Source organism: Phascolarctos cinereus, unplaced genomic scaffold (assembly GCF_003287225.1).
Source record: "Phascolarctos cinereus isolate Bilbo 61053 unplaced genomic scaffold, phaCin_HiC Scaffold_9;HRSCAF=440, whole genome shotgun sequence".
Lineage (NCBI taxonomy): Eukaryota > Metazoa > Chordata > Mammalia > Diprotodontia > Phascolarctidae > Phascolarctos > Phascolarctos cinereus.
In genome coordinates this window covers 250,775,579-250,919,757 of record NW_027556402.1, presented here as the reverse complement: position 1 = coordinate 250,919,757, position 144,179 = coordinate 250,775,579, and the positions used below count along the sequence as shown (strand labels likewise).

Genomic DNA, 144,179 nt, shown 5'->3' with positions numbered 1-144,179 from the left:
ACAAAACAAAACAGGAAGAAGAACTATATGTAGAAAAATATTTATAGCATATCTTTTTGTGGTGGCAAAAAATTGGAAATTGTGGGGATGCCCATCAAATGAGAAATGGCTAAACATGTTTTGGTATATAATTGTGATGGAATATTATTGTGCAATAAGCATTGATGAGCAGGATGCTTCCAGAAAAATGTGGAAAGACTTATATGAACTAATACACATGAAATGAGCAGAACTAGGAGAACATCGTACATGGTAACAGTCATATTGTATGATAATTAACTAAGAATGACTTAGCTATTCTCAGTAATATAAAAGATTTAAGACCATTTTGAAGGCCCTATCATGAAAAATGCTATCCACCTGGAGTCCAAGAGAAACAATTGACGGAGTTTGAATATACATTGAAGCTTACTATTTTTTAAACTTTATTTTTCTTTTTGTCTGTGTTTTCTTTCACAACATGACTAATATGAAAATATGTTTTACATGACTGTACATGCATAACCTTTATCGAAATGCTTGCCTTCTCAGTGAGGGCTGAGGAAAGAGAGGGCAAAAGAGAATTTGGAACTCAAAATTGTAAAAAATGGAAGTAAAATTGTTTTTGCATGTAATTGAACAATATTAAAGTGAATAAAAAAGGAAAATGTCATTCTTCCATAGTTTTGGTTCAGTTGTGTCTGACTTTGTATTTATGTATTTATTTTTTACCCCATTTGAAGTTTTCTTGGCAAAGATGCAGTATTGGTTTGCCATTTCCTTCTCCAGCTCATTTTTTACAGATGAGAAAACTGAGACAAACAGGGCTAAGTGACTTGCCCAGGGTTTGAGGCCAGACTTGAACTCAGAAAGATGAATCTTCCTAACTCTGGTCCCAGCGCTCTACCCATTGCACCATCTTATTCTTGCCGTTCTTCCCATTTTCTCAAGTGTATTTTCTAGGTGTCTCTTGGCTCCTGTGTTTACATTTCAAAATTTCTATGCAGCTCTGTTTTTTCATCAGGAATACCATAAACTAAGAGTCCATTTGAATTCCCTGATAACTCACTGATGGATTGAGACCCCTGGGTTATCCTCCTTTACCCTCCTTTATTCCTCATCTTTCTTATCAGCAAATATGTGGTAAGAGCCTACTGTGTCCAGAGAACGGTTCTGGGCCTGGAGGAGATGCAGATGAGTTAAAACAAGGTGCCACTATGAAAAGTATAATTGAGATCTGTGCCCCCTCTCCTTCTAGCTTTCAGTTTTCCTTGTGCCTTTAGACCACTCAACTTTCATCCCTAGACACCAGGGCTTTTTTTTTGGGGGGGGACTAGGCAATGGGGTTCTGTGACTTGCCCAGGGTCACATAGCTAGTAAGTGTCAAGTGTCTGAGGCTGGATTTGAACTCAGGTCCTCCTGACTCCAGGACTGGTGCTGTATCTACAGTGGTACTTAGCTGCCGCACAGCACTGCTTTCCTACCTGAAGTCCCAGAGGCCTTAACCAAATTGTTTCAGAAACAAATTCTATTGATGCTTTTTTCTCCTTTTACATCACAATCATTTCTGGCAATACTCTCCTCTCCCTTTTACTCACCTAAAAATGAAAACTTCTGTATTGTAACAAAGAAAGCCAAGATAATTAATTACTTGATGATGGTGGGTCTATAGAGTAGATGAATCTCATTACATACTTTGCTTTCTACACTTGGGATAACAGCCTTGTGCCCCTTCTATGGCTACGTAAGGCATTACCCATTGTAAAAATGTTTTTTCACCAAAACCACTTTGTCCCTTTGGGAAAAGCTCTGCCTTCATGTAGTGGTTAGCCTACAAATAGCGACCATGTGGTGTTTTAGGGATTCACCTATAGATTTTAAACCTCACACAATTGGGATGTAATATCAACTCACATTTACATGGAACCTTAAGATATATAAAGTGCTTCTGTCACAACAACCTTGTGAGGTGAGTTGGACAAAGATCGTTATCTCCCCTCTCTTCTGTCTGTCTTGCATTGGTTGCATGTGCTACCATTCTCCTTGTCAGTTAGGGCTACCTCCAGTCCTGGTCTATAGCTGGCTGCTGGACCCAGATGGCTCCTGAGGAGAAAGTGAGGCTGGTGCCTTTGCACAGCCCTACCTCACTTAAATCCAATTCATTTGCACGTCATGGCATCCCCTCCCTAATGTCATGGTCCTCTTCTAGAACAAAGGACAAACAAGACTCATTTCCAATGCCTCACTCACCCCACAGATTCAATCTATTGCCAAATCTATTTCATTTCTACCATGACAAAGTCTCTCATACCTCTCTTCTTCTCTCCATCCACATACCTATCACCCTAATGTAGGCACTAGGAGAGGAATAATACTAATATTGTTTTAAGGTTTTTTTTAGTAGGTTCTAATTGTTATTATAACTTTGGCTGCATAATAGTCTTTTATACTGCACCCATCAGAAGGATTTTGATGCAATGGAATTTGGTTCTATCTTTCCTAGTTCCCCATTAGCACAGAGCCAGTTACCTTTCAGAAGACACAAGTCGTCTCTGTAATCTCCTCATGGCTGACTTCATCTCTTGGTTTCTTAAAGTATAAATCAGGGGATTCAAGAGAGGGGAGATGGCAGTGAAGGTGACAGAGATGACCCTGTCAGAGGGAAGGGCAGTGAAGGGCCTAGCATATACATAGATGCAAGGCACAAAATGCAAGGTGACCACAGTGATGTGAGAGGAGCAGGTGGAGATGGCTTTCCTCCTGCCCTCTCCTGTATGAGACCTCAACATCACCATGATGCCTGTGTAGGACACAATGAGTAGAAAAGAACCAAAGTGTGGTGAGGAGACCATTGTTGGAGATCATAAGGAGCTGTAGCACAAAGGTATCAGTGCTGGCGAGTTTGAGGACTTGGGGGACATCACAATAAAAACTGTCAATGATATTGGGCCCGGAGAAAGGGAGTGGGAGCAACAGAGAGATCTGTACTATGGAGTGTATGAAGCCCCCCACCCAGGAGGCTACCAGGAGCCCAAAGCACCTTCCTTTACTCATGAGGGTCACATAGTGAAGGGGCTTTGAGATGGCCAAGTAACGATCAAAAGCCATTACAGAGAGAGTGAAAATATCAACCCCACCAAGGAGGTGGAAGAAGAACATCTGTGTCATGCAACCATTGAAAGAAATGGTCCTTCTTTCAGCTAAAAGATCTAGCAAAACCTTTGGAGAAGTGATGGAGGAGAAGCAGATGTCCACAATGGATAGATTTCGGAGCAGGAAGTACATAGGTGTGTGGAGGCGAGACTCACAGGTCACAGTGAGCATGGTAAGAAGATTTCCCAGCAGAGTTGTTACATACACCAGAAATAATAAAAGAAATAAGATGATGCTCAGCCTTGGAGACTGGGTGAGCCCTATAAAAACAAATTCCTTCACCCTGGTGTGATTTCCCTGCTCCATTAACTTGTGTTTCCTCTTCCTTGGCCACCTGGAGGAAAGAAGATGTAATGTTATAACTAGGGAGAGTATGGCACACCCCAGCTGGTGACAGAATGTTGTGGCAAGGCAGTATGCATAATCCTTTCTTCTTACCCAACTTTGTGACGTCCCCATGTCCTTGTGTAAACAAGTGATTTTAAGCTACTCTCCTCTGTGACTATCCTCACCAGCTGTTTTTATTTATACAATCTTTTATCTGCTTATGAAGTCAGACACCAGTGGCCAGATACTTACAGGTGATTGGGCAGTCTCCCTACTCCTTATTCCTGATGTGAGAACAGAAATAGGACTGGTCCTCTATCTTTATTAAAAAAATCCATGCCAATTATGGAAGGATGACCTCCTCTACTATGGAGGAAGCAAGGACCCAGGAATGCCAATATATTGAGGCAGTATCTTGTTCAGCAGGTCCTGGATGTACTGACTTTAAGTCTCTCTTTGGGAAGGGAATAAGCATTAATGTAGCACCTACTATACGCCAGGTACTGTGCTAAGTGCTTTACAAATATAATTTTATTTAATCTTCACAATAATCCTGTGAGATTGGTGCTGTTTTTTAAAAAAAGATATATTTTTATTTTTTTAAGTATTTCCTAATTACATTTAAAATGTATTTTTAAACATTCAATTAAAAATTGAGTTCCAAATTCTCTCCTTCTCTCCTATCCCTTCCCTCCCCCTTGAGAAAGCAAGCAATATGGTATCAAGTTAACATTGAAGTCATGCAAAACATGTTTTCATATTAGTCGTGTCACAAAACAAAGCACACAGATATAAACAGTAAAAATAAAACAAACAAGTATAGATGCTGTAATTATCCCCACTTCATAGTTAAGGAAATGGAAGCAAACAGAAGTTAAGTGACTTGTTAAATATCACACAACTAGTAAGTGTCTGAGGCTGGATTTGAATTCATATCTTCCTGACTTCATGTATAGCACTCTACCCATCGACCCACCTAGCTGCCTAATAAAATGGTCTTGGAAACTGCTACTTATGCCTACCCCTCTTCCTGCTGCAGCCTGGATTCTAGCACTCCTGAGGCTTTGAGAATTTGACGCTTACAGCTACTGAGCCTTGGCTACATCTTTTGCCTCTTCTCTCCTTGCTTTGGGTCTCTCCCATTCTTGAGTCTTCATAGTTTGTTTTAGGCCTCAAACTTCTCCTTTTATGAATTAGAGTTGGCCTACCGCTTTGACCACCACTGATCATTTTGATTCTTTGGTAAAACTCCATCTCAGTCCTATAACTTCCATTATAAACTGGGGCAGAGTTTACATGTTCACTAGAACTCATATTGTAGGGAGGACTGTGAATTCTGCTCTCTCCTTTGCTTCAGGTCCTACCAGAAACATCCAAGTCTCATCCAGTTGAGATCAGTAAAACCATGAAGTCCAATGAATGAGAATTGTCCTGGCATTTCATTTTAGGGCTGTAGCAAATGGCAAGAAAAGAAGCTTTAATTATGGCCCCCCTTCTTGCCTCTGAAGGCCATTGTGGCCCTTACCTTATTCTATCCCTCCTCTGAATATTGTGGGAAATTGGCCTGACGTGTGGCCAGGGCACCAGCTTGGTGTAGTGGAGAGAGCACGTGCTAAGGAATTTGAAGACCTGAATTCTAATTCTAGCTTTGGCACTTATGGAATTCATGACTGTGGATAAGTTCACTTTGTCTATCCAAGGCTCAGTTTCTTCGTCTTTAAAATGAAAGAACTGTATTGGGTGTTCTCTAAGGTCCATGCCAGCTCTAGTTATCTATGGACCTATTTTACTAAGAAAACAAGACTGAGTTAACATGGTACATCTTGGTTTCAGCCCAGGTTCAGGTCAATTTCCTGAGCCTACTTGTCCATCTATCACCTTGTACAATAATAATGGTCCCTGAGGTTGCTGGTTTGAAAATACTGCATAATCTTCGATCTCCACAAAATACACAGTTCTGTTCTTTCAGTACTGCCTAAGGCAAAGCACTGGACTGGTAGATGTGAGGACGCTTTTCCTTGATGAGCTCCTACCAACTCACTGGCTGTGCAATCTTTTGCAAGTCCCTTGCCTTCTCTGAGCCTCAGTTTGGTCATCTGTAAAATGAAGGGATTGGACTAAATGGTTCCTTTCCAATCCAAATATTGAGGGTCTGTAAAGCCAGAAGAATTTTCTAATACTGAACTAATCCGGAAGTTTGGGTAGAGTACTAGTCCTTTCAAAGCGCTCTGGTTAATTGAGATTTTCCTGAAATATATTTGGTTGGGAATCTTTTTGGTGAATGAACTGTGTCAGGGTGGCAGTGACAAATGAATTCCCTTAGATGATCACACACACACACACACACACACACACACACACACACACACACACACACACAATCTTCCTTGGAAGCAGTGACCTGGACCTTCTCCATTTTCAATTCCTGACCCTTGACCTTCTGTGTTTTTGGTAGGAGATCAGAGAGCTATTTGTGCTCATTTCCCTGTATTGGCAGGGAAGCTCAAGCAGATATGAGATACCTTGTTACGTTTTGTACCAGCAGTCCATGCTACCTGTTTGGCCTTTGCAAACCACACGAGGTCCAGTCTAACGTTGATGATCTCTGTCCTTGGTGCTTAAAACCACTCTTTACTTTCATCCTTCCCTTTGTGTTCAACCTGCCCAGGGTTTAGATCTGATAGTCCTTCTGTATGATCCTCAGTGTACTCTCGGCACTTAATAGACAGCACATTGCATCCATGACCAGGGTGAGGCAGGGGTGATGGTGGTGGAGGAGCAGGGGTTCTGTTTATAGCTTTGTCTTTGATGCTGGACAAGCCAGTCTGTCTTTCTATTGCCCTCAATCCTCTTATCTGTTATTGAAGTTCCTTTTCCTTCCTTCCTCCTTCCTTCCTTCCTTTTAGAACCAGTGCTTGTACCTCCCTGCTCCCCAGCCTATGTCTGGATGGCTCTACCTGCAGACTTACCAGCCTCCATTTTCAGGGGCTATTGTGGCAGCTCCCCCCAAGTCCCTGAGCTCTGAGGATGTTTCTGAGTACTTTGAAGCGTCAGGGAAAACTTTTCTTTTTGGCAGCCCCCAGTTTGCTCACTAGCTCTTTAAGAACCTCTGATGGAGTGGCCAGTCTAAAGATTCAGAATATCTTGACCTCTTACATCAGGGGTCTGTGATTTCACTGGTGTGGAACTCTCATTACTGACAGAGATTGTGACCGCTTCTAATGCTAACAGATGATCTTCCTGAGCTGTTGTGGCCGACATCCCCTCTAGCCTTTTGGTAATGAATATCTCTAGATCAAATGAGACAACAGATAGGAAATGTTTTGCAGACCTTAAAGTTCTATATAAACATTATGCAGTTATTATTATTGTTGTTGTTATTATTATTATTATTATTATTATTATTATTATTATTCATCATTATTTTTTAGTTTGGACAACAGACACACAACACAGGTGGTCACTGAGGCCTTTCAAGCTTGGTTGCATCTGTTAAAAATTTAGTACCTTGGCATAGCCTTGCAGGTCTCAGTGCTATATCCCAGTGGCAGAGAACCTTTGTTAAAAAAAAGGTGGGGGAAGCAGGGTGGTAGATTAGAGCCCTGGGGACCAGGCTTCAAATGGGGTTTCTGCTATTTACTTGTTGGAATTTATACAAATCAGTTACCTCAGCCTCAGTTTCCTAATTTATAAATTGAGGGTTTTGGACTAAAGAATTTCTAAAGTCCCTTCTAGCTCACTAAAATATATATACACTTAGAAAAAAAATCCTGGAAATGAACGTATATTCAATGAGTGGCACTTTATTTTATTTTGAAGGCAATGGGGTTAAGTGACTTGTCCAGGGTCACACAGCTAGTAATCGTCAAGCATCTGAGGTCAGATTTGAACTCAAGTCCTCCTGACTCCAGGGCTGGTGCTCTATCCACTACACCACCTAGCTGTTCCATTAAGCAGTGCTTTAAATGACATCTAGCTGGTCAGTTGATAGAGAACTGGGTCTGGAGCTAGGAAGATCTGAGTTCAAATCCAGATTTAGACACTAGTTGTGTTACTTTGGACTTAAATTTCTTAACCTCGGTTTGTCTTATTTTTTATTATCTACAAAATGGGAATAATAAAAGAACCTACCTCCCAGGATTGTTGTGAGGATCAAATGAGGTAATATTTGTAAAGTACTTCGTACAGTGCCAGGCACAGATTAAGTACTATATGGCTGTTATCTATTATTATTTTTCATAAATGTACATTTAAAAAGCATGCATTTTAATAAATGTATATTATATCATATTAGAATATATTATATTAATTATATATAAACATAATAATATATTATGATAAATATATATTTAAATCAGCAGCTTCAACCTTCTATGACTAGAGATAGTGAGACCGGCTTCTTGAGAGTCATACCAGTAGGATAGGAGTGTGGTGAAGAGGAACTGAATTTAAAATAAGCAACTCAGGTGAGGGCACTTGGTGGTGTAGTGGCTAGAGCTCTGGGTTTGCAGTTATGAAGATGTGAGTTCAAAGTCAGCCTCAGACACTTAACTAGCTATGTGACCCTGGATAAGTCATCTAACCTATGCCTGCCTCAGTTTCCTCAAAAGTAAAATGGAGATAAAAATGACATCAATCTCATAGGGTTGTTATAAGGATCAAATGAGATATTTGTAAAGCACTTTGCATCATGCTTGGCACAGAGTAGGAGCTTAATACATACTTATTTCCTGCCCTGCCCACTTGAGTTTGAATCCTGCCTCTGGCACTTGCTACCTTGGTGACCTTGGACAAGTCATCTAACCTATCTAACCTCCACGGGCCTCAGTTTCTTCATCTCTAAATGAAGGGGTGGTACTAAATGACTTTTAAGGTCCTTGCTCTAAATAACTGACTGGATGACTGAGAATTTAAACTCTCTTGAGTCCTGCCAACCGGCAAAGACTTCCAGTAAGATACTCAGCTTACAAAATGTGTCTTTTGTTCCAGGATCATCCCGGCTAGCTTCAGAGAAGCTCTACAGCTGTCTGAGCACAGAAGACATTCTACACTCATAACAATTTCCAAAGACCAAGACCTATTTAAGCAGAGGGGTGTCACTTGCACTAATAAAATCACAGATGCCTGAGGCATTCAAACAAGTACATATAAAAAAGGGGTTGGAGTCAGGAAGACCTGACTTGGAATCCTGCCTCAGACACTTACCAGCACTGTGATCCTGGGCAAACCACTTAAACCTCTCTCATCTCAGTTTCCTCATCTGCAAAATGGGAATAATAATAGTACTTACCTCCTATGGTGCTTGTGAGGATCAAATAAGATATTTGTAAAGTACTTTGCAAATGTTAAAACACTAGATGCTATTATTATTATTATTATTGTGACATTTATCCGTCTATACACAAATTTCAGCAAGAAAACAAATCCAGATAAGCCAATTATGTGATCTAGTCCATCAGACAGCTAAGCCCAGGTGTCCCAGCCCTGGAAGCTACTCACAGTTGGCCATCATGCTGGCAGTCTTCCCAGGTCACTAGGATTATTCTTGTCTACTATATGGCTCTTCTGAGCCAGGGTAGTAGGAATATCCTCACACAGTACAGCTGAGGCAATTATAGTAGGCATGCAGGCTCCATGATGGGATGAGCTGGGACAAAGGGTAGGCTGGGCAGGAGGGCACTTAGGACTTAACCCACAGGGGGCCCAACAAAGGACACTTCTTAATGACTTTTTGTAAGTATACTTAGTAATGCCAGGAAAGTCAGCTCAACACTAATGGGACTCAGTTTGTGATAAGTCAAATTATTTGAATTACAGGGAAGGCTTAAACTTTCTGATAAACAGGAGCACAAGAAAGACGCAATGTTCAACCACTGATATTTTGTTGATACATCAAAAGTGTAAGCAGATTAAAATCTTATCTTTTCAAGAGCTCAGAGATTTTAGAGTCCACCTGTCAACCTTCGCACTTCACATGAAGAAACGGAGGCTTAGGGAAGTTAGCTAACTTGCTCAAAGTCACACAGATGCAGACATCAGAAGAGGAATTTGAAATCAAATCTTCTTGACTAAAAGTGTATCACTCTCTCTACTCCACCAACATAATAACTATCTCCCTTAACTATGGGTGGGGAATGGTTCTTAACCAGCCACAATAGAGGGGGAATTATAACTGGAAAAATAGGACATTTTCACTACTTAAAAATCAAGCTTTTATACAAATGAAAGCAATCCATCCAGAATTAAAAGATACTGAATAGGAAAAATTTTTCACTAAATCTCTGGTAAAATTTTGATGTTGGACAAATCAATAAGTTTCAGATTAAGATGCTAGGAACAGCCAATTTTCTGTTTTAATATTTCTCCCTCAATTACATGTAAAAACAATTTGAAACATTCTTTTAATTTTTTTGAGTTCCAAGTTCTCTCCCTTTCTTCTTCTTTCTCCCTCATTGAGAAGGCAAGCAATTTTGATAGAGGTTATACATGTGTAGTCATGCAAAACATATTTCCATGTTAGTCATGTTGTGAAAGAAAACACAGCCAAAATAATCCCAAGAAAAATAAAGTAAAGAAAAAGTATGCTTCAATCTATACTCAGACTCTATCAGTTCTTTCTCTGGGGATAGATAGCATTTTTTATAATATGTCTTTCAGAATTGTCTTGGATCATTGTATTGCTGAGAAGAGCTAAGTCATTCACAGTTGAATATCATACGGTATTGCTTTTATTGTGTACAATGTTCTCCTCAGAACAAGCAATTTTTTTCTTGAGGCAATTAGGGTTAAGTGATCTGCCCAGAGTCACACAGTTATGTGTGTTATATGTCTGAGTCTGTATTTGAACTCAGGTCCTCCTGACTCCAAGACTTTATCTACTGTGCCACCTAGCTGCCTCAGAACAGGCAATTTTAAAAAGGAAAAAGCAAACCCGTGTCCTCCTGACTCCAGAGCCAGTGGAATCCTTTTTTTTTTTTGTTCCTCATTCTTCTGGACCTCTCTGCAGCATAAACTGTTCCTCATTCTATCTTCCTCAGTACTCTCTTTTCTTTAGGTTTTGGTGACGTTGCTCTTGGCTCTTCTTTGCATCTCTGATTGCTCCTTCTTATTTACTTTCACTTGATCTTTATCCCAGTCATGCCTAATATCTGTGAATATCCTTTAAGGTTCTGTCCTGGACTCTTTTCTCTTTATATACTATTTTGCTTGGTGATCTCAAGTTCTCATGAATTCACTTATCATCTCTATAAAGATGATTCTCAGATCTATTTATCCAGCCCTAATCTCTCACCTCATCTTCATTCTCCCATCTCCAATCACCTACTAAACATCTCAAATTGATAGCATGCTGTTTTCTCTATTTGATTATCAGTTCTTTGAGGTCAGTGACTGTTTTTGCCTTTATTTGTGTCCTAGAATGTAGCATAATACCTGGCACATAGTGAATATTATTTTTTTAATAAAAGACAATCAGAGTTAAGTGACTTGCCCAGGGCCACACAGCTAGTAAGTGTCTGAGGCCGAATTTGAACACTCAGGTCCTCCTGACTCCAGAGCCAGTGCTCTATTCATTGCACTGCCTAGCTGTCCCACTTAGCAAGATCTTAAAAAGTGCTTATGGATTTGACTTTACTGAAGCATTGTCTAGGTTTTTTTTTTATTCTCTGCAAGCCCAAGTTTCTAAATACCATCTACAAATAGACATAATTTATTCTCTGTTTGCCCATCCCTAGTTTATTAATGCAATTTCTCTTTTTTGCTACTGTAGCTAGCTTGTCTAGCAGTATATAAAATAACACTGAAGATAATTAGCATTCTTGCTTTATGTCTGACTTTATTGCTAAAATTTCTATCCTTTCCCCATTACAAATGGTTATTTGTGATAGATACCTTTGTTCATATTAAAAGTTCTTCTATTCCTATGCTTTAAACTAAAAAAAACACAGAGTACTGTATTTTATGAAATACTTTTCTGCATTTATTGTTACAAAACATGATTTTAATGATTTTACTTCAATTCATATGTAAAGACTTTTAAGACAGTAATAATAACAATATATTTATATTTAATATTTTAAGACAGTAATAATAACAATAATAATAATGGATGTGAATCCATTTAGTCTTGGAAAGGATCATATTTCCTGCAATCCTCTCATGCTACATCCAAGGAAATGAAGCACTGGAAAGGTTAGGAGACTCATTCAAAGTCATGCAGGTCATATATGGTAGAAGCCAAATTTGATTCCAGGTCCTTTGAATATCAACTGAACACTGTCATGCCATATGGCATTTATTCTCATTTGTGTGTAACATTGCATCTTCCTTATCATATCTTTGTGAAATAGATAGAGGAAACATTACCCCCATTTATCAAATGAAGAATGTGAGAGTCAGATTAGTTAGGTTAAGTGCCTTATGCTCACATTTGGTGATGAAAAGGATTGGATAAATTATTTAGTCTGACAAAATCCCTTATTTTACAGGTAAGGAAACTAAGATGTAGAGAGTTTAAGTGACCTGCCCCAAGTCATACAGATTGCAGTAAATAACAGAAGTAGATTTTGAACCCAGATCCTCTGACTCCAAGGCCTGGTCTCTTTCCACTACTTACTACTGCCTTTGTCACTTAGTTAATATCTATTTTATTGACTATTTCAAGCTGCCTACTCTATCCTCTGCAGCACCTAGATTTTTTGTCTGGGGTTGGAAGCAGGGGAAGAGAGAGGGACTGAGAGAGAACCATTCTTTTTTTAATTTAATTTTTTTCTTTTTTATTAATATATTTTTAGTTTTTTAACATTCACTTTTGTAAGCTTTTGAGTTTTAAATTTTCTCCCCCTATCTCCTCAAGATGGTGTGCAATCTGCTTTAGGCTGTGCATATACATTCCTATTAAACATATTTTCACATTAGTCATGTTTTAAGGAAGAATCATAACCAATAGGAGGAACCACAAGAAAGAGGAAACCAAACAAAACAGAAGGAAAAAAAAAGAGCAAATAGTATGCTTCTATCTGCATTCAGACTCCATAGTTCTTCCTCTGGATGTGGACAGCATTTTCCATTATGAGACTTTTGGAGATGTCTTAGATCCTTGCGTTGCTGAGAAGAGTTAAGTCTATCAAAGTTAGTTGTTGTACAGCTGTGTTACTGTGCTACTGTGTACAATGTTCTCCTGAAGAGAACCATTCTTAAAGAAAAGGAAAGTTATAGGCTGTTTGGAAATAATCTCAGCTGCAAAAAGAACTTCTCCTTAACTGGCTGCATGACCCTGGGCAAGTCACTTAAACCCTATTGCCTCACCAAAAAGAAAAAAAAATCAGTAGAAAAAGAACTTCTCTTGTCTTAGAGCTTAAATAATTAGAAATTTCTACTGAAAAAAAATTCTCATTTAAAGGATGGGGATTTAATCAAAAAGCCTTTTATTAAGTACTACCGTTGTCTGGCTATCGTGGGCAAACAAAAGATTTCACAAGATTGAACTGGGAGTGTTTAGAGACACCCTTCATATGGTGAGCATCTTTTCATTTTTGTTTTGGGGGCAGAAAGAGGAGGCAAGAGAATTCATCAATTAGTCACTACTGTTACAGTTTAACCCTGATATTTCAAATTGTGTGAACAATTCACTCATTTTCCCCTGCAGTCCAGGTCAAGTCTAAAAGCATTTCTTAAGCACCTGCTATGTGCTGGGCACTGTGCTAAGAGCTGGATGTATAAAACATGTACAACAACAACACCATCACTGCTCTCAAGAGGGAGACAAAACGTAAACAACTATGTGAAAACAAATTATAGATAGGTTAATTGAAGCTAATCAACAGAGGGAAAGCACCAGCATTAAAGAGACCCTAAGGGATGTTAGCTGGCACTTGAAGGAAGCCAGGAGGCAGAAATGAGGAGGGAAAGAATCCCAGGCAACTGGGACAGCCTGAACATGCTCCAAGTCAGGAGACAGAGCGTCTTGTTTGTAGAACAGCAAGGAAGCTAGTGTTGGAGGGTAAGTGGAGGAGTGCTGGGAAGGTGCGTGTGAGTAGGTGGGGGACATATGCTAGAAGTGCAGCTTCTGGGGTTTTGAAAGGTGAAACAATAAACAATAGCCACACAGTCAGAGAAGTTTATAGAATCATAGATTTAGAGTGGGAAAGCATCTCAGATCTCATCTGGTTTAGCTTTCCTCCTCTGCCTCATAGATGAAGAAACTGAAGCCCAGGGGCAAGAGACATGTGGTACATCTGTGATTCAGCCCCAGATCCTCTGGCGCTCATTTCGGCATTCTTGCCATGGCATTGACTGCCTCTGAGTTATTTGACCCTTGGCAGAGAAACCAGTAGTTTGAACTTCATTCGCTACGGAGAGGACATAATTGAATAATGTGGAATAAACCAACAGGGATTTTATGGCTCTTAAGATCTGGCTACCACCTTCATAGGGCAGCTAGGTGGCTCTGGGTCACACAGGGTGTCCCAGGGGGATAAGCACCCCTGGTGTGAGGGCTTGCTAAGCCCTCTTCAGGGCTGCTCATACACCCTTGGTGTCTACCTGTCACCCAACTCTCACCTGTGGCTCTAAGAAGATACAGTGTGCGCAGCAGCCACATCCTGGTAAACTGCCTCGGCAGATGGGCTAAAGCAGGTTGAGGGTAATCTACTGGTCTCAAACCCGAGTTAGGGGGAAGATCTACTCCAAACAGGTGAAGGCTTCCCCCAGGGGAGTGTGTAGATGACAGCAATTTATTCCAATGGCTGTGAGGTGGCTGAAGCAGGCACTGTGGAGCACTTAGAGCTTGGTTAGACATTGAAGATACCAAGGTCATCCACCGCATCCCGGACCATCGCCAATCTTGCCACTGGACTTCATTGACTCTGGAAGAAAAAGTAAAGCTGCTGACTCTGAGCAATTCTGCCTCACGTAAATTCAATTCACTGGCAAGTCAAGACATCATCCTGTGATGTCACTGGTCGTCTTTGAAACACAAGGAGTAGAGTTTGGGGCCTGAAGTTAGGAAGACTCTTCTTCCTGAGTTCAAAGCCAGCTTCAGATACTTACTAGCTGTGTGGCCCTGGGTAAGTCACAACTCTGTTTCCTCATCTGTAAAATGAACTGGAGAAGGAAATGGCAAACCAGTATCTCCAGTATCTTTGCCAAGGAAAACCCAGATGGGGTCATGGAGAGTCAGATAGGACTGAAAAATGTCTCAACAATAATAGCTTCCTGCTTCTAAGTCCAATCTAAATAACCCTTACGCTCCCACCCAATTTTGGTATTTGCTGCCCTCTGCAAATCCGTTCTAGTGCGTTTGGCAAAAGTGAAATCCTGGAGAGGTTTTTACTGACTTTGGTGGGGGGTGGGAAGGGTTTGCATTTCCTATTTGAATGCTTTCTCTAGTACCTTGTGAAAAAAAAAAACAAACCAGAAACATCTTGGGAAGAGTTTATGGCGCAGTTTGTAATCAAAGTCATTAATTCACATTCACCCCTATATTCAAATACATGGTGATAAAATTTAGCAAACCAATAACATTTTACAGAACACCACCTGTCTTGTTGCTTGCAAAAAGGGCCTTTTCCCAACCAGAAAAGAATAAAGGAAAAGTAGGAGAAAGGAATGAGTATTTATTAAGTATCTACTTTGTGCCAGGCACTGTGCCAAGCACTTTGCAAATGTTATCTTGTAAAAAGAAAAAGGAAAAGAAAAATTAAACCTCTCTTTTCAAAGTTAAGCAAAGGTTATACAAGTTACAAGAGGGATTCTCATCTAAGTGTGATGTGGATTAGTTGGCCCTTAGGGCTAAACGGGCAGCTAGGTGGCCCAGTGGATAGAGTGACAGGTCTGGAGTCAGAAAGACTCATCTTCCTGAGTTCATATCTGATCTCAGACATTGACTAGCTGTGTGACCCTGGGCAAGTCATTTAACCCTATTAGATTCAGTTCTTCGTCTGCAAAATGAGCTGGAGAAGGAAATGGCAAACAGTTCCAGTATCTTTGCCAAGAAAACCCAAAATGGGGTTGGATAGGATTGAATAAGAGCAAAAGGACATGTGTATCTGAGATTCTGTGGAAGTTCTGGCACATTTTTCCTTTGTGCATATATTTATATTATTGCTCCTTGTGACCTGTGGAATTCTCCTCTTCACTCTTGCTTCTGTAGTTTACATTTTTAAAACTGACTCAACCCCAAACTCTCAAGAATTCTCCATTGTTAACTGTTGAGCTGCTAACAAATTGCCCGAACTGCTTGTCAGAGAGAAAAGCAAGCAGTTTAATAGTAAAATCACCATGATATCAGCAGGCCCAAGTAGAGTAATCAAAACCGCAGTGTGGTTCAGTCCTTTCTCCCATATTGAGTGGTATTCAATTTTCTCCTTCACTCCCTTTCCCAATAGGGGTGAAACCTCATTTCTTTATGTACTCTTGTGCCCCAGCTGAACCACAAATTAAGTCAGGAAGTCCATCGTCAGCTAAAGCTCAGCCTTTTGGTTTTGGAGGCCTTAGGAAAGTCATTGAGCAAACCTGAACCACCCCTTTTTCTGTAACCGTGGTGAGGGGCATGATCTTAGGCACTCGCAGCACTTTCTAGATGAGTGGCTGTCCAGTAACTGAGGCATGATCAGCCTGAGTCATGGACCAGACAATTCCTGGAATTCTTAGCCACTCTTTCCTTCTTTTCCATGGAGTGGTGGGAAGGGATCTTGGAAATGCCTGCTCCTTGAGGGTAAGAGGACTTTCAATATCTGAGAATTAAGGCTGGAAGCAGCATCCTTCTCAGGTAGAGATCATTCGGCCTCCCCTTCTCCCCCACATCTACTTTCTCTTTGATTTGTACAAGCTCTGAATTGGAATCCCTCCACAAGCAATACCCAGAAGCAAGCTCCATAAGGCTTGGTACTGGGCAGAGGATATTATGTACGGTCTAAAGACTGAGCTCTAATTGGTCAGTCTCTCCTTACACCTGAAAGAAACAACAGCAACAAAGCAAAATCTCACTACTTGTGTCACTTTCATATTTATTTTTTCTTCTATGCATTAAAAATATTTTTTATTGATGCTTGGTTTTTTTCATGTCTAACAATGCCTAGTAAACTCTCTCCTACCCTTTCAGAGTAGAAGCCCTTCCTCAGGACAAATATGTTTAGTAATACAAATCGCCACAATGGCAATGTCTGAGAATGCATGTCTTATTCTGTTCCTCTGGTCCATCATCTCTCTGCCAAGAAGGGGGAGGTATTTTTCATCATACAACATTTATCATCATCATCACCACCATCATCACCACCACCACCACCATCATCATCATCACCACCACCACCATCATCATCATCACCACCACCACCATCATCATCACCACCACCACCATCATCATCACCACCATCACCACCACCACCACCACCATCATCATCATCACCACCACCACCATCATCATCACCACCATCACCACCACCATCACCACCACCACCATCATCACCACCACCACCATCATCATCATCACCACCACCACCATCATCATCATCACCACCACCACCATCATCATCATCACCACCACCACCATCATCATCACCACCATCACCGCCACCATCACCACCACCACCATCATCATCATCACCACCACCACCATCATCATCACCACCATCACCACCACCATCACCACCACCACCATCATCATCATTACCGCCACCACCATCATCATCACCACCACCACCATCACCACCATCACCGCCACCACCATCAGCTAGTATTTATATAACACTTTAAAGTTTGCAAATCTCCTTACTGATACTCTTCCATGTAGAGACAGCTAAGAGGTGCAGTGGATAGTGTTGGATTTGGGGTCAGGAAGATGGAGTTTGAAACATACCTCAGAGACTTGCTAGCTCTGTGACCCTGGGTAAGTCACTTAGCCTCTTTTTACTTTAGTTTCCTAAACTGTGAAATGGGGTCAACAGCAGCACCCACTTCACAGATTGTTGTGAGGATCAAATGAGATATTTGTAAAGTGCTTAGCATGGTGCCTGGCACATAGTAGGTGCAATATAAATGCTTATTCCTTTTCTCTTCCTTTCCCATTTGACCCTTACAATAACCCTGAGGGGCAGGTGGTATTTTTGTTCCCATTTTACAGGTGAGGAAACTCGGACAAAGTAAGGTTAAATGACTTGGACAGGGTCACACAAGTAGGAAGCATCTGAGAAAGGATTTGAATCCAGTTCTTTCTGACTGCAAGTCCAGCTCTGCAGCTGTTGTACCACTCAGATGTTTCTTTTTTAAAATTTTATTAGTTTATTTTGATTTATCAACAATCACTTCCATATGCTTTTAAGTTTAAAATTTTTCTCCCCCTTCCTCCCCACCACCTTCCCCAAGACAGCGCGCAATCTGATATAAGCTTTACATTTACATTCCTATTAAACATATTTTCACATTAGTGATGTTGTAAGTCAAAATTAAAACCAATAGCAGGAACCATCAGAAAGAGGAAACAAAACTCAACAGAAGAGGAAAAAAAACAGCAATTCAACTTTCATAGTTCTTTCTTTGGGTGTGAATAGCATTTTCCATCAAGAGGCCTCTGGAGATGTCTTAGATCCTTGTGTTTCTGGGAAGGGTTAAGTTTATCAATATTAGTCACCGCACAATGTGGCTGTTATTGTGTACAACGTTCTCTTGGTTCTGCTCACTTCACTCAGCATCAGACCATACATGTCTTTCCAGGTTTTTCTGAAGTCAGCCTGTTCATCATTTCTTACAGCACAATACTATTCCATTACATTCATATACCACAACTTGCTCAGCCATTCCTCAGTTGATGGGCATCCTCTCACTTAGCTGTTTCTACACCCATACTCTGAGCGAGGCCTTGGGGATGTCCCCCTGAGCATGGTCAAACAGAATGTAGGTTGATTCTCTACTTTAACTGTGTGAGTTGAGGAAGACTTTGGATTTGTTTTCAGAAACAGGTTTTTATGGCTACCCTGTGTACAGGGCTGGGCAGATTGGGGAGAGGCCAGGGTCCACCTGTGTTCCTTTCATTTTCACAAGTGGTGAATGATCCAGGAAGTCCCAGAACCTGAATTGTTGTGGGGTTTCTGGACCTTGCAGCTTCAGAAACCAAGGTAGAGATGAAGCCTCTCAGAGCTCCTTCCTCCTCTCAGACTCTCCCAGGATTGAAAGGTGGGTGAGTGAAGCCTTGTTCACGTCCTGCCTGATGGCTATGCTGACACCCTGGCCCAGTGTGTGTCACTTGCAGGCCAAGCCATGAGACTGAGCAAAGCTGCTCTCAGGGGGTGCAAGAGGACTGGGTTTCTTTTGGGTCACACAAGGCATACTCCTCTCTTCATCTGTCTCTTCCCAGGGACATTTTAAACTGAGTGAAAACTGTTCCATGCACATCTAGCATAGCTGGTAAGAACAAAATACTTTCAAAATGGTAAAGTCCTGTTTATAGGGACAAACATTGGATGTGGGAGAGTGTGAGGGAGGTAGGATGGAAATCTTTGGCTGTTGTCAGTACCATTGAGTCAAGGTGCTTCTTTCTCCTCAATTTGTTGCCTTTCTCTGAGTCACAGCCAGTCAATAACTTTCGTGTACCTTAGCAATGAGTCTGCCGGGGGTGTCACTGGCATCTCAAAGCCTAGGTAGAAGAGATGGCAAAAAGGAACGAAAGAAAGAAAGCAGAAGAGGTAGAAATTGAAAAGGGAGGGAGGGAGTGATTGTAGGAGAGAGAGACACACACACACAGATAGAGAGAGAGAGAGACAGAGAGAGACAAAGACAGAGAAAGCCTGAGAATTGGAGAAAGAGAAAGAGAGAGAGAGAGAGAGAGAGAGAGAGAGAGAGAGAGAGAGAGGCAAAAAGAGAGAAGAGAGACAAAGACAGAGAGAGAAAAGAGACAGAGAGACAAAGAGAGAGACAGGAAAGCAAACAAAAAAGCTCTTAAGGAGTGGGGGGCAGGTCATCAAAAAGGCCTAGGAAGGTTCCTCCCCCCATCTCACCCCACCATGCCTCCCCTCTCCTCTAGATACCTGTCTCATCTTCTTTACCTTTCATCTCCTTCCTTTCTGCATTTCTCTTTCCTTCTTTTCTCCCCTTCTTTCCTCTTTCCTTTCCATTTCTTTTACTTTTTATTGCCCCCCTCATATTCTCCCCCTCTCTCTTTCTTACTCTGCATTTCTTTCCCCCTTCCTTCTCCCTTTCTTTGTCAATACCAGGGACTTAGGATTTGCAGGATGTGACCCTGTGTTGGGGTCAAATTGCCAAGGTAGTTGTGACGGCAGAGAATGGGTGGAGGGGTGAAGCCAATCCTTCCAGTTCCTCTTTCTCCGTCCATCAAACATTCCTTGTCAGTTTTTATCTGACTCCTTTTGTGGTATCTCTGTGTCTACAGCTCTGATAGAGATGGCGGTGCCCCTAGGCTCCTGTATGCCCAGCTATGTCCTGTATCTTCTTCTCCAGGTGACTCCATGGATTTCAGGTGGGAATTCTGCCTTTTTTCTCCAGAACTTGGGCTCTGAGGGTTATGGGATTAGAATGGAACCCTGTGGCCAATGATTAGCCTTCAAGTCATGTAAGGCAGGAGGATTCAAAGACAGCCAGTGCTAAGGTACCAGACCATAAGACCTGTGGGAAAAGGTTGAAGGATCAGAAGTTATTCATCCTTCACAACGAAAGGGTGAGAGTTGTATTACATATGGAAGAGCCGGTGGGTCATAATGATCTTGTGGGTCCTAGGATTGACATACTGCTGCCTTCAAAACACTTTGCTACCTGTTCTCTGATGTTGAAATGATTTAAAAAGGAATTCTCTATGTGTGGGAATCAACAGCATTTTTAAAATGAGGTCTGTACTGGTATAGGGAGCTTCCAGAGAGAAAGCTCCCTCTACCAACGAAGATTCACATCTCTCCAACTTGGAGGCTTGGGAGTTGCTTGGGTAATGAGAGGGTAAGTGACTTGTCCAGGGCACACAGCAGGTATGGGTCAGAGGCGGGACTTGAATTCGTGTCTTTTTAACTCTAAGATCATTGTGCCAAACTGCTTTTTCTTAATTCACATGCACCTATCGCTAATTTTGGATCCTTCCATGACGGCAGGTTTGATGGCATTTAAGTTTTTCTCTAGTTAGAGTCCCATGGGTCTGGGTCCTTCATATAAAGGATGAGAAAGCTGAAGCTAAGGTGGTTACAGTGAGCTATCCAAGGTGGTTAGTGTCAATGCCAAGAACAGAACTTGACTTTTCCCACTCCAAATCTCATACTCTTTCCACTAAACTATGTTGGTGTTCACTTCTTTGGAATCCTCCAGTCCTTCCTATTAAAGGGCACTTTGGCTTTGATCTGATAACAGAATTCATGAATATTCATCTAGAGGCAGGATGGAACTGGGGAAACTTTGTAGCAGAGGAATGCCGACTATTTTCCTTACTAAAATTCTTTTGTTACATTGGAACACAGTTGGGGAAATATCCCTCTATGACATACATCCAAGTGAATTGTGAATGGCACAATTTGGGGGATGGGAAGCACATCTAGAAGGCATACGACCTGTCTCTATGTTGAGGAATAAATCTTCTTAAACTGGGACTTAGGGGCAGCTAGGTGGTGCAGGAGAAAAGAGTGCCAGGTTTGGAGTCAGGAAGACTAATCTTCCTGAGTTCAAATCTGGCCTCAGATACTTGCTAGCTGTGTGATCCTGGGCAAGTCACTTAATTCTGTTTGCCTCATCTGTAAAATGAGCTAGAGAAGGAAATGGCAAATCCCTCCAGAATATTTGCCAAGAAAACCCCAAATTGAGTCACCAAGAGTCAGACATGACTGAAATTATTGAACAACAAACCAGGACCCATGGGAGAAACTTCTATTTCTAAAGACCTCTGAAGATATCTTGTTTTAGAGTTAAGAGGGACATTAGAAATTGAAGAGGAAATGTGACCTTAAAAGTCTAATGGATTTGAAGTCAGGGGATTTAGGTCCAAATTTTGCCTCCAGATCTTTTGCCACCTATGTGACCTTAGGCAAATCATTTCACTTTTCTCGGCCTCAATTTCCTCATGCATAAAATGAAGGAGTTGGAATAAATGAGCTCAAGGATCCCTTCCAGCTTTAAATTTATAATCTAATTCAATACTACTATTTTTACAGAGGAGGAAATTGAGTCCCATAGACATGAAATGATTTGCCCAAGGTCATACAGAGCAAGAATTTAAGTCAGGTTCTTTGATTCCAGAGACAATGCTCTTCCCACTATATAACTGTAGGTTACAGTTGCCTAGCATTCTAATGAAGGAACACAAACTGTGGAAACTGTCACTGGTTTTTGTGGAATCAGAGTATTTAAATGAGGACTAAATAGTCATTTTAAATATTAAATTAAATTAAAATTTAATTATATCAATAACAATCTGTTAATTAATTATTTAATTAATAATAATTAAAAATTAAACACATATTTTGGAATCATGTAAATTTTAATATAGATGGTGCAGTTCATAGATCATGGAATCCTGCATGTAGAGCAGGAAGGGACAAGAATGGCCGTCTATTCCAATCCATTCATTTTACAAAGGGGGAAACTGAGGCCCAGGGGAATGAAGGGACTTGCCCAACAGAGTAAAAGTAGTAACCGCCAGAATGAAGAATCTGAACTGAGGTCCCCTAGTGACAAGGGCAGTGCTTTCCTCACAGAACCATACTGCCTGAGGTTGATACAAGAGAATTTACTGATTCAATTATTTGAGTTTGGTCTTGTCACTGAGAGAACTGCTCTTTGACTTGATAAGCCAAGTCAGAAGACTGGGCTTGTGTCCCAGCTCCACCACTAATTAACATTGGGCTAGTCACATAATCTCTCTCTGAGTTTCAGTTTCCATATCTGCAAAATGAGAATAATGGCAGTTGTACTACCTACCTCCCAGGATTGTAGTGAGGTAAGTGCTTTGCTAATTGCAAGGGCTTTAGAAATATGACAGCCATCATTAAAAGGTTTTTTTTTGGTTTTCTTTCGTTTGCTATAGCTCCAGTTTTCTTAGTTTGAATGGACCTTAGTGAGTATCTAGTGCAACCTTAAGAATCAGAGACTTACAAAGTTTGAAGTTGTTGTCAGTGTGCTGACTCTGAGGCTTTGTGTTTCAGCATCCCTTTCCTCAAAGAATTGTGCCTAGATCATTGCTTTTGCAATTGGCCTCCAAATCTTGGGACTCTTCATTTTGGGGTGCATTCATTTCATCAGGAAGCAGTGCAAGTTGAGAGGTATGACTGAGAAATGGCCACAAGGGGGAGCAGTTGAGTTGATCTTGAACATGGGCAGTGGAAAGCCAGCAGAGATGATCATTAGCTTTCTCAGTGGCAATGACCGCCTTAAGGCAGAGGGAAAGAGTCGAGGTCCTAAGCCCAATCTGGAAGCTACTTGATGCCCAGTGACCCTGCTATATAAGGTATTTTAGGAGGGAAAAGGTGAATCCCTCGTGACTAAATATCAAGATTTACTTCCATTTTATGCCTAATTACATCCCTTTATTAAGGGTGGCTAGCTAGTTGGGCTAGCTAAGGAGGCAGCTAGGTGGCTCAGTGGATAGAGGTCCTGGACCTGAGGTCAGGACAGCTCCTCTTTGTGAGTTCAAATCCAGCTTCCACAAACTAGCTGTGTGACCCTGGGCAAGTCCCTTAACTCTGGTTGCCTTAGTTTCCTCGTCTGTAGAATGTAGGAAATGGCCAGTTACTCTAGTGTCTTTGCCAAGAAAACCTGCCACCGTCATGAAGACTTGAACTGAACAGCAACAGCACACTTCTGATAAGTTATAGCCCCAAATCTAGAAGAAACCTTAAAAGATCATCTAGTTTACTTCCCTGTCTTCATGTAGGTGAAAATCCCTCCCAGGATGAGAGCAGGTGCTTTTTCCTCTATTGAAGATCTTTCTCCTCAGTTAACAGAGGAGAAAGTTTTCTTGCTTTGGTGGCCAGGCCCAGCCTTTCCTGCTTTCTTTTAAGTTTGTGCCTCTGAGGGACTCCCTTCAGCTAGTGGAATGCCAGCTTTGTCTTTCTGTGGGGGCAGAGAACAGCAATTGATCACTATTCCTTCACTAAAATTCTCCCTGTATAAATTTGCCACCTCCACTTTCTCTCTCCTCTGGATTATACATTTAAGATGGAAGTGATCCAAAGTCATTTAGCCCTCCCCTCTGACATTTACTACTCATGTGACCTTAGACAAATCACTCAACCTCTCTGATCCTCAATTTCCTCATCTGTAAAGTTTGGGGGATTTGGACTTGGTGACCTCCAAGAACTCTTTCAATTGGAAATTTCTGATCCTCTGACCCTTGTCCAAGTACCTCATTTTACCCTGAGTGTCATAGAGGTGAAGGGACTTGGAACAAGGCCACACTGGCAGTAATTGGGAGATCCAGGTTTGGAACCCACATCTTCTGTCTCTGGATCCAGGGCTCTGTTCAAAAGCCCCATTTCTTTCAGTCTTTCCCCATGAAATATCACTAATCTTCTAAGGGCATCTTCCACCCAGCTTCAAATCAAAAACAAGCTGTTTTCTGCTTCTTGTTTAGTTGCTTCAATTGTGTCCAACTCATCATTATGGGATTTTCTTGGCTAAGATACTGGAGTGGCTGGCCATTTCCTTTTTCAGTTCATTTTACAGATGAAGAAACTGAGGCAAACAGGTTAAGTGACTTGCCCAAGCTCACACAGCTAGTAAGTGTCTGAAGTCAGATTTGAACTCAGGTCTTCCTGACTCCAAGCCTGGCACGCTATCCACTGAACTATGTAACTGCCCTGAACAAGCATTTATTAAGCACCTCCTATATGCCAGGGACTGTGCATTATGCTCTTGAAGAACTTACATCCTTTAGGTGGGGGGAGACCAAGCAGAACATATAAAATATATACAAAATTAATATGAGGTAATTGGGGGGTAAGGTATATGGCTGGGTGGGGGAGCAAATCAAAGAAGGAAGCATGCAGAAGGTAGCATTTGAGCTGTGCTGCAAAGAAAACTAGGGATTCTCTTCTTCCATCCCAGTTCCTTGACTGATGGAAAAGATACCCAATTATCTAGCGTCACAGAAATGAATTCCTCTACTCCAAAGAATTAGTTTAATAAGACACATGGAGAATAACAAGGAAAATGAATGAAGAGAAAAATATTTTCATAGACAGAGTGGACAATTTAGTATCTGAAAATGAGTTTTGACTCTGCAAGTTATATTTCATTCATTTATTAATTCAAGAAGTATTTCTTAAGTGCCTATTTAGGCCAGACACTGATTTAGGTACAAGGGATATACAGGCAAAACCAAAACAGATTCTGCACTCAAGGAACTTATATTCTATTGGGGGAAAAGAATATGTAAATATATAAAAGAGAAACAAGATCTATGCAAAGCAACTTTTCAGGAAGGTTAATTGAAAGAGAAAAGAGAACATCGATGGGAAGGGAACCTAGACTGGATTAAAAGATGAATGTTTTGAGATACAAGAAGATAAAAATTCACACTTTCTTTTTCTTCCTCCAGAAAATCAACCTCAAAATGAAGAAGAGAAAGGTAAAATCCCATAACTTAATGGTAGACTTGCATTTTCATAGGATGGATAATAACAATGGATGCGTCTTTAGTAGCTCATATTCTTTGAGACATTCCCTCTGCTCCTCTCCCTACAGGAGTGGAAAGGTGTTGTGCTGAGCCATCTACACATTCTGTCATGAACTTATGCTATTGTAATCAATGCCATTTGTGAGATACCTGACCAGAGCTAGCCTTAGAGTCTGGTCATCAGGTTGAGTAGTTTTCTGTGTGAAACTAACTAGTCTGGGCCCGGATTGAATTATGTAGTTCTCAATGGTTGCAGTTCAAAGGAATCATTCGTGGCTTCTTCCTCAGGCTAAAGGGTAATGCTGAGCCCCTTGTTTTAAGTTCATCAATATATAAAGCTAATGATGAGGCTGTTTCTCTATCAATTGGAACATGCTTAAGATAAGTATCTGTAATTCTTTTTATGAGACCTATGAATTCATTGGAAGGGAAAAAAGATTATGAAGTGCCTACAGTGTGCTATGTGCTTTGCCAATATTATCTCGTTTGATTCTCACAACAACCTGTGGCAGGTAGGTGTTAGTATTAGCTCCATTTACAGTTGAGAAAATGGAGGTAGAGAAAGGATAAGTGCCCTGCCCAGGGTCACACAGGCAGGATGTATCAGATGCAGGTCTTGTACCCAGGTCTTCTCAACTCTGAAGCCACCTTTTTCTACACTGAGCAATATTGCCTTTTACGGTGAAATTGTCAGCACCAGAAAATCCCAAACAACATCATAATTGCGTATCTTCAAGACGTCATAATAGATAGCTGAGCCCGATGTACCTTTTAACACCCCATCCATGCCAAGTAGTTGAAGAATGGAATTTTTTCCATCCCTTCACTGTTTGATCTAGCCAATACTGTACAGTTTTCCCCCCCCCCACAAGGACAATATTAACACCAAGTAACAGTCCATCCATACAACTACATTGTGAATTCAGTAAAAAATCAGGCAAATGATTTATTCTAGACGCTAGAATAGTAGATCTACAGTTTAGCAGATAGAACACTGGGCCTGGAATCAGGAAGGCTCATTTTCATGAGTTCAAATCCAGCCTCAGACACTTACTAGCTGTGTAACCCTGGGCATGATGATCCTGAGCAGTGATTCACCAGTCAGTGAACAGACTTCAAGGCAGAGTCATCCTGAAGTTGGCAAGGCAATGGTGGGAAGGTGGAGTAGTCAAGAGAGTGAACTGAACCAGGAGTGAAGCTTCTAGTAAAAGAGCTGGGGCTAAAAGCCAGATCTCCTGATTTTGATATTAATGATCTCTATTTTCCTCCCTTTTCCTGCCTTAATATGGACCTCTTGTAGAGACAGGCACACTTTTTTGGTTTGGCCAAAAGCATTACAGTCCATTAATTCTTAAATTCTAGGAAGTGATGGTGAAGGAAGGACCCGACACAATGGCCCTGCATTTTAGCAATCTAATAGTGATAATGTAGAAAGTACTTCTTGAGAAGAGACTTCAGAGATTAAGATCCTGCCTTGTGTCTACAGTTCCATGCTCAACTAAAATCTTTGCTTTTTTTTGGTCTTCTTTTCCCCAACAGCGGCTCTTCAAAAGGAATGTGGTAAGTTTTCTACATTGGCCAAGTGGTGTTTTTGGAATTGTGTCATCAGCATCTCATCTCCGTATTTGTTTAATTGCACATTCCAAAAAAGTCATTACAGATGCAGGTGAGTTACGTATGTGAGACCTTGGGCAAATCACCTCCCTTCCTTGAATCCTGGTGGACTGCATATCCTCAAAGGACTCTCCCCAATCTAACACTCTTTGTATGAGTCTGTGATCTGACACCTACCTTGGAGAGCTCCCTACCTACCAAGCCAAACTTTCAACTTCTTCTTTTAGCAGATTAACACCCTTAGCTATCATTCAAAAGCCTTGAGTTCTAGCTTTGGCTGGGTCTTACCTATTGAATGACCTTAGCAAATTGCTTGCCCTCTTTGGATTTTAGTCAACGCACATATATCTCTATCTTTACAATCAATAACTATTTCCTGCCCCCTCCACATTTCTCAGTGATGTAGAGTGGGTGAATGAGATAAAAAATACTTTGATACTTTTAGAAAAGAATGTTCAATAAAGTTTTAAGTTCAATACTAGCTGAGGGGCCTAATATTTATTCTGGACCCAAACACAGGGACCAACCCACTGGGAGCAAGTTAACTTTAAAAAGTCTAGTAAGAAATCCCTATCCACAAAATCAAAGTTTTGGCTAGATTTCAAGAGGAAAGACAGGGCAATGTAGTTGAAATAACATTTGACTTGGACTTTGTTTCTGGTTTCTGGTTTCTAGTCCCAATTTTTCCATCAACTTGCTATGTGACCTTGGATGGGTCACTGTAACTCTGGGCTTCAACTTCCTCTTCTGAAAAAGGAAGGATTTTGATTATGTGATTTTTAAGGGCTCTTTTAGCTTAATATCTTCTGAGTATTTTCTAGTGTTTAAGTAAGTTCCTGTGGTAGAAGAGATGCTCATAAGATCATAGATTTAGATCTGGAAGGGAGCTTGGAGGTCACTTGGTTTCACTGTCTCATAGGAAAAAAAGGGCACATAGAGGTTATGTGCCTTATCCACAGTCATAGAGCTAGTAAATGTCTGAGATAGGATTTGAATTCAGTTCTTCCTAACAACAATAGCATTTACACAGTGATCTAAACTTTACCAAGTGCTTTACAAGTGTTATCTCATTTGATCTTCACAATAACCCTGAGGAGGAAACTGAGGCTGAGAGAAGTTTTTGACTTTCCCAGAGTCACAGAGCTAGCAAGTATCTGAAGCAGGGTTTGAACTCAGATCCTCCTGTCTCAAAGTATAGCACCCTGTCCACTCCATTACCTGGTTGCCAGATGCTGAGTCCAGCACTCTATCCACTATATCATCTGGACGTCCTGGGTCTGGCAGTCAATTAACATTCATTAAGCACCTACTATCTGTCAGGCACTGTGCTAAGCTCTGGAGATAAAAAAAAAGGCAAGACAGTTCCTGTCCTCAAGAAGCTTACGATCTAATGGGGGAGATAACATGCAACAACTATGTACAAGCAACTTATATACAGGATAAATTGAGGATAGCCTCAAAGATAGGGCACTAAGGTTAGGGAATACATAGTGGGTGCTTAATGAATATTCCTTGAATTGAATTGACAGTGTACATTAGCCATAGACTAAGTAGAACATTGGATTTCCTACCTCCCATTGGCCATCTACTGTTATACTCACTCTGGAATCAAAGGCAATCAATGTTTAATTTCACAGTCGTTGTTCTACCAGTATAATACCCTTCCATTCCAGTTCTTCAGGGTGCAACAGTATGCCCTCAGAAGCTTTGGAGGAGAAACAGAAACAATCAGTTTCCTGAATCTTTTGTAGAGGGAAGAATAGAAGGTGGGGACAAGTTTTCCTTCTCTTCTTTTTACCGTAGCCCCTCATCTACTCAGTGCGTGTTTGTTACTCTTTCAAACCTTCTCCTGGGAGCCATTGGAAGCTGGGGCCTAAGACATATGGTGTGGTTGTCCCTGTCATCTCAGAAAACAAAACTGAATTGAATTTTCTACTTTCAGATTGGAGAAGGGCCTGGAAACATGCAGGTGAGGCACCCGGGGCGGGGGGAGATATTTCCTTTTATACGTACTCAAGGTGACAGTAGTGGCTTTTTCTGTGGGCTCTAATCCCATGTTTTCAAAATAACATGTTTTGAAGAGAAACCTGATCAATTAATTGTTTTAGTCTGTATGCTGCCAGAACAGCCATTTGTCTGTATTTGTGTCCCCTGGACCTGGGGCTGCAGATATAGGTCACTTTTACCTGACCCAATGTCAGATAACTTTGAAAACATCCAATAGAGTTCCATCAAACACACGGAGCAAACGCAGTTATTTTCAAAATAGCCTTGTCAGTTGCTGGAATTCAATCACTTTCATTTGAAACTGACTTCTTGGTGAAGACCAGGGCAGAATGATTTTTAATGATGTTTTCTCTTAGTAGAGTATAAGCTCTTCGAGGGTAGGAACTGTTTTATTTTTGTTTTTACATCTGCAGGGCCTACCATAGTGTCTGGCACATAGGAAGTGCTTAGTATCTGCTTTGCTTATTGAATTGAAATTTGTGATACTGAAATGTCTCAAAGATGGTTCTATTAAGAATTCTCAGAACCTCAGCCTATATGGCAGTCAATCTTTATTTATTTATCTATTGGCAATGGGGTTAAGTGACTTGCCCAGGGTCACACAGCTAGTAAGTGTCTGAGACCAGATTTGAACTCATATCCTCTTGACTCCAGGGCTGGTACTCTATCTACTATGCCACCTAACTGCCCCTATGGGAGCCGATCTTAACCACTAGTCATTTTCTTCTCTCTCTCATTTCCAAGGTAGCTATGGCACCTTGACTATGTATATAGTCAATCCTAACCTATGACCTTGAAAAAGCAGAAACTAGATGTTTGTCAGGAAGTGGATAGGGGTGAGGGTGTCTTGGGGTGGCTGTAGGACTGATGAACTCTACAGTTCTGGAAGTAGTTTCCAGACTCTTGTGATTCACCAAGTGTATCTCTTTTTACAGTACGTGTAAGTCTGGATCAGGCCACAGCTCACCCCATCCTGATCCTATCTGAGGACCAGAGCCAGGTGACCTATGGGGATGCTGAACAGGGTGTCCTTAAAACCAGCCAACGATTTGACTTTCAGCCTTGTGTGATGGGCAGTAAGGGCTTTGCCACTGGAAGATGTTACTGGGAGGTTGGAGTGGGAACCAGGGCAGCCTGGACCCTGGGTGTTTGTAGGGAAGCAGTGAGCAAGAAAGGCTGGATTGTGCTGTCTCCAGAAGAAGGGTTTTGGACAATGAGGTTTTATAAAAACTGCTATGAGGCTCTGAGCAGCCCTGTGACCCCTCTCCTGACAACACCCTTTAGCTGAGTTGGAGTTCCCCTGGACTGTGAAGCTAGAGAGGTTTCATTTTACAATGTGACAGGTAGAACACATATTTATACCTTTCCCTATTGCTTTCTTTGGCACTATCTTTCCCTTTTTCTGGGTCTCCCCTGGTGCTCCCCTTACCCTTCCCAGGTTGATCAATGAGAATATCTCTCTTATAGAGGTGCCAAGTGATTTTCATCCAGTGTGTATCCCAGGAGAGCTGTCCCCAGCTCCTAACTGATCCCTCTCTTTAAGAAACATACTTATCTGTCAGTCAACAAGTTTAGTGAGGAGTGAAGGAAAATCTTTCAGTCCAATCTAACTTTGTTTCCACAAAGATCCTGAGACCCTCAGGAATGCCCTACTATTACAAGATGGACCAGTCACATCCCTCTTCTTTTAGTAGGACATGGATTCAGCTGGATTAGACTCCAGGAGAATGTAACATGGGACTGGGTTCCTCCAGACTTGGGACTTCTCTTGCTATCTTCGCTTCCATTTTGTTTTAGGAGTAGGCACAAATGCAACATACTTTAGCACTTACTTTGGGTTTGGAAGGATATCTATGAACCCAGGGTTGAGTCAGAGACCCAGAAAGGTCGTTCACCTCTGAGTTGATGACGCGGTAGAAAACCATTGGGTCAGAAGTATATGCTGATGGTAATGCTGCCGTCAAGCTCTGTGAGTAGGATTCAGTGCTGTGATCTTTAACATGAAGACTTTAATGAAGAATAAAATAATAATAAACAAGAAAATGAGTCCAGCTTTTCTTGTAGTGGAGGAGGGAGAGAGTCCAGACTAGGTAAGTATAGAGAGCTAGCTACATGTCAAAATGCTAAGTCCTGCCAATAACCAGCTGTCAAACAGAAACTTTGTCCAGATCCCTTTCATATTAGGACTCTCTTTCCCTCCTCCACTGTCCTCTTTCCCCCTCTCCATTGATGACATCATTAGGGCATACCACATTGGTCTTCCACGTACTCTCCTTCTTCCTTTCCAGATGACTCAAAAGGAAATTTGAACTCCAACCTATTTCACCTTGACTCAGCATTGACTCAAAATTCTCTTTCTTGTAGCTCATAGATCCAGAGGAAGCAAGCTTTCACACCTGAAGAAAAGGTTTTGAGCCCTCTACATTAGGCAACTTCCTCTCTATCAAACCTTCTCTTCTAGGGAGCACTCTTCTTGGGAATTTCTTCTAGGGAATTTTCTATTAATCTGTATACGAATATATATCCTCACCCTCTTCTATTTCTGTCATGATCACTAGACTTTTAACCAATCTTTGCAAAACCTACACAGAAGGTCTCTTCTCTCTTCCTCCTCATCTCACATCAGCCCGATGTCCTGAGCCATTATCTTGTCTTTCATCTATCTCCCATAATGAGATCGCCCTTCTCCTTCCCAAGGCCAACCTTTCTACATGTACAAATGATCCATTCCATCTCACCTTCTCCAGCAGATTGCCAACTTGCCATCCCTATTATCATCACTACTGATTCACTTTTCTTCAGTCTCTTCCTGTCTACTGGCCACTTCTCTGTTGTCTACAAATATACCCACAGGTCTCCTTAACTTTCATAAACCCTCACTTATTCCAAATAGCCCTGCTAGCCCTTCTCCCACTTTTCTACTGCTTTTTGTGGCTAAACTCCAAGAGAAGGGCATCTGCAATAGATGCCTCTACTTCTACTCTGCTCACTTTCTTCTTAATTCTTTAAAGTCTAGCTTCTGACCCCCTATTCAATCAAAACTGCTCTTTCCAGGGTGACCAATGATGTAATCACTAATACATACAGGATAGCCTTTTTTTTCAATCCTCATACTTTTGGGGGACATGAGATGTGGCTAAGCAGTGGAATGCATACAGCCTTGGACTTGGGGCCAGGGAGAGCTGAGTTCAAATATGATCTCAGGTGAATATTAATTGTGTGACCCTGGGCAAGTTGCTTAACTTCTGAAGCCTCAGTTTCCTCATCTGTAAAATGGAGATGATAAAAGCAGCAGCTTCTCGAAGTTTTCGTGAGAATCAAATGAGATAATATTGGTACATTGCTTAGCACAGTGCCTGGCACGTAGTACGCAATTAAAAAATGCTTGTTAGAATAACAACCACAAAATTAACCTCTCTGCAACCTTTGATACTGTTGATCACTTTCCTCTCCCTTCTTTCTAGGTTTTCATGATACTACTCTCCCTAGCTTCTTCTCCTCCCTTTCTGCTTATTCTCATACTACTTTGTTAGATCTCCATCTAGGTCACATCTGCTAACTGTGGGGGTGTGCCACGGCATTCTGTCCTGGATCCATTCTCCCTCTGCATTATTTCAAATGATTACCTCATCAGCTGTTATGGATTCGAGGATGACTTCTATGCTGAGGATCCTTACATCTACTTATCCACCCCTCGCCTCTCTACTAACCCTCCAACTTCCTATCATCCTGTGGACATCTAAAACTCAACATGTCTAAATTTCATTATCACTCAATCTCACTCAAAATTACTCACTTTCAAATTTCCTGTTACCCTCACACACACATCCACTCCTTCACATTTCTCCCCACAAGCACTTCCTAAAGCACAAAACACGCTAATTTAAGAAACTTCACATGGAGGTGTTGTGCTGAGGGGAAGAGAGAGAGAGCTTTTGGAGCCTGGGAGAGTGATTTTCACCTGTATCAGGTGGAGATCCCCAGGCAGAAGCAGGTTTTGCTATGTCTGACTAGGAAGCAAAGCCTTCTGCTGAGGACTTGGGGGGAAATGCAGAAGAAAAATGCATTAAAATCAAAGTCATTGGGCAGCTGTGAAATTCACTTCAAGGCGAAAATGACAATACATCTCAAGAAACTCAAAGAATCATACTGTCAAAGACAGGATATGCTGTTGAATTCACTCAAATTTCTTTTTGAAGGTCAGAGAATTGCTAATGATCATACTCCAAAAGATCTAGGCATGGAAGAAGATGTGAAAGAAGTTTATTGGGAAGAGATGGGGTCACTCAGCAGTTTCCATCATGTAATTTTTGCCCCTTTTTCCCCTTGGTTCTTTTTTTTAATTTTTAAACAGTAGTTCTTTTGTAATATTGTATTCAACACTGAGTTGAAACTGGCACCCTGGCTCTGGAAGTCTTACTTTCAAAGTCTGCTATTTTGAATTCCAGTGCTCCTCCTATATTATCATTTGTTTTCATAATGCCGAACTCTTTTGATCAAGCTGCAGTCCCTTCCTACTTTTCTACCATCCTTTTTGAAATGTATGTGCATGCATACCACATTCACTCAGCATTACAGCCTTGAAGGTGATAAGACCTGCCAGCGCCAGTGTTCTAGATGACTTTTCCATTGACCCTGAAGTCCTGGGGTGTTATTACTTCCCTCTTGGACTATAACTCTCAGTGAGCAAGGGAAGTTTTTCAGAGGGCTGAACTGTGGAAAAATGGTGTTTCTTTCATTTGAAGCTACCTTTTAATGTATCTGATGGCCTGGGCCAGAAGAAAAATATCAGGTTGGAAATGGAGATGATAGATCAGGTTGCAATCATGACTAACTTCACTGAAGAGGCAAAGCATTTCAGGATTCTAAATTTTGTCAGAAAAACCCAAAAAACCTATCAATTTTCCATTTGAAATTAATAAAGGTACTGATGCAGAAATGTATATGGCAAACCACTAATATCATTTGACTTTATTGTATTTTTTGGCCTGGGGCATGGGTTTTAAATGGGTATTATTTGTACCAGTTTCTTTAAAATAAACAAAATATTTGTAAAAAAAAATCCTCACCTATCATCCCAAGAATGAAATCCAGATTTCTAATCTAACCATTTAAAACTCTTCACAAACTGGCTGAAGGTTACCTCTCCATGCTTATTTCACATTATTCTCCTTTCCTCACTGGGGATAAGTAGCACTGAAGCATTTACATGTTTTTCTGTTCCTCCTCATTTGTGAGTTCGGTGATACCATGAAGAGAGAAGACCTGCATTGGTTACCGTTTTGGGAGACTTTGGGCAGCCAGGGGGTAGCAGCAGGGTATTAGGTGGACCCTGTGGGTCTGGGTTTATTGTCTGACAAGCAGTAGGAAATAGTATAGAAAAGGAAGTAGAAGTGAGAAAAGACAAACTCCATTACTCTCAAAAGTATTCATGGTCAGGGTCTGTGGATACATCTGCACGTGAGGATGTGTGGCCAATTCTCGAGAACATCCTTCTAGGTACTGTAGTCTAATATTCTTTCTCTGCTTTCCTTTGCTTTTTGATATTTTTTCTTGCTTAAGGCCTATTCTCTAGTCTGAGAATTTTTCTGTCTGTCCAAAAACATTAGTAGCATGGACTTCTTTTCTTTTTTTTTTCCTCCTTTTTCTTTCTTTCTTTCTTTTTTCTTTCTTTCTTTCTTTCTTTCTTTCTTTCTTTCTTTCTTTCTTTCTTTCTTTCTTTCTTTCTTTCTTTCTTTCTTTTTTTGGCTAGGCAATGGGGTTAAGTGACTTGCCCATGGTCACACAGCTAGTAAGTGTTATGTGTCTGAGGCTGGATTTGAACTCAAGTCCTCCTGAATCCAGGGCTGGTGCTCTATCCACTGGGCAACCCAGTTGTCCCTCATGGACTTCTTTTCACCCTAAGGTTTTGGATTTCTGAAACTATGATTTGAAGATGAACAATAGCAGTATCTGAGTGCCTTTTTCATTTCCCTGATACTCATTTCTTTGTTTGTGGCTTTTCCTGCCTGTTTTACCTTCTTCATCTGCTTCTCTCTCCTGACACCCTCTTTCTCTCTGTGCAGCTAACTGAAGCCAGGCATTCAAATGGTCCTGTCTACTAGAAGAGTTTGCTGTGTTTCTATCATAGAAAGAGCCATCAGTGGGGAGGCCAGGTGAGAGGCTGGGCCCCAGCTGCATGTCAGTCCTGAAAGAGCAGAGATATTTACAGCACGGATGCAAAGGGCAGCAGAACACTCCAGCCAATAACTTTTTTTTTTTGGTTGAAAGCTTATTTGAATGTCTTACTATCAAATACCATGAAGTATAATTGCTGTTGTTGGTAGTTCTTTGTTCTTTTTTTTTCCTTTGGTGAGATGATTGGGGTTATGTGACTTGCCCAAGGTCACACAGCTAGTAAGTGTTAAGTGTCTAAGGCTGTATTTGAACTCTGGTCCTCCTGACTTCAAGGCCAGAGCTCTATTCACTGTGCCACCTAACTGCCCCATAGTTCTTCGTTCTTGAAAAGGACCATGACATCAAGGAGGTGATGCCATGATATGTAAATAAATTGTACTTAAGTGAGGAAGGGCTGTGCAAAGTCACCAGTCTCCCTTTCTCCTCTGCAGCCATCCGGGTCCAGGGGGAAACACACACACACACACACACTTTGAGTTCTTGTTTTTCATTTAGCAGCTTCTGAATTTCCCCATCATTTTCATCAAGCCAGTCTTGATGTTTGCGAGTGTTCTGACCCAGATGAGTAAAGGTGGTTCTGTACACCAAATCTCTGAAGGCTACCCACTCCTTTTCTCCTTCACTGTTACCAACTGTGTGTTGGCTCAACTTTCCCTCCAAATTAACAACAAACTGTTTCTACTCAGAGAAGCACTCTAATCTGTTGACACTAATTCTTATGGTAGTCATTTTGCTTTGGGGCCATGGCTTTTGTTGAATGAGAATATTTAACTTGGAGAGGATAAGTCTATGATCAGTCCAGCACTCTGCCCACACATTGCCTTCATTACTTTCATATCCAGTCTATCTCTTCTCCTTACAATCACATAGTCTATTAGATGCCAATGTTTGCTGCGAGAGTGCATCCATGAAGTTTTATTACGTTTAGGTAAATGGAAAACAAATGTTGGTAATGAAGTCATGAGATGCACGAGTCTTCAACAGTAAGTGACCATTGCTGTTGCTGTTTCCAACTCCATTCGACCAAGGACTCCCTGCCATGTCTGGTAGTCTGAGCCTACTTTAGCATTAAAGTCTCCCAGAATATTTTAAGCTTCTCCTCTTTTGACACATTGATGACAGTATACCAGCACCATGCCAGGAAACAATCGCTACCATTTGAATCGTCTTAGGAAGATTCTGAAGATCACTAGGCTGGATAAGCTACCCGACGCTGAGGTCCTTTCTTGAGCTAAACTGCCAAACATTCAAACTCTACTGCATTGAATGTAACTATGATGCTCTGGCTACATTGTTCAAATGCCAAATGTATACTTGCCTAAAAGATTATTTTATGGAGAACTCACAGAGGGCAAGCACTGACATAGTGGTCAGAAGAAGTGATGCAAGGACACTCTCAAGGTCTCTCATAAGAACTTTGGAATTGGGGGTAGGTAGGTGGCACAGTGGATAGAGCGCTGGCCCTGGATTCAGGAGGACCTGAGTTCAAATCTGGCCTCAAACACATAACACTTACTAGCTGTGTGACTCTGGGCAAGTCACTTAACCCCATTGCCTAGCCAAAAACAAAACAAAAACAAAAAAACCTTTGGAATTGATTATGTGATTTGGGAGACACCGGCACAGCACTGTCCAACATGGTGTGCCCTCATCAGAAAAGGTGCTGCACGTTATGAGCAAAGCAGAATTAAAGCATCTCAAAAGTAACACAGGATGTGCAAATTTTGAGAATCCACCCCAAATGTTCACACGGACTAGTTGTGCCCGACCTGCGGTAGAGCATTCTGAGCTCATATGGGTCAGATCAGCCACAATCTGACACATTATAACTTGCCTCTAACATAGTGATGTCATTTGGGTACTCTGAGAATGTAGGACAGCAACCACACACTCACACACACACAGAGATATGCGTTGAAGGGAATAATGTCTAAGACAACAGCCAAAGACAGGGGAGCCAAGCTGTTAACCCCTTTAGATGTCAGAGAGAGGCCTACATATTTAACCCTAGAGTTCATAGGGATCCGCTGGAGGTTGTGGGGATAAGGACTGACATGGTTGGACCTGGGCTTTAGGAATTCCAGAAATCCATGATCTCCAACGTTGGCTAAGTAGAGAATCCACAGAATGCATTTTTCTCCTGATAGAAGATAACTCCAGCCTGGGGAAGGAAAGCGCATAAGCATTTACTAAATACCTACCATGTGCCAGGAACTTTATAAATATCCTATTTGATCCTCACAACAACCCTGGGAGGTAGGTGCTGTTATTATCCCCATTTTACATTTGAGGAAACTGAGGATGAGAGAGACAAAATGACTTGCCCAGGGTCACACAACTGGTAAGTGTCTAAGATCAGATTTGAACTCAGGTCTTCCTGACTCTAGTGCTCTATGCACCATATCGCTTAGCTTTCTACTGTTACAGTAATTATTATGAGTACTCTGTCACATGAGAGGCTCAGTTACCAGGAAGGTTATAGTCGAACTGTTTCACTTTCATTTCCCAATGGGTCAGATGACAATTTTAGAAAACAGGCTTTTCAAGCCCTGAAGGTGGCTCTTTTGGGAGGTGTGGTGGTGTTTGTGACCCAGTCATCGTGGGCAGCTCTGTGACCTCGTCATTTAGATTGTGTCCCTAAGCGTGGATATGTTTTCAGAGACAGATAAGAAGACCCTAGATTAAAAGCTGGAAGAGATGTCAGAGCTCTTCAGAGCAACTCCTTCATTGGAATGAAAGGAAGCTCAGAGTGGTTAAGTGCTTGACCCGAAGTTCCACTGGCAGCAACTGGCTAAGCTGGAATTCTAAAGGTAGAGCTGCCTGAGATGATTTCTCTGTCTCCTAGGGAAGTGGCCCTTATTGTCCTTTTCCAGCTCCCCTGGCTCCTCTCAGGTAGGTGGGACCTTGGTGCTGAGCCCCTGCTCTCCTTGCTGCCTTCTTCTGGGAGGGATCTCCTTGCCTCTGGGCCTCTCTGACATTCTTTTTCTTGGCATCTTCTTTGTCTCCCTTTCCTGGTGTGGTGGAATGTTTCAGATCAGAGGATATTGGGAAGAATTGGGTTTGGTCACATTTCCAATTTAGATTTCAATCCTACTAGTGTCTCAGGACCCAGACGAGATTCCATGTCATGTATGAAGCTGCCCTGACAATGGAACCTTTGTGACCTTTCCCTGCTTTCCCTCATTGCATTATTGGTTGTCTTATTTGTTTTATCTTCAAGGGTGCTGGGTCTAGGACCAATGAACCCTGATTTCCCCCCCTTTACCTTTCAATCTGGTTCAAAATCATCTCAAATCATAACCTCAAGGGGGAAAACTTGTCATAAAACAACAACAACAACTTGTTTCCCCCTCTATTTACTGGGTTTTTAAGAATACATTTTTAATGAGTTTTCTTCACAGCACAGTCATCTGAATATGTTTTCTCACCATATCCACACATGGAGATGTGATGTAAGCGGGGGATATGAAGTTGATGGTAGGTCGCCCCAAATTGGGTCATGGGGTCTAACAAGGCAGAGTAACTTTGCAAAGTCTCTGTCCTTGAAACTGGACCATCTATGGGGATTTTGTGCCACTGGGGTTGTGATGTTTACTGTGAAGAGATCACTCATGAAATGAGGTGTGACTTCATCTAAAACTTAATTTACTAATGACTGGACACAACCATCTGCCTCTGCCTCTTATATGCTGGTACCCTTTTTCTACAATGCCTCACATATACAGCACCAGGCAGTCAATAGGTGAACTTCCCCTGAAGAAAACTAGATTGGAAAATTTCAGAAACTTTTGGGCTTCTGAGCCCTCCAAGTCCCTCTGCCTCTTTGGTATCCCCCCTTAGAGTGAATGTTCCACAGTGTGCTCTGCACCAGACAGCATCTCCTAATCTCTGTTGATCATTCCAATATAACACTCGTAGGTAAAATCATGTTTCTCCTTCATGGTACCCAATAATCTTTTCTTTCTCCTTATATGCTTTATGATGCCTCATTACCTACAAAAGCCTGCCCATCTTTGCCACCTTTTGGAATTGCTCTCGTCATTTTTAATCCACTGCCTCCTATTCCCTCAAATTTGTCCTTCTCTTTGGGATTTGTTTTAACTTGGTGAAGGATGGGTTGAAACTGGGAGATATTTGGGTCAGGGAAAGCAAAGAGGCTATTGTAGAAGATCAGATAATGAGGGCCTGAACTAAGATGGTGGCTGTTCTGATAAAGAGAAAAGGACGTATGCAGGAGATGTGGCAACTGAAACAAGATTTAGAAACAAACTAAATATATAGTGTGTATGATAGAGAAGAGTCAGAGATGGTACTGAGGTTTCATCATTCTTTGACTGTAAGGATGATATAGTGCCCTCAATAATAATAAGAAAATTTGGAAGAGGTGTGAGTTTTGAGGAGAAAGATGCTGAGTTTAGCTTTGGACATGTTGAGATTGAAGTGCTTACAGCATATCTAGCTTAAAATTCCTAACAGGCAAATTGTTATTTTGGACTAGAATTGGATATTTATATGTGTGTGTGTGTGTGTGTGTGTGTGTGTATAAAAATACATATATGTATACACACACACGTATATGTAATCTGAATTCAGGTGATAATTGCATCTATTGACGCTAAAGAGATCATAGTGACAGTGTACAGAGAAAAGAGAAGAAGACACAGAACAGAGACTTGGAGAACACACACAGTTAAGGGGCATGAAATTGATGATGATCCAGCAAAGAAGACTGGGAAATATAATTCATCAGAATGCTAAAAGGAGACATAAGACAGAGAAGTAGTGAAAACACAGGAAGTAAGGGTAGATATAAGTGCCCAATGGGGCAGAGAGGTCTAGCAGGATGAGAATTAGGAAGAAGCCATTAGATTTGTTGATGAAGAAAACAGGTCTTTGGTAATTTTGGAAAGATTTTGGAAAGAGAGAGAGGACGTAGAGATACTATCTATAGCTTTTTCAAGGAACTTGGTTGAAATATATAGGAAAGATGGAGGATGGTAGCTAGAAGTGTGATAGGATCATGTGAAGGTTTTTAGAGATGGGGGATACTTTGGTGTGCTTGTAGGGGCATGACCAGTAGAGAAGGAGAGATTGAAGATGAAAATGCCAGGGTGATGATATTGGGAGAAATCTACTAGAAAAGATGAGAGGGATTGGGCTTAAAGGTACATGGCAGCTAGGTGACACAGTGGATAGAGAACCGGCCCTGGATTCAGGAGGACCAGAGTTCAAATTCTGCCTCAGATATATATATATATATATCACTTACTAGCTGTGTGACCCTGGGTAAGTCACTTAACCCCCATTACCTAGCCAAAAAAAAAAAAGAGTACTTTGGAAAAGGTTGGTTTTGGTAAGGAGAAGGGCCACCTCTTTCTTCTTCAGAGAGTGGAACAAAGAAAGAGATTATATCAAGGGGTTGTGAGATGAGGAGGAAGGAAAAGAGAAAGCTCACAGTTAACGACTTTTATTTTCTTAGAAAATTATTAGGTGAGGTCTTCAGTTGAGGCAGTGGTGATGGTACTATGGGAGCCTTAAAGAGAGAAGAGAAGGTTTCAGATAGCCATTGTAGTCAGTGGAATAGTGTTAAATTAGTTAGTTAATAATGTTAATTAAAGAGTAAAAAGATTATCCTGCTGCAGAGAGGGCTCATTTTCTTTTCAATCAGGAATCAGGAAAAAAAGACCCCTCTTTCTGCTGCCACCTTTCGGCTTCTCAAAATAAACTAAATGTCTCCTATTTCCTAATTCGGGTAACATGATATAGAATGATGTCCCTTTGAATTTGGAAATGGGTCCCAAATATGATTACTTTTCACCTTAAAAGAAACCTTGTACTTTTTAATTTCATGGTAGGGAGAGGGGAAGGAAGTTTAAGCTTAAAATTTAAAGGCCAATTCTTGACCAGATTTGAAGGGCCATGATTCATTGCTTTTATTTTACAAATTTAAAACAATATCACCACCAATATCAGGTTGCCCCAGCCCTTAAAGCCACGAAAGAGTGCTGGATCAAGAGCTTGTCTGGTACCATGGCACAATAGCTCTTTGATGCATGAGATCAAAAGGCCTGTAAGGTTGTCTGGGCCTTTTCATTCCTGCAGACCACTTTAAGGTAGGTAATAGGCTCCAGTCTGGACACCATTTCGGCCACTTTCGCTGTAAGTGTTTCTCTGTTTGATGGTTTTACGTATCACATTCAAAGATGAACCCAGGTCAAATGATTTCCTAACATCATCTCTATTTGAAACCTACTAGAGACAAGAACCTTGTCTTCTAAGGAAGAAGATGTCATTCCTGACATGAGATGGAGATGCTCTTAAATGACATAAATGTTTCGTGGTCCTGGTCAACACCGCTAAACAGCAAATGAATAGGAATTCAGGGTTAGGGTCTGACAAGGCTTGAGCCTGGCTAATCAGGGGGTTGAGACAGAATGGCACACTCCACTTTCTGGAATGAGTCCAGTTCTAAATTACCCGAACAACTTGTTGGCAGCCCCTGGGATGTGACCAACTTTCCTTGGTCTTTCAAAACGTGATTTTTATGCATATATTTCCTTTCCCAGGACTTTGTGCACTCACTGCTTGGTTGTTTAGCCATCTGATTACTGATTTTATAAGGTTGTGACTTAATTCAGTATATCAATCAATTCCCTTACCCACATATTATTGTGGGGATTCCTTTAATGTATTGGGTGGACCAAATGGCTGCCAAGGTCCCTTCCAATCCTCACATTCTCTAAGCTTGTCTTCCTGTGAGTGCTGAGAGGAGAAGAGAGCAGAGATTCTCTCATTCAAATTTTGGGCCCTCTCCAGCCACAAAAGCACATATTACCAATGGTTCTGCACACAGTACATTCTTTTTTTTTAAAAAAAATTATACTGATATCTTTAGTTTTTATGTTGATATTGCCTGTATCTCTTTTTTTTTACATTCTAGCATCTCTTTTTCTCCAATTCCCATAGTGCTATCCATATAACAAAGAACATGTTAATGACAAAAAAGCAAAGAAATAAATCAGCCAAAGTGGTCAATAAATTGAAAGACCTTGAAAATATATACAATGTTTCCCACTTGTGGACCACCTGTTCTGGACAGGAGAGGGAGGAATTGTTTTTTTCATATCTCTTCTTTGGGACCATGCCTGTGTTTTGTAATTTTGCAACAGTCACTTTTGACTACTGCGTGGTGATTATTCTTTCTGTGGACTCTGTTGTATTCTGTGTATATAATTTTCTTGATTCTGTTTACTTTACTCTTCATCAATTCATGTAGGTCTGTCTATACTTCTCTGTATTCATCACGTTCATCTTTTTTTCCCAGCACAGTCATATACTATTATATTCATGTGCCATCTTTTTTTTCAGTCATTCCTCAGTTGATAGGCTTCTATAGTAGGTTCTCAATAAATATTTGTTAATGGAATCACTGCTTAATCTACTGGCCATTTTATCTTAATCTTTTAGAGTTTAACTTTTTTTTTAAATTTATTTTTAGTCCCCCCCCCCCCGGCAATTGGGGTTAAGTGACTTGCCAAAGGTCACACAGCCAGTAAATTTCAATTGTTTGGTCTGAGGCTGGATTTGAACTCGGGTATTCCTGACTTCAGGGCTGGTGCTCTATCCACTGCACCACTTAGCTGCCCCTTAGAGTTTAATTTTTCAAAGTCAACTACTTTTTATTCTTCATTTCAAAATTGGCATTGACTTGTCTCCGATGCAATCAAACAATAGTTAGCTTCAAAAAGCTGGCTATATCTACATACCGTTGAATAACTACTTTAAACATGTGGTGGTATTGCTGGCGAGATTTGTTTCACTTTCCAGATTCAACTTTGATCTCTCAAAAGAACATAGCTTGTGATTATAGTTCACATCCAGAAGGTCAATGCAGTTATTTACTTGGGTGGTTTGCCTTATCAGTATTAAGCTATTGGTATGGTGAAGTGGAAGAACTCTTTAATTTTCCATACATTCTTAAAAAAAAAACCTTTCCTAAAACCAAGAAATATAATAAACAAAGTGACTAGTCTTGTAGATAGAACAAATTTTAAAGACATAAATTCATCAGTAGAATTTGGTGCTCTTTTCACAAATTCTTGACTGTTTTCCAACTTTCCTTAATCTAATTTTGGTTATATCTCAGACTTGGTTCTCTGCTTCTTTTTCTTGTGGTTAACACCTCTCTCAGCTGGTCTATATTTCTGTGCCTTCAGTTTTAAGTCCACCTGTACTCAAAATTCCTTCTGGCTTCTCATATGTAGAAGATTTTATTTTTAATGACAACAATCTGCGCTTTAGTCACTTGCCCAATCTGCTTAAGCCAATGCAAAGGGAATGGCTTTATTTTCTTCTACTAACCTAATAATCATTGCATCTTGTTAATCAGCAAAGGTCAGGCAGAGTTAGGATTTGTCTGCCCAGGTAACTAGGAGAATGTGGGACCTATACATTTACCTATCAGGAAGTTAAGGCATAATCTCTGATTCTGTTCTATCTTTTCATTTCGTGGCTCAAAGAAGCACAAAATTAAAACCGTGGAAAGAGGGTCTTGTTCAAGATACAAGTTAATGCTTTTGGTAGCTAGGTAGCACAGTGAATAGAGTACTGGGCTTGGAACAAAGAAAACATGAGTTCAAATCCTGTCTCAGATGCTTAATAGTTGAAAAAATGACCCTGGGCAAATCACCCTTAGTTTCCTCTTCTGCAAAATGGGCATATTAATAGCACCTTCATCACTGTGGGGTTGTTTGGATGAAATGAGCTAACATGTAAAGTGCTTTATACACCTTTATGTCTATAAAAATCTAGCTATTACTGTGGGGGTCTTTTATTGTCCCCCCCAATAGAAAAACCAGTTATTCCTCATAAAACTTTCTAGCTGTAATCACTAGGTTAGTTAAATTTAAAATTAATAGAATTTGTAATTTAAGCAGCTGAGATTACACCCATTAGAGTATTACTTTTACAGACTTGCCTCTGGTTCGATCATTAGGTTTCAAAACAAATGTTTCATTTATCCATTTTTATTAATGCCTTTGGTTTTTATGTCACTTGCATTTGCTAATACATTCCTATATTCTCCAGAGCTAAACAATGAAAGCTTCCCTTATGACAAAGATTTTTTTTTAAAGGGGAAGAAAATAGCTGTTTCATAAAACCTTTGTTCAGTCCTGTCTGTCTGACTCTTCATGACCCCATTTGAGTTTTTCTTGGCAAAGATACTGGAGTGGTTTGCCATTTCTTTCTTCAGAGGAGAAAACTGAGGCAAACAGAGTTAAGTGACTTACCCAGGATCACTCAGTAGTAAATGTCTGAAGCTGGTTTTGAACTGAAGTCTTCCTGATTCCAGGCCAGGTACTCTATCCATGGTATCACCTAACTGCTGCTTAAAAAACCGGTCAGCATATAATATCTAACATTTGTATAGCATAGGTTTGCAAAGTACTTTACACATATCTCATTTGATCCTCTCAACAACCCTTTGAGGTAGGGACAATTGCTATTATTATTCCCATTTACAGATGAAGAAACTGGGGCACAGAAGTTAAGTGACTTTCTTTGGTTCAATCAGCTGGTAAGTATATGAGACAAGATTCAAAGTCAGGTTTTCTTGGCTCTAACTCTAGCCCTCTCTCCACTATGCCTCTTTGCTATATAATTAATTTGCTATATCTGATAGAATATAAAATATTCCACACCCGTTGTCCCCCACCTCTATGGTGAAGGGAGCAAAGTTCACTTTCTCTACTCTTTTCTTGGTCAAAGCCAGGGCACTGTAAATGCAGAGCTTGATTTCATTTTATTGTGCTTCCTAATTATGTTGCTGTCATCTGTGTACATTTGTTTCTTGTTTCTACTTGTCACTATGCATCAGTTCATATAATTCTTCAAGTGTTTCTCCTGTTTTCTTCATATTTGTTTGTTCTCAACAACTAAAATTTCATTATATTCATGAACTCGCAGTAGCTTTATACTTTCCCAACCCATAGACACTTACTTTGTCTCTTTCCTCCCAGATTTTTTCCACCACAGAAAGTGCTGCTGTGACTCTTTTGGCCAACATGAGACTTCTTTGACCTCCTTGAAATGTAGAAGTAGAGTTGCTTCTGGATCAAAAGGTACAGACATTTTAGTTACTTTTATTAAAACATTATTCTGAATTACTTTCCAGAGAGTTGGACCAATTCAATATTTTCTTGAAACCTGTAGCCATCATTACCTTTTCACATATTTTTAATCTTAGTCAATTTGTCTGGTGTCAGGTAAAACCTCAGAATTGTACTGATATACAATTCTTTTATTATTACTGATTTTGAGCAGTCTTTCATAAAGCTGTTTATAATTGCCAATTCTTTCAAGAACAGTTTGTTGTTATTCTTGGCCAATTATCCATTGGAGAATGGCATTTAGTCCTATGTATTTGTGTTGGTTCCCTATATATTTTGGATAGAAAATGTTTACCAGAGATATTTAATCATTTCCCTTTTCATACTAGCTGCATTAATTTTATTTATGCAAAAGTTTTTCAATTTCATGTAATATAATACCTACTTAATCTTTAGTGATTTTCTCTATTTCTTATTTGGTTAAGGCTCCTTACTTAGCTGAGCTACATTTGTGAAAGATGACCCCATTTATTTTCTTCTAATTTTTTTTTATGTTAGAACAAGTTATATGGTATAAGATAAAGGCAGCTTTTAAAAAAAGTTTCATTGTACCTCTTTATGTCCATTTTTAGAGGGGAGTTTTGGTGATGTGTAGGGATAATTTGAATCTCAGGAGAACCTAGCCCACAGAAAATATGACCTGTTTTCTTAGAGTGCTTGACTAGCTTTGCATTCACACTCAATTTTGCTTCTTTTAGTAAATTAACTGGTTTGGTCTGCCAACTGTTCTGACTATTTTTTCCCATTAAAATAACAATCCCGCTGTTAAATTAATGATCTGAAATAAAAAGGAAACTGAGGACAAAGTTACTAAACCATCTATAATTTAATTTGCAAAGAGAGCATTTGCATATCAGATTAGGTCACCTGACTCTTCAGATGTCAGAGACAAAGAGCAGTTTACAGAGCTGATTGTTATAACAGAAAACAGGAATAAAAAAATTGTTTTGAACATAATTCAATTGGACAGGTCAGGTCACCTGACTATTAAGTTTCTCCCAGCCTTTCTTAATTCTACCCAGAATCCTTAATCCTTAATCCCACCTTTCCTTACAGGTGGTATGTTTTGTAACCAGAAAGTCTACTAGGAAAGTGGAGCATGTGGTCAGTAGTTAGCAGTCACTCCCCATTTTCTTTAGAAGATTCCATTACTCAATTTAAATTCTAGCTCACAGAAAAAAAAAAGAGTTTATCTGCTAAGGCTGGAGAAAAGAAGTAACCTCTGGCTGGCCTCTCTCCAGCTTCCTGAGAGGGGCATTTAGCCTCTGGTTAAAGCCCCTTTCTGCCAGAAAGGGAAACCTAGCCTTTAAAAAAGGGTACTTTTATGATTACTTTATTGTATCTTATTCTAAATTATCTGCTACTAAATGCTAAAGTCTTCTCAGTCTGTCTCTTCACTAAATCTATAGATAACATAGATTTAAGAGACTATGTTAGTCTGGCTTAGCTGTTAGGGCTAGCTTTTCCTACATAAGGGAGCTTAATCCTATAATCAAACTAAAAATAAATCGATCATCAATATTAGTGGATTTCTTTTTCACTGCCCTTAGTCTGAATTTTTAGGCTCACAGATCAGTGATCTCAAGGCAACTATTTTTTATCCTGTTTGTCTGGATCCACTTTTCTCTTATGTTTTTTGTTAACTGATAACAATGAGGTTTTGAACTCCCCAACCAGTGAGATCTTTTAGCATGGGAGTAGATGATTATCTCTCAGAGATACTTTGGAGAGGATACTGGCATGGGATGGGTGGTGAAGAGTACATTAAATGACTTTGAAGGTCCTTCCTACTCTAAAGTTTTATTGCTCTTATGTTTCTGTAATCTACAAAAGGTGGAGATTGGTCTCTATTGTGTCAAAAGTATTTTCCATATTAAAAAAAAACCTTTTTGACTTTATGCTTTTCCCACATTCTGCTGCTTTTTATCTTGTCCCTCTCCTAGTATTAACCCTGGTTTTCCCTTGACTCTGCCTCCATTCTCCAGGGAAGTTCACTGTGTTGGGACCACAGGAGCCAATCACAGCCTTGGTGGGTGGAAAGGCTACATTCCACTGCCACCTCTGTCCCCAGAAGGATGCTGAGGATATGGAGGTGAAGTGGTTCCATGAGAAGCATTCGGATCTAATTCATCACTATAAAGATAAGCAGGACCAAATGGAATACCAAATTCCAGAATATAAGGAGAGAACAGAATTCCTTCGAGAGAATATTTCCAGTGGGAATGTGGCCCTGAGGTTGAGCAATATCCATCCATCTGATGAGGGGAAGTATTTGTGTCAATTTAAAAGTCCCATCTATTCTCATGAAGCTGAATTCCAAGTACATGTGGCAGGTGAGTTTGTGGCGGGTGCCAAAGTCCTCACGTGGAAGCAATAGCTATGGGGAAATTTGCTTCTGGGGAATACAGGCAGCCCTATCCTGCTACAGAGATAAAACAGGGACATCCAACGTTAAAGGCAATGTTGCCTTGTTCCTGGGTCAGACCAGCAAAAGGGGAGGGTGATCCAAAGGGGAAGATCCTATTCTGGAAAGTAATGGTCCATTCCAGTCAGAGACAAGTAGTTCAGATGAAGAAATGGAATGCAATCTGAAGCAAATACTTAAGTTAGATTCACTGGGGTAAGCTTTCTGGGAAGCTACTTGAAGTGAGAATAATGGTCAAATCAGGGTGAATTTCCAGCAGTTATTGAAATGGTATTTTGGCTAATGTGCTAAACTGATGGATAATTATGCCCATGGTTTGGGTTGATCAGTTTAAAGATCCTCTGAAGACAAAAACTAAACTAAGCCTGCCCTCAAGTAGTTTACATTTTGCAGCAAATATATTGATAAGTAAACATAATTTATATACAAAGTAGAAAGTAATTTCAACGTGAGAAGAATGACATGTCTGGATCTCTGTGTTAGGAAGTGAATTTTGAGATCTGGGTGCAGGACAAATTGAATTGGGAAGAGATTAGAAGAAGAGAGATTAATTTGGGGGGGCAAGATGTGATAAGGGCCTGAACCAGGGTAGTGGCCATGGGAAGATGGAGAAATGAATTAATATAAGAGATGTCATGGAAGTAGAATAAAAAAAAATGGTGACTGGATGTGGGTAGAGAGTGAAAGGGAAGAGTAAAGAATGATATAGAGTTTGAGTTACTCAACTTAATTGACCAGAAAGAGTGCTATTCTTGACAGAAATAGAGAAGTCAGTGATAAGGGTGTGTTTGCAGGAAAAGATGAATTCTGATTTGAACATGCTAAGCTTGACGTTCCTAAGGGACATCTAGATGGAGATGTCTGTAGGTGATGTGGGACAAGTGGTCAGGAGAGAGACAAGGACTGGGAATGTATATTTGGGAGTCCTCTGAATAGAGTGACAACTTAATTCTTGGGCACTGATGAAATGTATTGAGGAGAAGAGAGTATATAGAGAGAAGGCCCAGGATAGAGATCTGGAGCACACCCATACCACAGAAGAAGTTACCGAAAAGGAGATTGAGGAGAGGAGGAATACTACAAAGATCCAAGTACCTCCCCGCCCCCCCCAAATGGTATCTGGGAGGATAGGATGGTCAACATCATAAAAAAAAATATAGGATGAGGACTGAGAAAAAGCCATGAATTTACCAGTAAGAATTTGTTGGCAGCTCTAAAGAACACAAATTCAGTTAAATGTGGAGGCTGGAAGTCACATTGCATGGTGTTGAAAAGTCCATGAGGAAATGAAGGCAAGTCCATATGTCCTGGTGCATGATTGCAGAAGGGAGGAGAGAAAGAATAATCTCTTGAAGGAACAGGACATAGTAATGAAGACCACAACTTCCCTCAGTTTCAACTGGGAGGATACAGGTTGAAGCTGCAAAAAGCTTTTACCAGGGAAAGGGTACAGTATTGTGTCCCTACTTACCCCTTTCTATACTATATAATGCAGCTTCAAGCTTCAGGAAACTCATAGACTGTGTGAATGTGGAGATGAGAGGATGGGAGATTGTCACAGCAAGGCTTTGGGGATCCTGTTGTTATTTGCATAGATGCATGATGCTTAATATTTCTGTCCATACCTAGGAACACAATCTGCACAGAAACCTAATTAGATGTAGATAGCCATGATTTTATTCACTGCCTACTCTTTTCAGTGCATGTGCTCACAAATGTGCACAGACATACATGTGTATATATTTCACGGACATTGGAAGGGAACCCTCAAAACATCTAGTGCAACTCTACCTGCCCAGGAATCTTCCCTCCAATGTCCCTGAGAAGTGATCATCTATTCTTCTCCCGAATATCTTCAGAAAAAGAGACCCTACTATCAACTGAGGCAGATTGCTTAATTTTTGGACAGCTTGCATTGTTACAGAACTTTTCTGAAATCTTCCTCTATACAACTTCCACCTATTGCTTATGCTTCTGGGACCTAGCACAACAAATCGAAGTACTATTTAATGGCTCAGCCCTTCCAGTGTTTGAAAGCAGTGATCTTAATCTCCCTGTGTTTATTCTTCAGTTTCTTAAAACCATTTTCTTCTTACCCTGGACAGTCCTTTAATACACTCCCATTTGGTGAAATTTTTTCTGAAATTTACCAAACTGAATGAACCATTTCAGATGGAGTCTCTCGAAGCCTTTGCACTGACCTTCTTAAAATGTCTTTTCTCCTCACTTCTCTTTCAAAGAATCCTTTTCTTTTTTTCAAGTATCATCTTCTCAATGGGGCCTGCCCTCCCTTCCAGATTTCGTAGTACTTAACTTCCTGCTTTTTACTCTCAATTAGTTTGTTCATTCATTCATTCATTTGTTTATATACTCATCTATCCATTTATTTATTCAGTCATTCATTTATCTATTCATTCAGGTGCTTAAGAGTAAACATTGTCTCATTTCATTCAGTATATTTGTTTCACCAGTGCCCAGCAGGGTAGCTCTCATAGTATAGGTGTTTAATAAATCTTTGTACCTTGACTGATTCAGTGTTTCACTGTTAACTCATATGAGGTTTCCAGTCACTCAGTTCCCTGGCCTTTCTTAAACACAGTGGCCGGTCAGGTGTCCCTGCTTTTGTATTTGTGCAGCTGAGTTTTGGAATTCCAGTAAAGGCCTTTATAGTTCATTATTTCATCTGTGATGTCACCATTTCTGCCTGCTGCAATCTGTTTGCATCTCAATACTGCTACAAAATATTAGCTATGTCTGTCATTTGTGTCTCATACCCTCTCCATCTCTCTGAAATGTCTTTGTCTATGTTTCATTTATCAGTGTACCTGTAGTCTTCTCCCACCTCTCTTCCAACATATATTCCTTGAGGACGGGGACTTCAGCTGATTTTGGCTTTGTGTTCCCAGCACTCGGTACAGTGCCTGACATATAGCAGGCACCTAATAAGTTCCTATTTAAATTAAAAAATTCTACCTCCCTCATTGGATAGGTATGCCACATACAGTGGTGTAGATATGTGCAGTTTTTTTCATCCCATATTTTCCCGTTTGCAACAGTTGCAAAACGTACATAGTTAATAAGATAATTAAAAATCATTGTTTGCATGGAAATGACCTCCAATCTGCTGTGTTTCTCTCTCCTAGGAATTGGCTCAACCCCTCACATACACACCAACTTTAATGGAGCGGATAGGCTTCGGCTGACATGCACATCTACAGGCTGGTATCCAAAGCCTGAGGCACAGTGGAGGAACATTTATGGGGTGCCCTTGTTACCAATGTCGAAGAACATTAGGCAGAAGGACGATGGGCTGTTCTCTGTAGAAATGTCGATCGTGGTGTCATCCAGTTTAAAAGAAACCATCTCTTGTTTCATTTGGAACCCCCTCCTCAAGCAAGAGAAGGAAGCAAAGTTGATTCGGGAAGGTCAGTTCCATCCCTAAATACCAGAGCTAGCCTTGTGCCCAGAAAGAGCAAAATGTAGGCCCTAAAAAGAGCGGGAAAGCCAGACCCCTCTAAATGTTTCACATAATCATGGGTCATAGTGTCTGACATTTCACTATCAGGAAATGTAGGATCTCAACAATGGAAGACACTCCAGAAATTCTCTGGTCTTAAGTGGCAGAGTCTGGATTCAGATGTATCTTTAGAATACAAATCCACTTCTCTTTTCAATATACCAGGCTGCCCCTTCCTTTGGCTTCCTACCATTCAAGGGTACTGAGACTCTGGGGCTTTACATTAGCAAGGAGGCTCCCAGGACTGGAGGCCGTTCACATTCCCTTATTGCTGAGGGGAGCTGTGTTTGCTGTTCGTCAACTGGCCTAACCATTTCCAGTGAACCCATAGAAGCAGATTGAACAAGGGCACATATTCACGTGGCTTCATCTGCTCCCTAAATGCTCCCCCCATTTTCTCTTTATTGGTCAAAGCCCCTCTTCTCCCACTGGTGAATTCCTTCTGGGGCCTCTGCTTTGGGGGCAGGGTCAGGCTGGCCATGCTTCATTTACCCTCCCAGTCATGCCAAAATCTTTAAGAATTGTTGAACCATGACTCAGCTGTCCTCTCACCTTGGCATTTTCCTTATCACCTGGGACCTTCTCTTCTTGTGATATGTTTGCCATACTACATTTCCCCTACTCCATCCCCTTTCAAGCTTCCCTTTATGTGTTTTCTTTCACCACTAGAATGAAATGGACATTGTTCTGAAGACCAGAACTGTCCTTCTTTTTGCTTCTGTTTCTCTCTTCAGCACTTAGCACAAAGCCTGACAGGTGTTGTTGTTCAGCTGATTTTCACTCATATCTGACTCTTTGTGACCCAACTGGAGGTTTTCTTGGCAGAGATATTGGAGTGGGTTGCCATTTCCTTCTCTGGCTCATTTTACAAATAAGAAAACCGAGGTAAACAAGATTCAGTGACTTGCTCAGGGTCACACAGCTAATAAGTATCTGAGGTCAGATTTGAACTCAGAAAGATGAGTCTTCCTGACTCCAGGCCTGGCACTCTATGCACTGTGCCACCTCGATGCTTGGTGTTTACCTGCCTGCCTAAAGATACGGACAGGAACAATGTGTCATTCTTCACCCCTGAACTTCTGAATTGTGGGCTACATAACAGTACACATGCATTAGGAGCATTTACCAACATGGGGGCGAGAGAGAGTTAGAACATGAGCAGTGCACTGAATTTGGAATCAGGGAGACACAGGTTCAAATTCTGCCTCAGTATTTGCCCTAACTATGTAACTCTAGGCTAGTCACTTAACCTCTCTCTGGGCTCCAACTTTCTGATCTGTAGAATAATGGAACCAGACATTCTGAGGTTCTTTCTGGCCCTACAATCTGTGATAATTCTACTCCCAGTAATGCTGATTCTGCCAGGCCTCTTATAGGGCATGCCTATTTAGTAATAGCCCCTGGAGGAGGGTACATGGAATACAAGGGTCATTATACTGTTGATCATATAAACACAGAGCAGGACAGACACATTCAAGAATCCTAGGCCAGTCTTGCCATCCTGACTCCCTACTAACTCTCCTTCTTTTGACCTTACCCTACCCCAATTCAACAAACATTTCCTTGTTTCTTGAACTGGTAATCTTCAGGAAGAAAAAGAGCTAGCTTCAGATCAATTGGTAGTAACTATAGCATCTCTCCCTCTTAATTAGAGTTGTTGGAGAGAGACTCCATTTGGCCAAATCATAGGTGACATCTTAATAAGTCACACCAGCTCCCTTCTTGGGCCTATGTATAGGCTGCCTTCCCTGTTGTGCTAACAGCAATGCAGAGGAGAGTAGGGCATCTGTCTGCATAAGCTCAGGAAGACCTCAGGGCCAGTGTTCCGACCAGGGAATCAGGGTACTGTGAAATTAGGATTTCTGGGCTCTAGGTCCACCATATGCGAACCTTGGGTAAAGCTCTAGAACTGCTTGGGCCTCTGTTTCCTCATCTGTTAAATTAGGATTTTGCTCTAATCGGTAAGGCCTCTTCAGGCATCAACTGCCTATAACTCTGAGATTTTTTTTTTTTAGATAACTTGCTTCCAGAGACCTCTTCTGGGATAATCCCATTGTTGATCTGTGTATTTATTGCTGGAATTTTCCTATTCTTCACTTATTATGATGACATTCTACAAACAGTCCAAGGTAAAGGGATAAATGGTGGGTAGGTTGGGCTTATTTTACAATGCAATGGGACCTAGAGAAGATTATGAACTGTCTGAGTCATTACTTGCAGTTTATTCTTGGTTTGACATTAGGGGGATCAGTTCAGATTACGAGAAACCCATTGCAAATCCAATTTGATTCTAAGTGGATACCTGTAGGTGGGGTGTATTAACGGTATCTTACGGGAACTTTCAGATGCAAGCTAGATGTTGTTAGACGTAGGCTTCAGATGGAAGATGAGTGTTGGAGCTGAGCTTTGGAGGAAACCTGAGAATCTTGGAGGGGAAGAGGGACAGTGTAGGTAAAGGTACAGAGATGAGAGATAGAACGTTAGGCACAGGGAATGAAAAGAAGGCCAATTTGGCTTCGTGAAAGAGATCAGGATGCAGTAAGCTTGGAAAGGTAGGTTGAAACCTATTTAGTAATACAGGCTGATGAATTCATTCTTCCTCACATTTTTCCTGAATGGTCATAAAATAGACAGTAGATAGCAATAGCACTGGCTTCATAGTGTCATTGTGAGGATCAAATGAGATAATGTGGCTTAAAGTGCTTTGCAAACCTTAAAAACACCACATAAATACCATTATTATTATTAAATATCACCATCATTATTATTATGCATTTGTGGTCCCAATAACAAAGTCTAAATACTAATGAAGGAGCATAGACACATATTTTTTCACTTAATTATAATTCAGAGCAGATTTTATTAAACTATGTGAAAATATCCATCTCTCAACATTACTAATCTATTGATTTTTAAAATAAGATGATAAGTGGTTCCTATTAAATTACTTTTGATTTTATTTCTCTCAGCACTAAGAGCCTGGATGCAAGATTCCTTTGAATAATTCTGGAGATTTTCTGGATCCTGGAGAGTATTAGGGGAAGACAATGAAACAACATGAGTAGCTGATGTTAAGAGCCTTTAGAAGTCCTTTGAGGGACTATCTTTGCTCTAGCCCGGAAGCCAGCTAATTGATTGACACTGATCTCGGCCATGTATTTTCTCTTTTGAGATTCATAACAGGACTATGAGATAGGTCCTAGAGACATCGTGATCATTTTCTAGTTGACTCATCCATGGTCACGCAGATAAAAAGTGTCTGAGGTGTAATCTGAACTTCAGTCTTCTCTGAGTCTGAAGATTCTTTTCCTTCTTTCCTCCGCTCTGGTGCTTCATACAATTTGGTCAAACTTGCATCTAACTTGCCAAAATCCATTCATCATTTCAATCCAACTCGATAGGCGTTATTCTATCACCCATTTTCATGCTCATGCCTTTGAATAGGTAGTTCCGCATACCTGGAAGTCACTCCACCTTCACCCCACCCTTTCAGTGGAAGCATTAGATTGAATGGGAAAGATTAGTTGGGGAGATAAAGATGATGAATTGATTAATCAACATTTTTTAAGCACCTACTAGGTGATAGGCACCATGTTAGGCCTGGAGATACAAAATTACCTCCCCTTGAGAAATTTACATTCTCTCAGGGCAGACATATACTTGCATATGAACATATATACATACCTACTTTCATACTTACACACATACATTTACACACTTGTAGAATGAGTCAATAAATATTTAAGTACTTACTATGTGCCAAGCATTGTGCTAATCCCTGGGGATACAAATATGAAAAAGAGAGTCCCTGCCCTCAGGAAGCTTACAGTCTGATGGGGGAAGACAACACATAAAGAAAGATGATGAGCATGTAGGGGAAGGAGAAAGTACTCAGCATGGAGGCATGACCAAAACCAAAAAAGTCCCCTATGAGTACAGCCAGAGGGAAAAAAAAAGAAGTCCAAAATGAGTGCAGCCAGGTAGGAAACGAGGAGATGTCTGTACTCTATCCCTTCCGTAAGTGGAATGTGAAGAGTTCATGGCTCCTCCCTCTCCCTTCTCCTCAGAGGGGGAACCATACTGGTGAGGTCTGAGTCAGCAGTCCCTGATTGATTGGATCTTTCAAAATGATGAGATTTTCCAGTAATGAGTTTACTGGGTGCTTGGTGGAAACATCAAAGATGTCCAAAATGGGTGCAGTGATAGAGTTAATGGGGAATAAGTTGAAGAGATAGAATGGAATGGAGAGGGGAGAGCAAAGATTTGCAGGATCCTAAGCACCTCTCATCTCCTATCTGTGCAACCAACCAAGGCCTTTAATGATTTCCTTGTTAGGGTTCGTACATTTAGTGCACTTGTCTTCTATTATGTCTAACCCTCAAGGTGCTGGATATCATACTGCAGACTAATCAGGTAATAATATGTAAATACCCACCCATAGTTATATGATAAATTGCATGGTGTAGATTATAATTGCAGGGAAATACAGATCAGGGTGAGCTTGGTTGGGTCAGAGTCCAGAATATTGGGCTGTAAGTCTTCAGACTTGGGAAGTTTGCATAGGCCATCTGTTTTCTCCCATGCCCCAAATGATAAATCCACAATATCTTTGACCAATGGCTATTTAATTTCTGCTCATAGAATCCAGTGTCGGGGAGTTTATTGCCTTCTGAGGTAGATAAATGCCTCCAAATTTTGCACACTCACAGAATCACAATGTGTGTAAATTGAAAGAAACACCTGATATCATTCAGTCCAAAAGGATGACTTCTGTAAGAGACTTGATTTAGTCTGCATTAGAAGGCCTCCCATGAACGTGGACTGAAGGCTGCTGAAGGCAGCTCATGCTACTTTGGGACAAGCTCCCTTGAACAAAATATTAAGGAGAAAAAAAGACTTGCATAAGGTTCTTCCAGTTGAAAAAGTAAAAGCAAGGGAGCAATATACACAATAAACGGCAGTGTAAATATGGTGAAGACTGAACATCGCAGGTACTCTGGCCAGAAACTGCTGACAGCACCATTACTGTCTTGCCAAAGTTAAAGGGCAGATCTTTTCTTTCAGCTAATGATCCATAAACTGAATCTTTATTTGTGGGATGGGTGAATGTTTGTTGGGAAATTGACTCATTCCTTCACTTTTCCCCAGATACTCTTCAAACCATTTCATGATATCTTTTGTTTTTACATCATTTATATTCCCCACTGTTTCTCTTCCTCCACCCCTTCCCAGGTGGTCTTATAATAGCTTGAACTTACAATAACTACCTCTTATAAGCTAGAACCCTACGGTTTTCAAAGTACTTTACAAATATCAGCTCACTTTATTCTCACAACAACCATGTGAGGTAAGTGTTATCATTACCTCTATTTTACAGATGAGGAAATTGAGGCCGATAGAAATTAAGTGATTTTTCCAGGGTCACACAGCTAGGAAATATCTGAAGCCATATTTTAACTCAAACCTGTCTGACTCTAGGTCAGGAGTTGTATTTATTAGCTCATTCATTATCTTTCCAACCTTATCTCTCTGTTGATTTTGTTTTTCTTTTCAAAATGTCAACTTCTGAGCTCACTTTGGTGTTATTTGCTTTGGTGGTATTCTAGTTTTTTTTTTTAAGTTTGTGTTTTCTTTTTTTCTCCTTATATGAATTTTAATTTACTACCTAACTGCCTCATAATAAAGAATTTTTTAAAAAAGGAGGAAAAGATTCAATAAAACTTAATGAGCACATCAATGTTTAATTTAATACACAGTGTTCTACATCCATGGCCACCCTCCTCTGCAAAGAAGGGCTAGGGAGGAATCTTTTTGTATTTCTTTTCTTGGGCCAAACTTAGTCATTTTCATTTATAGGAATTCTCAACTTTAAAAATGCCAACTAACATGAGTCTTTCCACATACACAGAACAGGGAGAGGAGGAAGAAAGAATATGTAGAAGGTAATAAGTGACTTCTCATTTATACTGACATGCAGGATAATTCTGACAGCATTATGTGCATCAAAGAAGGAAACGTAGAGGTGCCCTCTCTCTCTTTGCAACTAGAAGAGTCAACAAAATTCTGATAAAATTCAATGGACAATATTGGTTTGGTATTATCACCTATCAAAGTTAAAAGAATAGGATTTCTTTTGGTTAGAAATCAATAACCTTTTTCTTTTTTAACTGAGGAGTAGACTTGGGCATTTTTCAGAAGCACTAATTTTGTCAAAGCAAAATTTATCAATAAATTAAGAAAAATGTAAAAAAAAATTAAAAAATGTGTGACTGAAAAAAACACTTCAAAAGCAGGGAAAGTATAATTAATTAAATTTAGTGATGAAGGATCTAAGCCACCATCTGGTTCAATTCAAAAATTGAATAGATGAAGAAAATGAAGCCAAGAAAGGTGACTTTCCTAAGGTCACAGAGTGGCAGAATTTAGATAAATTCATTTCCAGAAGCACAGAGGAACAGTTCAAGGTCTTTGAAGGAGAATCAGATCTAGAAACCAGTGTAAAATCAAGAGCTGACTACCTCCTTCTTTCTCCTCCCTCCCCCCGCCACATACCTTTTTTTTTTTTTTGGTGTGAGGCAATTGGGGTTAAGTGACTTTCCCAGAGCCACACAAGCCAGTGAGAGTTAAATCTTTGAGGCTGGATTTGAAGTCAGGTCCTCCTGACTCTAGGGCCAGTGATCTATCCACTGCACCACCTAGGTGCCCCTGCCCCCCAGATACTTTTAAAGATAAACTTGGTGAGTTACATATTTTCACCATCATTATACAAATATAAATGGGGAGACTAGATGCTATGGAAAAATTCTCATCTCTTTGTGTTGTTGCTTTCAGAAAAAAAGAAAGTCCTGAAGGAGTCAAAAGATTGCCATCTTAAAAATTGAGTGGGTCAGTCAGACAGTGAGTCAACAAACATTTAAGAGCCTACCATATGCCAGGCACTGTGCTAAGTGCTGGGGATATAAAGATGGAGAGTCATGCTCAAGAAATAGCATGTAAATCATTATATGTGTATTATAGAGAGATGGAGGAGAGTAACACATAATAAGATGGGGGGATAGGTTATGAAGAGCTTTAAATGCCCCCAGAAGGACTTTATATTTTATCCTAGAAAGAAGAAAAAGATAACAGTGAGGCATATCAACATTACTGAGACATGGTTGAAAGCGTCATACCTCTGAAGACTCATATCAGGAAAAAAAAACTCAACATAAACTTCAAAAAACCCCATAGACAACCAACAAAACAAGAAACACGAAGGCAAGCCCAGAAGTAGCCATTTTGAGAGTTTCAATGGAGAGATAAAGTTGAAAAAATCATCTAACTAATATACTTAATCATTTAGCTAAATACAAGAAATGACTAAAACTGAAAATGTATGTGAAGTGGATGAATATGTAGAACAATATGAAATATAAAAATTAGCAAAATAGAAAATAAAGGCTCTAAATAGCCAAATATCTGAAAGAGAAACCAAGCTTGAGGAATTCCTGAAGAAAACTCTTCTAGCCTGGATTTATTTAAAATGGAATTTTATTAGACATTTAGAGAACAATAATTCCTAGGCAACATGGAGGAAGAAGGAACAAAGGGTTATAGATTTAGATCTTAAAGAGACTAAGGATCTAGTCCAGTCCCCTCATTTTACCTGTGACAAAGCACAGTGTGGCAATAGTTTAAAAGATATTCAAATTTAGAGAAAAAAATTGATGATTGGGAAGTGACTTAGAAGACAGGCATCCAGTAGAAGTTGCCTTATCAAAGGATTACAAATTGAAAGTTATTGGAGACCTTAGAGGCCATTTAGACCAATCCACTAACTTCATAGAGGAGAAAAGAGAGGCATAGAGAGATTAAATTACTTTCCAGGTCACAAAGTTGTTAAGAATTAGAATTGAGATGGATTCATCCATTGTAAGAAGTATGAAGAGTATAAGAGATTATCTCATCCAATATCTTCTTATGTTACAAATGGAGAAACTGAGGCCCAGACAAGGGAAGCGACATACTAAAGATCACAAGGAGAATTTGTAGGTGAACCAAACATAATAATAATCAGGTCTTCTAACTCTGAGTCCCTTGTGTATTCATTTATATTAGTTAATTTGGATACTTGAGAAAACAGAAAAGCAAATGAGGTGGCCATAATATAAAAAAAGGATAATGACAATTTTTCTCACTTTTATTTTTATAGGCACTCTTAAAGGTGATCTTGGTGAGTTATACTTTCTTGTTCATAATCCAATATATAAAGTGATATGACATACCACTGGATAATGATCATTTCACTATGTTATAGATTTTGGAGAAAAGAAAACTAGAGACAAAATGGTTGTATCCCTAAATGAGTGGATCAAAGAATAGATCACACAAACAACAAACAATTTTATTGAGTGAAATAATGACGATGAATCAACATACTAATATTTAAGGGATGTAGCTTAGGCATGTCTTAGAGGAAACTTTATAAATCTTAACATCCTTATTGTCAAAAGAAAGAAAGAGCAAACAGTTAAAAAATTAACAAATTTATAAACCCCAAACAAAACACAAGAAAAATAATATTGAAAACAAAATGACCATTAAAATGTTAGATAAAACAAACATCTGTTTTCTTGAGATCATTATGATCTGTGAATAATTTGATAATTTTATTTCTTTTAAAGAGAGAGATGGAAACTAATTGCCAAGATCAATAATAAAGAGGGAGAATTTCTAAACCAACTGAGAAGGTATAAAGAAAATTATTAGAAACTATAGTACTAAATTATATCCCAACAAAATGGAAGATTTACCTGAAATAGATGACAATTTGGAAAAATGCAAAATATAAAAATGAACAGGAATTTGTAATAGAGAGCTCAAATATTCATACATCAGAAAGTGAAATCAAGCTAAGTAATTTCTCCAAGAAAATATTTCAAGTTCAGTCAGTCCAAAAATATTTATTAAGTTCCACAAAAGGGAAGAGAGATATGAGATGTTAGCTAGTGGAGATGAATGGATGAAGTGAGGTTGTTTTGAGGAGACATGAACGTGTTTGTAGATGGTAGAGAAGCAGCCAGTAAGCAGGAAGAGATTGAAGGTAAGTGAGGGAGTGGGAATGGTAGAGGGAGTAATCTGTTGGAGAAAAAGATGGAATGGAATTATTTGTAATTATAGAGGGGTTTTCCTTGGCAAGGAGAAAGTCTGCCTCTTCATGTGAGACAGGGGTGAAGGAGGAGATAGTTGGGAAAGGCATCTAAGTCATATGAGAAGAAGAGAGAAAAGGGAACTCTGTGAATGGCCTCACTTTTTACAGGCAAAATTCGCAGGTGAGGTGGGGGGAAAGGGAGATGTGGAAAGTCTGGCAGTCAACGGAAAAAGTTTGAAACAGCTGCTGTGGTCAGTGATACAGTGAGTTTATTAAGGAGGTGTAGAGAGATTGCCATGTAGCAGTGAGGGCCCAGTTGAGGTTATGTAACATAAATTTGTAGCGGATCTAGTCAGCACAATTATATTATTTTTCTCCGGCTTTTCTCCCCCAGCACATGAGCAGGAGCAAAGGCTGTGGATGGTAGGAATAATCCATTGTTGAGGTTAGACAGGGCAAGGTCCTTGAGAGGATAAGTATACAAAGAATAAATGAGAAAAAGACCATGTAGAGTTAAACTAAATCACCAGGGGTCAAGATTGAGAAAGGAGGAGAATTTAGCCAATGCAGGGGTGATGGCCTTGGAAAAAACCAAGGCATAGAAGGATTGAAGGTCACGGGGAGAATGAACAATGAGGTTTGGGGTTTTGGGGCAGAGGGAGAGGTGGAATAACCATTGCTTGTGATCTGATAAGGGAATTTCAGAGGTTATAAACATAGAAGTGGTACATTCATGGGTGACAGCAAGATGAAGGGTATGATCATTTTTGTGTAGCTGAGGTAGGGTGGGGAAGTAGGTCCTGTGAAATGAGAATATTGAAGAACTGGGAGGTTAGGGTGAATACTCCCTCAATATTTGAGGGAATATCAATATGTATGTTGAAGTCCTATATTATGAGGGCAAGAGTTGGCGAGACAGGAAGGAGGGTAAGGCAGTCACTGAACTGATTGCAAAAAGAAGGAAAGTGTCCTGGAGGCCAATAAACAGAATTTTCTTGCATGGTAAATCTGGACTGAGTGAACCTAAAAGGGAGAAGTTATTGAGAGTGGTCGTGGAGGATAGCCTGGACATGGCAGTGGGGAACAATTAGTATTCTAACTGTCCCACCTCAACCAGTGAGTTGGACAAATGAAGGAAATGTGTTTCCAGTGCTGGAAAGGGAGACCAAGAAAACTGTAATAAGGAGGGAGCCATTTTTTCTGTGGGAGACAAAAATGTGGAAGGAGTGTGAAAGGAAAAGTTTTAAAATGAAAGCACATTTGTTACCTATGGAACAAGCATTCTAGAGAGCACAGTGAAAGGGTTTTGTAGTTTTAGAATGAAATGTTGTGGGAGTTGGGTTAAGGATGATGGGAATAAGGGAGTGGAGTGTGGGTGATGGAGAATGAGATTTGAATGATTATAGTCTCCGGTTCAGAATCACTAGGAAGAGAAGAGTATGTGATAGGGTGGATGCTTATTAATCATTGATAAATTAGTTCAGTTAGATTATCAATATTCCTCGGAGTTTTCCTTCAGAGTAGAATCCTCTTAGGGCATCAGTCAGCGTAGGGGAGGGGACTAGTGGGGGAAACAGATGGATTGTTTTTTTTTTTCCCTTGCAGGCTGTCCAGGACAGGCCAGGAGACCATTGGAGGGAGCAGGATGGGATGGCACTTTTCTCCTTCCATGCACGCAGGAGCAGGCTAGTCCAGGAGATATGCAGAAGGAGCAAAGAGGAATAGCATCGATCTCTCTTCTTGGCCATCATGAAGAGGCCCAACCAGGAGACCAGAAGGAAGTGGAATGGAATCTCTCTCCATCTCCTGATATCTTGAAGAAGCCAGGTTAGGAGTCTGGGGCAGAAGGGAATGACATCTCTCTTCCTTTTCTGCAATCAGGAAGAGTTGAGATGAATTTAAAATTGAATTCTGTTGAACACTATAAAAATAAATCATTCCTAAGTTACATGGACTAAAAAAAAAAGAGAAGGCATTTTATGAAACTCCTTCTATAACACAAATTTATTGTCCTGATATACAGACCAGGCAAAGATAAAGTAGCCCCCCAAAAGTAGAACTATATCAGAAATGAACATTACTATAAGAATACTAATTAAAATAAGACAAAAGAGGCTATAGCTGTGTATTCAAGAAATTATTTATACTTACCAAGTTGGATTTATGCCAGAAATACAAGGATGATTCAAATCTAGGGAAACTGAAAACATAATCATATTAATAGCAAGCACAATAGAAATTAATTTTGTTATGAATTATTAAGACACTCAAAAATCCTTTTAGAGAAAATCATCCAAAAGCACAAAAATTTAAAGATCTCACAATTATATAAGTATGTAAAACCAAACACTAACATAATTTGTAACACATAAATACTAGAAGCATTCCCAGTGAGATCAGAGATGATACAAGGATGCCCACTCTTTCTATCATTATTTCATTTAGTTCTAGAAATGCTATTTTTATGCAAACAGAAAAAAATAACAATGGAATCAGGACAGTCAAAGAAGATGTAAAAATGACCTCTTTATGGATTCTAGAGAAACAAAGAATCAAGGAAAAAGCCAAAATGATCGAAAACTTCAAAAAAAGTATCGTAGATACAAAATCAATTAATCAAAGAACATTTATTAAGCCCTACTAAGTTCTAGGCAACATGTCAATCTAAACTAATCATGTCTTTCTATATATTACTAACAAAACCCAGTGGGAAGAGATAGGACAAAAATTCTATGTAATTAAAAAGTGTACTAAGATACATGAAGATTATATAAATGCAACCAAAAAGCATTTTATAGAAATAAAAGAAGATATAAGATATAAGAAATAAAAGAAGAACACTAAAAATTTGGGAGCTATTCAATCTTTAGGATTGGGCTTTGCCAGGATAAGAAAAATGACATTACTATAAATAGTGGTTCTCAAACTTTCTTAAAAATTATTATAAGAACACAAACTATGTTTTTTTGTTTACCACAAATTTGTGAGAAACAGGAAATGTATCTGGAGAAAAATATCTTTAGATCAACACAGTATGCCTTATTAACATACTAACAATATATAAATAATATTTATGTAGTATAGAGAAAAATGAAAGGTTATATAACTTTTAAGTTTTTGAGAGGGAAAAATTCATAAGTAGACTTTATAGAACATAAAAATAAGAGACAAACTCATTTTTTTTCACACAAAGAAAATCATTGTGACTAGAATCAGAAGAAAAAATATGGTTTCAAAAGAAGCTTTTTGTTTGGTATATCTGAAAAATGTCTAACGTACAAAATCTATGAGGAATTGATACAAATTGATAAGCTATCTCATATAGACAAATAAAGGATATAAACAAAAAGTTTTCAAAAGAAGAAATACCAGCTAGCATCAATTATCTGAAAAATGTTTAAAAGCAATAGTAATAAGAGAAGTACAAACTGAAAGACCACTATGCATCACCTTAAGGCCACGTAGTTAGCAAAGAGGAAAATTCTTCATTGGAGAGTCTGTAGGAAGACAGGAATCATAATTAAACAGTGGAAGAGTTGTGACTGTGTTCCACCTCTTCTGGAAAGCAATTTGGAATTATTCAAGGAAAGTTATTCAATTGTCCATAACCACTTGACTCAGAGACTTCACTAATGAGTCTACTGAGAGCAAGAAATGACCATATCAAGGTTTTTGTAGCAGCAATATTTGTGATAACAAAATATGTTTCTAACACTTGAAGAATGGCTGAGGAACTGTTGTAGCTCAATGTAATAGAATAACACTGCTATGTAAAAAGGAAGATAAATGAAGAATTTAGAGAAACTGCATGAAATAATGAATAAAGAAAGCAGATAAAAAAATGCAATGATCACAAGGTAAACAAAGTCACTAGCCATTTGAAGGTAAGAAAAGTTGGCTATAGATGTTAGTACCATACTACTAAATTTAAAGTACTTCCATTAAAAATATTAATAATAGACAAGCAAAATATTTAATTCTTGAGAGAGAAGGATTTGGAAGTGGGTTTTTTTTGGTGTATCAATACATTAGCATTTTTTTAAATAGTGGAAAAAGTATTGAATTTAGAAAAAAGAATAAATGGAAGGAACATTTGAAGATTTTAAAATGATGGGGAAGCAATGGGTAGATAGGGAGAGAATGAAAATAGGAGAGAATGGAGACACTAGGCAGATAAGTTAGTGGAGAAAGTGGCAAAGAACATCAGTCATTCAGCCGATTAGCAGTTTTGTCCACCAGTCTCCCACATATTGTGTGACCTTAGAGAAGTCACCTCACTGCTCTGAGCCTTGGATTCGTCATATGTAAAATAAGGCTTACCTTGATGATTTTTAAGATCCCTTTCAATTCTAAATCTTATAGAGTTTGGAGTCATGGATGTCTCAGAGTCAAGAGAATATAGTCTACAATTAACAGTATGCCATGGGTCAATTGATCTATATAAAGAGCATTCCTTGCAGCATGTACAAATATTCTTTCCCTGCTCCTAGTCGATCATGAGGAAATCTGAGGGCTTGACTTTAATCCATAAACAACTGATGACTGAGGATCCCCTAATTGGCTACTAAGCAGGAAGATCTGAGGACTTAGGGCACCTTTCAAAAGAAAACACAGCTTCCTGTTTGCTCCCTCTTGGCTGCAATTCAGCAGGTGATTAAATGTTATTCTAGTGTGAGGTGGGGAAAGGACAAAGTCCTGTCTTCCCATTTGGCCCCTAAAGTCCCTCCCTATACTAGTGTTATAGCAGCTTACATAGCAATCAATGCAGGGGGACTCAATCAGGTGAACTTTAGCTCAGGTGACTGGCTACCTCTGACTGTCTTCTGGTGTTCCTTTCCTTGAATAAGTGACATTGTGAAGTTGAAATGTTGGGAAGTCTGTGAGAATTGGCAAAAGTGTATACCAGAATGATTGTAATAGCAGCATGGTCAAGAGTGGGTCTGAAGAAAGGGAAATATCTTTGATGGAAAGACCACCAGAAAGTAAAATAAATTTGGATGTTTAATGAGACAATGTCAGAGATGCAAAATGGAAAATGATTAGTTAAAAGCCTTGCAAAAATTGCTTTTTACACCAATGAAGCTTAACTACCAACTTTCCAAAAAAAAAAAAACCAACCACAAACTACACTAGTTAAAGTTACTAAACTCTGTTCTTATCATTCTGTCGGTGTGCAGTATGATCTTCATGGTTTTATTGCTTTTGTCAGGAGCAAATTTCCTATAAGATATCTTATTGTATTTGTGCTTTGAGTATATTTGTTAATTGCTTCTCTTTTGGGGGGAAATCTAGTCATGAATTATAACTTTTATTGTAATTAACATAATCTCCAGATTGCCAGGGTGGGGGCTTACTAATGAGCTAAAGAATATGACAATAGGGATCCTAATCTTCTAAATAGAGCTCAGGATGGTCCAGAGCTGAGTCTGGCCAATCATTAATGACTAGGTAAAGGGTGGAGAGTGGTCACCAGTCCCTATGGCTGCAGCCAAGCTGTGCCTCTATATCTTGTGTTAGAATTTTAATCTTATTTCTTTTTTTCGTTTGTTTGATTTCAGACTTACAATCTGCCCAGAAACACAGAGGTAATCACTGAAGAGGTTATAAGCAGAGTCTGTGGGGAGCAGAAAATGTCTTTGAATTAGATTTGAGATTATACTGGACTGCAAGCTTCATTTAACCTAACAGTATTGGATGACAGTCAAGAAATCTAATATCATCTAAATCTTCATTGAAAGAGGCTTAAGTAATACCCAGGACTAGGGAGTTGATTAGCCCCACTGTACTTTGCTCTGGTCAGCCTACATCTGGAGCATGACCTTGGGAAAGTCACTTAGCCTGTTTGCCTCATTATCCTCAACTGTAGAATGGAGATCACAACTGGAATCACCTGCCTTCCAAGGTTGTTGTGAGGATCAAATGAAATGATAATTGTAAAGCACCTAGAACAATGCTTGACAAAGAGTAGGTGTTATGCAAATCCAAGCTATTATGATCATTATTTTTTACAAATGAGAATATTTCAGTTACTCAAGTATTCAAAAAGTAGCCATGTGAAATGGGGATTATAATTATTCTGCTTGGGCCCAGAAAGCAGAAGGAGGAACAGTGGGTCAAACAAATAAAAGGTAAAGAAAAGCTTGACAACTACAGACAGTTATAAGGCAGAATGATGGCCTGAAGTTAGGACAACATAGTAGAGTGAAAAGAATACTGACTTTGGGGGTCAGAGGACTTGAGTTAAAGTTCTCCCTCTGTCCACCTTTGCAACCTTGTGAAAGTCACTCCACCTCTCTGGGCCTCTGTGGCCTCATCTATAAAAAGTGGGGACTGGTGAACAAAACGGCTTCTAAAGTCCCTTCCAACATAATGACTGGTATATAGTAGTTGATTAATAAATGCTTATAGCTTGATTTAAAGACTGAATCTAGAACTTAGTATAATTTGGCACAAAGTAAGCATTTAATCCGTGTTTGTTAATTGACTGACAGCTTAATGAACATTTTCATGTATAGTACATTCTCTTTCAGTCACATATTATAGTGAAAGGCCTCAAGTCCTTCTAACTGAGCTTCTGTGAATAATAGGTCATATTTATATAGTCTTTTAAGGTTTGCAAAGAATTTTATTATTTTGTTTGACTCTATTTTATACATCCCTTCTCCTTGAAACTCTTCTTTTGGACTCTGTGACACTATATTATTATCTGACAATCTCTTTCCCCTGCTGTTTTCCTCCTATCTTTCTAACTGTTCCTTCCCAACATAGTAAAAATAGCCCTAAACTAGAATGTATATGGAGGCATGACTTCAAGGAAGTGTAACTATTTTACAACAGAAACACAATAGATCCAGCAGCTAGGGGGCACACTGGACTCAGCAAGACTGAGTTCAAATTTGGTTTCAGAAATTAGCTGTGTGACCAGAGGCAAGTCAATTAACTGACTTGCCTCAGTTTCCTCAAATGCAAAATGGGGACAATAATAGCACCGACCTCTTAAGGTTGTTGTGTAGATAAAATGACATAATATTTGTAAAGTACTTTGCAAACCTTAAAGCCAGCTATTACTTGCTTGTGTGTGTGTGTGTGTGTGTGTGTGTGTGTGTGTTTAAAGTAATGGGGTACTAAACTTGAAGACGGAAAACAGACTTATCCTTCTGAGTTAGGGAGAATGGTGACAGGGTGAGTGAAAAGACAAAAATATACTGAAGAAAAAAAGAGGGAAGATGAAAGAAGTTCAGCCATATGGCCTTGTATTTCTCAGCAAAATTGGGGGGAAGTCATTGGCTCAATGTGTACATGTGTGTTTTGGGGAGAACTTGGTGCCTTGAGCTTGGAAGTGGTTTAGAATAGCAGCTGGGACATGTATTCTAAGAAAGCATCAAGAAATGAAGTATCATTTAACAATGCACATCACAGAAGTGATTAGAGCATGGCAGTAGGCTTTTGTTTCTAACCCTGGGACTGAACCTGTACATTTCTTTGCAGTGGATGTCACTTTGGATGCAGACACAGCTCATCCTTACCTTCTTCCTCGAATGGATGGCAAAAGTGTCTTTTCCTGTTCTCAGAAACTAAAGAAAACTAAGAGTGCCGAGCGCTTTGAAACCCCAGTCTGTGTGCTGGGCAAGGAGAGATTCATTTCAGGGAAATTCTACTGGGAGGTGCAGGTAGAAGATAAGATGAAGTGGACCTTGGGACTCTGTAAAAACTCAGTCTGCAGAAAAGGGGGGGTCCAGGTCACACCAGAAGCTGGGTTCTGGACTATCTCTCTGAAGAAAGGGAATGAGTACTGGGCCCTCTCTAGCCCTCAGACCCGTCTCCACTTGGTAGTGGCCCCTAAGATTGTGGGGATTTTCCTGGACTATGAAGCAGGCCAGATCTCTTTCTACAATGTGACTGATGGTACACATATCTACACCTTCCAGGACACCTTTAATGGGGCCCTACGGCCATGCATCTGCCCTGGCCCCCTCTCTATATGGGAAAACATTGTCCCTATCACTATCCCATCCCAAAGTCAGGCAACTCTCAAGCCTTCCCAACTTCCTAAAACCACACAAGAGCCTGGAAATTGTTTTGAGTAAGCAGCTATGGGTTCTTGAGGAGAAGCCATCTTCTCCACAGCTCTCAGTACAAATGTACTTACCTTTCATCTCTCTTGGAGGACACTGAATCTTTAGGAATGTTCCTTGTGCACGTTTTGAGATTTCTCCCACATGCCCTTCTCCATTCCTATGCACACCTTCTCTGCTCCATTTGGTTTGAGGATTTGCTAAACCCTTTCCAGGGCTATTTACTCACCTGTAGTGTCCACCTGTCACCCAACTCTCACCCATAGTTCCAAGAAGCTGTAGCATCCACCATCTGGTAAAACCTTCTTGGCAAATGGGCTAAACCAGGTTGAGGGTAACCGACAGGACTCAGAACTGTAAGTAAGTTAGGGAGATGTCTATCCCAAGCATATAAAGACTACCCCTGGTGGAATGGGTGGATGAGAACAATTTGTTCCAATGGTCATGAAGGCAGGTGACGCAGGCCCTGTGGAGCACTTGGAGCTTGGCCAGACATCAAAAACGCCAAGGTCATCTGCTGCATTCTGGGCCATCGTCAGTCATCTTGCCTTTTGTCTTGCCACTAGACTTCGATGACTGTGGAAGACACAGTGACACTGATGACTGACTTTGTGCAGCTCTGCCTCACTTAAATCCAATTCACTCTCAAGCCAAAACATGACATGCCAATGGTCCTCTTTGAAAACAAAACATAAACAACAACAACAACATCCTCATAGCCTCTTCTACTTTTGTTTGTTTCAGTACCATGAGAATTCCTAGTGTACCTTTTCTGCAACAGTTCTATTTGCCTTATAGATTTTTAACAATGGCCTTAAAATGCAGATATACATCAGATACAATAGCCCATGGGCCAAGGAACCCTTTCAAATTTGCCAGGAAGAAGGGTGGTTTATTTTTATGGGAAATATTGGCCGGTTACCATAACTAGCTAGAACTCTTGCCACCCAGAATTATGAGTAACTGACACATTCACATATATCAGGTACACTTTTGAGTTGGTGTCCAGGTCGTGTGAGATCATCATCATCTACATCATAAACCTGTGCAATTGCACTAGCAAAGATGTAGAATCTTTCTGGACAGTTATCTGACAGTGCACAATAAAGTTTACAAAAATAGTCCTTGCTTTTGATCCAGTAATTCTATTGTTAGGAATACAGCCTGACGGTATTGTCAAAATAAAAACAGGACTGTCTGTTCAAAAAGTTTTATAGTTGCATTGAATGTATTTGCAAAAACTAGCAATAATGTTAAACAGCAATATGACTCTTCCCCCCACCCGCAATAAATCTGGGGCATGTGCTCCTTTCCTCTATTTTGTCTTGTCTCATACAATTTATCTTTTTCTGTCTGGATTCCATTCAATTGACACTGCTCACTTTGAGGCTACAGTAAATGCCCATAGTCAGTGGGAAGAGGACCTGCATGTATGACACATGTATGTGTATGTGTATGTGTATGTGTATATGTATATGCATACATACCACATGTGGCCAGAGTACCTCTGTCGAGAAATAATCCTTCCTTTGACATTTCTTACTTCCTTTGTCTTCTTGTGATGTCACTACACTCCTCCTCCTGGGTCTGGTCCCCACTGAACTGTCCTCACTGCTAGATTTGCACCTGGGCTTCCCATCTTCCCTCTTCTGCTTCTCAGCACTGCTCTTGATCCCCACCTCTGCTGCTCTGAGCCTCTCTTTCTCCCTTTTTGACGGTCACTTCTGCTCTCACTCAGGGGAATTATAAAAATTAAGCCTGGAAAGAGGAGCTGCAGCCAGAATGTGAAGGTTTTGAATGACAAGCAGAGGGAGAAGCAGTGACCCTAACCCCCTCCAAAACCTTTTAAAAATGGCTTTAAATGACAAGCAGAAGAGTTTGGATCTAATCTGCAGTCTTTTTCTATTCCCTGGCTCCTTCCTTACTGACCAAAAGCGTATTCATGTGTCCATCACCCTTAAACAACTGTAATGTGACTCTATCATCCCTTCATGTTATCATATTGTGTCTTTGCTCTTGAACAAAGACTACATGCTCATTTTCTCCATTTCTTCTCCTCCTACCCTCTGCTTTACCCTTTGTGATCTGCATTCCAACCTTGTCACCAAAACTGCTCTCTCCAAGACTGCCAGCAATCTCTGAGTTGTGCATTGTGACGGCCTTTTCTCCGTCCTCTTCCTTCTTGCCCCTCCCTGCAGACTTTGCTGTGGCTCATTGTGCCCTCATTCTGGACTCTGCATCTTTGGGCCATTTCCTGACATTGTTCTCTCCAGTCTCCCCTCCTACCCATTTGACCGTTCCTTCTCAGTCACATTCTCTCCTAAAACCCTGTATGTTCCCAGTCCAATCCAATTCTATTCAATCCCATCCCGTCCGATCCAGTAAATATTTATGAAGCGCCTCTTATGTGTGAAACACCGTACTAAGCACTAGGAGTACAGTTAATAAAGACAGTCCCTGCCCTCAAGGAACTTACAGTCTAAAGGGGGGACAACACATACAAGGAGTAGGGAAATAGGGAGTAGGGGGATAGGACAGTAGGAGGTTCCCAGCGTGGCAGCGTCTTCTGTGTAATTGAAATGAAACAAGCCTGCAGATTCAAAGTGGAAGCTCCCTATGGCTTACGTGGGATTTTCTTCTTTTCTCTCTTCCTCTCCTTGTCATCCACCTGAGTGACCAGCAGCTAATGCCTCCCCATTTTCAGTACCTTTCATCCGCTCTCTATAATATCTCGTATGGACATAGTTATTTACACGTTCTCTGTGCCAACAGAGGGCAGGGGCAGGTTTTTTGCCTTTCCTTATACACCCAGCCCTTAGCACAGTGTGTGTTATATAGTGAGCGCTCTAGAAATGCTTACAGACTATCGGGTTTTGTCAAACATACTGGCTCTGTGCTGGACGGTCCTTTTGTATGATCACTAAATGTTCTCTTGGCATCCAATGACTAGCTCATTATATCCAGGCGAGAAGGAATTCCATCTTTCTACTCATTTTCCTGTTCTCTTTCTTCTCTTCTTGCTTTTTCATTTTTCTTATTTCTCCTTCTTTTCTTCCTCCCTTTGTATTTATATCACATTTTTTTTAACCTTTCAAAGTTCTTCAACTCAAATTTTCCTAATTAGACTTTCTTGACAACTCAACCCCCAGGTGGCTTTCTATTTTTAGTGGTTATCAATATGTTTATTTCATAAGAGAGAGAATTGAGACAGAGAGGCTAAAAGACTGGGACTCAGTTTATTTATCTGTAAATCAAGAGATTTGGGCTAGATGGCCTGTGAGATCCCTTCCAGATCTAGATTTTAAGACTTGCTGATCTTATAATTGGCTCTGGGCCAGCACTGGTAAAAATAATATTTATTTAAAGTTCACAAAGGAACTTAATGGACTAATACAAGACTTGGATCCAGGACTCTTCTCTCCACACATTTTTTCTTGTACCTCATCTCCAACATCTTGTACCTCATCTCCATCTTATATATTGCAGATTAGGACCATGTAAATGGTAGGAGAGAGGCTTTCCCTGGACTGAGGTGCCTCCCTGACCACCTGTACAACTCTTCCATGCCAAAGATGGGCCCACGAGTGCATTTCAGTCATCTGGGTCAGATTGAGTGGCCAGGTAAAGATAGGTCTGTTCTACGTATGGGCCATTATTTTGTGGCTGAGGCTCATGGTACTTAATTGCATCTGGTAGACTGGTTTTGAAAGTAGTTTGGGGCAGGTAGGCAGCACAGTGTATAAAGCACCGGCTCTGGAGTCAGGAGGACCTGAGTTCAAATCCGGTCTAAGACACTTGACACTTATTAGCTGTGTGACCCTGGGCAAGTCACTTAACCCCATTGCCTAACCAAAAAAAAAAAGTAGTTTGGAAAGTTATATTGGAAGCAATGACAGCTGGTCTCATTCAGTTTCTCAGAGTCCATCTGAGGGAATCTCAGCTCAGCATAACCAAACTCTGTCCTCTGAGGCCTCTATTTTGGAGAAACATGCTCCCTCTTGCTCCTGAGCCTCAAATGATATTCCTGACACTCTGAAGAAAAATGCACAGTGACTTCTCTTTGAGCTGTATTTTGCTCATTAGTTGATGAAATCACAGAATCTCAGAGTTGACAAGGACCTTAGAGCTCATCTAGTCCATGAGGAAACTGGGACCCAGAAAGAGAAAGTAATGCCCAACATCACATGGGTGGAGCAGAGGGAGAATTCGAACCCCTGGATGGCCCCGCTTCCAAATTCAGCACTCCTTCCACTGGAGCCAAAGTGACTCAGGAAGAGAAGCTCCGAGGCTGTCTCTGTACCACCCTTGGGTAAAATTTCGCTGCTAATTGAAACATTCTTGCTTTGCAATTCTTAGTGTACGTGGCGAAGTCGGTAAAAAAGCCTCTTCAAGGCTGGGTGGTCTAAAGAAACTAGTGGTGGATCTGTTTTCAGGGGACCCTGGTTCAAGTCTCAGTGCTGCTCTCACTACTTATGTAACCTTGGGCAAGTCACTGACCTCCCAAGGCCTCAGTGTTCTCATCTGTAAGTCAAGTCAACAAATACTTGTAAGCATCTACTGTATGTTACACTGCTGTGCTAAGCACTGGAAATACAAAGGAAAATAGGAGACAGGCCCTGTTCTTATTTTATTTTTATTGTTTCTTTTTGTTTGTTATTGTTAGGCAATGGGATTAAATGACTTGCCCAGGGTCACACAGCTAGTAAGTGTTATATGTCTGAGGCTGGATTTGAACTCAGGTCTTCCTGAATCCAGGACCAGTGCTCTATCCACTGCACCACCTAGCTGCCCCTAGACTCTGTTCTTAAAGAAAAGTTCACAAAATAGATGAAGAAGGAGTCCTACCACATTCTTTTTACTATACAAATATGGTGCTGATACCTAAACCGGGAAGAGCCAAGACAGAGAAAGAAAATTATAGACCAATTTCCCTAATGAATATAGAGGCAACTTTTAAAAATCAAATATTAGTAAAGGTATTACAGCAACTTATTTCAAGGATAATACACTATGACTAGGTAGGATTTATACCAGGAATGCAGGACTGGTTCAATATTATGAAAACTATCAGGATTATTGACAATATCAACAACAAAACTGACAGAAATCATATGATTATCTCCATCGATGCAGAAAAAGCCTTTGACAAAATACAACACCCATTCCTATTAAAAACACTAGAGAACATAGGAATAAATGGAGTCTTCCTTAAAATGATAAATAGCATCTAGCTAAAACCATCAGCAAATATTATACACAATGGGGATAACTAGAAGCATTTCCAATAAGATGACCATTATCACCACTGTTATTCAATATTGTACTAGAAATGTTAGCTTTAGCAATAAGAGAAGAAAAAGAAATTGAAGGAATTAGAATAGGCAAAGAAGAAACAAAGCTATCCCTCTTTGCAGATGATACGATGATATACTTGTGGAATCCTAGAAAATCAATTAAAAATTACTTGAAATAATAAACAAGTTATCAAAGTTGCAGGCTATAAAATAAACCCAGATAAATCATCGACATTTCTACATAATACTAACAAAGCCCAACAGCAAAAGATGGAAAGAGAAATTCCATTTAAAGTTACTATAGACATTATAAAATATTTAGGAGTCTACCTACCAAAACAAATCCAGGAACTCTATGAACACAATTACAAAACACTTTTCATACGAATAAAGTCAAATCAAAACAATTGGAAAAACATCAGCTGCTTCTGTTGTGAATGGAGAAGACTGTGGGTTCTCGAAGACTATACCAGCAAAGTACGGTCCTACCAAATTACAAAGGCTTTGAGTATGGCTCCAATGGAGGAATGTCACCTGAAGATCAACCTAGCTAAGTTGGAAGATGGGGGCAATTAGATGGCGCAGCGAACGGAGCACCAGGCCAGGAGTCAGGAAGATCTGAGTTCAAATATGACCTCAGATACCTACACTGGACAAGTCACTTAACCCCTACCTGCATAAAACTGAAGAAGGAAATGGCAAACCACTTCAGTATCTTTGCCAAGAAAACCCCATGGACAGCTGGTCTACAGGGTCACAAGGAGTAGAATAGGACTGAACATCAACAACAACAAAATTTGGAGATGTACATTGTCGTAAGGTTATCTAGACAGGTAATGAGTATTTTTTATTGCATATATATTTATCGAATATATTTTATTTACCCACCTATTAAGGCATAGAAGGGTTGCAGTCTCCATTGGTATTATGGTGAAATCATGGTAAAATGATGAAGTCATGCATTTTTTATATACTGAAACCTGCATAAAGACGAATGCTTGCAGTTACCTCTTGATTATATATGGTAAGACAGATGATAGAAAAAGATATTGTTGAATGTCAAAATGAAATCAATAACCAATCAATCAACAATCAGGAAGCATTTATTAAGTACCTACTGTATTCCAAGCACTGTGCTAGGTACTGAGGACACAAAGACAAAAATAATACAATTCCTTCCCTTAAGGATCTTATTTTCTATAGTGGAAAACAGCGTGTAGAGATTACACCACAGTCACACCTGGGTGATATTCTTTGCTTGTCTTCTCCCACATCATCTTTTTCAACAGAGACCCTAACAAGCAGTCCAACTGAACAATGAAGATTTTTGCCAATTTTTCTTCTTCATCTCCTTCTCATTCTCTAGGAGGCTTGAATGCTAAAGTGCTGATGTATGAGGAATGGTGGGAGCTAGGTGCCCTGGTCTCAAAACAGCAGTGTGAGGAAATTAAGTATGTTTCAGTTAAAATTACATAGTAGGTGCTTAACAAGTGGTTATTTAGTAATTGAATGCATGAATGAGTTTTTGTCTTCTCAGTCTGACTCTGAATCTCTCACCATGATTTAATTACTTTCAGCAGACACAAGTCGTTTTTTCAATTTTCTCGTGGCCAACTTCATTTCTTGGTTCCTCAGGGTGTAGATAATGGGATTGAGCATAGGAGTGATGACAGTATTGTTGATGGACACAGTTGTATCCATGGGCAGGGTGGTAAAGGGCCTGCAGTAGATGTAAACACAGGGGACAAAGTGTAGTGTCACTACTATGATGTGGGAGGTACAGGTGGACAGGACTTTGGTTCTCCCTTCTCCTTTCTGTGATCTGAGCATCACCAAAATAGCTGTGTAGGACCCCAGAAGCAGTAGGAACCATAGTAAGGTCACCAGGCCATTGTTGGAGATTAACAGCAATTCAAGGGTAAAAGTGTCTGAGCAGGCAAGCTTCAGCACCTGGGGGACATCACAGTAGAAAGCATCCAGGACATTGGGACCACAGAAGTGGAGGGGGAGGATCAGAATGATCTGGACAATTGAATGCAAACCACCCCCTACCCATGAAGCCCAAATCAATCCAACCCATACTTCCTTTCTCATGATGGAGACATAGTGGAGCGGCTTTGAGATTGCAAGGTATCGGTCATACGCCATAACTGAGAGGAAAAAAATGTCTGCCCCACCGGCAAAATGGAAGAAAAATATCTGGGCCATGCACCCATTGTAAGAGATGGCTTTTCTTTCTGACAGGAGGTCCACCAAAAACTTAGGGACTGTAATGGAGGAGAAAACAATATCCAGTATGGACTTGTTCCGGAGGAGGAAGTACATAGGTGTGTGAAGATGAGATTCACAGGTGACAGTGACCACAATGAGTACATTCCCCAATACCATCGTTATGTACACAGCAAGGAATGCCACAAACAAGAAAGTTTCCAGCTCCCGAAACTGTGTAAGTTCCAAGAAGACAAACTCTGTCACTCGGGTATAGTTTTCTAAGTCCATGGTGTAGAAGCTTCTCTTTCAGGTCCACCTTGGGAGGAGCCAAGTAAGAATTAGAAGATTATATTTTTAATTGGGCTTTTAATGGAATTCTCTGCAGCACCAAGAATATGTTGGGCTCCCAGGAGAAAAAAAAAGTACTGGGGCTGATTCACCCCTTAGATTTTCTCTAAACCTGCCAATTGTCTCCTACTGCCATGATGGGGTTTGGGTAACAGTGAGAATCTTGTCAGTTAGGTAGATTGTGCATTCACTCTGTGTCTTCTGGGGAAAAGTGGGATATAAGCTTTCCCTAGCTATGATACTTCTTTATTTTCAGGAAACATACCTGGGAATGCCTATGGGACATATTTGAATGATGCTACTCAGTCAATTACCAAATACATGCTTCTTTGTATCACCTTTTGGGGATGAGAGGTTCACAGACACAGGGGATTTCCAAAAGCCAAATGGGAGACTACAGCCTGTGGATGAAGACCTGCGAATTAACCTCCACCTGTTATGAGGTTTGCCCATTGTTATCCTCCCCTAATTATCTGCTGTGGCTTCAAGGCAAACAATCCTTGCTTTTTGAAGGCTATACCAATGGTGCACTGTACTACCAAGCTGGAAAAGCTTCAAGTTACACACCATATATGCCTGTTGTCTGAGGAGCAGCCCGAATTCAGAGAGGACATTACCAGAGATCTAACTACAAGATGCTACGTTATTTTGGTTACAATAAATAATGAAAATGTTTCTGAAGGTGAGGAAGGAAGGAAAGGTTATCTGTGCTAAGGAGAGAAGCACCACACCCCATCACTGGGATCACAATGAAGTCACAGTAAGAGGAGGAACATGGAAAGATCAACTTTTAGACATTCAAAGTTTCACTTTTTGTTTTTTCTTTGCAAAGGCAATTGGGGTTAAGTGACTTGCCCAGGGTCACACAGCTGGTAAGTGTCAAGTGTCTGATCTGAGACCGGATTGGAACTCAGGTCCTCCTGACCCCAGGGCCAGTGCTCTATCCAGACTGCACCACCTAGCTGCCTCTTCAAGTTTCACTTCTTTGCTCAAAGAAGCAAAGGATCAGACTCATTTAGAAGCATGGGATTTCAGAGTTAGAAGAGACCTCAGAGTTCAAGTCCAATCTATACCTGAAAGACACATTCCTACTGCACCATAATGAGCAAGTGACCGCCAGCCTCTGCTTGAAGACTTCTAAGGCCTTAAGTTCATGCTACATAAGTATTAACTGAAAGTGGCGATATTTAGGGGGAACCCACTTCCTCCCCAAACAGCTCATTCCGCATACTCTACAATCCAATGATATTGACCTCCTTGTTCCTTGTGTAAGAAAGTTCATTGCCCAATCTGGCTACTTTCACTGACTGTCCTCATGCCTAAAACTTTCCCCTTCTTCATCTCCACCTCCTGTTTTCCCTGGCTTTCTTAAAGTCTCAGTTCAAATTCCACCTATGCAAGAAGTCTTTCCTTGTTTTTGCTGTTGTTTGGTCATTTCAGTTGTGTCCAACTTGTCATGACCCCATTTGGGGTTTTCTTGGCACAGATACTGGAATGATTTGCCATTTTCCTCTCCAACTCATTTTACAGATATGGAAACTGAGACAAACAGGGTTAAATGATTCGCCAGTCTGAAATCTGATTTGAACTCAGGAAGATGAGTCTTCCTGACTCCAGGCCCAGCACTCTATCTACTGTGCCACCTAGAATTAAGTCCCCCTTAATTCGACTGCCCTCCCTCCATTGATTATTTCTAATTTGTCTATATCTATAATCTTGTTTGTGTATACTTGTGGGCATACAGTCTCTTCCACTAATTAGATTGTGAGCTTTTTGAGGGCAGGGACTATTTTTGCCTTTCTTTGTCTCCCCAGTACTTTACACACTGCCTGGTACGTAGTAGGTGCCTAATAAATGCTTGCTGAATTTGCCTTTATATAAATTATTACAAAATTCTTCCTCATACTGAACTTTAAAATTTACATCTATGTGACATCTATCACCTCCATGCCTTTGATTATCTCCTTTTATTCTTGCTTGATAGACCCTGTTATTTCGTGGAAACTTACAAAGCATGAACTTGAGGCTATTCACCACCTTGGCCGCCCTCCTCAATTTTCTGTACAGCTTCACAATGTCCTTCCTAAGGTAGCCTTTTATTGGCTAGGAGGTTAATGGAAAGTGTATTTTTCACAGATGGAAAGAAGGACTAAAGGAGGTGGAAGCTCTGTGGTATGGAGCAAGCCTGGAAACTGAGGAGGACTGGGGGGAATGATTGCCAGGCTAAGGGTAGATCGTAAGGAAAGAAGATAGCTACCCTAAACTGAAAAGAATGATTAGCAGTTGGAGCCTCATCTAGCTACCTGAGCCACTCAAGACACCTACCTGGACAGAATGTGATGCCAAACTACGGCGAGGTGAATTTATGCCCTCTAGACTTCTTTCCCCCACCCTGCCTCATCTCTACCTAGTGAACTGATATCACTTAGTCTTAAATTTTATTTTATGACTGCATTTTATAATGGATTTCATCTCCAGATAAACATAAGCTGATTTTAATTGTGATCTGAGCAAGTTTATAAATGAGTGGACCATGATAGGAGGGAGGGACAAAGGGGGACCTCTGGATGAAAAGCCCTAGATTTAACCAGGAGCCTATGATGAAGATCTCTCTATCTCTATATGTCTCTCTGTCTGTCTCTCTCTATCTCTGTCTGTCTGCCTCTTCCTTGGATGAGGAAACTGAAGCTCAGAGAAGGAATATGGCTTAGAACAATAAATATGTGTTCAACTGAATTGTCTAGTGTCCCTCCCACAGATGTCAATGGGCAGAATCAGGATTTGAACCCAGGTGAGTTGTTTAATCATGAAGACAAGGCTCTTTCCACTGATTACATAAATCCACATAATTATTATAATCAACATAATTATTTATAATGAATAGAGTTTTCCAGACCAAACAGTAAAGGCATGGAGGGTAAATAAAATAAAGATTTGTTGTGTAGTTGTGTTTGACTCTTTGTGACTCCGTTTGAGGGTTTTCTTGGCAAAGATGCTGGAGTGGTTTGCCATTTCCTCCTCTGGCTCATTTTACAGATGCAAAAACTGAGGCAAATAGGGTTAAGTGACTTGCCCAGGGTCAAACAGCTACTAATTGTGTGAGGCTGGACTTTAATTCAGGAAGATAAATCTTCCTGACTCCAGGTCAGGCACTCTATCCACTGCACTACCTAGCTGCCCATAATAATAATAATAATAACAGCTAACATTTATATAGCACTTTAAGCTTGCAAAGCACTTAACTAAATAAATGTCTGAGGCAGGGTTTGAACTCAGCACTATTGACTCAAAACTCAGCTCTATCCATTGTATATCACCTAGCTGCCTTTATAGCAAAAGCCCAACTTTACCAGTAATCATAATGGACACTTACATGCTTTAGTGGTTGCTGAGCGCTTTATCATTCATGATGTAGCTTGGGTCTTATGACAACCTTATGAAGTTGGTAGTTCAGGTGCCCTGAGACCTATTTCACAGGTGAAGAGAAGTTAAGTGACTCATCCATGGCCACACAGCTGGCAAATATTAGAGCTGGGATAGAAAGTTGGCTTTTTTGGCTTCCATGTTCAGCACGATCTCAACCACATCAAGTTCTCTTACCCTATTCCACCCAATGATCTCTATGCACTTGAAATCTCCCCAATCCCACATGATTGATCTGAATTTAAGCAATATTTGATTGGGTTACATTCTGGCATAGACGATAGATCATAACTCTAGATTGGCGAGGCAACTTGGAGGTCTAGTCCAGCTCCATCATTTTGGGAAGTCTGGTACAACTCCATCATTTTTGGAGGTCTAGTCCTACTCCATCATTTTGTCAATGAGGAAACTAAGACTATGTTGTTTAGGTGACTCGTCCAATGCCACAAAAATAGTAAGTAGCAATGGTTTGGTGGCCTCAGGTTCAACTCTTCAACTCTCCAAGTTCTTTATTCAATGTACCACATCGCCTCCCTCATGATCTGACCACTCCTGGGGTTTAGCCATAATGGGGTCTGCTTTTCAGTACATAAGATAACTGTGCTTCCAGGACAGACAGGCTTACATAGCTTTTCTGAACAGAGACTATTCTCTCTACTTGCTATATCACAATTTTCCTCGGTGCTAGCTTTGATTATATTTATGATCATAGAATCACAGCATCATAAGTATGGGACCATCCTGCAGGACCAGAGTCCAACCTTTCCCAAAACATGAATCACCTGCACAACATTGCTGACAAATGGTCATCTAGCTTCTTTATGAGCACCTGTTATTATAGGGATCTTGACACTCCAACAAGCCGGTCCATTCCACTTCTCTATAATCTTCCCTGCAAGGAAGTTGTTCCTTATATTTATCCAAAGTCCACCTCTAACTAAAATGTATAATGTTCCCCAGATTTGCCCTCTGGAACCACACAGTATCCTTCTTCCCCATGCCAATCCTTCAAATATTTGAAAAATATTTGTACATGCTTCTCTGGGGCCTTTGGAATTACAAAGCGCCTTCATTACAATAATTCTGTACAGTGGATAGAGCAAGAATGCCCTCCCCATTTTATAGATGAGGAAACTGAGATCCAGAGACATAATAATGACTTATCCACAATCATAAAGTAGCAGAGATGGGATTAGAACCTTTTGTTTATAGATCCTTTGTTTATAAATCCAATGTTCTTTCTACTGTGTGGTGTCACAGTGAGTAGAATGAGACTGGGAGTCTTCCAAGTAAAAATATCCCTCTTCCTGGCCTGCTGTGATGCTTGAAGCTTCTACCATGAAAATACTTTCTCTGGACCAAGGTGAAGGTGACCAATCTGTGGATCATGGACCATTGAGGGGTCATAGAGTTATTGTTAGGGATCCATGAATCCACATGTAAATCCATGATCAAGGACAGTTAGGCAGAGTTAAAAACTGTGCTTCTCCCATACACTGCGGTATAGTGAAAAGAGCCCTGAACATGGGGTCATAGGACCCGAGTTCAAATGCCAACTCTATCCCCGTTATCTGAATTACTTTGGGCAAGTCATTTAATTTCTCTGGGACTCATCTATAAAATGGGCAAGGTGGACCTAGATGACCTCAGAGGTCCCTTCTAACTCATGTGCTATGATCACATGTAATTCTTTTTTTTCAAATGTTTATAGCTGCCTCTTATAACGAATAAAATACAAATTTATTAAAAAATATGATAGAAATCATAGAAACTTTTCATTAAAATGCATTTTCTCAATCAATGGACAAAAATCATATGATTGTGATCATGTGGGAGCTTTGCAAAAATTGTTACAATATTAAATGGGGTCCTCATACTTGGAAAATGTAGAGATCACTGAGTTGAGGCACCATCTCCAGAAGGCTCCAATAAAAATTTGGCATTATTCACGGAAGAGGAGGGGGCAGGAAGAGACACACACAGAGAGAGAAACAGTGAGACAGAGAGAGAGAGAGAGAGAGACAGACAGACAGAGACAGAGAGACAAGGACACAGAGACAGAGATTAGCTCCCACTAGTCCATTAGAATTTAGTTACAGAACTTATGTGTGAATCCCAGCTTTGCCATTTACAACATGCGTGACCTTGGGCAAATCATTGAATCTCACTGAGTCTCAGTTCCCTCACGTATGGGATGAAGGTATTGGCCTAGATGATTTCTAAGCTTCCCTCCAGCTCTAAATCCATGAGCTAAAATCTGACTCATCTGCCAGGATTTGGTCTTGGTTCTTTTATCATCTGAATCACCTTCCTCAGAATCCTCATCACTTTGTCGATGTCCTTTGTTGTACATGAAACCAACAATTTGACACAGGACGTCATGTAAGAGCAGCATGATGCAGGGGAAAAAGAGGAGAATGGATTTGGTGTCAGGGGACCTGAGTTTGCACCTTGATTCTTTACTTACTAGCTGCGTGACCTGAAGCAAGTCCAGCATCTCTGGGCTTCAGGGTCTTTCGTTTGTAAGATGAAGGGGTTGGATGCCAGATGGCCTCCAAGGATCTATCCAGCTCTGAGGTCCTGAGGCAGCACATTGCATTGTGAGTTAGCTTTGGTTATTAGGAACACTTTGTTGTTGTTGCTGCTGTTTTATATGCTGGACCAAAGTCTGTTTCTCTGTAGCTTACACCAGTTGACTCTAGTTCTGTATTCCAGGGCCAAGCAGAACAAGGCTTAATCCTTCTTTCCTATGAAAACCCTTGAATTGCCTGTCACCAGCTATTATGTTTCTCTTAAGTCTTCTTTCTCTTCTCCCTGCAGTTTGTTAGGCCCTCACCTCAAACCAGTTCCACAGTGTAGCAGAATGGTGGAAGGAAACATATACTCAGATTCAAATGCTGGCTTTGACACTTTCATGTTGGTTAACTCTGGGCAAGTAATCGAACCATAGCTTCAGAGCTGGCAGAGATCTGACAGGCCATCGAGTCCAATCTACTTATTTTATGGAAGAGGATATGAACAGTCATGTGGCTTGCTCAGGGCCACACAGCTAATACAAATCTGAGAGCTTATTTGAATATATGAATTCCTGATTCTGGGACCATCAAGTCTCAGTTTTCATATCTGTGAAATGAGAACAATACTAACTGTAACACCTATCTCAAAGGGCTTAGGGGAAAAGCGCTTTGTAAACATTCAGATGCTAATGAGAGATGTGGCAGAGTGGATAGAGTTCTGGACTTGGAACAATAAATACTTGGGCTCAAATACCATCTCAGACACTTACAGGCTACGTGAACTTGACAAATCAACCTCTTTGAGAATTAATTTTCTCATGTATGAAAGAGGAATGATAATGATAGTACTACCTTAGAGGGTTGTTGGAAAAACCCCAATGAGATTTTGTATGTAAAGTACTCTGCAACTTTGGAGCATTACATAAACATAAAGTATTATGTTAGAAACATTATTGTGATGAATATTATTAAAATTTTTTTCCGGCTATTTGGAGGAATGGAGTGGTGGTATAACATCCTAGGCATTCATTGTGGTCTCAAGACAGCCAGTGTCCCCATCTTAAGAATGGCATAGAGATGTCTGTTTCTGGATGGAGGGCTAGATATTACTGATTAATTTCCTTCTAGAGAATCCTGAACTGGAGCAGGAGATTGAGAATGACAGCATGAAGACAGAGCTTAGAGTCGCCAGGATCAGTTTCCTGGAAAATGTGAGAGAAGCAGGAGAGCAGAGTGAAAAGAGAGTTGGACAATATTTTCAAAGTCATACTGCCTCATATCCCCAGGTGTGTAAATCTGGGCTCTCGATAAAGCCATTTGGATAGTCAATCAAAAAAAGAAGAAGAAAAAAAGAAGAGGACTGGAGTAGGAGTCAGGAAATAAAGATTGTAGTCATGATTGTCACTATTTATGTAACTTTGGGAGGCACTTCATTTCTCTGGGCATCACTTTCCTTCTCTATAAAATGAAGAGGGAACTAGGAAAGCAACGTGGATAACGATGATAAAAACATAAAAAAAAAATCAGCAAAGACAAGCAGGCTAATTAATGACAATGTCTAATTTGATCCTGGAGAAGAGATGTTAAAGTATCCTCTGGACTCTTAATAGATAGGTGGGGTTCTCGGGGTTCAGAATGTGATGTCAGACTTGGTGGTGACATGGGTCAGTTTTGGTTGAACTATTTTCATTTGTTGCAAGATGAAATTCATTTGCATGGGATGGGTATCAGTAAACGGCTAATGTACGATTATAAAGGGCATTGATGAACCTTCAAAAATAAAGAAAACATAATAGGATTGTATTTGAAAAAAAAGAACCAAGTGGTCCCTTCTAGCTCTGATCTCGGATCCCATGATAGCAATCGTTGATCATCCTTTTGCCATACAAGACCAGAAAACACCAAGTAGAAAACACCTTCTCTTTTAGGAACTGGTGGTTTCATTAGTGTGGGTACTCTGAACTAACGTAGGGACATCAGATTCCACCCCTTCTATTACTTAGTAGATGATTCTATCAATCAGTCAGTCAACAAAACAAATCAAAGCAAACCAACAGCACAAACCAGATACAACAAAACAAGCAATAATTGAACCAAACATTTGTGAAGTGCCTGCTCTGGACCAAACACTCTGCTGGCGCTGCGGTTTCATGAATCACTGGCGTCGTGAGATGATCAACCTAGCCCACACGCTGATAGTGAGCCTGTCCGCCTGGAGTCGGGGTGGTCTTTGAGCACCCAGTCTATGGCTGAGCTGTTCAGCCTGGTAGGCCCCACGGAGATTGTGCTCAGCAGCTGTTGCTGTTCAGAGAGCATGGTCAGTTTCAGTCATGATGAGCGATCAGAGGATTTTATAAAAAGGATGTAGAAAACACCATTTATAATTTAAAAAAAATTTAAAAAATATTAGGGGCAGCTAGGTGGCACAGTGGATAGAGCACCAGCTCTGGAGTTGAGAGGATCTGAATTCAAATCTTCCTCAGACACTTGATCCTTACTAGCCATATGACTTTGGGCAAGTAACTTAACCCCATTGCCAAGACACTCCCCCCCCCAAAAAGGAAAGAATTAACAGAAAAATATTAAAAGGCAATGCAGTTCTTCTGAGAATGGTTATCAACTCTGCAAGCTCTGAGCCTTTTGAGCTAAGGTTGGGGTTTCAGTACTGCCAGACCACTCCCCGACCTACCTCCACATCACTGCGGTGGTGTCTCCAGGACCCCCATCTTTCCTGGTCTGATGTGCTCCACCTCAGCTTTATCACAATCTATTCTACTCCCAGGTACACAATTCTTTGGTATAATTAGCGGGGCGATTGACACTGTTGGACCTTGGAAGGTTTGTCTTGTTACCAGTAGCAGTACAAATGCATGAGAATCATTAAAATGTCACACACACATACACATGCACACTACTGGAAGATATCCAAAGTCTGGTTTCTAATTAGCTAGTGTTGTGCTTCCCAGCTTCTGTGCTCTGGGGCCTATACCCTAGAGGTAATGGCCAAGAGCATGTTGACATTGGTTATATGAAATGTAAGATCTTTTAGTTTTAGTTAAAAGAGAGTACTTGTCCGTATTAACATCATAGATTTTATAACTGGAAGGGACCTTAGAGATTATCTAGTGTAATCTCTTCTTTTTTTGACCATTAATTTTTTTTATTAATATATTTCATTTTAAATTCCACTGACCGGGTCAGCTAGGTGGCGCAGTGGATAGAGCACTGGCCCTGGATTCAGAAGGACCTTAGTTCAAGTCTGGCCTCTGACATATAACACTCACTAGCTGTGTGACCCTGGGCAAGTCACTTAACCCCCATTGCCCAACCCCCCCCCAAAAAAAATTCCATTGACCAATAGAAGCATGGTAAGATATGAAGAGTTACAAATCTAATCCAATCCAATGCAACAAAGTTTTACTAAGATCCTTCCAAGTGCAGAGATCATGCTTAGTCCTGTACAGTGGGGTGTGTGAGCAGGTAATGCTGAAACTAGGAACTGTGAAAAATAATTGAAATAAACGATATCATCAAAGAAAGGTACAAGCAGAAAAGGGAGATGGGCTGGTCATGTGACAGCAGGGAGAAACAATTGAGAACTAGCCTGTGTGCTCCACTGTTATACTTGTGATGTCAAAAGAAAGACGGGAAGGCCCCCAACTCCTTGTATGGACTCTCTCCTTCTCCTGTTGCCCCAATCTTATGGGGGAAATAATGAGTTGACACGGACAAGAGGTGTGCATTTTGGTGATCTGGGATCTGTGTTGTTTGAGGGAATGAACACATCACTTAGAACACAGATCCATTTGGGCATTTTAGAATATCCAAGGCACTGCAGAAGACCAAAGGAAAATAGCTTTTGCTTCCAAGAAGTTTTCAATCTACTGGGAGGATAAAACAGGTAACATGAAAAAAACCTTGCACCCCACCACTACAAAAAAAAGACAAAAACACAAATGTATAAATTTATTTATTTTTAGCTTTGGTATTTACTTCCACAAGATTTTGAGTTCCAAATTTTCACTCCATCTCGCCCCTCCCCCACCCCAAGATGGCATGCATTCTGAATACCTCTTCCCCTAGTCTGCCCTGCCTTCTATCTCTCCCTCGCTTCTCTTATCCTCTTCCCCTTCTATTTTCCTGTAGGGCAGGATAGACTTCTGTTACCCCATTTCCTGTATTTCTTTTTTCCCAGTTGCATGTGAAAACATTTTTTTTAAACATGTTTTTAAAACTTTGGGTTCCAAATTTTCTCCCTTCCTCCCTCCCCACCCACCCTCATTGAAAAGGTAAGCAACTCAATATAGGTTATACATGTGCAGTTATGCAAAACACTTCCATAGTAGACATGTTGTGGAAAACTAACTCTATTTCCCTTAATCCTATCCTGCCCTCCCATTTATTCTATTCTTTCTTTTGACCCTGTCCCACCTCAGAAGTATTTGCTTCTGATTATCTCCTTTCCCAATCTGTCCTCCTCTCTATCATCCCTCTGCTCTCTTGTCCCCTTTTCCCCCTATTTTCCTGTAGGGTAAGACATATTTCCATACACAATTAAATGTGTATGTTATTCCCTCCGTAAGCCAAATCCCATAAGAATAAGATTCCCTCATTCCCTCTCACCTTCCCTTGTTTCCCCTCCACTGCAAGAGCCTTTTCTTTTCTGTTTTTTTTTGTGAGATAATTTACCCCATTCTACCTCTTCCTTTCTTCTTCTCCTAGTATAATCCTTTCTCATCCCTTAATTTTAGTCTCCAGATATGACCCCTTAATCTTCAACTCACCCTGTGCCCTCTATCTATCTATCTATCTATCTATCTATCTGTCTGTCTGTCTGTCTGTCTGTCTGTCTGTCTGTCTGTCTGTCTCTGTCTGTCTGTCTGCCTGCCTGCCTGCCTGCCTGTCTGTCTGTCTGTCTGTCTATCTATCTATCTATCTATCTATCTATCTATCTCATACATATACTTTTTTCCCTCCAAATACCCTAATACTGACAAAGGTCTCATGAGTTACAAACATCATCTTTCCATGCAAGAATGGAAACAGTTCAACTTTAATAAGTCTCTTATGATTTCTCTTTCCTGTTTACCTCTTCATGTTTCACTTGAATCTTGTATTTGAAAGTCAAATTTTCTATTCAGCTCTGGTCTTTTCATCAAGAATGCTTGAAAGTCCCCTATTTCACTGAATTACCATTTTCCCCCTGGAGGATTATACTCAGTTTTGCTGGGTAGGTGATTCTTGGTTGCAATGACAAAAACACAAATGAAGCAAAGAATGTTTAAAACATTGTTTAAAAAACAATGTTTAAAAGTGATTGTACAGCAACGTTTTTAGTAGTGACAAAACAAAACTGGAAACTAACAAGGGTGTCCATTAATTGAGGAATGACTAAATATGTTGTGTTATGTGAATGTGATTAACTACTATTATGCTGTAAGAAATAAATAATTTTAAAGGGCCATAGAAAGACTTGAATGAACTGATGCAGAGTGAAGTCAGAAGAACCAGAAGGACAATTTATAGTATAAGCTCGATATTATAAAACAAAAGTATATTTTAAAGACATTTACAAACAGATGAAGAAGGAAATGAATAGAACGACGAGAATAATTTATACAATAATAACAATGTAAAAACAAACAATTTTGACAACTGAAAGAACATAGTATGATCAACAAAATAATCATTTGTGATTCCAGAAGACTGATCATGAAACATCACATCCGTGACAAAACACCATGTCCGTGGCAGATTTTACTTCATTGTGCTTACTTGTTATGAGAAATTTATTTTTCCTTTCTTCTTTTTCCAATGAGGGTTGGGGGGAAGGGAGAGAAAATAGATTTCCATTAATCTAAAAGAAAAAAAAACCAGGCAAATAATTGGAGGAGTATTACAGATCCAGAATGTTGCAACCACTTTCAGATGAGGTCATTGTAGTTTTCATTTTACTTAATGATTTCATTTCACTACAAGATACCTCTCATGAAGTGCGAATAATCTGTAAACTTTTATAATACAAAACCAAATGGTACCAATAAATTTTTTAAAAAAGAGTGAGTGTAAATGATTGTATTTGTAACCCTATGATTCTGTCATTTGCTAAGTATTTATAAGATCATAGACTAAAAGGAACAAAAGCTTTGTAAATTAATGCTAATGTAGATATAGTAATGGCCACCCAATACATTTAAGAGGGCTCTTGCTGCTGTGCGCTATGGTTTTAATTTACAGAGTTGTGGTCACTGTGTATAAGGTCTTTCAGTCTTATGGCTTCATTCTGCCTCACTTCATAGGAATCTTCTCATAGTTCTTTCTGTTCACCATAATTTCTTAAAGTCCTGTAATATTCCATTCTCAATGAATCCTCTTGTACCAGAGACATATAGCTGGAAGGGCTCTTAGAGGTCTTCTAGTTCAACTCCACTCTCTTAATAGATGAGGAAACTTGGAAGAGAGGCATAATAACTTGGCCAAAGCTACATGGGTATAAAGTGGCAGAGATAGAGTTTGAACCCAAATTGGTGCCCTTTCCACCACATCACTGCTCCCCCTCTGCATTCATATGAATAACTGAATGAGAGAATGAATGAATAAATGAAAATAATTTATTAAGTGGCTGCTTTGTGTGAGGCACAGTGCTAGGCCGTAAGGATAGAAATACCAAAGCCCCTGACTTTAAGGAGCTTGCATTATCATAGAGAGAAAAAGGGTTTTTGGAGAATCACAGAAATGATGAATGGAACAATTTCAAAACTGGAAGGGACCTTAGAGATCATCTAGTCTAATACTTTTTTTGAACATTGTTTTTTCATTAATACACTCCATTGACAAAGAGAAGCATGTCAAGATACGCACTATTACAAATCCAATCTAATCCAATGTATCAAATCTTTGCTAAGCTCCAAAGCATTGGTAAGCTTGAATTGCTGTTCCCAAAACAAGAGATGGAGTGGGAAGGGAGTGAAGTTTGAAGCGGGTATGTGCGGCATCAATAGGGTGAACAGACATCTGTCTGCAGTGGATGGATGTGATGCAAGGTCTGGGACTAGTTAGATAAATTTGCTTTTGTTCATCAATCAGGCTCATGTATATGGTGAAGGAAGAATATATATGTATATTATGTTTATATATGTACATATATCTCTGTATGTTTGTGTATATCTATCTATCTATCTATCTATCTATCTATCTATCTATCTATCTATCTGTCTATACACATGCTTAGGGCAGGTAGGTGGCTTGGTGGATAGAGGGCCTAGCCTAGACTCAGGAAGACTTGAGTTCAAATCTAGCCTCAGACACTTACTAACTGTGTGACCCTGGGCAAATCACTCATCCCTGTTTGCCTCAGTTTCCTTATCTGTAAAATGAGCTGGACAAGGAAATAGTAAACCGCTCTAGTATCTCTGCCAAGAAAACCCCAAATGGGGTCATGAAGAGTTGGACAGGACTGAAGTGGCTGAAAACCAATATATACATGCTTATATACATGCACACATTTGGGTCACATGGACTTTATGTGTTAGAGGAAGGACTCTGAGGCTAGCTCTCTATTATACCATTATGTCTGTGTTTGTATGCCCTAATTCATGTAACCATTCTCCAGTGATTGGGCATAGAATTTGCATGTTTTTTATTTTCTTCTTTGCTTTTACAAAATTTACAAATTTGTAAAATTGCTTATCCAGATAGGTCGTTTCCTCCTATTAACAACATCCTTAGGATACAGTTCTAACAGTGTAATTAATTGGTCATAGTGCATGCACGCACAGTTTTATAATTCTTATTGTATAATTCTATATTGCTTTACAAAAATATTGACCCAATTCTGAGCTCCAACATCTGATGAGTTAGTGGGTCACCTTTCCCACTACCCCTTAGGTATTATATTTTATAATCTTTTATTATTTTAGTCAGTTTAATGGGTGATTATTCATATTAGTCAATTTTAAAGGATAGTCTCTTTGCTTTCCTCATAATGTGTTTTCTTCAAATTAGCAATTATATATATATATATATATTCAAGTGGTTGTAGATAACTTTTGTTTCCCTTTTCAAGAACTTCTTGTTTGTATCATGTTATCACTTATCTAATGGAGAATGGCTCTTACCGAGATATATTTGAATTGGTTCCTTGTAGATTTTAGATAACACACTTTTATTAGAGATGTTGAAAGCAAAAGTTTTTTCAACATCCAAAAGTGTGAATGCTTTGGTTCTAGTTGCACAAAACTTTTTTTCTCTTTATATAATCTATTTATTTTATCTCATCACTTCTTCTAAGTCTGAACTGATTAGAATTTCTTCCACTCTCCTGAGTTGTGAGAAATATACCTTTCTAATCTTCTCTAACTTTTTCTATTGTGTGAATTTTTGCATTCATATTGTTGGTATATTTAAAATTGATTGTCTTTTCAGGTCATCTCAGTTTTTGGTGATTTCTCCCTCTTGAAATTATTTTGTGTTAATTGAACATATCTAAAATTGTATGCATATTTGAATATTCCGTTGAATAGCAGTGTCTTACACAGAGTAGGTCCTAAATGGAGGTTTATTTAATTGAACACAATTGAATTATTGTGGTATGTATTGCAAATTACTGGTATATCCCCATTTTATTCCATATATTTCAAGGGGTTAGAATTAGAATTCCTTTCTAAGGCATAGTCAGTATTCTATTGATTTGTATTCTGTTGTTTTTGTTTTCCCACCAATGCTGATTGGGGACTTTTCTTTCATTGCTTTCTAAAAATGGCATTTAGAGTAATTTATTTTTCACATTTTTTCCCCCGGGATATCAACAATGTTATGGTTTTATGCTCTAGTTTTCTGTGAAAATTTTTGTTAAATAATTAATTTCTTCCCCCCTGAGTTGTATACTAATTTATTGAGCCTTAAATTACTGTAGAAATTTGGTCTGAAGTCTTTCTCATTTAATCTATTTCTCTGACCTACTTTTCTATTTTTAAAATCTGGTATGAACTGTTTTTGTTGATTACTGAATTATAGTTCAATCAGGGACATAGCACTGAAAATTCCCCCCATCCCTACTTTTCCCGCTATTTTCCTTGATATTCTTTCACATGCATCGAGCTAGTATTTTATCTAATTCTGTGAATAATACCACTGATATTTTGATTGATATAGCATTAAACCTCAAGTTTAATTTGGGCCTTATACTTTTGCTATACTACTATCACTTACCATATACATTGAATATCTATCCAATTATTTAGTTCCATAGTCAACAAGCATTTATTAAGCATCTACTACTTGCATGCTACTAAAATTCTTCAATTATTTCTTTTTTTGGACAGTTGTGTTTATATAATGTCTTCATATGTCTTGCTAGGTTAATTCACTGAGCTTCTAATAACTTATTTTTATTTTATTTGGTAATTGTTTGAAATGGTGCCTACCAGTTTTTCTAAGTTTCTATCAGTGTGGTATAGTAGAAAGAGTACTTGAATGAACCAGGCAGACCTGAGTTCAGCTCCTACCTCTAATTCACACTGTGTGATCCCGGGCACATCGTCTAACCTCTAAGTGCCACAGGCAGCTCTCTAAGACAGAATTGCAGAAGTGATACTAACCTGCATTAGGAGAGGACACTTCCTCACCTGGAGGCTCCCCATACCATTGAGACCTCAGGTTCAGTATTTATCTCAATAATCATGAGAATAGACATTTTTTCTTCATACTTAATGTATGAAAGCTTCTACTTTTTTCCCCATCATAAACAATAGTAGACAGAACACTCAGCTAGAAGTCAGGAAGTTCTGCCTGACCCAGAAAGCTTTCTAGCTGTGTACCCCAAGGCAAACACTTTCACTTCTTCCAACCTCCTGGTTTTTCTCTCTCTTTCTCATCTTTTCCCAATTTGTGTGCCGACATCAGCTTTTTCTGGAGTACACTGTCATTTTTTGTTTCTGTTTGAAAACAGCAGATACAGTGAGAAGCACTTGCTCTTTACATGTCAAGGGAATTCGTCACCATGAGTCCCCTACATCAATGGAATCATGGGTCCAGGCCAAAAAGAGTCAACCTAGTCAGGACACCTCTATCTTCTGCCCAAGCAAACGCCCACCTCGACATGCCTGAAGACACTAATACAGTTGTTCTGCGTATTTAAAGTGCAAATCTTGACGCCTGACTCTGAGTGGGTGAGGCTAAGAGAACCTCAATTGTCTGCCAAGAGATTTTGGCTAAGGGCTTTTTTCTAGTGCCCCTATCCCATAGGTGCTTTCCTCCACTCCCATATGCCCAATGTCCCAATCTGAACCAGAATCTCAGATTGAAACTTGAAGTTTTGATCACCAGGACAAGATTATATGCACATAAGATGACTTTACTTCCAGAATGCAGCCTGATTTCAAATGTAACCTGTGATCCAGAGCCCAGGCTCTGAGATTACAACAAATGGGTTCAATCCTGGGTGACTTCTGCACAATCAAGTTCATTGGCTTGAGTCCCTTTCACTGGTTTTCTCCCGTGAAAATCAGGATTTGCCTCCTATCTACCTCTCCGCCAACAGAGAAAAGGCTCCTCAGTCACCATGTTGGTATTCAGGCTAATGAGACTTTGAATATATGACAGGCTCCATTTAAGGTAATTTTTAGAGAGGAAACGAGTCATACTCCCTCCTATCTTGTTATACTCCAACCACACTGGATTACTCGCTGTTCCTCACACATGATACTCTAGCTCAGTCTATGCTTTTGTATAGGATATACCTGAAACATACTCTCTCATCTCACCTCTTAAAATCCCTCCCTCCCTTCAAAGCTCAAATCCAGGTGATCTCTCCTCATAAGACCTTTCCAGATTCTACCCAGCTATTTGTGTTTCCCCTTGAAATATTGTGTCTATAGTGCCTAGATAACATATGTGTGAATAATATTTGTATGTATATGTCCCTGATAGAATATAAACTCCTTGAGGGCAGGGCCCGTTTGTTTTTTCTTTGTATTCTTGGATCTAGCACAGTGCCAGGTTCTTAATACAGCAGGTGTTTAATGAATTCTTGTTGGTTGATTGCTTAATTAATTGATCCAGAATTCCTCCAATGGGTTCAGTAGCTTTGGTTCCAGATCTTTGCTTACTCCTCTTCGTCTGGGACTGGTCCGTCAGTGTATTTGTTCCCCAGAGGGACTGCACGGATGTGCAGTTCTACTTCAAGGTAACAGTCCCCCTCTCTGTGTAATCCATCTCCTCTTTGATCTTTTCCATTTCTTACTCTTTATCCCCTAGTCACTAAAGTCTTAATCCAGACCTGGATTCATATTTTACATGTGCTGCTACCTGTGTGATCCTGGGTAAGTCACTTCACTTTTACTGGTCTCAGCTTAAAGTTAAGGAGTTTTATGAGATAACTTCAATGATCCTCCCAGACTCTAAATATGTGATCCTCTTTTGCAGTTGAGGAAATTGAGGTGCAGAAAGGTGCCATGATCTCATAGGGGTGGGCACTTCCTCTGTGGGAGCATATCATAACCCTTCTATAGCTTCTCATCCCAGGCAGTTGTTCTCCTGAGTCTCCAAATTGTCCAAATAAAATCATCCCAACCTGCTGTATAACTTTCTCTAGTCCTTTAAATATGCCAGGGCTTCCACCATCACATTAAAGCTGCCTGTCTCTTGCTTCTCATTCTTGCTACATACACACCTAGGCCACTCTCTTTTCCTGACACGTGCATGCTGGATGATGGCTCATTAGTAATATGCTGCAGAGCACTTGTTCCGACCCTGTATCTTTTCTTTGTTCAGTAGGTCAGCTGCAATTTTGATTCTTCTCTGCGCCATGATTCATAGCCATATAATTTCATGAGAAAAATTTTGGCATTAAAGAGAAAGGCAGCTTTCTCTTTAAAAGAGCATGCATTGGAAGCACTGTGTGGTGTAGTCTTCGAAATCTCTGTGATCTCCTTGTTATGGAGATTCTTTCCACAGTGCTGTATGCAGTTCATTCATCTTTGCCCAGCCAGTGGACTCTTGAGTCTTTAAGTCAGGAGTTTTTAACCTGGGGTCCACAGACATAAAAAGAACTTGTGGACAGATTTAAGGGAGTCCATAGACTTGTTTTTAAATTGATAACTATATCTCAAATAATTTGTTTCCTTTGTAATCCTATGCCTTTTATTTTATTATAAATTGTAAAAGCATTATTCCGAGAGGGGGGTGGTAGTCTACAGATAGTATGGAACTTCCCCGTGCCACAAAAGTAAAGAAGCCTATTCTAGGTGTCTCATTATTTTTTCTTCTGAGAAATTGCGCCTCAATTGGCAGGGCTGCTGGGCAGAAGGCTCTAGAACTTCCCTCTACTATTCTCCACCCACATACCTGTCTGGTAAGAGGAGGAGCTCAGAACTTTTGTTTAGAGCCATTTTTTACAGGTATTGGAGGGGTTTGGGGGAGAGCTCAAGCAAGTCACTGCTTTTACTTCCAGAACTTTTGGAACTGTATTTTGGCCCCAAATGTCTTAGTGCTTTTCAGCACATTGGAATACACTGCCTTGCTGAGAGTCTCTCACTTGCCCACTGTCATGATGTCCCCAATCTGGATATCTTACAAGCAGGGCACCTTGTGTGAACATGCTTTTGTAACACTTGATGAAGTAGTCTTACTTGGATGTGTAATGCAAGCCAGCTATATCGTCATCCTGCTCACCACGCTAGGTAGGATTCAGCCATGGATGTAGACATTCCTGGTAAAGGGATTCTTCTCGTCAATATAAGGATCCTCCATGGACTTTATGGCTGTCTTGAAGTTGAGCATCTTCTTAAAGAATCTTAGCTAATCCTCTTTGACTGTATTCCTGTTTCTGGATCTGAAAGACCGCTGGCTGTTTATGGTAGGTACCGTCTGGAGGTTCACCATGCAGTAATGATGGCTTTGCTCATCTCTTACTCCTTTGCTTTCAGACTGATGGTTAGGCTACTGTCACCAGGATCTCCTTATGGAGAGGACCCTTAAGTCTACTGATGGAAGAGACATAAGTTCCATGGAAGTAATCGAGCACTTGGGCAATTAATCTGTTATCCTTGACCCTGTTGCACGACTGGCTCACCTCCTTTTCAGGTCATTATTCTCTTCGATGATGTCATTTAGGCTGCTTCTTGTATCCTTGGTGACACTGTGAATAGAGTACTGGGACTGGAGTTAAGAAGACTTAATTTCAAATTTGGCCTCAGACATTTACTAGCTATGTGACCCTAGGCAAGTCACTTAACCTGTCTGCCTCAGCTTCCTTATCTGTAACATGGGGATAATAATAGTAGCTACATCTCAGATTGTCATGAGAGTCAAGAAATATTTGTAAAGTGCCTTGAAAGCTTATTTTTATCATGTTGCTTTTTGAATATTACAGAACTTCCTAAGTGATCTACATGAAGTAATGACTCGGTGAAGTTGTCCATGAGTGTGGCACAAATATTCACACAGGAAGAAAAATAAAAAAAGGGAATGAAGAATTCTTATTATCTAGACTACGAAATATAGTTGGATAGACAACAATTACAGCTGATACAGCAGTACATATATCTTGGACAAATTTGGCAAATGGGTGATAAACTGGGCCCAAAATGAATGTCTATTTTATACTAGGAAATTATTTAGTACTTTTAATAATACTAATTTTTTCCTGAAACAAAAGCCCATGTGTTTAAAGCTAATATTGTTCCAGTGATGCTATATGGCTGTAATCATGGAATCCCATAATCACCAAAAAATAAAATCTGTGAGTCACCCAAAGCCTAAGGGAGAGACGCAATAGAGAGGCTACAACATATTCCCAAAGATTAATTTTATACACTCTTCAAATGCTAGCCTAAAAACACATTCCCCAACACACATAGGAATAGTTTTGTGCTCTCCTAGTCCAGAAAGGGTAATTGAGGATTTAGCCCCTGGTAGTTATAAGAAACAGGCTTCAACTTACTAATACAGAAAGTCTCTATGAAAACCTTTTCTCTAGCACCTTTTTCAGGGCAGCTTTGATTTCACTGTTTCTCAGGCTGTAGATGAGGGGATTCAGCATGGGAATCACCACTGAATAGAACACAGATACAACCTTGTCACGGCTTAGTGAGTAGCTGGAGCTGGGGCGAAATACATGAAGAGGGCAGTTCCATAGAGAAGGGTCACTACAGTTAGGTGGGAGGCACATGTGTTGAAAGCTTTGTATCTGCCTTCACTAGAGTTGATCTTCAGCACAGCAGCAACAATGTACCCATAGGAGATGAGGAGGATGAGGAAAGATGTCCCCCCAACAGCAGTCACCACAAGGAAATTAATCATCTGACTGAGAAAGGTATCTGAACAGGAGAGAGCTAGGACTGGGGGGAGGTCACAAAAGAAGTGATTGATAAGGTTAGGGCCACAGAAGTCTAGTTGAAATATGGAGCTTGTTTGGATTAGGGAGCTCAGGAAACCTCCCACATAAGCTCCAGCTACCATCTTGGTGCAGAGGTCCTGGGACATGATGGCTGTGTAGAGTAGTGGGTTAGAGATGGCAGCATAGCGGTCACATGCCATGGCAGTCAGGAGGCAGCACTCAGTCAAGCCTGTGCCAACAAAGAAAAAAAACTGGGTGGCACAGCCTACAAAGGAGATGGTCTTCTGTTCCTTGCAGAAATCTGAAAGCATCTTGGGGGCAATGGTAGAAGAGTAGGAGATATCTATGAAGGACAGATTGCTGAGAAAGAAGTACATGGGTGTATGGAGACCAGAGTCGATTTGAATCAGGATTATAAGGCTCAGGTTCCAGGCTAAAGTCACCAGATAAATTCCTAAGAATGTCACAAAGAGGATGACTTGTACTTCTGGATGGTCTGAGAATCCCAGGAGAAAGAAAACGGTCACTGATGTGCTGTTCGTTTCCTTGGCTATGGACATGTTTCCCAGATACCATAAAAATAGGAAGACTCCCAGGACAATGATGCACCAGATTGCAGGGGTTTTCAGCATGGCATTGTGGTACTTGCTGAGGTCTGTATTCTCCCAATTCAATGTAAAGTGCTATTGGGTATCTTCTGTTTTTATGATGACCTTTTCCCATTGGGCAGAGGGGAAGAAAATCACATTGATATAGGCCAAGTTTCTGTAGCTGTAAGGAAAACAAAGGCTCAAAGGCTCATGAGTTGGAAGTTACTTTAGATGTGATAGAATCCAACTCCATCATTTTACATATTTCATAACTGAGGCTCAAACCAGCCATCTTTGATGTAACTAATTCATTCAATTAATTCACTGTTGGGCACATATGGACAAAGGGAAAAGTGTATTAGGGGTTTTATTGACTGGCACAGCTGGTGCCCAGCTTACCTTTGCTTGACTTATGAGTATGCTTACCTGTAAATGAAAACCTAACAGTTGCCAATTGAACCAGAGGGCCACAGGGATTTCCTTTCTCTCCTAGATCCTCACATTTGGTGTTTTTCTCTCCTTATCTCATCCATGCCTCTTTTTGAGTCTGTCCCTACTGTTCTCTGGGACCCTGCATCAACTCCGTGTAAGTCTGCTCCTTGCTTCTCTACAAGTCCTGAATTTCACACTTCCCTCCCCCAAAGCTAGTATGAGTACTCATAGTTAGTCCTGACTCCATGTCCCCATTCTTTACCCAGAAGCTCGTTTTTTCTGCCCTAAACTCTGTGAAATTCCAAGGAACCCCATGCAATCTGAGGCTTTTGTTGAAATTTTGACAAAAACATCAGTCTTTTTTCTATAAGATGACTCTTTACACATTTAGTATGTTTCTTTGTTGTTCTCTAAAAAGTATGGGGGAAGGTGTTGTAAGCAAAAGAGGGCGATGGAATAGGAGAGTGCTTTTTTTCACCTTCCCCTGCATTTTACTATTTCCACCAATAGCTGGAGGGAGAGCTGGAGCTGTAACTAGCAATTTGGGCACCTGGGGCAAGCAGAACAAAACAGTGCCCAGGACAAGAAGCATGACTCAGAGACCCTGGCACTATCCCGTGGAGGAAATGACTCCAGGCATTGGTCTATGGCAGGACACTCAGAGGCTTGTGTAGGAGAAACAATAACCTGAGGAAAAAAATAAGATGGGGTCAGGCAGGAGCTTACATGGTGAACCTTAAATTTCAGTGACTTGGTTTAAAGAACTGTGTGTTTGACTCCAGCTATGACTCTGGATAGAGCCATAGTCAGAGGTTAGCATGGGATGTAGACAAGTCCAGTCCATAATGATCTTAATTTTTAGGAGTGGGAAGATCGGTATGGGTGATGGATGAAAGGGTGGGTTTGGAGTAGCAAGGAGTCCTTGCCCCATCCCCCTCACAGTAGGATGTAAGTTCTTTGAGATGAGGTGGAGGAAAAGAAGGAAGAGAAGGAGGAGGAGAAAGTAGAGGAGGAAGAAATAGCAGCATTGCCCAATTGGAACTGGCTAGTTGGTCCCCAGGGGGCAGCTACCACTACTCACAGATTGTTGGTGTTCAGTCATTTCAGTCGTGTTAGACTTTTCATGATCCCATTTGGGGTTTTCATGGCAAAGATATTGGAGAGGTTTGCTATTTCCTTCTCCAGCTTATTTTATGGATGAGGAAACTGAGGCAAACAGGGTTAGGTGCCATGCTCAGGGTCACATAGCTAATAAGTGTTTGAAGTTGGAATTCAATTTAGGTCCTCCTGACTCTAGGCCTGGTGCATTATCTACTTCACCACCCAGTTGGCAAGTAATAGGAGCTTAATAAGTGACTGTTGAATTGAAACAAATCAAATCAAATTGGCTTGCACTTCTTTCTCCTCTCACCTTTCTTAAGTCACTAAGTCTGTGGCATCTAGATACTCTGCATACCATCGAATCTTGTACATAGTTAAGAATTGTCTAGTTCCTAGCCAACCTCCCCTTAGAGAGCTATGCAAAGGGGAGAGCATTTGCCATTAGCTCTTTAGGGTCAGGAGACAATAGCTCCTGCCAAGTTGGAGTTTGACAAGTGTAGAGAGGATTGATGTGGAGGTGGACCAGCATGGGGAGAGGGATCTGGAAACCATGTCCTATGAGGACTAGTTAAAGAAACTGAATGCGTTGAACCAGGAGGAGGAAAGGCTGCATAGCATCATGGGGTCTCATAACTGGAAGGAACCTCAGAGATCATCTGGGCTAACTTCTCCTAGAACAAATACTTTCTCCATCCTCTTGGGGAAGTGGTCATCCGAGCTCTCTTTAAAGGCCTCTTGGGAAGAGAAGCCCCTGTCTCCAGAATCCCATTCAACTCTGGCAGAACTCATCATGAGGAACAGTTTTTTTCTTAACATAAAAACCTCATTATGCCACTCTGTGGCTTCTCCACTTGTTCCCACTTTAGCCCTGTGAGTCTGAGAAGAGCAAGTGAAATCTCTCTTCTCATGACAAGCCTTCCTACTCAAAGAATGCTATTCTGAAGCCCCAACCTCCAATCCCTAACTAGTCTTCTTCTCTTCCCTAAAGAATGATTAAAATAATTGGACATGCTCAGCCTAAAGAAAACACTCCATAGAACAGCAGGTCTACAGACTCTTAAGACAGCCATGGATAGATTTTAGGTGATCTCAAAATGGATAGGAAAAAATTACACCTTTATTTTCACTTACCTCTAAATGACATTTAGCATTTCCTTCAATTATTTGCAAGTATTCTTCTGAGGAAGGGTCCATAGGCTTCCCCAGACTGCTGAAGGGGGTGCCAGACACAGCCATTAAAGAACCTTGGTTTACACGACCATGGGATTTCAGGATCAGAAGGGTCTTCAAACATGCCTTCTTCGAGATATCCTACGACATGGTCCCTAGTTCTTTCAATTCATTCTTGACCCCTTCTGGATACCCTCCAGTTGGTCAATTTTTCTTGCAATCTGATGCCCAGAACTGAATATGATATTTGCTATGTGTTCTGACCAGAGTAGAGCATGATGGGGCAATCATCTCCCTAGATTTGGACATTATACCTCTCCAAATGCAGTCTACGAGCACCTTTGCTTTTTCTGCTTGTCATGTTCTATCGCTGTCCTATATTGAGGCATGGTTTACTAAAACCTCAAATCTTTTTCAGAAAACCAGATATTTAGCCACAACTCTGCAGTCTTGTTGTTCTTATGAAGTTGATTTTTAAAAATGGAAATACAGGACAAAGATGATGAGGTGGAGTGCTAAATCTGGAGTCAGGAAAAGATGAGTTCAAATCTGACTTCAGAAACTTACTAGATCTGTGACCTTGGGCAAGTTACTTAACCTCTGCCTGCCTCAGTTTCCTTAACTGTAAAATGGGGATAATAATGGTGCCTATCTTCCAGGACTATTATGAGGACAAAATGAGATAATATTTTTAAAGCCCTTTGCAAACCTTCAATTAGATTTGGCCTCTTTTTCTAACTTATCAAAGTCTTTTTGGAGTTTGTTACTTTTCTCTCCCAGCTTTGTATTATTATTATACCCCATTTTACAGATGAAGAAACTGAGGCAGAGAGAGGTTAAGTGACTTGTCCAGGGTCACAGAGGTAGTGAGTGAGGCTTGCAAGTTTGATAAGCTTGCCACCCATGCTTTCATCCAAGTCACTGATAAAAAGTGTTGAATAGCACAGGAAGAAACACAGATCTGGAGTCATTCCACTAGAGACCCTGTTATCATATAATGCTTGTTAATCAGGGGAGAAATGATCACTATGGAAAGGGCCTAAACTGGAGTCAGCCAGCTGACTTGCCTTCAGGCCCTTGTCTGACACTTAATAGCTAATATCATCTCAGGAAAGTCACATGCTATCTCCAAACCTCTGTGTCCTCATCTGTTAAGGAATGAGAATAATACTTAGATGGTCTATCTCTGGGTTGTTTTGAATAATGAATCTCATAAACCTTCAAATGCTATACATTCAAAGATGAGTATTCTGTGAGGCTTTGGACAATAGAACTGGGACTATTGGATGGAGCCCTCAGGCTTCCCCCAAACAGATCTGTTTTCCCTTCTTCCATATATACCTGTATTTTAGCTGGAATTAGAGCCTGGATCCTTGATGGTGGAATTTTCAGGCATCAAGTAGAGATTGTGGAGGGATCTGGGGGAAAAGGATTCTCTGGTGTTCCTGTATAAGCTCTCTCTCTCTCTCTCTCTCTCTCTCTCTCTCTCTCTCTCTCTCTCTCTCTCTCTCTCTCTCTCTCTCTCTCTCTCTCTCTCTCTCTCTCTTCTCCCTCCTGCACCTTTCTCCCCCTACACTCCCCCTCTCTCCTGGCAATGTTAATTCAGGTAATGTCCTATTATAGTGCTACAACCATCCTTAAATTTTTTCTGACTAGAAGGAGGCCAAAGTCATCTGGAAAAGCAATTGGAAGAAGAGAAACAGAAGCCAGAGGACAGGCTGTTTTGGGGGAAGGCAATTTGAGTTGAGAGATGAAGAAGAAAGGAAGGTGGGAAGGAAACAAGTCTTTATTGAATGCTTGCTGTGTGCCCAGTACTGTGCTAAGCACTTAACAAGTATCTCATTTGAGCTTCAAAAGTAGGTGCTAATATTAGCTCCATTTTTCAGTTTAGGAAACTGAGGCAGATAGACATGAAATAACTTGTTCAGGGTCATACAGTTAGTAAAAGTCTGAGTAACCTCCTCTTTGTCCTTCTCCATGAAATTACAGGAGGGGTAGACTAGACAACCTGTAAGTTATATTACAGTTCTGATACATATTTTCTGTTCTTTGTTCAAAGATCTTTACCTCTAAATTTCTACAGTTAGGGGAAGGGTAGACTAGACAACCTATAAGTTATATTACAGTTCTTATATTTTCTGTTCTATGTTCAAAGATCTTTACCTCTAAATTTCTACAATTTTTTTTTCTTTTCTTTTCTTTTTTTTTTTTTTTTTGGTGAGGCAATTGGTGTTAAGTGACTTGCCCAGGGTCACATAGCTAGTAAGTTTCAAGTGTCTGAGGCTGAGTTTGAACTGAGGTCCTCCTGACTGCAAGGCCAGAGCCCTATTACAGTCTATTTTCTAAAGCCCCTTCCAACTCTAACATTTTATATTATTTGTCCTAAAACCTCTTGAGGACCACCATTCTGTGTTCTAAGATCCCTTTCAATTGTGTATTCCATATTCCAAGATTCATTCCAATTGTAAAATTCTGCATTCTGTGTCCCACGACCAACTTCCAATTTACCATTCTATGTTCTATTCTACAAAGTCCCTTCTAGCTCTGGTATTGTTTTACTTTTTAAGGTTCCTTCCAAGTACCTTCTTAAATCTAAAGTATTTTTAAGCTCTAAGTCTATGATTCTATGAAATTCTTCACCATCTGACATTACTCTGTAAGGTATTGTGATACTCACATGTAAGGCCTTCTCTTGAAGTCAGTAGAGGGGTGGAATGGTTAAAAGGTAAAACTGCAAGGGGGTTCATAAGGAGACATAGATTGACTCCACTTACCCCATTCTTCTCAGTGAGGTCGATTGGGGAGTGCTATTTGTCTTGATTTATTATAGTTCATAAATAGGCTAGTCAAGTGTCCTTAGCTCCTTCCCTCCCTCCAAGGCCTAATGAGGTTTAATAGGTCTTCTGGTTGATTTATTTATCCACTACTCAAAGTACTAGCAGGGGCGAGGGTCTCCTTTCAAGATGTAATCTTTTATGGGCTCCTTCCTGTTGTCTACAGAAACCTACCACTGGGGTCATGGTGGGAGGGCAGTTTAAAGCAGCTGTGGGGGCATGTTAGCTGTTCACCTTGTCCTTAGAGATGTTCCACTGTCTTTGGGGACTATTTAGGAGACCCAGAGCACACAGCCATTCAAAGGCAGATTTTGCAAGTTAATTGCTCTCAGGGGTGAAAGATTCTCAATCTCCTGCCACTCTTCTGAGTGTGGAGGTTATTCACCTCAGTCCCAGTGGTCAAGTCCCAGTCTCAAGATCCCCCCAAATTGAGGTGAGACCTGAGTTACTTTTTTAAAATAGCATTTTATTTTTTTTCCAATTATATGTAAAGACAGTTTTAGCATTCATTTTTACAAAATTTTGAGTTCCAAATTTTCCTACCTCCCTTCCCCTTCCCTCTTTTTTTAAATAGTAAGCAATTTGATATAGATTATATATGTGCAATCATGTAAAACATATTTCCATATTAATCAAAAAGAAAAACCCATGAAAAAAAATTAAGAAAGTGAAAATAGCGCGTTTCCATCTGCATTTAGTCCAACAGTTCTTTCTCTGGGTGTGGATAACATTTTCTATCATGAATCCTTTGTAATTGTCTTAGATCATTATATTGCTGAGAAGAGCTAAGTCATTGATAGTTGATCACACAATGTTGATGTTACTGTGTACAACGTTCTCCTGGTTCTGCTCATTTCACTTTGCATTGATTCATATGAGTCTTTCCAGGTTTTTCTGAAATTTGCCTGCTCATCATTTCTTATTGCGCCATAGTATTCCATTACATTACTATACCACAGCTTGTCCAGCCATTTCCAAATTGATGGGCATCGCCTCAATTTCCATTTTTTTTTTTGTCACCACGACAAGAACTGCTATAAAAATTCTTGTACTTGTAGGTCTTTTCCCCTTTTTTATGACCTCTTTGGGATATGGACCTAGTAGTGGTTTTGCTGGATTAAATGGCATGTAAAGTTTGGTTGCCCTTTGGACATAGTTCCAAATTGCTCTTCAGAATGGTTGGATCAGTTCACAACTCCGCCCATCATGCATTAGTATTCTACTTCCCCACATCCTCTCCAACATTAATCCTTTTCCTTTTCTGTCATATTAGCCAATTTTATATGGTTGAGGTGGTCCCTCAGAGTTGTTTTAATTTGCATTTCTCTAATCAAAAGTGATTTAAAGCACTTCTTCATATGCCTATAGTTAGCTTTGTTTTCTTATCTGAAAACTGCCTGTTCATATCCTATGATCATTTATCAATTGGCAAACAGCTTGCATTATTATAGATTTGACTCAGTTCTCTACATATTTTAGAAATGAGCCCTTTATCAGAGACACTTGTTGTAAAGATTGCTTCCATGCTTTCTGCTTTCCTTCTGATCTTGGTTGCATTGGTTTTGTTTTTGTAAAACCTATATAATATAACATAACACAACACAACGTAACTAATATAATACAATGTAACACAATATAAAGTAATGTGATATAGTATAATATAAATTATTTATTATTCCATTTAATAATGCTCTTTATCTCTTGTTTGGTCATAAATTCTTCCCTTCTCCATATATCTGACAGGTAGACTACTCTTTATTCTTTTAATTTGCTTATGGTATCACCCTTTCTGTCTAAGTCATGTCCTCATTTTGACCTTGTCATGGTACACGGTATAAGATGTTCATCTATACCTAGTTTCTGCCATATTATTTTCCAGTTTTCCCAGCAATTTTCGTCAAATAGTGAGTTCTTATTCCAGAGACTTGGGTTTTTAGGTCTATCAAACATTGGGTTACTATGGTCATTTGCTACTATGTCTTGTGTACCTAATCCATCCCACTGATCCCCCACTCTATTTCTTAGCCAGTACCGGAAAGTTTTGATGATTGCTGCTTTATAATATAGATTGAGGTCTGATATTTTTAGGCCATCCTCATTTGCATTTTTTTTCATTAATTTACTTGATATTCTTGACCTTTTGTTTTTCCAAATGAATTTTGTTGTTATTTTTTCTAGCTGTATTAAGTAATTTTTGGTAGTTTTATGATATGGCATTGAATAAGTAAATAAGTTTAGGCAGAATTGTCATTTTTATTATATTGGCTCAGCCTACCCATGAACAATTGATATTTTTCTAATTGTTTAGATCTGACTTTATTTATGTGAAAAGTGTTTTGTAAGGGGCAGCTAGGTGGTGCAGTGGATAGAGCACTGGCCCTGAACTCAGGAGTACCTGAGTTCAAATCTGGCCTCAGACCAAACACTTGACACTTACTAGCTGTGTGACCCTGGGCAAGTCACTTAACCCCAATTGCCTTTAAAAAAAAATGTGTTTTGTAATTGTGTTCATTTGGTTCCTGGGTTTATCTTGACAGGTCATCTTCCAAGTAGTTTATATTGTCTACAATTATTTTAAATGGAATTCCTCTTTCTATTTCTTGCTACTGGGCTTTGTTGGTAATATATAAAAATGGTGATGATTTATGTGGGTTTATTTTATATCCTGCAACTTTACTAAATTTGTTGATTATTTCAAGTAGTTTTTTAGTTGGCTCTCTAGGATTCTCTAGTATACCACCATATCATATGCAAAGAATGATAGTTTTATTTCCTCATTGCCTATTATAATTCTTTCAATTTCTTTTTCTTCTCTTATTGCTATAACTAGCATTTCTAGCAAAATATTGAATAATAGTGGTGATAATGGGGCATCCTTCCTTCACTCCAGAATCTTACTGGGAAGGTTTCTAGCTTATCTTTATTACAGATAATGCTTGCTGATGGTTTTAGATAGATACTGTTTATCATTTTAAGGAATGTTTCCTTAATTCCTATGTTCCCTAGTGTTGTTAATTGGAATGGGTGTTGTAGTTTGTCAAAAGCTTTTCCAGTACCTATTGAGATGTGATTTCTTTTGGTTTTGCTATTGATATGGTCAATTACACTGCTAGTTTTCCTTATATTGAATCAGCCCTGCATTCCTAGTATAGGTCCCACCTTGTCATAGTGTATGATCCTTGTGATACATTGCTGTAATCTCTTTGCTAGCATTTTATTTTAAAATTTTGCATAGATATTTATTAAGGAAATTGTTCTATAGTTTTCTTTCTCTGTTTTTGCTCTTCCTGGCTTAGGTATCAAAGCCATATTTGTGTCACAAAAGGAGTTTTTAGACTCCTTTACCTACATTTTCACATCCTTGATATAGTATTGGGATTAATTGTTCCTTAAATGTTCAGTAGAATTCACTTGTGAATCCATATGGTCCATTTCCTCTTCCTCTTCACTCATTTCACTTAAATTGTCACTTTTACTGGCATACAAAGGGAACATAACTCTTAATAATTGCTTTAATTTCCTCTTCATTGGTGTTAAATTTACCTTTTTCATTTTTGATACTGGTAATTTGGTTTTATTCTTTTTTTAAAAAAATTAATTAACCAATGGTTTATTTTTTTTTTATAAAACCAGTTCCTAGTTTTATTTGTTAATTCGATGGTTTTCTTAATTTCAATTTTATTAATCTGTCCTTTGATTTTTCAGGATTTCCACTGTGACGTTTAGTTGAAGATTTTTAATTTGTTACTTTTCTAATTTTTTTTAGTTGCATGCCCAATTCATTGATCTGATGTTTCTCTTTAAAAATTTCCTCTAAGTACTGTTTTGTTTGCAAAGAGAGGTCATAGCAAGAATGATAGACCAGGAAGAGAGGGGTGAAGTGATTCCAGTTTTTGAATGACTCTCTGAGGACCTCTATTGCCATAACTACTTTGAGGATTAGGGAAGTAGACATTGACCAGTAATTAGAATAGAGTGGCATATAGACTGAGATTCTAAGGATGCTGAAATTCTTGACAGAGTAATCTTTGAGAAATTTCAGCATCATAAATTTCAATTCAATAAGCAATTATTGAGCAGCATGCTAGGTCCTAGGGTTATAAAAGCAAAAATTAAACATTCCTTGCCCTCAAAGGAGCTTATATTCTACTGGAGGAAAACATCATTATGCAAATAAATAAATGCAAAATATTTTCAAATTAATGAGGGGAAAAGAGACATTAACAACTAGAGGGGATCAGGAGAGACGTCTTGTAAGAGGTATCATTTGATCTGACCTATATATGGATCTAGGAATTCCAAGAGATGGAAATAAAGAGGAGAATCTTCCAGGAACAGGATATAATTACTTGTACAACAGCATGGAGGTGGGAGGTAGATGGATGGGTATGTGTAAGGGACATCAAGTGAGCCATCTTGCTGGAAAGGAGCATGAAAAGGATTAATGTGCAATTAGGATCGATGAAGTTCCAAGAGATTGCTTCATAAAGCAATGGCTCACTTGCAGAACAGACCCATCACTTTGGCCACCAAGTGGGGATGCACTCATAGGCCCATCTTTAGCATCGGAAGTTTTGTAGATCTATTCAGTTAGGCATATCAGTCCAGGGAGGGCTTCTTCTGTTGATGTGGTCCTGGCTGTCAAAGTAGAGCTTGGGTGAATTATTCTTTGAGTGAATTAGTTTTTTCCCCTAAGTTGGATCGGAATCAGTCATAAGGTTCTGAATCTAGTCTCAGAGGGATCTTGTAGGCCATCTAATCCAACCCCCTCACTTTACAGATAAAGGAAACTGAGGCCTTGCCTTTTAGCCTACCTGTCTGTTATCTCATTCATGAAGCAACAAAACATAATACTAAGTATTGAAACCTCCTAAGTTAATGAGCTGTTGTAAAGGCTGATTAAATAAGTTTTTGGAAAGTAAGAAAAATGGATAGAATTGCAAAGGGAGGAAGACAAGAAGAAGAAAGGGAAGACAAAAGTGGCAATAAAAGAAAAGAAGATAAAAAAAGAAAATAGAAAGATAGAGTTTCCTCTGGCTATGGCTCTAATGAGTTAGCATTGAGTGTCAAGGGAAAAGTTGGAGATTGTATAAAAATACTACTGAACACATTATTATATATGATATAATATAATATAATATATTAATTATATATTGTAATATATAATTACACTATGTAATATATATATTATAACAAATTATGCCAGCATGATTTGGACAAAACCAGTCAGTCGGTCAACAAGCATTTATTGAATGCCCACGATAGGATAGGACAGGATTACTGTGCTAATTGTGTTTTACAAGGAAAGGCACAAACATGCCCTGCCTCTGCATTCCTAAACTACAAATTGATAAGCAGAACAAAATAGCCCAAACTTCAGTATACACTATAAAATACCAGAAAGCACTTAACATTTTAGGTGTCATAGGATAGAATTCAGTTTATTCTCATGAAATTAGTATCGTTTGAATCCTGATTTACAGGTCTTTGAAGCTATATACAAATGACTGTTACACTTGAACATAACAAAATCTTATTTCTATTTGTTTTCCCTTCTATTTAACTAATTTTCAGTTGAAACTTAGTGTAAGACTGTTCAGTCTTATGAGGTCATTTCTAAAGATTTCTATGAAGATTCAGAGCATCTCACCCAGACTTCTTGTGTCAAATGAGGGGCACTCGCTTGTAAAGAAGGATCTATGTTGGACAACTGTCCTTCCAATAGAGTTTGAATACATTTTTCTGATTCTATTTTCTAATAAAGTAATGTTTTGAACAGATCTGATCATTGAACACGACACAGAGTGATCCAGTTTATGTATTTCAACAGGACATAGAACCACTTTTTTTTCGTGAGGAAATAGGGGTTAAGTAACTTGCCCAGGGTCACACAGCTATTAAGCATCAAGTGTGTGAGGCTGACTTTTAACTCAAGTCTTCCTGACTCCAAGACCAGAGCTCTATCCACTGCACCACCCAGCTGACCTAAGGAATTTCCTTTTTTTTTTTGTGAGGCAGTTGGGGTTAAGTGACTTATCCAGAGCTAGTGAATTGTTATGTATCTAAGGCCAGATTTGAACTCAGGTTCTCCTGACTCCAGGGCCAGTACTCTATTAATTGCACCACCTAGCTGCCCCTAATATAGAAGCCCAGAACACAGAGACTGGGAAGGACATTACAATGAATAATTATCAGAATGAGAGAGGATAGATAAAAAAAAAAAGACTATCAGAGCCATGGGGGAAACAGAATGCAGAACTTAGCATGTCAGAACTGGGTATGGACTTTAGAAATTGTCCAATACAACCTGCACATTTTATAGGTAAGGAAAATGGGCCCAAAGAAGTTAATTAGTTCCTTGGTCCTTTTTTTTCTGGTAGTAGGCAGATATGGAGAAGGGAGGGAACCACTTTTTGGCCATAATATCTCATTTATTCCAAATCCAAAAGACTGAAATAGGAATCGGAAGGTGTAGGAGGACATGTAAGTCTGTACACTTCTTATTTCCCTAAAGAATGGATATTCTGGGAGATAACTTCAATTGAAACTTTCATAGCTTTACCTCTTTCTCAATCCCTTGAATTTCAGATTATTATTGTATATAATCATCTTGGGCAATCATTAGCCCTTCATCTGGTTAACGTTATAATGAGTACTATTCATTAAGGAACATTCTGGGAATCCTACATCTGGAAATCATCTGCTTGTCACTTGCAACTAGTAGAGGATATCTGGGAATTACCAGGCCAGACCTCCATCTGAAATGAATCATTAGAAAACTTCAAAGCATTTTTTTTCATTAAAAAAGAGAAACACTAGATTAAACCAGTGGAGTCATGAAGCCTTTTAGGACTGAGATGTAAACACGAAACACAATTGATTTCTTCACTTTTTAAAAGGCATTTAAAAAATGAGATTTGGTCTCTTTTTTTGTTATTAATATTCTGAGAAATCCTTTCCTGTTCCCAGACTTAAACCCTTTTTATCTAAAATTCTGATTATTCTCATGCTGGTGATAATGATAACTTACAAACATATTGCACTTCGTAGTTTTCAAAATGAGAGCTTGTAGATTTGCAACTAGAAGGAAGAGGTCTTTCTTATTGACCTGAAGGACGATGTTCTTCCCACTACCCTGAAGCTGTTGCTTACATACGTTGCTGATGACGCATCATGAGGATGTGTACTCTTTAGTTGATTTTCTAGGATCAGGGAGGGAGATAGTTTCTATCTCTTCCCTGATCCCTCCTGGGATGAGTGCATGCACTAGAGTGACAGTTGATTATGCCAGAATCACATCTTAACTGTATTACAGTATCAGATCCCAGCAAGGAAATTGGATCTATCACCTTGTCTTCCTTACCACTCTCCTCTTGCTAATTTAACTACCTAGCATCCACTCTGTATATAGGGATTTTACTTCTGCAGGTCTCTGAACAAGCCATTTAATTTCATTGTGCCTCAGTTTCCTCTGCTGTAAAATGTAGGGATTGGACTCTAAGGTTATTTCTAACTCTTCTAAGTTTACTTCTAACTTTTCTGAGGTTCCTTCTAGCTTTTCTATAGTTTTATAATCCTATGATTCTTTTTACTCCATGTACTCATGGTCACCACCCTAATTCAGGTCCTCAACACCTCTTGCCTGGGCTATTGTAATAACTTCTGAGTTGGTCTCTCCTCCTTTCAGTCTTTTTTCTCTCTAATCCATTTTCCACATCGTTGCCAAAATAATCTCCTTAAATTCACAGTCTGATCATGTATTCCCTTGCTAAATAATATCCAGTGCCCCCCCCCATTCTCACTAGGATATGGGTTCTTAACATTTTTTTTTTTTGCATCGTAGACCCCTTTAGCAGTCTGGTAAAGCCTATGGATCTGTTATCAGAATGATGTTTATAAATACACAAAATAAAATACCTAGGATTGGCCAAGCAAGCCAATTATGTTGAAATACTATTATCAATTAGAAAGACAACCACAGAGCTCAGATTAAAAAAAAAACCCTGCTCCAATAGAACATGCCTGTTTGACATTTAGAGCCCCACACCAACTGTCTTCACTGTAGTAGAGTGGAGCTCTGGCTCTGGGCTTAGAGGAGCTGGGTTCAAACTCCCCCTCTGATAATAACTTCCTATGTGATCTTGGGGAAGTAATTTAGGTTCCCTGGACTTCAATTTTCTCATCTATAAAGTAAAAAGATTGAATTAGATGAGCTCTGAGCTCCCTTCCACTTCTGTGCCTGTGATGCTATTATCCTACCTTTCTAGACTTGTTGCACATTGTTAGCCTTGCATTGACTTTAGCCTATTTGCAATTCACATGGCTCATATTCCATGGCCTTCCTCTTTATCTTTGCACAGGATGTCTCTCATGCTGTGTTCTACATTCTAAGGTCCCTTCCAGATCTGTTATAATCAAACCTCTCCATGGCCTTCTGTCAAATCCAACTCTCAATTGAAGCAATTTGAATGGTTCAAACTAGATGGGATGGGACAACATGTCCTACTTAAACTGGATTATATTACCATTAGCCAAGGTGGATAGTATTCCTTGGAAGCAGGAAGACCTAGTTTTCAGTTCTGCCTTTGACTCATACTGGTTGTATGACTCTAGGTAAGTCAATTAATCTCTGAGTGTCCCAAATTATTCTCTAAGAATAGAAGTTATAGAACCTAGGAAGTTTCAACATTGGGAGTTCTCTAAACCGATGAGATTATAGATCTGTAACAACAACAAAAAAACCCAGTGCATATACATCACTGTTGTTCATTACAGATATTTCACCCAATTAGATGCTGAATTCCATTGGTTTTGGGAGGCAACTGTGGTACAGTACAAAGACCACTGGATCTAGTGGTAGAGGACCTGGGTTTGAATCCCACCTCAGATGCTTCACACTTGTGAGACCTTGGGTAAGTCATTTAACCTCTTTGGGTCTCAGTTTCCTCATCTGTAAAATGAGGGGAAGGGTGGCCTAGATGTCCTCTGAGGTTTTTTTCAGCTCTAAGTCTATAATTCTGTGAACCTGTGAACAATGTTTCATTGACTCTATTGGAGAATGGGGGGACAGTAGAGGGCAGAAGAGCAAGGTGATGCAAAGGTTGAGGCATCAGAAGAGAGGGCCTCTATTCTCAGCACGGTACCTGTAGCCATCACTCCTGAGAACAATTAATTTACAGGAACACACAGCATTAAGGAGTTCTTTGTCTGGGGCCCAAGTATGAGAGGCTATGACATCCCTAAGGAACACCTTGGCTGCCTGTCACATTAAAATTAAACTCTGGCAGAGCCTGGCCAGAGAGCAGCAGCCGAGTCTTTGTGAGGAAATTTTATTATCTATTGGTTGGCAATTTATAAGAAAATGACACAACTAGAAACCACACACATGTTTGGGTAGCTGCATCTGAGTCACTGTCAGAAGATGTGAACTGAGGAATCTCACTGATATCTCCACTCCTTTGTCTCCTTTGTCAGGAAGGATAGTAGGACATTCTTGGCCCAGAATAAGGGGGTGAGTCCAGTTGATTCCTTCCTTCCCTCCCTTCCTTCCATCTTTCCTTCCTTCCTTCCTTCCTTCCTTCCTTCCTTCCTTCCTTCCTCCCTTCCTTCCATCTTTCCTTCCTTCCTTCCTTCCTTCCTTCCTTCCTTCCTTCCTTCCTTCCTTCCTTCCTTCCTTCCATCTTTCCTTCCTTCCTTCCTTCCTTCCCTCTTTCCTTCCTTCCCTCCTTCCTTCCTCCCTCCTTCCTTCCTTCCTTCCTTCCTTCCTTCCTTCCTTCCTTCCTTCCTTCCTTCCTTCCTTCCTTCCATCTTTCCTTCCTTCCTTCCTTCCTTCCTCTTTCCTTCCTTCCCTCCTTCCTTCCTTCCTTCCTTCCTTCCTTCCTTCCTTCCTTCCTTCCTTCCTTCCTTCCATCTTTCCTTCCTTCCTTCCTTCCTTCCCTCTTTCCTTCCTTCCCTCCTTCCTTCCCTCCCTCCTTCCTTCCTTCCTTCCTTCCTTCCTTCCTTCCTTCCTTCCTTCCTCTTTCCTTCCTTCCCTCCTTCCTTCCTCCCTCCTTCCTTCCTTCCTTCCTTCTTCCTTCCTTCCTTCCTTCCTTCCTTCCTTCCTCCTTCCTTCCTTCCCTCTTTCCTTCCTTCCTCCTTCCTTCCCTCCCTCCTTCCTTCCTTCCTTCCTTCTTTCCTTCCTTCCTTCCTTCCTTCCTTCCTTCCTTCCTTCCTTCCTTCCTTCCTTCCATCTTTCTTCCTTCCTTCCTTCCTTCCCTCTTTCCTTCCTTCCCTCCTTCCTTCCCTCCCTCCTTCCTTCCTTCCTTCCTTCCTTCCTTCCTTCCTTCCTTCCTTCCTTCCTTCCTTCCATCTTTCCTTCCTTCCTTCCTTCCTTCCCTCTTTCCTTCCTTCCCTCCTTCCTTCCTTCCTTCCTTCCTTCCTTCCTTCCTTCTTCCTTCCTTCCATCTTTCCTTCCTTCCTTCCTTCCTTCCCTCTTTCCTTCTTCCCTCCTTCCTTCCCTCCCTCCTTCCTTCCTTCCTTCCTTCCTTCCTTCCTTCCTTCCTTCCTTCCTTCCTTCCTTCCTTCCTTCCTTCCTTCCTTCTTTCCTTCCTTCCCTCTTTCCTTCCTTTTCCTTCCTTTGTCTCTCTCTCTCCCTCTTTCCTTCATTCACTTTCTTCTCTTCTTCTCTTCTTGCTTTTCTCCTTCCTGTCTTGACAAGGGGTCAAATCCAATAAGTTATAGTCTAAGAGAAATAAAGTACAAATCCAGACTTTGAGTTCTAAAAATCAGCTGCACACAGGACCAGCATGGCTGGATAGCAACTTGTCTGAAAAAAAGATCTGCGGCTTTTATTATATTACAGATTCAATATGAATCAATAGAGTATGATGGTCAAAAAGGCTAATGTGTTTTTAGACTATATTAATATACTTTCTAGAAAGAGGGCGTTTATAGTATAGCCCTCTTCTGTGCTAGTCAGACTGATGATGATGATGATGATGATGATGATGATGATGATGTTGTGGTGGTGGTGGTGGTGATGATGATGATGTTGCTATCTGATATGCTTATGGTCTTTTAAGTGCAAAGCACTTCACTTATCTTGTCAACATTCTCAAGGATATCATAGAGGAGATCTGTGCTCAGACACAGATTAAACTACATGGCCTCTAGTCTATGATTCTATTTAGCCTTATTGTATTTCTAACAGTGACGAGTTTGTTGTCCATAAGCTCACGTTCCAATTAACTTAACACAGCCAAGATTTGGCGGAGTCGGAATTGGTGGGTTCTTGGCCTTCTGTTTGGTATAGTGGGAAGAACTCTGGATTCGGAGTTTTCTCCAATCCTAGCTCTGTCAGTTACTTCTGTGGGACTTCAGACATCACTTAGACTCTTTGAATCAATTTTCTCATCGGTAAGATGAAGCAATTGTATCATTGATCTCTAGGGCAAGTTCTGGTTCTAAGTCCTATGATTCCTTTCCATCCACCTATTGTTCCAATTCCTCCCCTTACTTACTCAATGGTTCCCCAAATCGTAGGATGAAGTTTGTCCTCTGTGGGGGAAGGTTGAGTTCCAGATGCTAATATTCCCGAGAAAGGGAACGAGGACCTGATTATCACAATAAGATGCCAAAGACTCCTAACAGACCCTTTCCTCAGGCTGTTTTCTAGGGTAACCAAGCAAGGGTGCTGAGTGCCTGAGCTAGGGAAGATCGAAGGAGAGATAGAGGAGAAACAGAGCAGGAGGAGGAGAACACAAACAATAGATTAGGGACTTTGGGATATGCCCAATATCACTAGCTGGTCTTCACTGGGCCTTAGAGAAGAGGCTTGGTCCTGTGATGGTACTATGTATGCTCCCAACTGATAACCTCATCCCAAGTTTCTTTTTGCCTTGCACACTGGGAAAAGGATGGCATCATTCCATCAAGCAATTCAAATATTATTTTACTTATATGCCATAAGACCACTGGAAGTCCTGGATGCATTCCTTACCATTTGCTTTATAAAGCTCTGTCTTCCATTTTGGTGGTCATAGACTTTAGACCATTAAAGCTAGAAGGGACCTTAGAACATAAACTGTCAGAGCTAGGATGACCCTTAGAACAAAGAAAATGGAAAATCAAAACAGAGAGGGGTCCTAAAAACAAACTATCTATTCTGAAAATGGCTTTAGAATATAGAATATGGAAGGGACCTTAATTCAGAAGATAAAAATTTCTTGAGGCGAGGTGCTTAAAACATAGAATGCTGTAACTGGGAAGGGTGAGCAACTAGGTGGCTCAGTGGAGGGCTCACCAGGACTTGAACTTCCTGAGTTTAAGTCTGGCCTTAGACACTTACTAGCTGGGTGACCCTAAGCAAGACATTTAACCCTGTTTGCCTCAGTTTCTTTATCTGTGAAATGAGCTGGAGAAGAAAATGGCAAAGCATTCCAGTATTCTTCCCACGAAAACTTCTAACAGGGTCATGAAGAGTTGGACACAACTAAAAAACAACTAAACAACAAAAACTGGAGTCTTAGATGTAGGCCCTGACAGTCATACAGTCATAGAATTTTCAAGGTAGAAGGGACCTCAGTGGCCATTCTGAAGGCAGACTTGAAAAACAGTCCCCCTACAATACACCTGACACACACATACACATTATATACACACACATATGTATGTATACATACACATACACATATACACATACATACCTATATGTATATAAGATTGCTACAAGACACACATATACACACATATATACACATATACACACATAAATAAACATATTCATGTATACACACACACACATATACACACACACGCACATACACACATATATACAAGACCTCAGCTTAAACATGTCCTGTGAGGGGAAACACACTACCCTGGAGGCAGAAAGTTGCATTTTTGCACAGTTCTAACTGCTGGCAAGTTTCTTTTGAAAGCAAGCCTGCATTTCAGCTATTGCAACTTGCACCGATTTCTTCTGGCTCTTTGCTCTGGGGCCAAATGTAATCCCCATTCCAATTCACAGTCTTTCAAATACTTGAAGCCAGCTATCTTGTCTTGCACACACACATCTTTGCCCCCCAGACCTGTGTTTTACGTGACAATAATAACTAGCATTTGGTCCCAAAGAGGTAGGTGCTTTTATTATCTTCCTTTTACAAATGAGGAAATGAAAGCAAATAGAGGTTAAGTGATTTGCCCAGGATCACATAGCTAGTAAGCATCTGAGGTGGGCTTTGAACTCAGGTCTTCCTGACTGCAAATCCGGTACTCTTGTGCACTGGGATACCTAGCTGTCAATCCTCATGTGACTAAGGCCCCTCACCATTCTGCATGTTCTCTAGCTTATTAACATCTTTCTTAAAATGTATTGCAAAGGACTGGAAAGAAGGGCACTAAGCCACTCATTTTACAGATGAAGAAACTGAGGCCCAGGCAAGGGAAATTACTTGAGCTGGATTTCACAGATGACTGGTGGAAGAAGACAGATTGGAATCCAGATCTTCTTATTGGTACTTCTGTGATCTGTTCGCCCCCTAAGCTCTGTAACTTTGGTAGGGCCATTTTCTTGTTTTTTTTTTTAACCTAGAACTATTGAGGGTGGTGGTTGGAGAGTAAATGGAGAAGAAGAGGCCACTGACTCTATTTTGTGCTGGTCCTGAACTAGACTGTACATAATGTAAGCCAAGGCACATCATCTCTATAGCATCTTGTTTGCCCTCTCATTAAAGAGAGTTAGTTCAAGAGAGCCTGGTAGTAGGAATGAGATACCTCATCAAGGAGATCTTCAGATTCCTTCCTCTCCATTCTTACAGGCAAGTGTGATTAATGAATTCAGCAGGCCCTGAGATCACAAAGAATGCCCCACACCTCATGCAAATTTGGATGGCGTGGAAAACTTCTAAAGGCTTGGGCATTTTCTTTCTGGATGCTTCCATGGCAATGGGGCTTCAATGGAGTTCTGTAACTGGAGAGATTAGAAGAAGGAAAAGCTGAAAGTCAGAGAATGCATTGTAGGGCTCTCAAAGGAGGCGGTGTGTCACAGTAGAACATACCAGTGCTAGGTTTGGAAGCAGGAGTTCTCAGATGGACTCCTGCCTCAAACACGAATCCTGGTCTTCCTGACTTCAAAGCCAGCCTGTAGCCACTATATCAGGCTTCTGCTACTTCCTAATCTATGATGTAGGTTTAACATCATGGCATTGACATACTTCAGAGGTGCCATGGGGGAAATATTTTACATACTTTACAACACTACATCAATGTGAGTTTTTGTTATTTCAAAGAATCCATCACTAGCATCTTTGTTGATATAACAGGGATATTGTGGCAGATTTCCTATCCTCTAAATAAGCACAAAATCACAGAGATACAGAATATTCAAAGGTATGTCCAAGGTAATCTAGTTCAATCTGGCCATTTTACAAGTAAGAGCTACTGGGAAGTGAAGTGATTTGCCTAAGTTCATGTAGGAAACAAAAGATTTGAAAGTTTATACTCATATTTTGTCCAGCTCAGAATTAGTTTCCCTAATGGTGAGAAACAGGACAATTCCAGATGCTACAAAGATCAAGCCCAATATTTTTGCTAAATTCACATGCCTGTGTGGAAACTCTCAAGTGAGCCATTGCTTGGGGATTACAGAGCTCAGGCCAATGTATCCCAACAGGTCCCACACCCCTAGTGTAATGGAAAGAGTAATGAATTTGGATTTAGACTCTCCTACTTTCTACCTATGGATCCGTGGGGAAGTCACCTAAACTTTCAAGTCTTCAGTTTCCTTATCCGTAAAATCAGAGGTTGAGCTACATGACCACTAGGGTCTTTTCCAGCTCTATATCTATATGATCCAATGAAATTTATTTTATGATTTAACCTCTACTGCCCCCAAGCCCCTATTCTTAATGTTTCCTCTACTTTCCAAAGTGAGGCCGTTAAAAACCATGCTTTAAACTCAAGATCTGAACACTTAGTGAAACAGAAAAGGAAGTGGACTTTGAGTCAGCAGAATTGAATCCAGCTTGGACACTTAGTAGCCATGTGACAGAGGAGAAGAAGGAGTATCCTATCTGAGCCTCAGAGAGGAAGTCACAGGGAGGAAGATTGCTACAAAGTTTATGGAGAAACATTTCTTTAGGGCTGTTGGAAAATGGAACGGACTGCCTCATGGGACAAGGGGGAGAAGTGAAGCACCAGGGATGAGAGGGTTGCCTCAGGAGATTGTGGGGTAGAAGGTAGGAGCTGGGAGAGTAGCTGGCCATTATCATTTATGAGATAAGGATAGACACCATCTTAGCCAACATACCTTGGAGAAGCAAGATCTCCTGAGAGGTTAATTTTGGCTAAGTTCCACTTAGGATTTGCCAAATGAGACCTCCTGAGTATTTCTGCAAACCTACAGTTTCACTGAATCTCAGGGTCAGGCTGGAAGTGTCCTAGGAGTCCAACTAGTCTAACCACTAACTCAACATAGGACGGACTATAAGATTATAAATTCAAAAGGTTGAAGGGCTCTCGAAATCATTGTGTCCTCATTTTACAAATGAGGAAACTGAGGTCCAGAGAAGTTGACTGACTTAGCCATGGTCACACAGCGAGTGGGTGGAAGATCTATGGTCCAACATCCTTTACCTCCATATTCAGTATTCTGCACCACACTGCCTCAAAAATTCTCTAAGCAACCTGCGTTGCCGGAAGAGTGGTTCTCTAGCCTTCAATTAAAGGCCACCACTGAGGAAGAACCCACTGTCATAAGTTCATGACTTGAGAGCCGAGAGAGAGGCCAGTTAGTCTAACTTCATTTATTTTCAATTCATGAGACTGAGGCCAAAGAGGTTAGGTGACTTACCTAAGGTCACATAGACAGTAAATGAAAGAGCTGGGATTCCATATGAGGTCTTCTGATTCCAAATCAAGGGTTCTTTCCATTTTACTGTACTGCTTCCCCAATATCTGCCTCCCAAAGCAGCCTGTCCCACTTCAATTCAATAAGCATTTATTAAATGCCTACTATGTGCCAGGCACTGTGCTAAGAGCTGGGGATACAAAAAGAGTCAAAAGACAGTCCCTTCCCTCAAGAAGATTACAATCTAACTTTGGGATAGCTCTCCTTTTTTTTTTTAAGGAAGTATTTTCCTTATGTTGAGTCTAGATTTGCTTGTCTGCTGTTCTCTGGTGGGGGTTATCCTTCTGAGTATTAAGTAGGTGGACCTCAAAGGTCCGCTTTGTGGACACCAGGGATGCTATACCTGTTGATTTTCTCTACTAATAGCCAGACTAGCTATTAGTTGGTTCTTCAGTTGCCCATATTGGAACCACTTCAAGGTTGGTAGGGCCTTCCGTAGTTTGTACTGAATGGGAACCCAGAATCACCAGCATACTGTGAAGAAGCATCGGGAGAAGGTCTTTGTGGGATACACTTATATGTGAGTATGTTGGCATGTGCATTCATTCGTTCAACGAGCACATAGCAAATGCCAAGAGTATGCTTGATCAGACCTATGGGAAGTAATAGTAATAATAATAACTCCCATTTCCATAGCCACTTAAGTTTTGATTTGTCCTTTGTCTATGACTCTCGGGGAAGTAGGTGGAGCAAACTTAATTGTCCCCATTTTTCAGAGAAGTAAACCAAGGCTCTCAGATGTGAACCTATTTAGAGTCACATAGCTAGTTTGCGTCTGAGGCATGGTTTGAAGCTAGGTCTGTTGATTTTCCCTCCAGCACTTTTTCTCTCGTGCTACTATAACGCTCAAAAGTAGAAGACTCAGTCCCTGTTTTTAAGGAGATTAAGACAAACATACACATTCATAGAATAGGGCAGCCTGGTAATACAGAAAATGCTCCAGACCTTGAGTCAGAACCCTGGTGTTGCAGTCTCAGCTCCACCATTCATTTACCATTTGTGTGGCATTGGGTAATGTTGAAGTAACATTCTGGGTCTTGGGTTCTTCATCTATGAAATGGGACAAATAGCCGTAAGTAGTGCTGTTGTGAAACTCAAAAATGATGTCTACAACATGGCATAAAGTGGGGAAACTTGATATCTGTCATTTGGGAGTGGGGCTTCACAGAAATGGGATAGAAAGGGAAAAGCTGGGTAATGTATTGGGTCCCTCTGGACGGGCTCAGGCTGGCAGAGAATTTCAAAGTGCCAGAACGGAGGTCTTCTGGAGACATAGGGATGAGGATCTCTGGACAGCTACAAGAAGAAAAAGCCACCTCTCTCCAGGAAGTGTGGGTCCTCCTGTATGATCCCATACTGGAGCCCACGCTGTGGTCCCGTCCTGCTTATGGCTTTGGTGGAAAAATGCTGCATTTGAAGCTAGAAGAGCAGAATTCAAATCTCAACTCTACCAGAATGGAAGTTCCTTGAGGGCAGGTGCTGTTTTTATTTTCGTTTTGTATCTGTGGCACTTAGCACAGTGCTTGGCACATAGTAAGTACATAATTAGCAGCCTCAGTTGCTTTTGTCCCTCTGACTGGAGGGCTGGAGGGTGGACCAAAAAATTCCTCCTGTAGCTTCCTTTTGCAGAGGGCTCAAAACGCAGCCATTTCTTCATTTGTCACCAACTGCTCTGTTTGGTTTGCTTCTATCATCACACTCTGGTGTCTTCCCTTCCTTTTAGCTTCTTTTGGTGTATTGTCTTCTGCTATAAGACTGTAAGCTCCTTGAGCGCGGGAACCATCTTTCTTTCTCTTATTTGTATCCCTAGCACTTAGCACAGTGCCCAGCAGCTAGTAGGTGTTTAATAAATATTTGTCTTATCACAAATACTTCAAAAGTATTGGTTGGTTGATTGATTGATTGACTATGTGACCATCACAGAAGAACAGGATTAGAGTTGGCCCTTAGCAGATTCATGTATCCCCTTCTGAAAGGCTAACCAATTAGTAACACAAATAACTTCCCAGAAATAGTTCTCTTTGTCTCTCTGTAATTTCAGGGATCAGGGCAATGGCTGGGAGCAGAAATACCACGACTGTGACTGTATTCATCTTCCTGGGCTTTTCAGATTGCCCCCAAATACAAATTGTCCTCTTTCTGGTATTCCTGGGGATCTACCTCATGACTCTGGCCTGGAATCTGGGCCTCATCACACTGATCCAGATGGACTCCCACCTCCATACACCTATGTATTTCTTCCTCAGCAACCTAGCCCTTGTAGACATCTGCTACAGCTCCTCTACCACTCCCAAGATGCTGGCAGACACCATGGCAGAGCAGAAAACCATTTCCTTCTTGGGTTGTGCTGTTCAATATTTCATCTTTTGTGGCATGGGACTGACAGAATGCTTCCTCCTGGCTGCTATGGCATATGACCGCTATGCTGCTGTGTGCAACCCACTCCTCTACACAGTCATCATGTCCCACACACTCTGTATCAAGCTGGCGGGAGGAGCATTTATGGGTGGGTTTTTCAGCTCTCTAATTGAAACCTACTCTGTCTATAATCATCGGTTCTGTGGGCCTAACATCATCAATCATTTCTTCTGTGACCTTCCTCCTGTCTTGGCCTTATCTTGCTCTGACACCTTTACTAGCCAGATAGTGACCTTTCTTGTGGGGGTCATTGTCGGGGTAATGTCTGTCCTCATGGTCCTTGTGTCTTATATTTATATTGTTGTGGCTATCTTGAAGATCAGCTCCACCAAAGGTAGGTCTAAGGCCTTTAGTACCTGTGCATCTCACCTGACTGCTGTGACTCTCTTCTATGGCTCTGGCCTCTTCATGTACATGCGTCCCCGCTCCAGCTATGCCCTGGGCAGGGACAAGATGGTATCAGTCTTCTATGCAGTGGTGATCCCTATGGTGAATCCCATGATCTATAGCCTTAGAAACAAGGAGATTAAAAATGCTGTGAAGAAGGTGATTGAGAGGGAATGTGTAATTTCTCATCACCGCACCTACTTTTCATCAGTGTCGGTGCTAGCATTTGAGCTGTGAACTTAAAAGGCTATGCAGAAGGTGACTGATAGTGGGCAAAACCATCCACGAATAACTCAATTTAAGAAACAATTATTAAATGCCTGTTGTCCAAAGAGTATTCTACTAAGGTCGGAGGAAGTACAAGTTTAAGACACAGTACCTGGAGCTTACAGATGGTATCAATGAGACTCTTTTGTCCCCTGCACTTCCCCCATCCCTCTTGCCTCATTGGTATTGAAGACTATTGTGTGACTAGAAATGCCTTTGACTCCCATATTAATGAAAGTACAGGGTACACTGTAGTCTGTTAATGGTTCTTTGCCCTTCAAGACAACGAAGTAGAAGGTGCTTCATGAAGTCAGAATGTTGCAGAACATTTAAATGTCCTTGATTAATTAGAAAGTATGATTAACAAGAGAAAGGAAAGGGGACATTGAGAGGATTGAGAAATTGCCAAGATTAATGGAGATGCAAAGGCCAAATGGAGACAGAAGCAGTGAATCTGATTACAATGCCCATAATCATCCCTGGGGGTCCACTGAAAAAGTCATGAGGATATAAAGCAGGGCTGGACTGGGAATCAGGAAGACCCGAGTTCAGATCCTACCTCCAATATATATTAACTTTGTAATCCTGGGTAAGTCACTGAACTTCTCTGGGCCTCAGTAAAATGGTGATGAGGCAAGGCCTGTGTATGGGATTGGCCTTGATGGTCTTTAATATCACTTCCACCTCTAAGTCTGTGATCTTATGAAATTAAAGGGAACACACACACATGCACACACACGCACACACACACACACACACACACACACACACACACACACACACATACACACAACCCTTCCAAGGCTGAAATCTCACAGTTCTGTGACCCTGGGAATAACAAAAATGGTCCATTTTTAAAAGTACTAGTATTTTTCTACTGATGCCTGCATGACTACAAATCACTCAGTGTGTGTGTGTGTGTGTGTGTGTGTGTGTGTGTGTGTGTAAAGCAAAGGGCAAAAAATGATCATAGAGACATGACAGTGACCCATAAACCCAAAGATAGACATGAAACATCTCCTGCCTTAGGTTTATGTCACTGTCATGTGTCTATGCTCATTTTTAGCCACTATTTCTTGGTTAAACAAGCATGCCCTGTTCAATGTCTTTCTAGAAGAAAGTGCTTCATGCATGCTTGTCTTTCCATAAACCTTCCACAAATCATCTGCCCAACATGCTGAAAACTTTCCTCTTTCTAAAAATACATATTTTACCTTTTGAAATTTCATGTTACCAGTGCAACATTCATATTGTCTGTCATGCTATGCTTCTCTCCAACTCTGAGACTAGCCCACCTCCTTTTTCTGGCCATGAATTAATTAATTAATTACTCTAACAATAGTTTATAAAGAACTTACTGTGTCAGGCACTGTGTGTGGTTCTAGGATACAGAAATAAAATGAAAATTAGTCCCTATCTTTAAGGATCTTATATTATACTTGGGAGGATGTAGCATTTACACAGATATATAAGTGAAAATAATTTGACAAGGGAATGAGCACTGACACCTATCATTTCTGTACAGGTCATTATTGATAAGATGTTATAAGCCATTTATACTCAGCTTCTTTTCGCTGCCTTCTGAGGCACCTGTAACTTTGAATGCCTCTGAGGTCATGGTATTATGTGATTTCAGTCTTGGAAGGTATCTCCAAGGACACCCAATCTGACCCATACCTGAACAAAAATCTTCACAACACTGCCAACAAGGGGTCACTCAGCCCCTACTTGAAGACCTTTAGTGAAGAGGAATTCACTACCTCCTGAGGCAGCTCATGTTGATTTTGGACAGCTCCAATTGTAAGGAAGTCTTTCTCAACACCAAGCCCAAATCTACCTTTTTTACTACAGCCTTCTATCATTCCTACCTGTTCGCTTTGGGGCCACGTAGATAGAGCACATCTAATTCCTTTTCCAAATGATAATCCCTCAAATTCTTTTTTTTTCTTTTGTGAGGCAATTGGGGTTAAATGACTTGCCCAGGGTCACACAGCTAGTTAGTGTTGTGTGTCTGAGCCAGATTTGAACTCAGGTCCTCCTGACTCCGGGCCTGGTGCTCTAGCTGCCCCGACACCTCTACTTTTATACTTGATTCCATCCCCTTTTGAACCAACAAGGAGCTTGCCTCATCAACTCATGATTATTCTAGATTTGTTTTCAGTCTATGTATCTATGTGTCTCTCTGTCTATCTGTCTGTCTGTCTAAATGTGTGTCTGTCTTTTGATGTCTCTGTGTCTTTCTTTCCAATATTCTTCTATATATTTTTCCATTCTTTGAAAAATTTTTGTTCACTTGACACTCTCAAACGTGAAGGAAAAAAAAACATGGCAGGGAGAGAAGGAAGGAAGAAGTATTTATTAAGTCCTCTGGACACTGTGCTAACCACTACAGATCTTTGATTTGATCCTCACAACAGCTTTGTGAAGTAGGTACTACTATTATTTTCATTTTATAGTTGAGGAAATTGAGATTAAATGACTTGCCTGTAGTCACATAACTGGCAAGTGTCTGAGGCCAAATTTGAACTCAGGTCTTCCTGACTCCAGGCCAATGCTCTATCCATGGTGCCACCTAGCTGAATCTACACTCACTGTTTCCACTTCCACAGCTCCTGTGGGTTCAAATATCATCCTAGGTAGATGAATGGCAAAAAAATATCTATCTCCGTCTCTATTTATGTCACTTATATCTCTATCTCTACCTATATCTCTGTCTCTTTAGCGCTAGCTCTCCTCCCCTCATCTTTCTCTTGAACCCCAGTCAGACATCATCGGTTGCTTATTAGATACCTCTTCCTGGGTGTCTCATAACAACCTCAAGCTCAATTTACACAAAATAGAAACCATTATCTTCACACCTAGATCTGTGCCTCTTCCAAACTTCCTGTTTTCGTTGAGGGTGATACCATTCCTCCAGTTACCTAGATCTGCTAACTTTGTCATCCTCACAACATCCTCATGCGCCGTTTTAAAAGTTTGAGAGACATATTTTTTGGGTAATTAAATCATTTTATTATTAATGCCAGCTCGTTTATTAATAAAAGGATGGTCATTTGGCTGTCTCTCTCTTAAATCAAAGACAATCACGGCAGCTGGCTCATGGTTTATATGCCCATTGGATGAGGGGTGGGTATTTCTGAGAGAGTAATCAATTCTGATTGGTTAACAATTAATGAGAGAAGAATACTATGAGGAGGGGCTGAAACCATTCAAATAAACTTCCATTATGTCATTTACTTTCTAAGTTTCCTTCCCTCCCCCAGCCAGTGAAAGCATTCAAAGAATTTGTCCCCGCCCAAACCTGAGTAGAGCACAATGGCTTCCCCACCTGGGTGGGTTCTGAATTCAATCTCACTATCAGCAATGTCCTTCAAGAGACTGAACTTTGGAAATCAGGACTTTAGAAAAAGGAGAGAACTCTGGATCTCCCCAAATCACTTGTTATTAATAAGCATTTCTCTCACCTGTCCCTAATGTCCTTTATCCAATCAGTTTCCAAGTTTTATCAATTCTCCCTTTACACTTTTGGCATTCATCCTCTTCTCTCCTTATATAAAAGCTATATTTATATTAGCCTGAATATCACCTCTTTACTGGAATGCTGTTACAGATTCTTGATTGGTGTCCCTGCTTCCAGTGACTCTGTTCCAATTCCTTCACGATGCTTCCTACATGGCTGCCAAAATAATCTTTTAAAGATATATGTCAAATTTTATAATTCCTCTGCTAGAACTTAAGTGGTAGGTGCTTGCCCCTATAAAACATGAAGGGTTCTGCTCTGAGTAAGGAAAAAACCCTTCTACCAGAAGTGGGGTTCGAACCCACGCGGACACACGTCCATTGGATCTTAAGTCCAACGCCTTAACCACTCGGCCATTCTGGTTAACGACAATAGAGGTTTTTCATTGAATGGGTGTTGACTTACTCAAAGTGAGAACCTGAAAAGACCTTAGCTTAAAAGGGACAAGGCCTCCCTCCCATTGCATTCTGGGCCATCTCCAGTCCTCCTGATAGATATCTGGCCACTGGACCCAGATAGCTCTGGAGGAGAAAGTAAGGCTGGTGACTGACCGCATAGCTCACCCTCACTCAAATCAGTCAATTGCAAGTCATGTCATCTTCTTTCTGCTGATATGGTCTTTTTCAAGAATGAAGGACAAACCACACACAAGGCAGAAAAAAGTATTTGTGCATAAAGAAAAAGAAATGTCAACTTTTGAATAACGTAAGATGATGGCTCTTTCAAAGGTGAAGAATTTGGTAAAAGGGGAAGGAAAATAATTTTTGTTTAATAAAATCTTCTATAATACATGTATAAGAACCATGTTTTCAGCCAAATGTGCGAGCAATTTGGTTACCAAAATAGATACAAAATTGACATTTGCGAATATTTTCGTGACATTGCAAATAATTTGTGAACAAAAAGGCTTGAATAATCTTGTAAAGAATGTAAGATGACACCCCTATCAAATATGAATAAATTGGTGGGTAAAGGGGGTAGGAAAATAACTTATTATATACCAAAAACTTATAAAATCTAAATATGAAAAGGTATAGTTTTCTGAAACACCAAATGTTAGAAGGACTATGTTGAAGACTGAGAAAAGGGTGAGGCTTCAGGACTGTTGTGGTCCCTCAGCTCATTTTTATTGTGACTACTTTTTAAGACACCAAGTGGTAAAACTCCCCAAGTGATAAATAACTCTTTGAATAATAAAAGGTAGTTGAGGTAGCTAGGTGGTGCAGTGGATAAAGCACCAATCGTGGAATCAGGAAGACCTGAGTTCAAATCTAGCCTCAGACACATAACACTAGCTGTGTGACTCCGGGCAAGTCGCTTTACCTCAATTGTCTCACAATAAATAAAAGATAAATGAACAAGCACTTTACTTCCTAACTAGCTGAAAGGGGGAGTTTATGAGTTTTTAAGGGAAAAGTGAGCACCAGGTGGCTCTAGTTTAAACCATAAAAGGCGTTATTAATCTAGATGCTGAGGTCAAGTATAGGTAATAGAGGAGAATGGAGCAGGAGGGCAAACACTTATGAAACTGCTGGAACATTCAGCTTTTACAAAACAATGAGATGAAATTAGCAGCTGGAGAGTGAGTTGGCAAGGCTTCAGCTGCTCCTTATTGGCCAGACAGCTGAATCGACCCTTGGTGCTCGTGCTGGGTGAGGGAGACCTCTGCTGCTCTCTGCTGCCCTCTGCTGCCCTTTCTTGTTATATGAGAGGGAAATGCAAAAAGGGCAAGATTTACTTTGCAGCTGATTAGCTGCTGGCTCTTCATCTTGACCGTTGATAAGAACACGCAGCATCACTGAGAGTAAAGCATTGGTTGGGCTGGTTTCCATTGCCTAGAGAGAGAGAGCCAGCCTAATGAGCTGCGCGCTTTAAAGGGAATTGCTAGCCCATATAACACTTTTCAACTCCCTTTTAAGAGTGACTGTGGGTGACTGTGGGTGAAAAGAGCTTGTCAGTGCTTTATCAGTTTGAAAGTAGAAAAGAAGAAAATTTGCCCATCAAGAGAAACTTGCAATTCAAAAAAGAGCAAAAGAACTGACAGAGATGGAGCTTCCTGTGGTACAGGTGTTCCTTTATAGACCAATGACCTCAAAGCCTTCAATCCACAGGAATAAGTTATCTTGAAACCATGGGTTTTTGCTACCAGATTTATGTATCATACCAGGTTTATGTAAGTGCATACCCACTCTCCCTCTCAGATATTGATAGAATGTGATTCATATTTATATATGAACTATAACATATTTGATTTATGCTGAATAACTGTGATGTATTGATTATTAATTTTACCTTATTGCTAATTAAATGGTTGTGTTTAAGATCTAATGGTGTCACCATTATAACTAAATGGTTTTGTGTAAATAGAAGCACACTGGTAAGGGCTTAAGAGTTATAGTAGTCAGAAATTCCACAATGGCATTGATTACCCCTCTAAGATTCTGTGAGAGTTTCACTGTAACTGCATAATGGTGGTCCTTCTCAGGGAATCTAGACCTGCAAATATATAATAGCATGTTAAAATAAGGGAGCCATCCCAGAGAGTAAGCGGCCAGAGAAAGCCCATGCACATGTTACATGTGCATGTGAAGCTCTTCACGATCAGGTTTCCACTCAGCTTTAAAGCCTTATTCCACATTACTCCTCTTTACAAACTCCATGTTCCAAACTATGAAAGCCATGAAATAACATACCAAAATTTCTGGGATAGAGGTAAAGTTTTCCTAAGAGGAAAGAACTGTATCCTCAGATCAAATAATGAAATGGAAAAGGGATATTTATAAACTGAAGATATAATTTAAAAATCAGAAGATAACTCCAAAATTAGAAATAAACAAACAAAAATATTAAAATGAAGGATCTTAAAAATTAGAAAAGAAATAGATAAAGTACAAAACAAAAAATTATGGAAATCATAAACAAAATAAAGTTGGTCTGTTGAAAAGACTGACAAAATTGGCAAACACTTAACTGTCCCAATTAAAATGATGAGATAAGAAAATGAAATCAGGCTATAAATAAACAAAGCAAAGCCATGATAAAGAGAGAAAAAATAAAAAGAACAATCAGGAACCTCTCTACACAATTATATGTCAGCAAAACCAAGAATTTAAAAGAAATTCCCATTGTTTATGGAATAGCTAAACAGGTTGTGGTACATGAATGTGATGGAGTATATTACTATGCTGAAGGAAATGATGACTTTAAAGAATGCAGAGAATCACGGGAGGACAAGTTAAATGATATGAAATGAAGTAAACAGAATTAGGAAAAGAATATACATATGGACAACCAAAGTGGAAGGAAAAAGATTTCAAAAAATCAAAACTGAAAACTTTGAGATTATAATGACCAAGTCTCCCCCTCACCTTTAAATGAGAAAACGAACCCCTTTCCTTGTTTGCAGGGGTGAGGGACTTTGTGTGTGGAATATTATATATGTTATGCTAAAAAGATCATAGTGCACATGTAATTTGGGTGAAGTTCAGATAGAAAATATGGATGGTTATAATAAACCATAGAATCGAGAGATCTAATGCATTCTTCTGTTGGCCAGCTGAGCTTCAAATACAAGTGATTTTCTGCCAATCCATACTGTCCTTGGAAGATTAGAGTAAAGTAATTGGGCTTCGCTCTATGGCTAATTTAGCAGGAAAAGTGGGGAGAAGCAGAAACAAACACAGGAGGAGGTTAGATGCTATTGCCCATTTTTAAAGGTTGCTTAAGAATGGAGTTTATATCTGGAAAAGAAAGATAAAGGGCCCTCCCTCCCTCCACAACGTACTCAGATTCAGTTATGTGCTGATTACTTCTATTAAATGTTTTTTTTTCCTTTTCTTTCTTAATTTTTGTTACAAAGAAGACTTGCTAGGTAGGAGAGGCATATATTCATAAATGAGGGTGATATTAAATATTTTCATAATAATGATGTTGTAGTTGTTAAAATTAATATTAATTAAATTAAAAGCAATTCATGATTCTCTTCCCTTCTCACCAGACTAAGTAGCCTATACCCTATCTGGGTTGGCCAGGAGGAAACAGTCACTGTGAGGGTTCCTTCCCCCCAACCTTTATGCCAATATCCTCTTCCTTTTACCATATTTTGGATGGACGCTGATTCCCTCTCCCCCAATCTCACCCTTGCAGGAAGGAATCGTTCTGCTCAGGCCCTTAGACATATTCCCTGATTCTCAATAATGATGGGTCAGACTTCTTCAGTTTCTGTCCCCAATCCCACACTAAGGAGTAAAAATGACTAGTCATACTGTTTAGACGAGTTGGGAGTTACTAACTACAAACTTGGTAGGATGGCAGTGCGCCAGGTGTGACGCCAAAATTCCAATCTGCCACAAAAGACCACTGAGGCGTGAGGAATCTGAGAATTTTCCATTTATTAGGGAATCTGGTGGTTCCCAAGATATTGGATCCAAGACTTTCCTCTGTAGTCAAGCATCCCTTTCTGTCTGAGCACCCAGCATAGTTATGGAGAATGAGAGAATGATAAACATAGAATGGAGTGGTACAATTCTTTGATTGGTCAATTCCAAAAAGGAAAAAGTTACATGATTGGTCAAGGGGATGAGGGGGAACTCCATGATTGGTCAATGATGATGTACCCCAGTCACCTGCTTGTTTAATCAATGACTAGGCACAAGAGGTGACAATGACAGGCTATCTTCCTGTGTAATCAGTGACCACGCGATAGAGGTCTGGGGCTTTCCACTGTTTAGTCAGTGGCTTGGCAACAAAGTTCTCGGGACTTTTCAATGTTTGTTATGACCATCTGGTGTGGCATAGAGGAAGCTATTGTCTTCTGGAACATAGCAGCCAACAGGAACATCGTTGGAGTCGGGGAAGGCAGGGTGTAATACAGCAGGTCTATCTTTAACACTGGTCAACATATAAATCTTTTAAAGAGTATAGTTAATACATAGACATCACCACTAATACATAGTTGATTAAGTAATCACGACTCTTATCCTAACACTATTAATTAACATAATTAACTCAAACTTAATCACCTGCTTAAATCACTGATACCCACCAAATCACAACCAACCGAATAAATGCTGATTATCACACAGACCTTACCATCCATATACTACCACAATGCCTTCCATCCCCCCAGGCACTGCCATCAACCTGTTAGTGTACCATAACAATGCCTGTGCCTTACCCTTTGCTTTACTGATGAACTCTTAGGACTTTTGTATTTTCCCACCCACCCTGAAGCAGAACCCTGCTATATCTGTCATCTCTCCCAATTAGGCTTCGAGTGCCTTGTGTGCAGAGACTGTCTCGTTTTTCTTTTTGCATCCTCAGCACTTAACAAATGTTTTTCCTTCATAAATTTAAAAATAAAATGATGGGAAAAGTAATTAATTTGCAAAGAAGGAATTAATGATGATAATGGCTCATATATGGGTATTATTAATAATGTTTGCCATCAGGGCGGTCTCTGTTTTGGTGAACTATTCTTGTAACCAAGTGCTAAGATTGGTGGTTTCTGTTCTGCTAGAGGAGGGAAAGTCTTAACATGTAAATGCAACAAAATTTAAAATTGTACCATCTTTTAAAAGCATTATTTAGTTCTTTTTTCCTTTTTAAATTTTCGTATAAGAGCTCAGTTACTCTGCCCTAGTTATAGCTCTGATCATCACCCCTCCAGGGTAAAAATCGGGGAAAATATTAATCAAAGATTATGTCTCTCTCTCTCTCTCTCTCTCTCTCTCTCTCTCTCTCTCTCCTTCCCTGGTAGTACCTCTTGGCTTTCAGCACAGTGGTATGTGTAAACTTTATTCCAAAGTGAAGGAATTTTAGGATGCAAACTACTTATAATTAAGACAAATCATTTTGACAGTCTTGCCTTCATCTGTTCTAACTATACAGATATCAAGCAATGTATGATCCCTTTCACATACTCTCCAGTTGTGCTTTCCATTTGGGCTGTATGCCCAGTCCCCAGGACCTACTCTATACCCTTTCCCCAGTCACAGCTTCAAGGCCTGCTTTGGTTCTGCCACCCCTCACTAGATCACCAGCTAATATAAGCCTTCTTTTTATTTCTGTAGGAGCAAGATAAGATTGTGATATGATAGAAAGTCCATTGCATGTGGAATTGACAGATCTTGTTTTGAGTCTTGGATTTGCCACTTGCGAGCTTTTTGACCTTTAGCAAATCACTTACAAATCATTCAATGAGGGGATGGTCTTCCTAAGTCCATTGATCCTGAGGTCCTATACTGTGTGAGCTCCACAGAAGAGGTACACTTTTTAAAGGCTATTTCATACCCTTCTTCCAAATCAATTTAATCTGTGTCTTCATTTGACTCAGGACTCAGTCTCCATATTTACAAAATGATGGGGTTGGACTCCAAAGTACTTTGTATTATATATTTGTGTATATTGTGTGTGTGCATATAGTTATAGATTATAAGCTCCTTGAAGATGACTAATTCATTTTTGTTTTTGTTTCTCCAGATTCTAGCACAGAGCATGAAACATAAATAGGTCCTAGTAAATGCTTGATAATTGGTGGGATGCATTGATAGAAATTTGTCATCTCAGTGCTTCTGGTTTCCATAGACTGATGCTGGGCTTCTAGCTTCATTGCAGGGCTAGGATTGGGCTAGATGCACAGGAGAGTTGGGAGGTAGTTTGGCTTGGGACATGCATTGGGAATGTGTTATTAATGTGTTTTCCTGATTTTCTATTTTAAGTAAATTATTCATTTTCATCAACACTGTATAACTGATGATAAAATGTTTACCTTTTGCATGAAGAAATTCAGGAAGATTGCAGATTTATGAGCATTCATTAGAAGAGACTGCATTCCAGATAGGCATAAGAAGCTTGGGAGTAGCCAGAGAGTGCTATGAATATATTATCTCATTTGAGCATCACAATGACCCTATGAGATATGTATCATGATAAAGCAAATATTATTATGTCTACTTTGCAGTTGAGGAAATGACTTGTAGCTGGGAGACTTGGCTCCTAGACTTTTGAGATCCAGCCTCTGACACTTATCAATTGTGTTGCCATGGATAAAACTCTTCACTTTTGTGAAGCCTAGTTTATTCTTCTCCACCATACTCCTCCTGGTTCTGTCCCCAACTTTCTGGACTTCAATACCATGCCTTCTCTACAGCTGGCTCATCCTGGAATTTCCCTCAGCACTTGGGACTTTCTCACACTGGAGTAGCCTAGCATGCATGTGGCCTGCTTGCTCTGGAATTTTCCTCACAGAGACTCCTCTACTTTGCCCAGAAGTCCAGAAAGAAACAAAGGAATCCACTAATGCAGTGAGAAGATCCACTCATTGCATTAGTGGATTCTTTTGTTTCTTTTTTTATATTTTGAAGATATCAGTGCAGCATACAGACTTTCCTACTTTATCCTCCCTACCATTAAATGATGAGCCAGATTAATTTTCCAGTAAAAAAAACCTGTCCATAAAATTATCTTTTATAAGAGCTGGATTTCTGGGAAGGGAAAGGAAAAGGGACATGGGAAAAAATTAAATCATGTGAAAACAAAGATATCAATAAAAATTATTTTTTAAAAGACCTCTGAATATATTTTAATTCAGGCTTCACATAAAATTTACCATTGGTTATTTTGGGAACGCTATTTAAATAGTTATTGTTAGAATTATTATGAAAAAGCATAACTTAGTGAATAGAAGACCAGCCTAGATCACCTGGGTTCACACTACTTGGCCATGGGCAAGTCATTTAACCTCTAAGTAACCCAGGAAACTCCCTAAAAACAATTTTGTAAGTAGGTAGCCCATCTGTTTTAATGGACAGAATTTCTGCCTAGAGTGGAGCCTATACCAATGAATCAGTGGTCTCACTTTCCCCCAGTTGTTGCGGAGGTGATCATCATTGATTCATAATAATAAAGATAAAGACAAATTTAATTATTAAGGGGAAAATGTCTCTTTTTATAAAATTCTTCAGGGCATCTTTGATCTTGTTGTTCATGAAGCTGTAGATCAGGGGATTCAACATAGGGATAACCTTGTCCAAGTTCGGGGAATGGCCAGAGTTGGAAAGCAAGTACACAAAAAAGGCAGTGCCGTAGAAGAATGTCACAGCTATCAGGTGAGAGGCAAAGGTGTTGAAGGCTTTGACCTTTCCTTCAGGACTATAACTGAGATGTATCCATAGGACATGAGGATAATAAGGAATGAGAACAATGCAGTGCAAATTATTAATACAAATATCATCGTTTGGTTAATAAAGGAGTTGGAGCCAGACAAGGCTATATGATCTGAGGCACATAACAGAAAAAAAGAAGATTAATTATGTTTGGCTCATAGATGATGAACCAATTCAAAGGGTGTTTGAAGAAGGCTATTGAAAAATCCAACTGCATAAGCCCCAACCACCATCTTCCCAAGGAGTTGGAGATCCATGCTGGTAGAATATCTCAGTGGGATACAGATGGCCACATAGCAGTTGTATGCCATGATGGCCAAGAGACAGCACTCAACCAGTCCCATCCAGGCTGTAAAGAAATACTGAAGGTTTAGTGACTTGGAGCAGCTAAGTAGTGCAGTAGAAAGAGTACCCAGGCTTGAGTCAGGAAGACTCATCTTCTTAAATTCAAATCTGGCCTCAGATATCTACTAGCTGTGTGACACTGGGCAAGTCATTTAACTTTGTTTGCCTTAGTTTCCTTATCTGTAAAATGGGCTGGAGAAGGAAATGGCAAAACACTGCAGTATCTTTGCCAAGAAAGCTACAAATGGGGTCATGTAGAGTCAGATAGAACTGACGACAACTGAACAATAAAAAAAAATCACATAGCTAGTAAATAGCAAAGATGGGATTTGAGCCCAAGTCTTCCGTACTTGAAGTTATATGGAACCCATTGGATTTTAAAAGTTTGGAGGCCATCTAGTCTAACTCCTTCATTTTACATATGAGGAAACTGAGTCTGAAGGAGGTTAAGTGAGTTGGCCACCATTACATGGCTGTTAGGTTCCAAGTCAAGTATCTCGAAGACTATGCCTGCTGCTTTATACTGCACCTCCAAAGCTCTCTGTTTTCTATTTCTATGATATTTTGGTGGAAGCATTTTCTTTTGATCTCTCCTTGTCTTTTCTGTCTCTCCACCCCTGGAATAGCTAATTCTCCTCAATAAAAGAGGATTGAGGCAATGGCACTGTATTAAAGGGTCCATGGGAAGTGGACCAGATCTGCCTCAGGATCTGAGATACTCCCTCCTTTCAGGGCTTTATTTTTATAGGGTTTGATACAAGATTCATTACCTAGGCATTCTAAAGTGACTATACAAAATACGGAATTCCATTGTTTGACATATGACACACAAGCTAAAATAAGCAAAAATAACACGTCAACAGGGTCACAAGTTAGGTGAAGCAAGGACTATCTCTGCTGACTAGGTGGTCACAAGATAGATGGGCTCCTCCTTAGGTCAGGCAAGAGGTGATGGTACAAGCTATACATATGCTCCAAGAACATATGGGGGGGACTTTCCCTATCACGCCGACCCCCATGTTTGATTTGATTGTGGAATCTGAGCAAAACAGGATGGAGATATCTGAGTCAGCATTCTTGTGGTTAAACAAATAAGCTCTATAGCTGGTAAACAAGTAATGAACATTACATTAAAGTTTAAGGCCTATTATAAGGCCCTTGTATTAGAATCTATATTCCAGGTGACATACAAAACATGGACTAGTACACTGCTTATTTTTATACCTATTATTAGGTGATTGATCAAATATGTAATACTAGATGAATATTTTGAAATAATTGCTAACAACCATCACGCCTTACAGGATCATAATGAACTGACTAATACTGAGTAGAGTTTGAGTAGGGGTCCTTAATGAATCATCTCTCTCGTCTATTTAATGAACTTCCTCTCACAGGTGAAATCCAGCAGCAGCAGACAGCAGCAGACACAGCTCGCCAGCGGGAGGCCCGGCAGCAGCTGCATCAATTACTCAACCCTTCTGGCGCTCCCATGCTACTTCTTCAACTACGTGTAGGGTAGGACGCTTCCAAAGCTTTAAGTAAAAACTAAGAAGCAAGTTAACATAGCAGAAGGCTGGCCTCAAAGACATGAATACCTGTTCAAGTCTCGCCTCTGACAAATACTAAATATATGACCCTGAACAAACCATTTAAATTCCCAGTGCCGCCCGTGGCATATCAGAAATAATGACAGGCATCTATTTCCCAGGCCATGCAATTATTAAATTGATTGTTTTCTGGTGGTGGTAACCTTAGCGTCATTGGGTAACCAACCCGAAAGAAACAGATTCACTGGACGAGAGGGTCTTCTCTCTTCCATGTCTCCTCTGGACTGGTCGAGTTAAATGTAGAGGGGAGGTGGAGGGGAGCGAGACAGCGGGAGGGAGCGGGATGGGGGAGGGGGTAAGTTGCGGCTGGCAGGCAGGGAGGGAGACGCCACTGCCGCCTGCCAGGCTCAGCATCTCCGCGCACTCCGCCCGCAACCCACAGCTCGAGGTCCCCCAGAGCCATTGCGGGGAGCCGAGGAACCCCGATGCCCGAGGAAGACTTAGCGGAGGAGGAGGAAGAGGGATAATGGGCGAGGGCGGAGGAGAGAGGCTCCACTATCTTCCTTTCCCCCCGTCCTCCTTCCTCCCTTCCTATGAGAAAGGAGTCTCTGCTGCTGCCACTGTCCCGAGAGCGCTGGGGACTGGAGGGAGTGTGTGTGTGTGTGTGTGTGTGTGTGTGTGTGTGATTGGCACTACTTTCGGAGTTAAGGAGAGAGAAAAGAGAGCTGCATCATCTTGCAAAGTTGGCCCCTCAGTACCGGCATCAGCTGTACTAGGAACCTTGGGGAGCTTGAGTTGTACCGAATATTACAAAGAGCCAACCTTTCTTCTTATTTTGATGCCTTCACCCAACTAGGTGGTGATGATGTCCAGCAGCCCCGTGAAGCGGGCGAAGAGGAGTTCTTGGAAATCTTGGGCCTGGTGGGCATGGCTAGCAAGCCCCTTCATTTAGAAGGTCACAGGCTTTAAGGGGCTGGGTTACAAACCCTGGCCTTTTTAATCAGCCTCCGACTTTCTTGTCTGTCAGTAGCATCCCCACTTATAAATTACCAGAGGGTTCTCCTACGTGGTTGAGAATGTCTTGTAGTTCTTACGAGGTGAGCATCAATGCTTGGGAACCTCATCTGAAGATCCCCAAATGTGCTGCTACCACACGTGTGCAGAGCCTGGGGCTAGCTAAGTAGGACGTCGTGGGGAGTGCGAGCGACTCCAGACTTTGGCAAGGTCACCACAACACAGAAAGCGAGCGCAGCCTCTCCCCAGGAGACCTTGTCTCCCCAGCCTCCCCAGCGGAGGCTCTAGATGCAGCCTCTGCTCTGTCCGTGTGGCTGAGTGTGTGGAGCGAATGGTCCCCACGCTCCCCCGAAGTGACTCGAATGAAGTGAAAGAATTGCTGAAACCCGCAAGAAATTGGCTGAAATGATTGGCCGCATCTTTGAGATGAATGATGACGATTCGCATAAAGAGGAGGAGATTCGGAAATATAGCGCGATATGTGGGAGATGGGGCTCACAAAAGAAAGACTGCAGACATCCCACCCTTCAGGAGCAGACTGTTAATGAAGCAGCCGCTCAGCTCTGTGTAAAAGATAACGCCCTTTTGACCCGAAGGGATGAACTCTTTCTTGGCCTTTTCTCGGCAGATTTCTCGAAAAGTCGCCTACAAGTACACTTACCGAACATCCAGGTCTAAATGTGGAGAAAGATTCGAATTATCTCCCAAAAGAATTAAAATAGAGAATGGGTCCCAGATTTCCAGGATACTGTGCAGATCCTTTTTCAGCAGGATGCTGTAAAATCTGTTAGCACCGGCCAGAGCTAAAGGTGAAGAATTTGCCGCACTCAATTTTCAGCAGCCTAAAAAGGTGACGGCAAAACAGACGGAATTCCTTTGTCCTTAAGCTGGTTTTGAAAGAACACAAGGTGCGGAGAGGCGATTTTCTGCAGGGTTTTATCGTCAGAGCTAGGAAGACCACAGTCCAAATGGCTTAATAGCAGATGATTCTGCCGGACAAGTAGGAGAAAGACCCTTGAATCTCGGAATGTGAAGTTTACAATATAGACAGCCTCCACATTTTGTGATGGATGGGGAGCAGACTTTATTTCAGTAATGAGGGCAAGTCTCAATCATCAGAAAGCGTTGGGATTTTGGAAGATTTTCCTCACTCAGTTTCTAACCCAGAAAGGAAAGCCATAAACACAGAGCCTGAAGATACAAGATAGCCATGATTCTCCCACTGTACCTTGAAAAAAATGGCATCATATCAGAGGATAAAGCTACAATACAAAAGCAAGCCTTAATAACTAACATTGCCTCATTCAAGTCAAACAGATTTCATAGCCAAAGATTAAGGACTGGTACATTAGTCTGTGGAAACCGACTGGGGAAGTTGGGGAGAGAAGGGATAGAAAAAAATCACAGTCTAGAACAGTAATGTCGGTAAATACACATTCCTTTATACATTTCATTGTATGGGGAAGCATACAAATTAATACCGTAGGCATCCATTATTTAAGAATGTAAAATGTATTTGTATCACTTATAAAAGTAAACCTAGGTGTTAAACATGTATTTAGTCCAGTAGATGTGGATACAGTTTCTTTTACTTGATATTTCAATGTCTACTTTAAATGTATCTAGCATAAATGATTGTTGCACATCAGAATTTAGAAATCTATGGGATTATAGGAAAGAGAGCTAATTAAAGTGACAGTTAAACAGAAATTACTTTATTTAGGAAAATAGAAAACAAGTACTTCACATTTTAATGAAGAGAGTTTGAGTGGCTATTATTTTTGATAAACCTGAGCCCGTTTTAGAGGAGTGATATATGACACTTATTAATGTAATGTCATTTACTGGTTTCAACAGTGTGCTTTTAAATATTTATCAAGAACTAGAGAAAAACCAGAGACATCAATATGGTGGCTGTCATATGGACATGATCTTACAACATTGGCCTTTGCATAGCATAACCATTAAGGCATTAAAAAAAAAAAGATCGGAATATCTTCCTTGAATAGAAAACTTGAGACATGTAGACTGACATACAAATGGCCTAGTTTCAGTATGGATGTTTTAGAACCCTAATGTGGATCATAGGAGTTCATCCAAAAAGTGATAAACGTGTAATGAATATTGGTCAGATCCATATGCCATTACTGAAATAATTTTCCTCTGTATCTTGAAATCTTTCTCTGCCTGCAGAGGTGGACACTAGAGACTAGATGCCAACAGGAGGTGACCTCCTGCCCAAATGATGCTTTTTTAAAAAAAATCAATCAGTGGAGATAGGTGCAGACATCCTTTTCTACATGTGCTTTTAATTGATACCTGTATTTGTTATTTATTTTACAATTTAGTTTTTAGTGCACCTTTCATCAAGAAATGAAATATTTTTATACCTGAAAGAAATAATAGCTTAAATGCACTTCTGTTCTTAATTTTCACTGTTTAATGTGAGGCTTTTGGAACCATTCATCAAAACATACTTTCCATATTGATTTGAGAAGAAGTAACAAGGACATGGGTAGTAGACAGATCTCCATACTTGCTACAAAGTAGCTCAACCCTTGGTGGAGAACATGACTCTCGCTATGAAATGCACCTTTTCTGTCTCTAGTTCAATTCTGTATTATAGATATGTAACAATCAGTCATCATGTATGTCATACTAAAATTTGTCAGCCCAGTGTTAAATGAGGTGTCTGCACTGTAGTCCCTGATAGCTGCATGTAAGTGATTATTTTATCACTTTTGATTTGTGGAATGACTTTGTAGTGGAAACACAAGTCAACAAATTTTCTATTATTAAAAGGTGGTCCCCCCCCAAAAAAAAAGAGTTAAATGTGGAAGATGGATAAACTAGATAAAGTGGTCCTGCCAAAACCTCACTCTAGAACTCAGTGATCTGTTTGACCTTCCACATGATCAAATCAGCCCATTGATTCTAAAATCCTCCTATTTTGGACAGAGGGTATAATTTGTTGATTTGGAAAATGCTTTTGCTTAGCTATTGCACTTGGGCCATAATTTACTGCTATTGCTATGAAAATAAGCCAATTAAGGCCTGGGTCAGGAACATTTAGAGCCAGGTCATTTGTGAAGCATTGTGTATCAGCCTGAATCCTCTGCATCAAGAGATCTTTGATTTAGAGTGGAAAGGGACCATAGTGGTAATATAGTTCAAGCCTCTCATTTTTCAGAGGAAAGTGAGGTCCAGACAAGTGATGCTATATGCACAAGGTCACACGGTTAGATACTGGACTCTCACTCCAAATATAACACACACTTCCCTCCCTTCCCCCCTCCCCATGCTGCCCATTAAGTAGCTAGTACTTTTAAGTACCAGGAAGGGAAAGCCAGTTTCTGTCTCAGTCCCAATCCTCATACCAATTCTCATTGATCCACGCTTGATTCATCTAGGCCAGATTTTCGTTGTTGCTGCCGTTCAGTCATCTCAGTCATGGCTGACTCTTTGTGAGCCCATTTTGTTTTGTTTTTTTGGCAAAGATACTGGAGAGGTTTGCCATTTTCTTCTGCTCATTTTACAGATGAGGAAACTGAAACAAAAAGGGTTAAATGAGTTGCTCAGGGTCACACAACTAGTAAATTCTGAGGCCAGATTTGAACTCAGAAAGATGAGTCTTCCTGACTTTGGTCCAGTACTCTACCTACTGTGCCACCTAGCTGTCCTGTGTCTCTTTTACCAAGCTGCTAATTCTCTTTCTTTAAAAATTTTTTTTAAAGGCAATTGGGGTTGTGACTTGCCCAGGGTCACACAGCTAGTGCCAAGTGTTTGGTCTGAGGTTGGATTTGAACTCAGGTCCTCCTGACTTCAGGGCTGGTGCTCTATCCTTGCTGCCCCCTGTTAATTCTCTTTTCATAATTTTCTTGGATCACTCTTATTTCTTTCCCCAATGTTTCCTCTATCACTCATCTTTTTCCTTAACATTTCTAGGAATTCTTCTTGAGTTTGAATCCAAGTAGTGTTTTCTTTGAGGCTTTGTTTGTCGCTGTTTTCACATTGTTGTCTTCTTCTGAGTTTATGTCTTGGTCTTCCCTGCCACCATAGTCAGATTCTTTTTTTTTTTTTGCTCATTTTTCCAACCTATTTTTTGACTTTGAACTTTATGTTAAAGTTGGATTCTGCTCATCTGGGGGTAGGAAGGCTCTCTCCCAAACCTCAGGATTTTTTGTGCTGAAATATTGCAAGTCTTTGGTGTTTCTAAGGTGGTTTGATCCTGGGAGAGGTATGGTCACTGCTCTCCTGGTTTGTGCTCTGGTATTTACCCAGGAAGGGCCCTTGATGCCCTGCAGCTTCAAAGGCTAGTGCTGTCTTTGCTTTGGAGCTGTGACCAGGGCCCTCATCCCTTGTGACTGATTACCAGCCCCTCTCTCTACCCAGGAATTACAATCCAGAGCCACACATGGTCAATAGAGTTGCTGGTTCTCACCAGCTGTACTCAGTGCCATCAAAGGGTTCCCTGAAATCTTTTTATGACTAGCTGTCTAACCCCTTTACTGCCTCTGAGCTAAAAGTTTTCAAAGCTGCTGTGGTCAGTATTGCCACCATTGTGTTTGTGGACTCCAGACAGGCCTCTGGTGTCACAAATTTCTCCTGCCAACCTCGTAAGTTTTCTTAAGCTGGAGAAATATATCACCCCGATCTTTTGTTGGTTCTGCCACTCCAAAATTTGATTTGAGGCATTGTTTTAAAGTTGTTTGGAGGGGAATGTTGGGAGAATTCAGCTGGATGGCTGTCCCAATCTCCATCTTGGCCTCTTCCTAATTATTTTTTTAAAGAAAGTCTATGAAATGAACCATAGGAAGAAAATAGTTCTTATAGGCTGAGAAGGTAGCTTCATTGACATTGGGGCCCATGAGGCTGTGGGTTCTTCTCCAGATTGTGCCTTGAATCTGCTCTTCCATCCCAGAGACATGAAGAGGGAGAGTAAAGTGGGAAAGAATTCTCACAGAGTCTTCAATGATGTCTGATTTTCCCTCTAGGATACGCTCTGAAGTTCTCTCTGTGGAATTTCCCAGAACGGAAAGCATCCCCAGGACAGGCTGTGGTTGATGAAGAAACTAGACAAGGAAATAGATCAGTTGGTTAAGCCTCCTTATGGGGAGACCAAGGATAGTTATGGGATGAGCCTTAAGGGAGCAATTGTAGTCACTACCAAAAAGAATGATCATGGAGGAAGAGAGATACAGTAGAAAAATCCCTGAATTTGGAATCAAGGGATTGGAGCCTGAATCCTCTCTTCGGTTCTTATCATCTGTGGTACTTATATACTGTGAGTAAATGACTTCCTCTCTCTGGGTCTCTATTTCCTAACATGTAAAATGAGGGAGTTGAGCTGCATGGCCCCTAAACCCTCATTCAGGTCCAAATGCTAGGATCCTAAGCATGGAAAGAATAGTGCCTATATTTCATCATATGTATATTGTGAATGATTTACCTGCAAAATTCCCCCTTTGTTCCTATCCGCCATCAAGCTTCAATTGGAGAGTCTTCCATTGTCTACCTTCCACGTTGATGCAAGTTGTGAGGGAATTAATTCCCTCATCATTAAGCACAATATCAAGAGACCCAAAGAACAATGAAAAACAAAGCAGAAGAGTGGTGTAGCTCCCCGGAAATGATGAAGATTCTTGGCCAATAGAGCTATGAGTTGACATTCTCAGAAGCATTTTAGAAGTAGACAGCAGTTGATAGAGTTTTGAATTTTAAGTTATGAAAGCCACAGTAAATATTGCTTCGACACAGACAATTAATAGTTGTGTGGCTCGGGGCACTTAATTGTCTCAGTTTGGGTTTTGTATCTGTCAGATGAAGATAATAATAGCCCTTAGCTCACAAAGTTGTTGTGATATTTAAATGAGATAAATAGCATGTGAGGTACTGTATAAACATTAAAGTGATAAGTGCTATTTTATGCTATGGTTATTTATTGTTTCTAGGGTAGATTATACTTTGTTAAGATCAAACCATAAATATGACTTGCTCTTTGGGATGCAGGATGCCACTGTGAATTTATTGACATCTTCCTGGTCAAGGAGATGAGAAGTCCTATTAATAGTATGAATCTTAATGATCACAAGACTGCAAAGGACAATGGGATATAGAGTGTTAGACTGAAAAGACATTATAGAACATCAAATGCCAGATTGGAAGGTTCTTTAGAACTTAACATTTAAGAGTTCAAATAAACTTTAGAACAGAATATGTTACAGCTGGAAGGACCCCAGAACATAGAACATCAGACCAGAAAAATAACTTATCATCTAGAATGTAGAATATGTTACATCTGGAAGGGGTATTAAAAGGGGCCTTCTCATTTTAAATTGGTGAAACTGAATCCCAGAAAAGGCAAAGAACTTTCCCAAGGCCACAAAGTGAGTTAATCACATGAATAGAATTAGAACCCAGGAATCATTTGTTGAAATTTTAGGTAGGTCATTTAACTTTTCTAGGCTTCAATTTCCTCATATGAAAAATGAGGAGTTTATACCAGATGACTTCTAAGATCTCTTCAGTCCACAAATCTATAATCACATGACTTTGGACAATTTGCTTAACCTCTCTAGGTGTCAGTTTCATTATCCATAAAATGAATGGGTTAGAAAAGATTATCTCTAAATTCTCTCCCAGCTCTAAGTCCTAGACTTCTAAGCAGGAGAAAAGCAGCATCTACATTAAATCACATATGCAATATTAATGATAAAACTGAAAAAGTTTTTTTTTTTTGTTCTTCATGGTCATAAAATTTTTCCTTGAAAGAACTTCCCCAAATCTACAGGTATATTTTTATGCAGTTAATGAATTCATGAAATCTCAGGTGACCCAAACATCAATTGAAAACAAAGTAGAGTAGTGGAGCAGGCACCCTGGGAATGATGAGAGTTCTGGGAGAGTAATTTACTTGCCATTCCCAGAAGCATTTTATGTTTTTGAGGATAAAGCACATCTTTGTTAATGTCAACACAATGAATATTGTTTCCTGAAGTACTCTCTCTAGCTATATCTTTTTGGTCATAGAGGTGAGAAGTCTTGCTTAAAAATAAGTGAACAAGTGCAACTACGTGCCAGCCATTATGCTAAGTATTATATACAAAGAAAGGTAGAAGATATTCCCTACTTTCATGGAGACCAAAATCTAATTGGGGAGATAATACACAAACAACTAAGAAAAAACCAAGATATATTACAGGTAGTCCCAGAAGGGAGGTGCTAGCATTCTTAGAAAAGGCTTCTTGAAGAGGATGGGATTTTAGCTGAAACTTGGAGGAAGCCAGAAAAGCTAGAAAGTAGAGATGAGAGAGAGAATTCCAGGGATGGGTAACAGTCATAAAAATGACCAGAGCTGGGAGATAGAGTGCCAGGTACAGAAAGGAAACTGACGTCACTGGATCAAAGAGTTTGTGGAGGTATGTAAGGTGTAAGAATACTGGGAAGGTATGAAGGAGTCAGGTTATGATGAACTTTAAAAGGGATCTTACATTTGATCCTGGAAGTAATAGAAAGTTGCTGGAGTTTATTGAATAGGTGGGTGACATGATCAGACTTGCACCTTAGGAAGATCAGTTTAATGACTGAGAAGAGGATGGACTGGAGTAGGAAGAGCTTTGGGACAAGGAGACTAGTCAGTATACTGTTGCAACAGTCCAGGTCTGAGGTGATAAGAGCCTGCACCAGGGTATTGGCAGTGTAAGAAGAGAGAGGGGGGAGTGTATGAAAGATGCTATGAAGTTAGAATTGACAGGACTTGGAAACTTATTGGGGGTGGGAGAGAGTGAGGAGTTGAGGATGACACCTAGACTGTGAATTTGGGAGGTGGGAAAATGATAGAGCCCTTGACAGGAATAGGAAAGTTAGGCAGAGGGGATGATGGTGTGTGGGGAAAGATAGGGAGTTCAGTTTTGGACATTATTGAATTTAAGATCTCTATGGGACATTCAGTTTGAAATGTCTAATAGGCCATTGGAGATATGAGCCTGGAGGTCAGGAAAGAAGTTGCGGCTGGATAAATGGATCTGAAAATCATCTGCATAGAGATGATAATCAAATCAAGGGGAGCTGATGAGATCATCAAATGAAACAGAATAGAGGAAGAAGAGTAAAAGGCCCATGATAGAGCCTTAAGGAAACTCATTGTTAGTGGACATAACCTTGAATATTCAGCAAGGAGGAAACTGAGAAGGATCAGTGAAA

At 40.1% G+C, this 144,179-nt stretch overlaps 5 protein-coding genes, 1 non-coding gene and 2 pseudogenes across 8 annotated transcripts; 4 read left to right on the top strand and 4 right to left on the bottom strand.

The window, feature by feature from the left end:
* Window positions 1-2,504: 2,504 nt before the first annotated feature.
* Window positions 2,505-3,438, bottom strand: LOC110200781 (olfactory receptor 4D9-like). Its single transcript, XM_020976182.1, is given in 2 exon segments — window positions 2,505-2,804; window positions 2,806-3,438. Coding segments are annotated over 2 exon segments (933 nt in total).
* Window positions 3,439-32,677: 29,239 nt separating this feature from the next.
* Window positions 32,678-36,082, top strand: LOC110200747 (small ubiquitin-related modifier 1 pseudogene; annotated as a pseudogene).
* A 1,269-nt stretch (window positions 36,083-37,351) lies between these two features.
* Window positions 37,352-69,486, top strand: LOC110200684 (butyrophilin subfamily 1 member A1-like). Of its 3 annotated transcripts, XM_020976077.2 has the most exons (9): window positions 37,352-37,744; window positions 44,872-44,973; window positions 47,007-47,354; window positions 50,590-50,871; window positions 52,979-53,092; window positions 59,155-59,175; window positions 61,699-61,920; window positions 65,652-65,678; window positions 67,582-69,486. In XM_020976077.2, the coding sequence occupies exons 1-9, from the start codon at window positions 37,678-37,680 to the stop codon at window positions 68,178-68,180; spliced, it is 1,782 nt and encodes a 593-aa protein (XP_020831736.1). In that variant the 5' UTR covers window positions 37,352-37,677; the 3' UTR covers window positions 68,181-69,486. The 3 variants fall into 3 exon arrangements, with proteins under 3 accessions (XP_020831736.1, XP_020831737.1, XP_020831738.1); XM_020976078.2 differs by lacking the exon at window positions 59,155-59,175; XM_020976079.2 differs by lacking the exon at window positions 65,652-65,678.
* Window positions 69,487-75,025: 5,539 nt separating this feature from the next.
* LOC110200795 (olfactory receptor 4D6) lies at window positions 75,026-76,043 on the bottom strand. The gene has a single exon (XM_020976195.2). The coding sequence runs from the start codon at window positions 75,959-75,961 to the stop codon at window positions 75,026-75,028; it is 936 nt and encodes a 311-aa protein (XP_020831854.1). The 5' UTR covers window positions 75,962-76,043.
* A 19,874-nt stretch (window positions 76,044-95,917) lies between these two features.
* On the bottom strand, window positions 95,918-96,858 carry OR5A1 (olfactory receptor family 5 subfamily A member 1). The gene is given in 2 exon segments (XM_020976194.1): window positions 95,918-96,072; window positions 96,075-96,858. Coding segments are annotated over 2 exon segments (939 nt in total).
* Window positions 96,859-120,363: 23,505 nt separating this feature from the next.
* Window positions 120,364-121,353, top strand: LOC110200748 (olfactory receptor 5A2-like). The gene has a single exon (XM_020976161.1). It carries the CDS (start codon window positions 120,364-120,366, stop codon window positions 121,351-121,353), a length of 990 nt encoding a protein of 329 aa, XP_020831820.1.
* Window positions 121,354-125,183: 3,830 nt separating this feature from the next.
* On the bottom strand, window positions 125,184-125,266 carry TRNAL-UAA (transfer RNA leucine (anticodon UAA)). Its single transcript has one exon. It is a non-coding gene; the product is annotated as a tRNA-Leu (tRNA).
* Window positions 125,267-135,306: 10,040 nt separating this feature from the next.
* Window positions 135,307-136,932, top strand: LOC144455469 (NGFI-A-binding protein 1 pseudogene; annotated as a pseudogene).
* Window positions 136,933-144,179: the final 7,247 nt, after the last annotated feature.

Coding starts and splice junctions, on each gene's coding strand:
- LOC110200748 (XM_020976161.1), top strand. CDS start 120,364: ATGGCTGGGAGCAGAAATACCACGACTGTGACTGTATTCATCTTCCTG.
- LOC110200795 (XM_020976195.2), bottom strand. CDS start 75,961: ATGGACTTAGAAAACTATACCCGAGTGACAGAGTTTGTCTTCTTGGAA.
- LOC110200684 (XM_020976077.2), top strand. CDS start 37,678: ATGATTTCTCTGTCTCCTAGGGAAGTGGCCCTTATTGTCCTTTTCCAG. Junction 37,745..44,871: donor GCTCCCCTGGCTCCTCTCAG/GTAGGTGGGACC, acceptor CTTTCCTCCCAG/ATTTTTTCCACCACAGAAAG. Junction 53,093..59,154: donor CATTCTACAAACAGTCCAAG/GTAAAGGGATAA, acceptor TTATTTTTATAG/GCACTCTTAAAGGTGATCTT.